This window comes from Elephas maximus, chromosome 15 (genome assembly GCF_024166365.1).
Source record: "Elephas maximus indicus isolate mEleMax1 chromosome 15, mEleMax1 primary haplotype, whole genome shotgun sequence".
NCBI classification, from domain to species: Eukaryota; Metazoa; Chordata; class Mammalia; order Proboscidea; family Elephantidae; genus Elephas; species Elephas maximus.
In genome coordinates this window covers 26,694,623-26,838,801 of record NC_064833.1, presented here as the reverse complement: position 1 = coordinate 26,838,801, position 144,179 = coordinate 26,694,623, and positions in this window count along the sequence as shown.

Genomic DNA, 144,179 nt, shown 5'->3' with positions numbered 1-144,179 from the left:
GATCTTTAAGAAACCAAAAGAAAATATACTTGTAATCCCTTTGAAATACCTCTATATAACAAAATACACTGTCACTTAGCATTTTCTTTGTATTTTGCCCTCTTTTTCTTTCATATAATTTTCCTTGCTGGTTAACTAATTCAGTGTTATTGGGGAAGGAAAATGAATGCTCACTAAAATACAAATGTATTACTTTATGTTTTATCTCATTCAGAATTTTTTTGAGCCATGGTGTGTTTGCTAGAAGTAATTTGCTCTATGATCTTATGTCATTTTATAAGTCTTTAGATGTTAAGATTTTTTCCGTATATAGCTGTTTGATTCTTGTAATTCATAGAACTATATCCACTGTAACCTTTCTAATTTTTGAGATACCATGAAATATAATACTATTTTCAAATAGGATATATGATTTATAATATTTAATTTGGATAGAGAATTCAAGATAATATCTAAAATGAAGGATACGAGTGTGGTACACCATGTTTTTTTCTACAGGCAGTTCTTACAGATCTAGGGGTAGGGGTAGGTGGATTATAATTTATTCTTTGGTCTATCTGAACCCTTGTTATAATGAGATGAGTATACATAAGGTTTTCTTTACTACATTAATTTTTTATTCAACTCCATATATTAACTTTTGCTTATACTGTAATCCTCCTATGAGCATGCCATTATGAAGATTAAATTACTTCTCCACATCCTAATAAGCATTGAAATTTATATAATGAATATGTAAAGTTACGTTAGCTAAATCTCTTATATTTTGCATATGTTCAAAACTATTCCTTGATGTTATCAGTCCATAGTCAAGTTTATTAAATACTTATGGTGTAGTGAACAAGATGTGTAACATACAATGGAATGGGTTTCTCTTTAATTTTAAAAGAAAGTCTTCGTATCATTTTAACTGGGAAATTAATTTTTTTCCGCATCATAGAATTAATCATTCCTTAAGAAATATGCACTGAAGTACTAGTATTTTTCAAGGAAGTGTTCTTTTTCAGAGAATATTTCTTTCTTCCTTTTTTTTCTTTTTTTTTTGCACTTGGTTGGTTGGTTTAAATATACATTCCAAAGGGTTCGTCTTAACAGATGTATAAATTTCCTCAATTTGGAGTTCAGAATTTTACAGGTATGCCACCTGTGAAACCATATCTTACTACATAGGCTGAATTTGAGTAGCTCTTGGAAACTGAGAGTAAATTTGATTATATATTTCAAATTATCAAATTATTTCCCTTCTGTCAGGGAGTCGTGCATGTAGTAGGTCTTCTTTCATTGGGAGATTATACTTTCTCAGCCATAAATTTAGTACAGAAGGCTCTGGGAATCATCAACCAATTGTTTGCTTCTAAGCATGGCAATTCACATTCAACTAAATCAGTAAAGGGAAAACGATGCTTGTCTAAGTATATAATTTAAACATTTTTTAAAAACAACAGCAACAAATCAAATAAAATAGCAAAATATATATTCATCATAAAGATTACATAAATGTTGTGCTTATGCCAAATAAAAAAGCTAAAATAAAGCTTTTTCTGGAACATATTGTATGATGACATCTAAATGCATTTCTTTATGGCACTGAAAACTACTACATTCATTCGAATTCAAATTTTTCTTAGTATCTAGATACTGTTCAAGACCTTACTTTTGTTCTTTTTTTCTCTCTCTGTTTTTTCTTTCTTTCAAAGAATGCTAAGTGGTAGTTGGAAATACTTAGATTCAAATAATCATAGAAGTGAAAGGAATCTAAAAACTTGACCAGCAGCCCAAGCAATGTATTTGTTCTATTCAGTCCTTGTTTGAATACTCCCAGTGGCAGGAAAACGATTGCTTCATAAGATAGGCAAATTCATTTTTTGGTATTTCTAATTGTTAGAAACCTCTTCCTTGGTTTCCTACAACATCCACCAATTGTTTCTTGCTGTGGACTCTGGACCTGCTCAAAATAATCTATTCCCCACAACCTTAAAGATGAATCTTTCAATCTCCTTTTTTAAAAAAATACCTCACTGTTTTGCTACTCTGATTGAAGTGTCCTTCATCAGCCTGGTCACTGTTCTTTGGACGGGTTTGAGTTTTAAAATAGCCTTCAAACGTTAGTGCCTAAACATCAGAAACAAGAAGTGTCCAGGTTAACTCTGATCAATTATAGGTGTAAGCATAATGCTGTTTTCCTTCATCTGAAAGCAACAGACCTCCCAATTTTGTCATAATTTTAGGATTATTTGGCACACAACCGACTAATATGGAGCATGTTAGCAATTAAAAGCTACAGGACTTTTTTTTTCACACAGCCTTGAAAAATAAACGCTCACCCATTATGAACTAGCAAGTAAATTTATCACCTGAACTACCATACTGCTTTGTGTTCATGTTATGGTCTTTGCCAATCATTTTAGTTAATAGTAATTTGTGATGCCTGTTCAATCAGAAATGAAATTAGCTTTGTCATATTTGTATTTAGGTTATGCGTGAAGATGTCTAGTAATTGCCAGATTTTTTCCTACTTATTTGTAAGCCGTCTATTTGATAGCATGATCTCAAATTTGACTGGGGGTTGACAGCAAGTTTGCTAGCATGTAGTTGACGCAATTTACTTTTTCCCCTTTTAGAGAATTGGGACATTTTCACTTCTCCAGTCTTTTGGCACCTCTCCTGTTGTCCATGATTTCTTAAAGATTACTGACAGTGGTTTCATCATCACATCTGCAAGTCCTTTCAGCACCATGGGATGTTATTCAAAAGGAGACTTGAACTCATTTGAAGACCTAGGTACTTTTTACTACCTCCTCATCTGTTCTGGAATTTAATTCCTTCCTAAGGATGTTTGTTATAACCTTTCCAGTTTGAGGATCATGCTCCTTGATAGAAAAGTTGGAAAAGGAAAAAAAAAAAAAGAAGTTGAGTAGTTCTGCTTATTTTCTGTTGTCTGTTAACGTTTCGACATCATCCCTAAGCAGTGTATATAACCCTTCCTTGTTCATGCTGTAAAACCAAATAATACTACTAATGACAATAATAAAACTATTTTTATCCTTTGCATTTTGACAATTAACAATGAAAAGTCTTAATGTTGTTAATTAGTGGATATAGACTTCCTTAGGCTCTGGTAATTGAGAGCTTCTGAAAGTTAGAAATCATAGAAAGGGCTTGCATATGCAGCATATATGACCAACCCATAAGGAAATCTAAATTCCACATTGTTTCTTCTAAGGGAAGTGATGTAAGAATCTCTAATGCTTATTTTCTTATATTTTAATTCAAATGTTGGATAAATTGATCTAAAACCGAAAGAAAGGTATGTGTTACAAATCAAGGACTACAACTTGATTCAAAATCAAGTTTTCAAACTTTATTAACAAATATGCCCCAAAAGGGCTTTTAAATACACAAAGATAGTTTAAATCACAAGAGTCTGTTTTTCAAAAGTATCCTACAATGTAGCAAAACTGTGTTCCTCTTAAAGATTTTATAATGGATTACTAGAAGCTCTATGAGGACAATATGGGTATGTGGTATTATAAAAAACGAGAATAGGACCCTCAAGTTTAGTATCCTGGAGTAAGGAAGAACCAGTGTTTCAAAGTCCTTAAAATATCTTGTAAACAAACAGGTTACTGGACACTTTAGATTTTTCTTTTCGGTATTTAGGAGATGATATGTATTGATTGCTTAACATATGGCTAAAAGCATTTATTTATTCAGGTTTGCCTATACTGAATACATGTCAATATGTACACATTTATGTATTACTCTCAGCCTAAGAGAAACATTAATTAGCAGCTATGCATACAAATAGGCACTCCACAATATCGCTTTTTAAACCATACATATAAAAAACATTTTGGGTTGTTTGATAACAGCACTAATGTTTCTGAGAAATGTGACTTTATTTTTATATATAAACATCTGCCAAAACAGTGAATTTTTAGACAAAATAGTTTAAAAACTTGGACAAACTAAAAATATAGTCAACATGATAGTATATAAAAAACAAGACTACTATTATCAATACTAGTTTCCATGATAAAGTACTTCTTTTAAGAGTTTCAAGAGAAAATTTAGCTATATAAGTTAAATGATATTTACCCAATAACAATTACTCTAAAAGTGGAAAATATATAGAAATAACATACTAGAATTTCATTTCTAAATTAAAATTTTAAAGATACTTCTAAGAATTTTCACAGTGTGACAAAATTAAATAAAACAAATACTAACATAGCCAGTAGGAATAGTTATGAGATGATATTTCTAAACATACAATGAAATATCTTCCAGCAAATAAAGGGAGGCTGATAAATTACGGAAAGTCTTATATACACAGTGATGGATATCTTCCTGGAATGTATGTAAAGGGTTATCACTAGACAACGGGAAATACAACTAAACATTCACCAACAGCCCATGGGATTTAAACCCGTTTCTTGCAAAGACATTTTTCTGGATCAGACACAGTCCAAGTTGGCTGTCAACGTGACTTATGTCACCCTTGCTCTTTCACCGCCTTGTGGTACTACCTCTGTGTGGTTTTATTTACTTCTCTTTTTACTTTTCTGCCTTTCTGCATAGTTTCTCCCTACTTGGTTAGGCTGCTGGTACTACAATGGTAGACTTTAATCTATTTGGTTTATCTCTGACAACTGGAGTTGTCAGGAAGAAATTATTCTAGTGTTAATTTACCTCTTGCAAACCACTGTCTTTTGGTGACAACTCGGTGGAATGGGACTAAACCTAGTATGGATTAGTTCGATTCATTCTGTATCATGGTTACAATCTGCAGGCTAACTCCTTGCCAGCCACCTCCCATTTAATGCCATTGGGCATAAGGGAAATAGAAGATGACTTATATGTCCAATGAGGGCAAAACCTGTGCCTTCCTTTATTCATCATTATTCCCTCATTGCTTAGCAAATACTAGGTGCACGAAAATATATGTTGAATGTTCAGTGGGTCAATTGTCAGTAAAAATCTATCATTATACGAACTGTTAATGGCAGCCCGGTTGCACCAACCTAGTAAGAAAGTATATTTACTATATGGATAATCTGATTCCTTCTATTGTTTGATTTTGGTTTATTCTTATTTATACACCCAATTTTTTGTCTTTTGGGATCTGTTCATAACTACAAAATTCATGGAGTTTTGGAGCTGAAAAGGACCCTACTTGCCATTTTATAGATGAAGAAAATGAGGACTACGGTAAGGCAGATCTACAACTAGAATTCAAAACCCTTAATGATCCAGGTAAATACAAATATTTGAGTGTACTTACTACATGCTAAATTACAGTAATGATTTAAATCCCATTCCTAGTGGAATTTAATTCTGTCCCTCTGACCAAAGAACCTGGTCTGTAAAGAGTGTGCTACATGTGTACTAGATAAATGGCTATTGCTCACCTAATTAATTATGTAACTCAAGTTTCCATCCAGGTTTCTAAACTCCTAGTATTTGTAATTTTTCTTAAGTACTATGTTGCCTCCCTGATAATAACCCAAACTATAATTTTATAAATGATTTCAAGGTGAGATAAGTGACTTTTAAAATCATACTTAACTTTCTATAATTGTCACAAGATAAATTTAATTCACAGTGTTGGGGAACGGTGGATTATTGAGTCAGCCACATAGTAGGCGCTGTGTGTGTGTGTGTGTATAATCTCACTTGAACCATTCAAGAACTCCATAGGCATTATTTGTTCCATTTTACAGATGAGCAAAATGAGACTGAGAAAAAAAACAGCAGAAATAGGAGCTGACATTGATGGGTTTTGACCTGAGAGTAGCCTGACTCCAAAACCCATACTTGTCACACTGCATACAGCTAAGCCTGCATTGCCAGCTAATCTGCCAGGAAACTAACCTTTAAAGTATGACTTACTGCGTGAGGAACTCTAGAGCTACAGTGCTCTGTTGCTTCTAGATTCTTCAGGTGTAGATCTTAGGGAATTGTGCTGAAGCCTGATACAATTTTCAATGCCAGAAAGAAAATTAAAGACTAGATGAAACAACCAATGTGGATTGCATTTTTGACTTGGACTCGGTAATTATTTCTATTTCACTTATAAAAGTAATATGAGCTAGGTAGCAGAAGTCTGCATTTGAGTCTCTTTGCAAAATTAGTATTCCAGCTTTCAAACTAAAGTGATTGCCAAATCCATTGGACATAAATCTTCCTGGAACCCTGCTGCACTGGAATTTGTTGAACACACTCTCCTGTAACCCTCCCTTCCCTTAGCTCCCACACCTCCTGGATGTCCTCTGGTGTCTTTGCTCTTTCTTGGTTTCTTCCCCTCAATCACTGTTGTCCTTGGGAATTCTACCTGCATCCCACTGATCCTCTCATTCAACATATTCTCCCCATGTGATCACTACCCCATTATGATTTTAACAGCCAAAAATAGAACTGACACCTCCCACTTCCTTATTTCTACCCTGACCTTTCCTTAGATCTACAGATGTGCAAATCCAAACACCTGATGGGCATTTCCCCTTGAATTTCCCAGAATGATCTCCCATTTTGCTTGTCCAAAAACCAAAATCATCGTCTCCCTCATCTTCCTCCTTGTCACCTATACCTTACTCTGCATTTGCCTTGTCATGTGTTTGAACTTAGGTTTCCCCAGCCTGTGAATACAGATTAGGCTATATGGATCAATGCCTATGGTTCATTAGTATGTTAGCCTCTACGGACAACCTGCAAGGGCCTGGCGCTGCCTCCCACCCCTTCAGGCCTCCAGCACCTGGGAATTCTCACATGTGATCAAGAATAACTTCTTTCCTATTCTTCAGTGTTAGCCTCTGCAGGGGAATTTGCTGGATATGAGCCATATGAAGATGCCATTTTGGCTCTGGCATTGAAGGCAGTGCCCTTCTTGAGAACTTTGCTTCCTTGCAGCTCCACAGGGCTTGTGTCTGATCCTGCCAGATGCTGCCATTGAGTTGCAGGGGTGAAATGATCCTTTCTCTTGTTCTGTGGAATTTCGTCACCAAGACCCCAAAGAAGCATGAAAATGGTGCCTTCCGTTTCTGCCTGCACCCCCTCTCTGCAGAGTTGAGGGAGAGGCGTGCTTGCACAAATCATACCGCACTGTCCCTCACTTCCCTGCCTCTCTGTCATCTCAAGTATCTGGGCAGCAACTTGTCTCCTCTCTCAGTTTAAAGTGAAGCCTTTCATGCATAATAATCCATGCCAGTGACTTCCCCAGTCTGTATCACTGGTTCCATATGTTGATATTCTACTTGGCTTATTTACCAGCAGAACAGTAAAAGGCTCCAGCACTCCCTGGAGCCAGAAATCTGGGAGTCATCCTAGGTTCCTCCTTAAATATTCTCATAATCTGACCTAGCCCCACCGAGTCTAGATCATTGCTTTTTGAACTTTAAAGGACACGTGAATAACCGGGGGATCTTGATAAACAGATTATAATTCAATAGAGTGAGCTCTGAGATTCTGCTCCCAGGTTATGCCCAAGCTGCTGTCTGCAGAGCACACTTTGGAATTATCTCCTCACTCATCTTTTGCCTCCAGGTATTCTCTCCTAAGGCAGGCTTCCATTTATACTGACTCTAGAATGAGATGGAAGTCTGACTATGTCATTTGCTTGAAGTCTTCGTCAAGCACTGGAGGAAATTCATGCTTCTTCATATGGATAACTAGATCCTCTAAAGACCTAGCCTCTGTCAACTTTTCCAGACTCATCCCACAGCATCTCGCATATTTGAATGCATCCTAATACAAGATTCATCTTAGATGCCCTTTCCTCCAGGAAGCCTTCCATGATCTGCAGCATCTTTACTCTTTGTTATAGTCTTCCCCACATGTTCCTGTGTTTACTTCTCATTTTCATTTCATAAGCTCCTTAAGGCAAAGGGCCATGTCTCAGTCACCTTTGTGATCCACTGTGCTTAGGACTGTGCTTGCATATAGCAGATGCTCAATAAAATTTTTGTGAGTTAAACTGAATATATCCAAAAATTTCCACTCTCCATTTTTAAAAGTGTGTCAGCCTTTTGAAGGCAAATTATGGATATGCTATCATATTTTTAGTGGAAAACTACAGGATCTGTTTGAAGAATTTGGACCACTTTCAGAAACAGTGGCAGAGAATGATGCAAGAAATTAATTGGAAACTGGTTGCTTTTAAGCCTTGTCCTCCTTTTGTGGCACATTTTGCTCATGCACCTTGGATAAACATCTCAATATTTTATTATCTGAAAAACATGGAAAAGTATATAATGTTACCTGCCAGTGATTCTGTTTAGATAAGCTAATTTATAATTACAAATGCCAAACATTATGAAGAGAAGAAGAAGACATAGGGAGACATGTAAAGTACACTGGTTAAAGCCACAGAGTTCCTTCAATAGGACTGAGATAGAAAATAAAGAAGATGGATCAAAAAGACAACTTAGAGCCATCTCCAGAATATATAATATTATTGCTGCTTTCAAAAGAGGTATTGATTTAAAACCACGTCGTCTCGTTTTTAATTAATATGCAGGCGTCTCATTTGAAAGACATAATACTTTCAGTTGAAACACCCTAATGTCAGCTACAATCACAGATGAGGTAAAAAAACAAAGTTTGGGTTTCCTTCTGTCTGTGTTTAAATGACTTATTAACATGTGCAGGTACGGAAACCCTCCTATTAGAAGATCCACAGAGGCACATTTCACTCCCTGCTTAGGCAGCGTACCAGGGAAAATTCATGATTGATGACCTGTGGAAAGATTAGAAGAAAAAAAAAAAATATGCTGCACTTGCTTCTTTACAAGCAGACGAGTTTCCAGCTTTTTTTTTTTTTGGTAACTATTTTGTTCTCAAAGCTGTTTGCATGTAGGCAAATTCAGCTGGCTTTAAAGTTTTCTCTCCATGAGAAAACCTAAAGATGCATAACTTGGTTTAGGGATAAATGATTCCTATGAAAGAATTGTAGTATTCAGATTTCCCTCTAAGTTGATGCATTTCTGTTTAATAAAATAAGTGACCCTCTTAGCAGAATTATAAAATGCGTCATAAATGCAGACTGGTTTCTATTGAATGGTAGTTTACATTATTGTCTGACTTGCATACTTTTTTTGCTAGAGCAAAGAAAATGCATTACATAATTTGCTCTTACAATTTAAGGATTTAGTTCCTCTAATTTTCCAGGTGAAACAGTCTTTAATTTTCCATACCTACATTCTTTTGAATGGGTGAGGACTGCCCCCAAATATCTTCTCTATCTTAAAGAAACAGCTGTTATTTTCCTTCTCCTTTTCTTCTGTAGATGGCTTTTTTTTTTCCCAAGATCCTACTGCTTTGCAGAATTCAAATAAGCGTGATTGACCCACTTAAAGTTTTTACAAAGAGGAAATCTCTTCCTAATGACAATCCCTTTAAAATCAGTTGTTCAGGTGGAATTTAGGTTCTGAAACATGACAAGATTATAATATTGTTGAAGGACTTGAAGGATGCTAACAGAGTTTTAATATTTACTCTGAGATTTTTGAAACTTGAAAATAATGCTGCTGTCTATCCGAACGACATTAAAATAAGCATTATGTATTCATAAGCCACTAGTAAAGCTGGACTTATTGAAAAGTACTCTTAGTGGAATGCGGAAATGGCAGGTAGATAAGAGTATTTGCAGGTACTCTTATCACAGCAACTTCTAGAACAATCCCATTCCATGACCTGTGAAGGAATTAATGTTCACCCACCTCTCTTGGGCAGAGTAGGATTTAATTAAATTTAATTCACATTTTCATCTACATGGCATCTTTTATCCAAAAATATTTATGAAGTATCCTTATGAAACTAAACGGTCAATAAAAATGAAACAAGAAGGGGAAAAACAAAGAGAGTTCATAGAAAATTATTTATGATAAGATTTATATCACAAAATTTTAGTAACAGAAAAACTATCCTCAGTAATAAAATTTCGTCTATAAGTTTGCCATTTTTAAATTACCTGTCTAAGACTATTAAATCAACATTAAAAATAGTTGAGCTGAGGATTAAAAAGCTTTATTATTTGCAGAATGGTTAAATTGAAGACTAATTCACTCCAAAATTATTTCATCTGCTGAAGAACATAAAAAATAAAAATGAATTCCAAGGACTACGGAATAATATCAAATGACATGAAAGATAAAATGAAGTCTGAATGGTTTTCAGGTGCTGGCTTTCTCCTAAAGCTAGCCAACAGAATCAAAACGGAAATGCACGGAGTTAAAAAAAATATAAATATATGTATATATATTGCTGACGTTGGAGTATTTCCTTTCCAAAGAAATGACTTTTACTTGGGAGGAAAACTTCTATGGCAGCTCTTGAGCAGGCCTCAAAGTACCCAGTTTTTTATACATTTAAAGTATCAGGATTAGTACAGTTGTTGAATATGTATTTAAAACAACATTCACAAAAACAAAAACTTTCATTCTTCTCCATGTAAAGAGAAAGTTACAATGTAGAAATAAATCTCATCTTTGGAAATAATCATATTTCCTCCATTTTAAAGAAATGCTATTTTTCTATTTTCTCCAAATGCAGTTATCCCCCCTGCCCCCCTCCCCCCGTAGTATTTCTTTTACTGCTAAGCATTGGAAAGAAGAAGGAAGCAAAATGATTAAATCATGTTCTCCACTGATGCAACATTCAACCTGTTGACCAACCTCTTAGGTGAAGTTTTGGTGGTGGTGTTTTTGTCTCCACCCTCTCGCCTGCCCTCCACCCCCCTAGAAGTCACCCTCACATTATGGCTTTGTTGGTCAGCTGCTTGTCTTCTGACGTTTGCCTGGAAGTCAGAGCTAGACAGAAAAATGAAATAATTTGCATAAAGCACTTAGCACAGAGCATCACGCCTAACAAGTTAGTTGGAAAATTTTAGTTATGATGATGACGGTGGTGGTGGTGATGTTGATATGATGATACCCCTCAAAGACAAACATATATTCGTGGTGCGGGTAGTAAGTGCTATAAAAAAAAAAAAAGATTTTTTTTTTTTGAGTGTCCTAATTGCCAGCAATGTTTACTTATATTGCAATGCAGAGAAAATATTACAAATTTTTTCTTCTACATCTTGTGTTGCAGGCATATAAAAACATGTCACAGGTACATATGAGCAAAGAATATTTTCTGTATAACTAGGTAAATGAACATATATTTCTAACTTAAATTTACAGAAACGCGTTCTATTTTCCAAGTCAATGGCAAAGTATTTAGCTTTGAATTTCGAGGCAAGGAAACCAATATAACAGCTTGAATCCACTAGTAACCCCCCTCCCAAAAGAAAAAAAATCCACTAGCAGGGACTCAGAAATGCCTTGACAATGCATAGGAGAAAAGACTTCACAATTTTGCAGTGACTTTTTTTTTTTTAGGGAAAAGTAATATTTACGTGTTAGTGGCAGGAAGATTTAACATTTTGTTTACTAGAGAGTAAGTCTCTGAAATGTGGGTCTGACAAATTAAGTTGTTATATGAAATACATTTTAGAACCCTGGAAAATAACTGGCAGATCAAAACACTTCCAGCGTCCTCAGGAAATCACAAAACGTTGAAAGTGTTAGTGTGCTGGAGGAATTACTGTTTTTAGTGACATTTTCTGTAGAAGTTCTCTTTGAATAAAGTTTCAGATTCCGTCCTCAGAGTCTTGTTCAAGAGAAAAACAAATTAAAAAATAGTCAAACTGCAAAAAGAACGCTTGGAGATTGCTCAGATATAAAACCTAGCAGACCACACTTTTCTCAATAATTTTTTAAAACTTGTGATTCACGAGGCCCTGAAGTGAGCAGTTCCTGCTTCCTCCGATGATTTTTAAACACAGAAATGAGACATCCCCGACCCTGTGATTTGCTGAATGGTTATTAATGTTCCCATTCTCCTGATTTAAAATTTCATAAGAAAACAATATTCTTTACTAGGTGTAGGAGGAGTAAATCTGACTCAGAAAATTTTGTGTATATCTGCCTATATTTTTATTATGGTAAACTTTTTATCAGGTCAAAATAAGTCCTCAGTCAGTAATTTTCAGTTTTATTTATTCTTGAAATTACCTTTTAAAATTTAAAAGAACAGTATGAGTAAGCAAAGAGAAATGGACCCTACTGTCATTCTTTTGGGGAGTGAAAGATAGTTTAGCAGTCCTAAGTATTAGCCAAATTTAAATTTCAGATAAAATAATACGACAACACAGTCTTAAAAAAAAAAGAAAAGCAATCATTTTCTTAGTTTCTAGGGGAAAAAAATCCTTTCTGCTTCAAGGTTATCAGCTGCTTGTTTTCTTTGCCAATACTTGACAAGCTTCCATAAGTAAATAATCTTTTTTCATCTCTAATAAAATCCACATAAAAATAAAATCCACATACCTGGTCTCAAATTACTAAATGAAACAGGTCAGAATGTTTGGGATAAAGTTGCTAAGCCACCCCAGAGAACTGCTGCTTGAGAAACATCAGGGTGACATGGTCTTTTAGTAGAAAACGACTCAAGGTTTTCTAACAAAACAGTTTTCTAGAAAAATGTAGTAGTCACCTCAACCTTTGATTTACTTTTAAATCCAGTCAGGCTACTTGCCTAAATGACGCTTCACAAGATGACTCCCTTTACCCTCCCAAAAGTACCCATTGCTTTCAAACTTTTGCCACTTCGACGTGACTGCTTTTTAAATGTTGTCAGCTTAGCTACTTAGAATGATGGGGCACTCTTTGTCAGTTCATTAATTTATTTAAGATGTGTGTATGGTCAGATTCATGAAGGTAATAAATCTCTTTTGTAGAGACAGATAATTACTTTAACATGGCAAGACACAATAACATAGAACTTAATACAAAGTGAGCTTAGCATAGGCATGATAGGAAACAATAGAATTCAAGTATTAATAGAAAATAAAAAACAGTTCCCAATTACATAGTCATCGAAGAGAACACATTTAGAAGTTGAAACATTTGATATTTTCTCCTTCTAACAAGCTTGCCTTATTGCTAGATACTTTCCCACATTAAAATTCCACTAATGCCACCGTATTCAGATCTCTAGGGAGCCCTTTCCCCTCTTGAAAATATTTTGGGGTTTCACAAAAATCGTTTGCCTGTCTCACTGGATTGAACCTCAAAGACTTCTTTGACGCAAGTGTTATTCTGACCACGTGAACATGGTTTCCATTTTTTAACTAGATTAAAACATGCATGAACAAACTGCTCATTGAACTTTAATGTTGCTTTGTTGCTTTGATGGCTTACAGATTTCTGTTTCATAGATGGTTTTTCCCCCATACATTCTAAAAGTGAAATGATACATTGTAATTTGAATGATAATTTTGTTTTGATGATTTAATTGATAGCAGACAGAGGGATACAAGCCCTGCTTTTCCATTTATGTTTTCCCCCCTGCTGAACAGATGAGACAACGAGGAGTTTCATCAACATCTGTAGCTAATTAAGGGATGTTACACTAAACTGTATTTCCTTTACCTTCACCCAGGCTTTTCTTGAGGAACTACATGGTAATCTGGGTTCAGAAAAAGAGCACCTTCTTTTTGTCACTCAGAAATCCTTGCCCTTGCCTTTTGTTCGTTTAGGTGATGATTAAAGGCAATCTGCCCACCTTAATTTTCATGATGCCAAGGAAAGTCTTCACACACCCTTTATTGTTATCATTCCAACAGTCTCGCATCCGCTCACTTCACCTTTAGCAGAGCATTCTGTTGCTGTCCTTCCTTTCTCAACTAGGATTTCCAAAACTGTACATCTGTTTTCTACAGACCCATTTTCAAAAAACATCATGCCAAACCCTGGGGGGAAAATCGGAACATGGTTTCTAATCTGCTTGCTTGATTCTGTAGCAATACCATATTTTAGAAGAGCTGTTCATCTTTGTATGGACATGTTAAAAAAAAAAAAGCAGATTGCCAGCTGTTCAAACCTGCTCCACCTCTGTTGCATCCAAGAAGCTATTCATTTCCGTTTATCAGCTATTAAAAAGATTAGATTACATCCCAAATGGACTCTGACTTTCAGTGTGCAGCATCCTCCATGGATGGAAAAAAAAAAATTAATTCTGCTACCAAAATGTCTCTGTTGGCCTCAGTCCTAATAGGACCTAACAGTACAGTAAAAAGAAAAAAAATTCTAATCAGCAGACTGAGGAACAAATCAAAACACTTTTATTGAGTGTTGTTTGGTTATCCTAACACATATAAGGTCAAAGTTTGAGAAGCTACTATATATTTACTTTGACCTACTGCCTTGAGTTTTTCAGTGTTGTTTTCTATTTATGGAAAGTCGTAGCCTCTGGAAGTCTTATGGCATTCCCTAGATAAACTGTTTTTCTCTAAATCCACCTTCTAAATTCCTTCCTCCACCCCTATCCCTCCACATTAAGTTTGTGTTATTGGTAGTTGGCTAGACTTTTCCACTGAAAACTTCAGGAAAACTGAAGGGATTTTTCTAAAAACATCACTAAGAGGTTTATAGGAGGCAGAAACAGAGCTGGGGTGGAACCTTAATTCAATAAGTTTTAAAGCTACTTTTGAGAAGTCTACTTTTGAATTTTTACACTTTTTTTGAAATGTAATTTGTATTTGGAGTAGTGCATGTAAGTGTGTCCAAATGAAAGAAGTTTTACAAACTGCATACATCATGTAACCAAGACCCAAATCAAGAAACATAACAATACCAGCATCCCAGAAGTACCTATCGTGTTCCCTTTAGTCCCTTCTCGCTGCCAATGGTGACAACTATCCTGAATTTCACTTATTATTTTTTAAAGAACCTAGCAGGTCAATGGTTAAGAGCTAGAGCTGCTAACCAGAAGGTCTGTAGTTTGAATCCACCAGCCACTCCTTGAAAACCCTATGGGGTGGTTCTACTCTGTCCTATAGGGTCACTATGAGTCAAAAGTGACTCAACAGTATCAGGTTTTTTTTTTGGTTTTGTGAACTGTTGAAGAAGCAAATGGTTATGCACTCAGCTGCTAACCAAAAGATTGGTAGTTCGAATCCACACAGCGGCTCCACAGAAGAAAAGACCTGGTTATCTGTTCCATAAAGATTATAGCTTAGAAAACCCAGTGGGGCAATTTTACTCTGTCACATGGGGTTGCTGTGAGTCGGAATCTCCTCGACGGCACCCAACAACAGTGAACTGTTATGAAGTGAACACTCACTGTCTCCATCCATCACCCAGGTTACGAAATTGAACTTTGCCAGCCTTGCAGAAGTCCCTCTGTGTGCCCATCCCTGTCATAGCCACTCCCTCCCTTCAAATGTAACCACCATCCTGACCTTTATAGTAATCATTTCCTTGTTTTTTTTGTTTGGTCTTTATTTTTTTATGGTTTTTTTCACCTGAGTATAAATCCCTGGACACTACAATTTAGGCTATAGCTTAATCTGGATATCTTTGATAGCCCTCTGAGTATTTTGAAACAATTGTATTGTATGCTGATTTCTGTTTACTTGCTATTGCCAAACTTTAACATTTATACTGCATGCTGAAAACCATGGTATTATGAAACTTGCAAGAGAAACAAGTTAAAATGTGTTAGTCAGTAGTCTGGCGGAAGAAAGAAATTGGTAATTCCCCTTCTGAAGAGGCCCAGGAATGAAGCAGCAGGGAGGGAAGATTAACTACCTTCACTTAACTGGATTCTCCCCCTAGGCCAGGTTTTTGATGACTGACAGACAGGTTTGCATTTTGCCTGTTTATACCCTACCTGGTGTATGAATTAACAGAGAACTCTAGTCTCTACCCCTGACAGTCCCTTTTTCCTTGTAAAGCTCATTTATTCATCACCTCATTAAATTGAAGAAAATGAACAAAATATAAACAAGTTAGATGGCAAGGCAGTAGGGGTGGTCTTCTATTAACTCTAAGCTAAGAAACAAGACTGCCCTCAGAATAGATAGGGGATAAGTCTTCAAGACCATTGTATAAGTCTTTCTTTCCTTTATCGTTAGTATTTCATTCAAAAATGGGTCCAAGGCAAGACATGGGGGCAAAGTGTATAAGTGGAAATTTAGGGGAAACAAACAAAAAAAAATCACACACATACAGGCAGAGAAAAAACAACCCTTCCCACCAAGAGTGCATGTTGCACACAGTATTTCTTTTGGCAAAGTTTAGACATGTCTTCTAGTTAACAAATGTATTCTGCTGTCAGCTCCTTTTAAAAATTATACTCCATGCTTCATGCCAAATAACCTCTTTAAATATTAATAAATAACTCAAGGTATCTTAGAGAGTCTGTGCTTGAGGAATTATGCTAATACTTTCAATAGGAATGACAGGGGGAATCCCCCCTTAGATATCTGCTCCCAGGAGCAGGCTTCCCCAGATGCTGCCTCCAAACTGGTGCACTCCCACAAAAATAAATTCAATTTATTTTATTCCTGTGAGCACAGACCCATTGCAGGCCCTTTCTAAACAGTGCAGTTGCATTGTCGAGAGTCTCCATTGTAACTCCAAAGGGGGTTATTCTGATCCTAGCCATACAACTGACATTTGCTTCCTAGATAAAAAAGAATAAATGTTCCTAAGTAGATGGGTGGAGCCCTAGTGGTTCAGTGGTTAAGAGCTAGGCTGCTAACCAAAAGGTCAGCAGTTTAAATCCATCAGCTGCTCCTTGGAAGCCCTATCGGGGCAGGTCTGTAGGACTGCTATGAGTCAGAATTGACTGGATGGCAAAGGGTTTGGTTTTTGGTTTGGTAAGTAGGTAGGTAGAAGAAGTCACTGAACCTATTTCTACTGCCTATGCCAAAGTAGTAAAATTGGAAGAAATCCTTTGATGAGTCCTGCTACCTAGGAGTGTGTCTTGTTTTTGATGTGCGGCCATTGTAAACTGTGTGTATGTGTGTGCTTCTCAGCTGATTTTATTTTCCAATCTTCCAGCCTACCTCTCAGAGACATCAGTAAGCATGCAAAAAAAAAAGAAAACCACAACCTAACCTGTTGCCATCAAGTTGACTCAGATTCATGGCAACTCCATGTGTTACAGAGTAGAACTACTCCATAGGGGTGTTTTTGGAAGGCTGTAATCTTTACAGAAGCAGATTGCCAAGCTGTTCTTCTGTGGCACCACTCGGTGGGTTTGAGGTGCCAGCCTTTAGGTTAGTAGTTGAGTACAAATTGTAATGTGCATGCAAACCAAAAAACCAAACCCAGTGCTGTAGAGTCGATTCCGACTCATAGCGACCCCATAGGACAGAGTAGAACTGCCCCATAGAGTTTCCAAGGAGTGCCTGGCGGATTTGAACTGCTGACCCTTTGGCTAGCAGTAATAGCACTTAACCACTATGCCACCAGGGTTTCCAATATGCATGCGGTGAGGCAAAAATGACTTATTTTCTTGATTTTCTTTAGAATATTCCAAGTTACCCCTTCAATAAATCATCCTTCTCATATAGACTTTTGTCTAAGAGATATAAACAACATTGCTGATATTCATCAACTGAAGCTTCATGACATCAACAAAGGACGAGATAATTTATAGCAGGGTGTGATGATAAAGGAGAATGACATTATAAATTGATCCCATGTCTCAGCTTTCTTCACAGGGAGAGATTTAGAGAATATTGACTCCAGCCCTTCATCTACATTCATGCACAATACCAAATAAGAGCCTTCTGGCTATACTCACCCATTCATCTCAAGCAGAATTAAAATTTAAATGAACTGTTACTTAGTCACATTATTTTTCATTATGAAATTATGTCTTTAAAACAAAGAAGATCCCATATTTTTATCCATCTATCCATCCATCCATCCCATTGAAGTACCGTAATTAGCTCAGCTGTCCCTCTACTGTTGAGCGTTTAGCTTGTTTATAAATTTGATATTTTAAATAAAGTTTAAATGAATAACTCTGTGCATAAGTCTATGTTCGCATTTCAAATGATATCCTCAAAGGAGTTTCCAAAAATTATCATATCTGAATCAAAGGGTGTGAAAATGTTAAACCATTTATAACATTGTGTTTAAGACTTGGCTGAATTTGCACTCTCACTGGTAATGTGTTGGTTCCAAAGTTTATGATCTTAGACTCTGTCCTATAGTGAAGTCCAGGGAGAATAGAAAGAAACAAACAGAAGGTATCTTCTTCTTGACTCTCACTATTGACCCTGTAGTGCTATTCCATCCTGCTTAGTCATTTTTCACAATAGGATTTGGTAAGAAACTACACAATCCATTAATCTATTATTCATTCATTCATTCCTTCAACAAATCCATATTATGCCAAACACTGTGCTACATATTTAGATAATGAGATGAATAAGACAGAATCCTTGTCTTCAAAGAGCTTAAAATTTAGATGTCGAAGAGACAGGCACCAAATTAAATACTATGGCGGGATTAGGAGAAGCTGTATGGAAACATGTGGGAGAAGCCCCGATACAGTCTTGGGGATGGACACAGAATTCTACTGAGGGCTTGGCTTCTAACAGAAATTGGGAAATATGAGTCAATTATGTAGCTTTAGATCATTCATTTTACTTCTCAGGTTTCTCATCTGTAAAACTGGGGTAATAACACCTACCTCTATGTACTATTGTGAGGATTAAAGGAGATAACATACACAAAGTGTTTTACATTCATAGGAAGTCCTCAATATCCACCTGGGCATTTAAAATCACCTCAATTCATTCTAAACTCTGATGTCAGATACAGCTTTCAAAATCTGTTCCTGGATATTATATTATTACATTCAAAATTGGTTTTTAATCTTCAGATGGTCATTCTGTGCCCTTTTCATCATGCCCCAATTTCTACCGGGATCTCCTGTACATTTAAGCACATGCTCTCTCCCATAGATCTCACGCACAATTAATTTTGAATGAATGAATGAGAGAATATTCCTTTTATTTCTCCTTATAGAAATCATTTGAGGCCCAGTTGAGTTTCTGTTAATGGCAATGGAAAAATGTGGAAATGAATAGTGGTAATGGTTGCACAACATGCTAAATGTGGTCAATGTCACTGAATTGTCCATGTTAAAAAATTGTTGAATTCGAAAATGTTTTGTTATATGTAGCTTTACCACCATCACACACACACACTCACACACACACACACACACACACACACTCAAGCCTTGAGGCTCATGTCAAGTACTGGCATAATAACCCTGCCTGGCAGTCAAATCAAACTACTCAGAGCTCCAAAAGAATCTCCGAGTATCTGCCTCCCTATGAAAGTTTCCCAAATTTGACTCCTCCTTTGAATTCCCTGGCATTTTATTTGTACCCCCCTTATGCACTTACCTTTTGTGCTTTGCATATTTGTATACCCATGTTACCTACTTTCCAAACTGTAAGTTTTTCTAGTGTTAATATCTTATTTATTCTAGTGGCTAGTAAAATGTCTTGCACAGAGTCACTCATCAATCTGTATTTGTTGGCTGAATCTATTGAAATGGTGATAAGATTATGTCCTTCTTTAACATCATGGGGTAGTATCCACATAATATCCTGTACTTAGATGTTATTAACTCAATTTTACAAATTAAGACACAGATAAAGCAAGAAATTAAGTTATGCAATTGAGCTTTCGAACTAAACTGCGGGAAACAACTCTGTAATTGCCACAGCCAAGGGGGAATATGCATGGATCTAGTTAGTGTGCAAATCAATTTCTTATACCTATATATATAAAAAAAAAACCTATACACACATATATTTACATTTTTCATGTTCCTGTCCAACTTTCTATTTCTTTATTGTCCAGAAAATTGTGATCCCCCCACCTATGTTTTAGAACTTTAATTCTCAAGACTCTTATTGCCTTATCTTCTATGGTCTAAGATAAAGGAAGCTAAAGAAAGATCACATGACCTCAGTTTTCTCACCATAATAAAAATATTAATAATTACAGTAATACCTTTTCCTTGTACACGCTTTATAGGGTACATATATCCCATAATTTGATCCTCACAACCACACAATGAGACATTTAAGGCAGGTGGTATTATCCCTGCTTTTCAGGTGAGGAAGCAGAGGCACTTACAGGAAAGGTTAATTGATACTCAAGGTTATTCAGTTGGTGAGTGGCAGAGGCATGACTCAAATTCAAGTCGTCTAACCTGAATTTCTTTCCATTCCATCCAAGTGCCTACCTAGGAATACTCAACAGCAACAGTGAGAAAAGAAAGGTAACAAGGAATGGGAGCAAAAACAGGAGTAGGATACAAAATGATGGAGCCCTGGTGGCACAGAGGTTAAGCGCTTGGCTGATAACTAAAAGGTTAGCTGTTCAAATCCACCAGCTGCTCCTTGGAAACCCTACAAGGCAGTTCTTTGTCCTGTAGGGTTGCTATGAGTTTGAATCTACTTGACAGCAATAGGTTTCTTATTTTTTTGTTGTTGTTATACAAAATGATGGGAATTTATTAGATTAATTTAGGAATACTATAAGTTACGTCCTAAGAGGTCTGTGAGTGGATGGGAAATTGCAGTTTTGGAGTCTGTTTTCTGCACACATCAATTAATGATGTAGAAGCTTCATTCAAATTTGTAGAGAAAAGTATGTATTCTCAAATCATTACAATGGGCCCACGAGTAAACTGAAATCTACAAAATCAATATATAGGATCAATTTGAGTCTCATTTAAATATTTATATGTGCAATAGAACTCAGGTCTACATCAGTCACATTTAAAAGTTAAAACTACCACAACCACCACAGCCTCCACTGGCCTGAGTCTAGCACAACTGGATGGTGCCTGGCTACTACTACTGACTGCTCTGACAGGGATCACAACAGAGGGTCCCAGACAGAGTTGGAGAAAAATGTAGAACAAAATTCTAACTCACAAAAAAGACCAGACTTACTGGTCTGACAGAGACTGGAGAAACTCTGAGAGTATGGTCCACAGACACCCTTTTAACTCAATACTGAAGTCACTCCTCAGGTTCACACTTCAGCCAAGGATTAGACAGGCCCATAAAACAAAAGGAGACTAAATGCACACACCAGCTTGGGGGCAAGGATGAGAAGGCAGGAGGGGTCAGGAAGGCTGGTAACAGGGAACCCAAAGGCCAAGAAGGGGGAGAGTGTTGACATGTTGTGGGGTTGGAAACCAATGTCTCAAACATTACGTGTATTAATTGTTTAATGAGAAACTAATTTGCTATGTAAACTTTCATCTAAAGTACAATTTAAAAAAAAAGTTAAAATATAAGAATGAAATAGACGTTGCTTCTTGCTCAAAATGAACTTTTATAGATAAATCTTCAAGTTTGGTATAGAATGGATTTTTTTTTCCCTAAAAGACAAAGCAAAAAAAAAAAAAAAAAAAAAACCCAAGTACATCATTTTCCCCCAAATGAAAACAGGTTTTTAATGATTTATATTTGTAAAAATAATTTAAAAGCTTCAGAAAATTGAAAAAAAAAAATCACCTCCAGCCTCACCCCACACAGTTAAACACATAGAAAATATTTTTCTTTTTTTTAAACAAAAATTCGATCACCCCATGCATGCTCTTTTGTGTTGCCACGCCCCTCACCCCCAGTTCCCTCTAGCATCTTTAGGCGAATGAAGCTTAATTTTGACACCTGTATTATGTCAGCTCTTTATATGTCGAGTCAAAAACATCAGAGCCCAAAAGAAACACATGTGTTGAGTCTCTGATATGTGAATTAATCCCAAAGCAGGTTGTTATGAATATGGCTATTTTCTGGTGACAAAATTGCTAGGGATTAAATTTAAAAGCCCTTAGCAAGCTCACAAGTATAAACTCTCATGACAGATACTCTGAGATGTCAATGAAAAATTTCCCAGAGAAACTAAAAGGATATTGTCTTAGAATATATTAGGGAGGAAATAAATTTTAATTCCTGGTGTGTTCATACAAGGAGCTCTGGTGGCGCAGTGATTAAGCATTCAGAAGCAAACTATAAAGGTTGGCAGTTGGAACCCAGCCCTGCTGATATGTGGTAGAAAGATGTGGCAGCCCACTTCCGTAAAGATTAAAAAACCCATTGCTGTCAAGTCGATTATGGCTCATTGCAACACTACAGGACAGAGTAGAACTGCCCTGTAGAGTTTCCCAGGAGTGCCTGGTGGATTCGAACTACCCACCTTTTGGGTAGCAGCCGTAGCTCTTAACCACTATGCCATCAGGGTTTCTCTGTAAATATTATAGCCTTGGAAACCCTGTGGGGCGGTTCTATTCTGTCCTACAGGATCCTTACGAGTGAGACTCGACTTGATGGTGATGGGTTTTGTACTTCGATTGGGTGAGTTCGTGTCAAAAGACCCTTGAGTGCCAGCTAACACGTGAAGTTTCACTAAAGTGTAGAGAAGTACAACTTGATTCAATACATACGTCTATAAATATAAAGGCTTTTCCAATTTGTTTGAAATTTGTATGGATTATGTGAAGGAATTCACTTTGCCCGAGGAAACAAATAGTATGTTTGTATGTTTCTTTCAAAACTTCAGATCTTTTCAGAGTATAACAATAGCTCTTCAGTGATATGCTTAAAAGCTTAAGAGGCAGTATATGAACTAGAAGTGCATTTTAATACCAGCAGGGGTATCAAGAGGTTTTTCGCCTACTTTCCTTTACATTAGGAAAAAAACAAAAGTATGCCTATGATGAAGTCTCTTCAGGCATTTAAATTAATTTGGGAATTTAAATTAGTCTGTAAAGTTTCATCAATTTATCATAAAAATAAAGAAGAATTCTCGTTAATTGGTGAATATTCTAAAGTAAATAGTTTTAAAGAACTGTAATCATTGCTTCTCATCATGAAGCATTTTCTATCCTAAAATATGGAAAAGTACTAACAGGCAAATTGTAAGACATACCTCACTCACACAGCAGAGGTATTCCTAAAACGCCAATGACGATAAAACAAAGAAACAGAACATGCTTCACGTCAGAAATCTTGGTAATGAAAATGCACTTAAATTTATGAGGAATTCATCATTTAAAGGAAATTGGCAGTACAACACCTTACTAAAAAGAATAATCTGATTCATTTCTTCTGAAAGTTTCAAATTTGAACTGCAAGATTTTACTGAAATAGGGACTACACATACATAATGTGTAAATATTTGGGAACAATTTTAAATAATTATAATTGAACTAATGCTGAATTATAGTTTGTCCAAATTATCTCCAATTTTGAATTAGTAAGTGTCCATGATATTTGTCCCAGCTATTGCTGAGCATTTCAACAGATGGGCCGTTTTGTCACCCTGATGAGGAAAGAACAATATCTTCCTTTGCCTTAAGGTCCAATCTACTTTCAGGCCAAATTCCTGGATCTCTGTGAAGTGGCCGGGATGGGACAAAGCCAACTCCAGTCAAAACGGATGCTGAAACTCTTCCCTGAATAAGCCGGTATGTAGCTGAGTTATTGGACCAGGGTCAAACTCTTTCAGATTCCTGAATAGGAAATAATTCCTTTCTTCTTTGTCATATATAAAGGCTTGGTGCCAGCCAAACGACACATGCATAAAGGAGACTAGGATATTTCTTAATGTGATTGTTAAACTGGATACCTTTCAAATGCATCCAAAAAAGAATTTTGTCTAAAATTCCTAAAACCAATTTTGCAAAATCATTTAGCCAATAACATCAATTCCTCCTTATTCTCATAGTGCCTGTGTCTACTCTATGTTATTCTACCTTGGAGTTAATTAAGTGCCCATGTCCCCTACTGGCTAATTCGCTCTTTTAAAGTAAGATCCGTGCCCTGGTCATTCCTACAGGCCTCAGAGTGCTCAGTGCAATGACTTATACACAGTACATACCTTCATTGACCTCTCAGCAGAGTCATTACTTTTAATTACTTCTTTCTCTTCCAAACTCTGTTTTAGGTTCCTCTCTTTATTTTCTTTCCACCATTCGGACTACCCTTTCTCAATATCTTGTTCTGACTCCGCCGTCTTTCTTTGACCCTTAGATACTAGAGTTTCTTAGAGCTGTACCCCATGACTTCTTTCCTACACACATTCTTCTTAGGCAATCTCATGTACTCACATGGCTTCAATTACCACCCATAAAAGCAAATCTGAAATTTATATCTCTAGTTCAGACCTCTTTTCTGAGCCCCAGACCATGTTTTCAAATACCTACTTGTCATCAACAATTGAGTGTCTCACAAGCACCTTAACAGCAACATGCTCCAAGTGAGCTCATTTGACTTTCCTGAAATCTATCTTCTTCTAGCTTCCTCAAGAAACCACCATTCACCCAGCTGCCCGAACCAGAAATCTAGGTGTCTGTATCTATTCTCATATCTAAGCCAATGGCCAGGCCCTACTGATTCTATGTCCTAATTAATGAGAATCTATTCATGTTTCTCAATATCCACAGCCATATCCTTACTCCAAGCCATGGCTTTGTTGTTGTTGTTGTCAGGTGCCACTGACTCGACTTCAACTCGTAGCGACCCTACGTGACAGAGTAGAACTGCCTCTTAAGGTTTTCTTGGCTGTAATCTTTATGAAAGTAGATCATCAGGTGTTTTTCCTGTGAAGCCCCTGGGTAGGTTCTAACCTCTAATCTTTCCTTTAGCAGCCTAGAGCTTAACTGTTAGTGCCCCACCAGGGCTCCTAGCCATGGCTTAGACTATTGCAGTAACTTCCTAGGAGTCTCTCTGCTTCTACTCTTGCCTCCATTAAAATTGGAGGCAAGTGATCTTCTTAGAAAGTCCTATTTAATACCCTTCTCTGGCTTCCTATTGCACTTGGAATAAAATGTAAAATTTGCATCATGGCCTATAAGTGCTTGTACTATCAGGCTCCTAGCTAGCCCTTGAAGACCTCATCTTATGCTCTTCCTGTCCTCCGCTTTGCTTTTCCTACTCCTCGAACACTATAAAACCCATCAAGATTCAGAACCTTCAACCCATTATTATTTTCTTGCCCGAAATGTTCTCTCTCTTCACTCTTTACCCCCTTCTAGTCTAATGCTGGAAACCCTGGTAGCATAGTGGTTAAGAGTTCGGCTGCTAACCAAAAGGTTGGCAGTTCAAACCCGCCAGGCGCTGCTTGGAAACCCTATGGGGCAGTTCTACTCTGTCCTGTAGGATCACTATGAGTCGTAATCAACTGAAGGTTCCTCCCAGCCCCATTAGTCTAATACTGACTTTTACTCATTCCTCACTTCATAGCTTGCATATCACTAGGGGTTTTTTGTCTCTGCCCTCTAGATGAGGTAGTCCTGTTACAAGCTCTCAAGGCAACTTCCTCTTATCTTTAAAAACATTCATCACACTTACAATTGTCTAACTCATGATACTGTTCCTATGCTAGATAGTAAGTTCCATGCAGGCAGGTGCCAGGTAGATATTGTTCACTGGTGCCTTCTTCGTGCCCAACACAATGACTGACACTCAACAAGCGTTGTGGGACAAATGAAGGAACAAATACATGAACAGAAGCTGCTCAATTACTGTTTAGTGGAGGAACAGCTGTGCTTCCCACTCCCTAGTATGCAATGCAATTCTTAAGGGCACATCAATATAGTTTTGGGAGAACCAAGGATGTAATCAGTTACATTTTATTTTTATTCTTGTTTTCAGAAAGAATTTAAAGCAGCTACTTTTTTTTTTACTTCAGTAATATTAATTCCAGATACAATAACTTAATTTATATACTTAAGAGAAAGAGAAATTTTTAAACAAGTGCTAAGACAGTATATTTTCTTCATTACTGATGAACAAATACTTGTAATGAAGAGATATGTTATTGCAAAAATGACTTCATTATCTTCAACTGTTCAGATAAAAGAAATCATCTTTTCAGATCAAGGGGCACATTGGAAATATGCATTTAATTCTCTTTTAGATATGTGAAGAGAAATTGCTTTCATAGGAAAAAATCTGGTTACTTCCTCCTTATTGCTGAAATATTATAATTTTACAGTTTCAGAAAATAATATATTTTCAATAGTTTTACCTTCGTATATGCATAAAAATATAAATTATTCCATTCATCAACCAAAATTCAGCTTGGCTTAGAAAAATTATACTATATAAAGTGATTAGTCTATGTATTTTTTTCCTTTTTTTTAAATAGTTAAATTTAAGTTTTTTCTCATAATAATCAGTGTACTTATATCCAACAAATAATGAAATACTCAGAAGGGAGGCCAAGCTGTCTCATTTACTCCTCCAATGAGAAGAAATAATGTGATCAGTCTGTTTTCAGTGTATGACATTTCTCAGTTGTCACACAGAGCTTTCACACTTCCTGAAATCATGGGAAAGTTTTACTTAAAAATTATTGAACCTGATTCATGTAAGGTCTAAATATATGTAAGACGAATAGAAATCAAGTCACATTTATACTCCTTGGCAGCTAAAGATCTATATTGGGAGGCACGTGCTAAAGATTAGAATAGGAAGGTTAGCGTTTAGAGAATTTTATTGAAAAATCTCCCATTCTATTTTTATATGATTTCATTTACATTTTCTGCAGAGAAGTTGGCAGCACTAAATATTTACTGTTGGGCATGGTCCTTGTTTGTATTTGGAGACTTTTTTTTTCCAAGACAAAGAGTAGGGTACACCTTGAGGAGAGATAAGAAAGGAACTGGAGTTAAAAATCATATCCACACACACACTTGAAACCAAATAGCAGTAAGAACATCACACACAAACGTTCTACAACCAATTCTGCTTGTGAAAATTAGGGAGCAGCATATTTTGAAGAAAATTAAGAACAAAAGATCAATTTGAAAACCTTTGACATGGGAGACTGAAGCTTGCTGCTGTGGGCCATGAAGATGATTTCTAGTCATAGTCTTGTATGTCAGGGTAGAACTGCCCCATAGGGCTTCCCAGGCTGTAATCTTTACAGGAGCAGATTGCCAGGTCTTTTCTCCTGTGGAACCATTGGTGGATTTGAACCTCTGACCTTTCCGTTAGCAGTTGAGCCTTAGCCATTGGACAATCATGGCTCCTTAATGCTTGCTTGCACTATAGAATGCTAGTAAGTGCAGGTGGCAGAATTCAGGCTAAAAGTCAGGCAAATTTCTAAAGGGACTTACTATTTCAAATAATTAGTTAGAAGGAAATATTAATATTGTTATACACTGGATGGATTTCAGTTATCATTTTATATAACATATTCAAAGAGATACTATTATATCTTGAACTCAATTTCTCTTCCTCCCAACCCTAGGTAGAAAATCAGAGAAGCATTACTTACTGAAAACTATTTCAACTTCTACTCATCAATGGATTAGAACAGGTTAAACAGGTATTTTATAGAAGAATTAAAAAGATAAACCAAAATATCAATCTGTTTAATTGCCAAAACCATATTGTAGCTTCACATAAGGATTGGAGAAAAATGCGTTAGTCATGTCAGGAGACCAGGCAGCCTCATGGGCATGACTCAGAAGGTACTACATGGCTACATCACCATGAACATACCAGTTGTATTTTAGCAGCAAATCTTTCCTTTGATGATCATATATTTATGTAGCACATTTCCTTTCATAGGCTTTCAAGGAGGTTTGTGAAATAGGGATCCCATAATTTGCCTGTGGGGGAAATACGTACTACCTCCATGTCAGGAGCCACAGACTACCTTCCCTACCCCGTCACTGTTGTACTAACAGATCTCAGCTGGGTCATAAAGCAGAAAACATCATAGATGTAATATACCTTAGGGGTAATCTTGTCCAAATCTCTCATTTCACAGATGAATATGTGGGGACCAGAAAGGCTAAGTGATTGGATTCAAGCCATTTAGTTTGTTTGTTGGCAGGACTTGAATGCAGGGCTTCTGACTCCCAAAATAGGTCTCTATCACCTCAAAAGCTGTCTCCAGACTTGTTTTCATGACCGGTAACAGTTTTAAAGTTTAGAATCAACCTGCATTTGCTAACCTTTTATTTTGCCAAGAGGGGATGTTAAAAACACATCCATCAACTATTTACTATTATAATATTTAACTGAAGTAATGGCATTTTCCATCACCCATCTGTCAGTTTGTTGTACTGTAGTGGCTTATGTGTTGCTATAATGCTGGAAGTTTTGCTACTGGTATTAATACCAAATACCAGCAGGGACACCCATGGTGAACATGTTTCAGCAGAATTTTCAGACTAAGGCTAGAAAGGAAGGCCTGGCGATCTACTTTTGAAAATTAGCCAGAAAAAAACTTTTGATCACAATAGAATATTGTCCAATACAGTGCTGGCAGATGAGTGCCCTGGGTTGGAAGGCACTCAAAATACACAGTGGCTGCAGCAATGGACTTGAGCATACCAGTGATCATGAAGGTGGTGCTGGACTGGGTAATGTTCTGTTCTGTTGTACATAGGGTTCTCATGGGTAAGATCCAACATGATGGCAGCAAACAATAACAACAATGACGTTGTAACACACAAAAAGGGGAAGAACAAACAATAATGTAAAAGGAGGTGTTCCAAATTAAATAAAATTAACTTTATGGAAGTCTCACTGTATTGTCTTTGTTTTGCTCATTTCGTTGTAAGCTTGTAAGCATTTCGTCATAGATCAGTATTCACCCTTACTTTTATGTCCTCATTTACAAGTTCTCTGTCTTCTTTTCAAACAAGAAGAGAATAAAAAAAAATCCATCACCATGAAGTTGATTCTGACTCATAGCGATGCTGTAGGACAGAACAGAACTGCCCCATAGGGTTTCCAAGGCTGTAATCTTTACAAAAGTAGACTACCGCATCTTTCTTCCACGGAGCGACAGGGCAATCAACAACTTAACCACTCCTTGAAAATAAACATCAAGTTGAAATGATTGTAAACTGGAGTTTTCTTTACCCCTTTCTCTTTTCACTTCTTCAACTCTGATATGGATATCTCAATGATATTATATTTCTGAAAAAGAACACCTTGCCTTGTGTAAGCAGTTTTATGAAAAGTTAAGGTACCCATCCTAGGGTAGCCACTAGCTACATGTTGTTCTTATGCACTTTCCATGTGGCTCGTGCAGATTGAGATGTGCTGTAGGTATAAAACAATAGCCCAATTTTATACTAAATAGAATGCAAGATACACACAAATAATTTTTATGTTAATTACATGCTAAAATGGTGATATTTTGTACATATTAAATTAAATTAATTATTAAAATTAATTTTGCCTGATTCATTTTACTTTTTTAATGTGAATACAAGAAGATTTAAAATTACATATGAGACTCACGCTTGTGGCTTATGTTATGCTTCTGCTAGGCAAGTACTGTGGTTGAAGGACTCAAGTTTTCTGCTTTCCCTCCTAACTATCCCCTTTGCTATCCTCAAAGGTCATAGGTAGCTGAGGCTTCTTTCTCACCAAAAGACCACAGCGCTAACAGCAGAGCACACAGTTGCATATCTGGTGAGATGATGGTTCAGCGGCATCACCTCCAGAACTATTCTAAATTGTCAGTATCACTCCTACAGCTATTCTTGCTCCTCAGTGGATTTTCTTTTAGTCAAGTGTAAATTCTGCCACTCCTATAATATCTGAGTGGGAGAAGCAGAAACAATCACTAGGTTCTCTAAGATGCCAGGAGCATCTAACTAAATTCAGGTGCTTACCCATATAGGCTTCTAAAGTAGATTCTGTCTACCCTGTAGAATACAAATAGGAAGCAGTACCTCCATCCTGGAAGCCATTATTACACTGTTCACATTAGTAAACAGAGCTCACAGGCAGAAACATTCTGAAAAAGCAAACAGAAAAAGAATGTGAATCCAAAGAACGTTTGGAGTGCTTAACAATATTAAAAATTTTTTGCCTTCCATTTTCCTAAATTAAAGACATTGTCTATGACAGCAAATTGAGGGATTTTCCTTGTAATTTGAGAGTAACCACAGAAACTGTTGTTTTCTCTAAATCTTGATAAACGCCACCTTTTTTCAATTAGTGGATCCTACTGATGTTATTGTGTAACAGTGAATTACTTTTTTTCTCAACATATAATTCTATTTGTTGGTTGGGTCATAGACTGTAGTTTTATAGGTTGAATGGCTGGTCTATGGCATCACAGAATTATTCAGCACAGTTTTTGATGAAAACCTTACCCTACCTTCCAGGTATACTGCAACTGAATAAAAAGTGAGGCTGTCTGGTTGCATTGTTTAAAATGACTCCAATGACTCATTTGGTCTATGGCCTCCGTCCAGTTAAACTGGTAATCTCCGAACTGGAATGGCCATGTTTTTGTATTATTTTTTAAAGCCTTCATAGAAACAGTTGTTGCCAAGGGTTTTACATGAAAGCAAAAAAAAAAAAAAAAAAGTCCACACTGCCATCATCCCATACCTGGGCTACTGTAACAGCCTGCTTGATGGCTCCTTACTTCCTTGTCTTCACAAACTTAATCTATCCTGTATGTGGCTGCCAGATGAGTCTTCTTAAATTTATCTTTTTCATCATATCAAAACCTGCAGCATATTCTAACTTATGAGGACTAGCACATCTGGTCTAATATCTATCTGACATCAGAGTCTTTCATATATAAACCCTTTGCTCCTCCTATTCAATCTTAGTTCCTAAACTAGAACCTCCCTCTGTTTTAGTCACTTGCTATAACCCTGAACATTTTACCTCCAAGTGTCTGCTCTTGCCATTCCTTCTCCTGGACCTGCTATCATTTCTGTTCATTGACTATGACTACCTATGTTCTAGCCACCTTTCAAGATCCTTCTTCCACGACTCTTCAGTCTCCCAAAGATCTCTTTATTATCTGAATGAGTTTATACACATCCTTGAATTCTCACATTTTGGTCACCCATTCATTAGTTATTCCTTCCCAGCTGGATTAAGAATTCCTTGATATTGTACATCAAACCCAGTACAGTTCTAGAACTACAATATTAGGTTGTGTTTAAAAGTAGGGCTTGTGTTCCCATAGACCTGTGTCTGAAATCCTAACTCTAAATCTTACTTAACCTCTGTAAAATTCAGTTTCCTCATCTATAAAATGGTGATTGTCGTTAGCTGCTGTTGAGTTGATTTAGACACATAGAGACCCCATGCGACAGAGTAGAACTGCCCCATTGTGTTTTCTAGGCTGTAATCTTTACAGAAACAGATCATCAGGTCTTTTCTCCCAAGGAGCCACTGGGTGGATTTGAACCACCAACATTTCAGTTAGCAGCTGACCACTTAGCTGTTGCACCATCAGGGCTCCTTAAAATGTTGATGACAGGACCAAAATAATTGCTTGCTATGGGATTAACCCGGGTGGTGTAGTGGTTAAGTGCTACGGCTGCTAACCAAGAGGTCAGCAGTTCGAATCTGCCAGGTACTTCTTGGAAACTCTCTGGGGCAGTTCTACTCTGTCCAATAGGATCGCTATGAGTCGGAATCCACTGGAGGGCAGCGGGTTTGGCTATTTTTTTGGTATGGGATTAACTGGAAACCCTGGTGGCGTAGTGGTTGAGTGCTACGGCTGCTAACCAAAAGCTCAGAAGTTTGAATTCACCAGGCGCTCCTTGGAAACTCTATGGAGTGGTTCTACTCTGTCCTATATAGTTGCTATGGGTTGGAATCGACTCAACTGTGGTGTTTTTTTTTTTTATTATTGGGATTAATTAAGATGTTCATGACAGGTTTCCTATCCTTGTCCAAGAGAAGTTTTTGATAGAGGAGGATGAAGGTGAGTGTATGAGGATGCTGGGAAATAGCATGGAATCAGATGAGTACACCATAAACGAGTAAGGGGCACAGACACAAAAGTGATTGGTGTGGATAACCAATGTGGATAGCAAATTCATTTTGCATAGGGCTAACTTTCATTATACCAAATATGTTACTCTTTTTTTTTTTTTTTTTTTTTTAGGGTAGGTCACTGGCATTGAGCTATTTTATGTGACTAAAAAATCTAATCTTGTCATTCCTTTGTTCAAAAGCTTTGTAAGGTTTTGCCTACCTAATACAGTCTAAACGCATTATCTGTACACTATCTCATCACAACAAACCTCTTTATTTTTATGTCCCATTTCACATCTACATTGTATTCTGCTTCAGCTGAATAAAACAATTTATCTTTTGCAGCAAATACTCTATTTTTGAGCCTTTACTTCTTCTTCCTGGAATACTCGTACCTCCATCTCCCTTTTCTTCATTCTGTCCTTGGGAACATCTAGTTCATCTTTCAAGCCCTAACATGGTCTAACCTCCTCCATGGGTAAAATTTCCTAAGTTTCTCAGGATTATTGTTTATGTCTGCATGTAGAATGAGTTTTCCTCTCAAAATCATCTTAGAAAACAGGAGGGCACCTTAATTCATATTAAAAAGTATCCTATACTACAGGGAATTCTCTCAATTTCTATTTTGAATAAAAATATATTTTTCAAGGAAGTCATATGAACCAGAAATGACTGCTATCCATGCCTGTAGATGTCCCCGATGAAACTGGCTGAAACAAAAAGCTGACAAAAACTTACACAGATTTAATAATTATCTCTTCAAGGTGTGATATTATATCCTCAATAATATGCTATTGAGGATAAGCATTTTAATGATCACTTAAAAATTCAATATAGGAATTGGTTACTATGTGGAGATCACAAATGTATATGTAACGGATACATTAGAAAAAAATTCCAATGCTTTTTTACATATGCACTTAGGGCTTTGGGTAAAATATCCAATGACAATTTCATACATAGATGAAATAAGTGATGCACTTCCAAATATTTAGATGAAATGAAAATGGCATGATCTGAAAAACACTTTGGTGAGTGTCTTAGGCTGGGTGGCTGAGCGTAGATGATGCCATAAAAAGATACCAAACCCATCGCCTTCGAGTCAATTCTGACTCATAGCTACACTATAGGACAGAGCAGAACTGCCCCATACAGTTTCCAAGGAGTGGCTGGTGGATTTGAAATGCTGACCTTTTAGTTAGCAGACTACACTAAATCAAGTTGAAGTACCAGACCTGTGTTGGTATACTGTAGAAGAAGGTATCCAAAGGCTTAAGGAAACTGCATGTTAGAATAGATTTATCAGGTTAGACCCACAGACCACACATGGAGTGCTCAGGGGACACACCTTTTACCACAACAGTGAGGAACAAATTTGTGAAGGGAGTCCCAGCATCCTTAAAGACTGCTATGATTGCTATTTCATATAAGTCAGATTAGACAGTGGGAACTGCCCTAACTGAATTAAGACACCTAACTACAATGGGGCTGATTAGACCCTGTGATGACAGGGGCCAAGTGGTGGCACTTAACTGACAAGGTGGGTGTTATTACCATAACAGATAGCAGAGTCAAAGTAGTAACCAGAACAGTCTGACTTTTATGGACTTATGGGTTGGCTATTTAGTCATAGTGTCTCTGTGAGTGAGAAAGATGGAAAATTTGCTAAATACTTACTTGATCTGTACAAGCAGAAGAATTCTAGGCCAAGTGGACAGCAATCTAATTTGAATCACCAGAATAGACAGTCACGGGCCCTCAATCAATTCCTAGACTTGAGCGAGTTTAAAGACGCACAACACCTTGAATGACGGGGAGGCCAGGGCCCTTGAAGAAGGACCCCTCTACACTGCCCAAATTTTATACTCTCGATCTTACTTCCAGCCTTCCCCAAAGGTACCTACTGCCTTTCATGAGAATGACTGTTCACTGGGGAAAAGGAAATAATCATACTTTTAGGGGATTACTGGATACTGGCTCTGAACTGACATCAATTCCAGGAGACCCAAAAATTCACTGTGGCCTACTAGTCAGAGTGGGGGGATATGGAGATCAGGTTATTAATGGAGTCTTAGATCTTGTCCGTCTCACAGCAGGACCACTTCCATCATGCAAAGGGCAGTGGTTTGTTTTTATTGGAATAGACATTTACTCTGAATATGGATTTGCCTTCCCTATATGCAATGTTTCTCCCAAAACTAACATCCGTGGACTTACAGAAGGCCTTATTCATCATCATGATATCCCACACAGCATTGTCTTGTATCAGGAAACTCAGTTCACAGCAAATGAAGTGCAGCAATGGGCCCATGCTCATGGAATTCATTGGTCCTACCATGATTCCCATCATCCTGAAGCAGCTGGCTTGGTAAAATGATGGAATGGCCTCCTAAAGACAATTATGACACCAGCTAGGTGGCAAAACTTTGCAGGGTTGGGGCAATGTTCTCTATGAGGTGATACATACTCTAAACCAGTGTCCACTATATAGTGCTGATTCTCCCATAGCCAAGATTCATGGATCCAGGAATCAAGGGGTAGAAATGGGAGCGGACCTACCGATTCTTGCTTTGTCAGCCTTTGCAACCACATGAGTCAGGAGAAGCCTCCATCTGACACCTAACTCATGACTTTGGGACTTGCCAGCCTCCACAACCATGTCAGCCATTTCTTTAAGATAAATATATATATATTTATATCAAAATATTTAATAGGGGCTGACAAACCTAGAGTTGGCAGGTTAGGCATCAGGCTGCTGGCTCAAGGGCTGCCAAAGCCAGTGAATCCCAAAGCTGGCAGGTCAAATGAGAGCCTGCTGTCTCAAGTCCCAAGAACTGGAGGTCAGATGATGGCGAGCTGGAAACAGGATCCAGAGTAAGTAAGTGAGCTTTGCCAGAATGTCCACATACATATTACGTGCAGGTCACACCTCCAAAGAAACTCCCTTTAGAACTGATTGGCTGATCACATCAGATGAAATTATGGAGGTGATTATATTACCTATGGGAGATCACAAAATAGAGGATAATTACATCAGATCACAAAATGGAGGATAACTACATAATTCTGAGAATTATGGCCTAGCCAAGTTGACGCACAACATTAATGGTCACAGTGGGCTAAAAAACAGCTCACATGATGATGAAAACACTGATGTCAAAGTGCTTGTAAAGATTTTGAAGAAAATTGTTTCATGGAATTTGTGATTGGTGTAAAAGCAGTATTGTTAACAGCTTTTTTAAACAGATCATCAAATTACATACTGGAAATAGTTGTTGAGTAGTTCAATCACTGGAAAAAGACATCACGTTTTGGTACAGTTGAGGACCAGCGAAAGCAAAAGAAACCCTCAAAGGGATGGTTTGACCCAACAGCCACAACAATGGACTCAACCATACCAATAATCGTGAAGATGGCACGGGACCTGGGAATATTTCATTTTATTATACATAAGGTCACCACGAGTCAGAGCTGATTTGATGGCAACTAACAGTTTTTTTTTTTTTTTTTTTTTAACAGTAACAACAAGTTCATCACCATCTCTAAAGTTTTGTTAGAAGTTGGTCAAAAACATTGTTAGTTATTTGTTTACTGTTTATCTTCTTAAGCTGAAGACGAAGAATCACCTTACACTTTTGGTCACCTTATATTGGGCCATACATGGCGATTTCTCCCTCCTATGTGTGTTCCCAGCAGCAACTCCCTTCTGTCATATTGTAATTATCTATTTTCTTGTCTATCTTCTTCTTAGACTGTGAGTGTCTTCAACACAAAGTTTATTCTTTTATCATCTTTCTATCCTGAACATGTAAACCAAAGCCTGGATCAGACATTTTTCTATAGAAAGAAAAAATAAGTGAAATCTTCAGAAATAAAGGAATGGCTTATTAAAATTTAGTGTCAAAATAAAACTTTTAGCCTTTATTTCAATATTTTATTAAACGTTATACATAATTGTACTACCTAAAAAATATAAGGCCTAACTGTTGTCAGGACCATTGCAATAAGTGTTCAAGAAAAATTTAATGAATAAATGAATGATATTATCATTTTAAAATAATATTTTACATCTCTGATTATAAAACATAATTTCCCCCATATTTTAACACCTCAGAAAGCAGGGTATACCTTGCAGCCTATGTAATTAAATAGTATTGTCTCATCATTTAAGTGGTAACCCCTTTTTTTAAAATCTTATTTTATAAAAGATGTTTTTTAGAACAAAAGTATTTTCCCACATAGAGCAAAAGCTATGATTTGTTAATCACTTTCATTTTTTCAGGCACAGAAATATGTTGTTAGTTTGATGATATTATAATTATTTCGTAGATGAGCACACTAAGGCTTAGAGAAGATAAATAAATTGACAAAAGGTCACAGCTGGCACGTGTCCTGTCATTTGAGGGAAAGATTGATTTTTGAAAGAGGGGTGGAGAAATTATGAGAGATTCTACAAGTTTATAGTATAGCTTTTAATATATAATTTATAGCCCTTGCTAATCACAATAACTGAGTTTATTCATAGCAATTCAACTACTATAACTACTATTAATACACTATTATTGCATAATTGCTCTTACTATTAGTGTTGCAAATGGTTAAGGGCTTGACTGCTAGCTAAAAGACTGGCAGTTCAAACCCACCCAGAAGTGCCTCAGAAGTAAGGCCTGGCAATCTGCTTCCAAAAGGTTACAGCCTTGAAAGGCCTATGGAGCAGTTCTACTCCGCATGTGTCAGATCACCGTAAGTCGGAATCAATTTGATGACAACTGTCATCTGGTGCTACTGTAACAGAAATACCACAAGTGGACGGCTTTAACAAAGAGAAATTTATTCTCTCACAGTCTAGTAGGCTGTAAGTCCAAATTCAGGTGCCAGCTCCAGGGGAAAGCTTTCTGTCTGTGTCTACTCTGGAGGAAGGTCCTGGTGATCAGTCGTCCCTTGGTCTGGGAGCATCTCAGCACAGGAACCTCAGGTCCAAAGGATGCTCTCTGCTGCCGGCACGGCTTTCTTGGTGGTAGGAGGTGCCCAACTCTCTGCTTGCTTCCCTGTCCTTTTATCTCCTGTAAAATAAAAGGTGCTGCAGGCCACATCCCAGGGAAGCTCCCTTCACATTGGATCAGGGATGTGACCTGGTAAGGGTGTTAAAATCCCACCCTAATCCTTTTTAACATACAATTACAATCACAAAATGGAGGACAACCACAGAATACCGGGAGTCACAGCCTAACCAAGTTAATACTCACACTTTTGGGGGGACATAATTCAATCTATGACAACAACTAAACAACAGCAATTATATAACTGCTACAAGTAACTACTTGTGTCACTTGCTAAAAGCAAGAACTTTTAATTTTATATAAAAAATTATGTTTTTAGAATAATTTATTTTAGTAATTAGAACTATATTTTACTTCCATTGGGGAGAGAAAAAAAAGAGTCAAATCCCAGCCAGCTACTGGACAGAAATACTACGATAGACACTGCTTACTTCCATTACTTAGCCCAGTTTTCAAAAAGACTCAAAAACCTTTGTTGCTATAAATTCAAATGTTAAAGTCAGTAAACACCCTGACCTCTGCTATTATCTACAAAAGCCTCAGTCAGAAATCCTTTTTCCCCACAGAGAAGGAACGATAACAGTACACATTAGTGCATTTAGTTGTGTGTGTTTTTCTACAAAAAGTTTGTGACTACTAGCTCTAATAATTCATAAAAAGATCAAGACTATTGCTGCTAATCGTGGCCCCAGCCAAAATAGAAAAAACAACAAACAAAAACCTGATTTCAAAATTATGAACATGTGAGGAATAGAAAGAAGTGAAATATGATATGGCCCATGGCATTAAGCATTGGCCAAGAAGACTTTTTAAAATCAGAGTCAATTTTTTTTTCTTCTTGTCATGACTCCTGGAAAGTTTATTGTTTTATTTGAGGCCCTGTCAGTAGAGTTAGCTACGGATATCATTCATTACTGAGAAGATTGGAAATTTGGATTATACAGCATGTATTGTTGTATAGTTCAAAAGTAAGGTTTAAAGTATATTAAAGGCTGACTCTACCATTGATTATCCCATGACTTTGGACAAGTTACTTAAATATTGTGGCTCTCTTTTCTCATACTTAGAAGAGAATTAGTAATTGATAATGATAATAATAGTACTTGCCGGAATACACACTTTTGTTTGGAAGAACATGCAATATAACATAAAGCAGTAAAACCTGTGAAAGCCAGAACCGTGTAAGGCAGAAACCTGTCAGAGAAGGAAAACTCACTGGGTGTTTATGACATAAAAGGGAGCGATAGAAAAGAAGTAAGCACCTTGCCAAAGGTGGAAAACGTACAAGACTCAGAAAAACAAGGGGGTCTCGTCGAGTTCCAGGTCTCACAGGTTTCCCTGTATATGAGAAAGAAATTTATTAACTGGAAATTATCTTATGATCATTATTTTATTTTGGGTCAAAATGTTGGCCTGACACAAAGGCACTGTACATCAGAGGTAAAAAATTAAGTAAAACCATATGATAGACGTTATCAGGTATTTGCTTTTTCTTAGACAGCTAGCGCAACATCAGTCTGAGCTGAGCAACATCACCCACCCAAGCATTTCAAAAAAGGATTATGGAATTAAGAAACTAAAATTTTAAATACTACCTGGGATGTTGTTGTCAGGTGCCACAGAGCTGGTTTTGAGCAAATGCATTAAATGCTAATTACCAAACGGTAAAGTTTAAGTGCGTATTTTTAGGCATCTCATTTTGTTTGAAGGTGACACTAAAATATTCAATGATAATAGACGTGTTACAAAATATTAAAGTATCTTTAGAATGCGTTATGTATCTCTGCAGAACGCTTTAAAGGCTCTTTAGAATCCATGTATATATGAGTACACACACATGCGCGCGCACACACACATCTTTCTTTACAATAAATATTCGTTGATCGCTGCCTCTACAAGTCAGGCACTGTGTAAACCTTCACATTCAATATGGAACAAAATGGGCAAAGTACCCATCCAGAAAGCCCTTTGTCTAGTGGGGAAAAAAGACAAATAAATACAAAAAGTATAATTATAAATTGTGGTATAAAAAAGAGAAAGATGCTACACATGAGATATGAGAAACCTGCCCTATTACAAGAAGTTGGAAATAGGTTTGCCCTTTGAATAGCTATTTAAATCCTTATATGCAATGACTGTGATTGTGCATCAGTAGAAGCAAACCAAAGTAAACCAAGTGGGGGGGAAGATCTCTAAGATTGTAATTACATTGTGTCACCACGGCTCTGAGGAAAAGGTAGGTGACATTTAAAGCTTCAGTCAAGGTGATTATGCAGTAATCTTGGAGAGGGAGTATGTAATTTCAATTTAATAAGCAGAAATATAATCAATGAAATGGGTTGGGAGGTGGACCATGTGATCAGAAAAAGCAATGAAGCATCACCAAGTATTGTCCAGGGAAGAAAAATAACTTGTTTAAGGGGACTTGAGAATTATGGTTATCTTGACAAAGCCTGGTGGCATGGTAGTTAAGAGCTATGGCTGCTAATTAAAAGGCTGGAAGTTGAAATCCACCAGGTGTTCCTTGGAAACTCTGTGGGGCAGTTCTACTCTATCCCATAGGGTCACTATGAATTGGAATCAATGTAACGGGTTTGGTTTTGACAAAGCCATCCCCATAGATTGTGACTAAACTTAAAACTGCCTTACCTGAGAGAAACTTTTTTAAGTTCACATAACTCTCTTTGTTTAATGCTCACAAGCAGCCTTAGGAACACTGACTTACCCTAAGGCAGTGGTTCTCAGCGGGGGTCTGTTTTTCTCCGAGGGACGTTTGGCAGTAGCTGGAGTCAGTTTTGGTTGTCACAGCTGAGGCAGGTGGATTGGCAAGCAGTTAGAAATACTGCTAAACATCCCACAATGCTCAGGACAGTCCCTCACAGTACAGAATTATCTGGATCTTAGGAGGTCATAGCTGGTTGACAAACCTTGCTCTACTGTAAGAGGTATTCTCAACCAAAGAGAGTAAAACAGAAAGAGGGAGCATGTTTCAGGGTCCAACCCCTGTTGGCAGGAGGCCTTTAGGAGCAGAGAGTTAGTCTCTGGCTAACAACCTCAAGGAACTAAACTCAGCCAACAACTAGAATGAGCTTGGAAGCAGATTTTTCCCCAGGTCTACAGCTAAGACCTCAGCCCAACCGATACTTTGATTTCAGTCTTGTAATGCCCTGAGCAGGGAATCCAGCTACACTGTGTCACAATTTTGACCTACAGAAATGTGAGCTAATAAATGAGCATTGTTTTAAGTCACTAAATTTGTGACAATTTGTTATGCAGCCATAGAAAGCTAATACACAACTCTAAGGAACCCATACCGTAGTCTGGCAGATTCCAACATACCCAGTTAGATTGCAACTTCCCGGCAGGAGAACCCATGTGTTCACCATTATATTTCTCAGCACCCACATAGTCAGGAACACAGTAGCCTTCAATAAATATTTGTTGACTCACTGAATTTCCTTGGCTTCATTTTTCTTCTTTATTTTCAAGGAACACATCGAAATTTTGTGTACACACACATAAACTATATTTACACAATCTGTGAACTTGTTTAATGTGAACCTGACTCAAAGAGTTGGGTACATGCTTATTGTGCCTATAAATATAGGTTTCTGGTTAGATAAGGTAGGGTCAAAGCCCTGGACAGAGTGAATTAACCATGGCAAAAGTCAGTTTGTGGCAGAAGTGACCAGCTGGGATTCAAGGCTTAACTGGGTTCATTAGATGACGTAACTATTAAGAGCTTCTGAGGGCTCCATTATTTAAAACCTTAAGATAGCTACTTGATAACAAATAGAATCCTCTCCCCAATCCAAACTTCTGTTTCCTTCACATAAAATGCTAGTGCATGCTAATTTATTCCTGTAAATCTTCTTAGCAAATGTGAAATGTGCAGTTCCACTATATGTGAATTTCAAATAACTACTAGTTCAGGCTCATTGGAAAAAGTAGGATTTGACAAGTTGACTAGAAAAGGGAAGGGATGAAGAAAGCAGAAAGTAAATATAATTTTATTTTTTATTTTATTGTGGAGAGATTTACATGAAGATGAAATGGAGTAAACTTGACTATTAGAAGTATCATCTAGCATTGGCAGAGGTTGGGAATAGAGATTGGGTAAGAATGGTAGTGTGAGCTTTGGCATGTTGTCACCACGGATAGGGTGAGGCTACGTAACACTCTGTTTTGGAGAAAGAAATAGGAAAATTGCAATTCAGTAATATTTAATAGGGTAAATATTAGTAACTGATGTTGTTTTTATCATTGTATCCTGGGAAGAAGATTCAAGAACATGTTCTAGTAAACAGAACCCAATAATTCCAACTCATTAAATCTAAAAAAGTTTTGAAGATTTGGATAGAATATTAAAGAGAACAATCATAATAATAGCATCTACTATTTACTGAGAATTTACCATGTGCATTATTCTGTATACTTTAGACAAAATTACACATTAATTCCTCATGACTATCCTATGAAGACAGAGTCCCTGGGTGGCGAAAACATTTAAAGCACTTGACTATTAGCTGGAAGATTGGCGGTCCAAACCTATCCAAAGGCACCTCAGAAGAGAGGCCTGGTGATCTTCTCCCAAAAGGTAATAGCCTTGAGAACCCTATGGAGCAGTTCTACTCTGCACACATGTGGTCTCCATAACTTGGAATCAACTCAACAGCAATTAACAGTAACAACAACATCCTATAAACTAGATAATATTTTTATACCCTTTTCTCAGAATAGGCAATTTAGGCACATAGAAGGTAAGTAATTTACCAAAAGCCACCAGCTGGCAAGTGTGAGGATTACAGCCAGGGTTTGAATCTTTCTTATTTGGGTTATGCAATAGGCTTTAAAGTGATATTTTGGCCTATCTATCGTGGTGCAGTGGTTAAGAGCTATGGCTGCTTACCAAAAGATTGGCAGTTCGAAGCCATTAGGCATTCCTTGGAAACCCTATGGGGCTATTCTACTCTGTTCTATAGGTCGCTATCAGTTGGAATTGAAGGCAAAGGGTTTTGTTTGGTATCAGTTAAGATGCCTTCAGCTATTGTAGCAAAAGTTCTGACTCAAACTGGTTTAAATAACAAGGATATATATCGTTTTACATAAACAGAATTCTACAGAAACAATGAGCTTCATCAGGGTATCAGCAGCAGCTTGATGCTATTATCGTGGATTCTGGTTTTTTTTTTTTTCATGCCTTAACTCTGACAACTTTAGTGTTTCCACTTTGCTGTCAAGCCTGTTTCCTTCACTTTTGCAAGATGACTACCACAGGTTTATATGTCATATCCAGACTCAAAAATGCCCAGAAGAAGAAAGTAAACAACCTCTTTGTCTCCTTCTTAGGAGTGAGGAAACTACTGAGAAAACCCCAGTTAGCCTCTCCTTAAGTCTCATTGGCTACTATTGAGTCTCACATCTTTTTCCTGGTGCCTGAGATACCAAACACCCGTTCCCATCGAGTTGATTCTGACTCATAGCAACCCTACAGGACAGAGTAGAACTGCCCTGTAGGGCAGCTGGTAGATTTCAACTGCTGACTTCTTGGTTAGCAGCCAAATGCTTAACCATGATAGGGAAGAATTTTGCTCCTTCAGTGAAGTATATGAAGATGAGTATGGCTGGAGAAAAATGAAAGAGGAAAAATGAAATAAAGCTGTAAAGGGGTGGGTGAATGTCACATAATGTCATACAGACTTTACTTTTCATTCTAAATTCAATGGAAGGGGTTGTGTTAGGGAATGGATTAGAGGGAGCCAGGCATAGAATTGGGTAGACCAGTTGGAAAATTCTAATCTAGGAAAAAAATGATGATGGTTGGAAATAGGAGGCAGGCAGTGGAGATGGATTTTAAGTGGATGGATTATAAATGTATCTCACGCACAGAAACTAAAGGAATAGATGGTTGTTTACAGGGAAGAAGAAGAGGGAGGCTTCAGAGAAGACTTTGAGGTCTCTAGAATGAGCATCTTGGGAGATGGAGGTGTAATTTACTGAGATGGTTAACAATAGAGGAATGATCTTTGGGGGACAGCAATGTTGAAGATCAAGGGGTTCATTTTAAACGTATTATGCTTGAATATGCAAGTAGATATTTCAAGTAAGCTGTTGTTTATATAGGTCGAAAGTTCCAAAGACAAGTACACTTTAGAAATATGTAATATGGGAGTTGTTTACATATAGATGATATCCAAAGTCACAGGAGACGATGAAAGCATGCAGGGAGTGCAAGGGAGAGTACGAATGAAGAGAAACCAGGGCAGTGGCCTGCTGAACACCAGTTAGCAAAGAAGGTGTTGATAAAAAAAAAAAGTGACGAGTAGACAGAGAAATAAAGAAAACATCAAGAGTGTATCATGGGAGGTGGAGCCAAGATGGCGGAATAGACAGACGCTTCTAGTGAGCCCTCTTTACAACAAAGACCTGAAAAAACAAGTGAAAAGAGTATATTTGTGACAAGCTGGGACCCCTGAGCTTCAAAGGCAAGCTTAGAAAAGGAGCTGAGGGGCAGGGGGAGGAAGAGACTGTTCAGAAGCGGAGAGGAGTCACCAGATCTGAATCATGGGGAGCCCTCAGGCACCATTCCCGGAGCGGTGGCTGCAGGCTGGTACTAGAGTTCGGCCGCAGTTTCCTCAGGGAGAAGCAACCAGCTACACAGTCTACTCACACCTCCAGAACCAGAGAAGAACGGTGCTCTCAGCAAAAGCTAAGCACTTGCGTATATTGTACCATGCCCGCCCCCCCCCCCCCAAGCAGGCTTCATTGGCTGAATTCCCTGAGCCTCAGACAGGCAATGCTGAGCACATAGAGCCATCCTCCCAGCCTTGGAGAAGGAAAAAATTTGCTTTTGGGGGAAAAGATAATTTGCCAGCTCCACTAAACAGGGGAGCTCAGGACAGAAGTGGCTCCTGTCCAGGCATAAATGGACCATGGACTTTGAGCACCTTTCCCTTCTGCATGGACCTGTGTGGGCCTATTTTGGGAGATTAGGCCCTTGTTGGCAGACTCTAACCGTTTTAGCTGTGTGGTGGAGAGGTGGATGTTTGATGTTTGACATTGCATATTAAACAAGGTCCTCACCTACCCATATCAGGGACCTAAGGACTCCACTCAGGTCACCCAGCCACCCGCAACAGGGGTCCAAAGATAACTGGTACCTTCCAGTCCTTAAAACCAAAAACTTTGGGTGCCCATGGTCCTTCCACAGAGCCCACTCACCTGCACGCTCTAGGGAACAGGGACACTCTTTCCTCAGAGACACTCAGGGTTCAGTTCTTAGCCCCCTGCCTTGTTCAGAGCATGACCCCCTGCTGCAATCAGATACCGGTGCATACACCAATCACCCCTGCCCCTCTAAGACTGTAGGACAGAGGCTTTACCACACGCTTGATGATCAGCTACCTGGACACGTGAGCTGAATTCATACAAGAAAAGCGAAGGGACTTCTAGACTGATATACCTGATAACAGCTCTAGCCAGCTGGGGACAGGACGTCAAAGCTCCAAAGGCAAAAATAATCAAGCTAGCTCACTCAAGCAACCCATTTAGGTATATCGAAACAAAACAAAGCAAGAAGCTATGACACAGTAAGCAAGCATAAACTAATACAATAACTTATAGATGGCTCAGAGACAACAGTCAATATCAAGTCACATTAAGAAACAGACTATGATCACCTCAACAAGTTCTCAAAACAAAGAATCCAGGGATCTTCTAGATGAAAGTGCAGTCCTGGAATTACCAGAGCCAGAATACAAAAAATTAATATACAGAACCCTTCCAGACATCAGGAAGGAAATGAGGCAATATGCAGAACAAACCAAGGAACACACAGATAAAAAAATTGAAGAAATTAGAAACATTATTCAGGAACATAATGAAAAATTTAATAAGCTGGAAAAATCCATAGACAGACAGCAATCAGAAATTCAGAAGATTAACAATAAAATTACAGAAATAGACAACTCAATAGAAAGTCAGAGGAGCAGAATTGAGCAAGTAGAAGCCAGAATTTCTGAACTCAAAGATAAATCACTTGGCACTAACATATTTGAAGAAAAATCAGATAAAATAATTTTTAAAAATGAAGAAAACTTAAGAATCAACTGGGACTCTATCAATAGAAATAACCTACAAGTGATTGGAGCACCAGAACAGGGAGGGATAACAGAAAATACAGAGAGAATTTTTGAAGATTTGTTGGCAGAAAACTTCCCTGATATCATGACAGATGAGAAAATATCTATCCAAGATGATCATCAAACTCCACGTAAGGTAGATGTTAAGAAAAAGTCACCAAGACGTATTATAATCAAGTTTGCCAAAACCAAAGATAAAAACAGAATTTTAAGAGCAACTAGGGATAAACAAAAAGTCACCTACGAAGGAGAGTCAATAAGAATAAGCTTGCACTACTTGGCAGAAACCATGCAGGCAATAAGGCAAAGGGATGACATATTTAAAAAATTGAAGGAAAAAAATTGCCAACCAAGAATCACATATCCAGCAAAACTGTCTCTTAAGTATGAAGGTGAAATTAGGACATTTCCAGACAAACAGATAAAGGAATTCGTAAAAACCAAACCAAAACTACAAGAAATACTAAAGGGAGTTCTTTGGTTAGAAAATCAATAATAGCAGGTATGATCCCAAGACTAGAACCCTGGGCAGAGCAATCAGAAGTCAACCCAGACAGGGAAATCAAAAAAACAAAGCAAGATTAAAAAAAAAAGCTCAAAACAGGGTAACAGTGATGTTATTACATAAAAGAAGACAACATTAAAACAATAAACAGGGACTAAGAAATGTAATCATACACTTTCCTTATGGAGAGGAAGATACAGCAATACAAAGAAATACAAGCTAGGTTTAAACTTAGAAAAATAGGGGTAAATAATAAGGTAACTGCAAAGGAGACAAACTATCCTACTCATCAAAATAAGACACAAGAAATAAATAGAGAATCAGCAGGAACAAAATCAACAACAACGAATATGAGGAAAGGGCAATATATAAACTACTCAGCACATAAAATTAAGTGGGATAAAGAAACTGTCAACAGCACACAAAAAAAGACATCAAAATGATAACATTAAATTCATACCTACCCATAATTATGCTGAATGTAAATGGGCTAAATTCACCAATAAAGAGACAGAGAGTGGCAGAATGGATTAAAAAACAAGATCCGTCTATATGCTGCCTACAAAAGACACACCTTACACTTAGAGACACAAACAAACTAAAACTCAAAGGATGCAAAAAAGCATAACAAGCAAACAGCAATCAAAAAAGAGCAGGAGTAGCAATATTAATTTCTGACAAAATAGACTTTAAAGTTAAATCCATCAGAAAGGATAAGGAAGGACACTATATAATGATTAAAGGGACAATACACCAAGAAGATATAACCATATGAAATATTTATGGACCCAATGATGGGCTGCAAGATACATAAAACAAACTCTATCAGCATTGAAAAGTGCGATAGACAGCTCTACAATAATAGTAGGAGACTTCAACACACCACTTTTGGTGAAGGACAGGACATCCAGAAAGAAGCTTGATAAAGGCACAGAAGGTCTAAATGACACAATCAACCAACTTGACCTCATAGACATATAAAGAACACTCCACCAAACAGCAACCAAGAATACTTTCTTTTCTACTGCACATGGAACATTCTCTAGAATAGACCACATATTAGATCATAAAGCAAGCCTTAGCAGAATCCAAAATACTGAAATATTACAAAGCATCTTCTCTGAGCATAAGGCCGTAAAAGAGGAAATCAATAACAGAAAAAGCAGGGAAAAGAAATCAAACACTTGGAACCTGAACAATACCCTGCTCAAAAAAGACTGGATTATAGAAGACATTGAGGATGGAATAAAGAAATTCAGAGAATCCAATGGAAATGAAAACACTTCCTATCAAAAGCTTTGGGACACAGGGAAAGCAGTGCTGAGAGGCCAATTTATATCAATAAATACACACATACAAAAAGAAGAAATGGCCAAAGTCAAAGAATTATCCCTACAACTTGAACAAATAGAAAGAGAGGAACAAAAGAAACCCTTAGGCACCAGAAGAAAACAAATAATAAATATTAGAGCAGAACTAAATGAAATAGAAAACAGAATAACAATTGAAAGAATTAACTAGACCAAAAGCTGGTTGTTCGAAAAAATCAACAAAACTGATAAACCATTGGCCAAACTGACAAAAGAAAAACAGGAGAGAAAGCAAATAACCAGAATAAGAAATAAGATGGGCAATATTACAACAGACCCAACTGAAATTAAAAGAATCATATCAGATCATTAGGAAAAATTATACTCTAACAAATTTGAAAACCTAGAAGAAATGGATGAATTCCTAGAAACACACTACCTACCTAAGCTAACACAAACACAGGTAGAACAACTAAATAGACCCGTAACAAAAGAAGAGATTGAAAAGGTAATCAAAAAATTCCCAACAAAAAAAGCCCTGGCCCGGATGGCTTCACTGCAGAGTTCTACCAAGCTTTCAGAGAAGAGTTAACACCACTACTACTAAAGGTATTTCAGAGCATAGAAAAGGAAGGAATACCCCAAAACTCATTCTATGAAGCCAGCATATCCCTGATACCAAAACCAGGTAAAGACACCACAAAAAAAGAAAATTACAGACCTATATCCCTCATGAACTTAGATGCAAAAATCCTCAACAAAATTCTAGCCAATAGTATTCAACAACATATCAAAAAAATAATCCACCATGACCAAGTGGGATTCATACCAGCTATGCAGGGATGGTTTTTATGCAGGGGTGGTTCAACATTAGAAAAACAATTAACATAATCCATCACAAAAATAAAAGACAAGAATCACATGATTTTATCAATTGATGCAGAAAAGGCATTTGACAAAGTTCAACATCAATTCATGATAAAAACTCTCCGCAAAATAGGAATAGAAGGGAAATTCCTCAACATAATAAAGGGCATTTTTACAAAGCCAACAGCCAGTATCATCCTAAATGGACAGCCTGAAAGCATTTCCCTTGAGAAAGGGAGCCAGACAAGAATGCCCTTTATCATGTGCTTTTATTCAAAACTGTGCTGGAGGTCCTAGCCAGAGCAATTAGGCTAGATAAAGAAATAATGGGCATCCAGACTGGCAAAGAAGAAGTAAAAGCATCTCTATTTGCAGATGACATGATCTTATACAGAGAAAACTCTAAAGAAACCTCAAGAAAACTACTGAAACTAATAGGAGAGTTCAGCAGGGTATCAGGAAACAAGATAAACATACAAAAATCAGTTTGATTCCTCTATGCTAACATAAAGAATGTTGAAGAGGAAATCACCAAATCAATGCCAGGAAGATAAAATACTTAGGAATAAATCTTACCAGAGATGTAAAAGACTTATAAAAAGAAAACTACAGTACACTTCTGCAAGAAACCAAAAGAGACCTACATAAGTGGAAAAACATACCTTGCTCATGGATAGAAAGACTTAACATTATAAAAATGGCTATTCTACCAATAGCAGTCTATACATTTAATGCAATTCTGATCCAAATCCCAATGACATTCTTTAATGAGACGGAGAAACAAATTACCAACTGATATGGAAGGGAAAAAGGCCCTGGACAAGTAAAGCATTACTGAAAAAGAAGAACAAAATGGTAGGCCCTACTCTACCTGATTTTAGAACCTATTATACTGCCACAGTAGTCAAAATAGCCTGGTACTGGTACAACAGCAGATACATAGACCCATGGAACAGAATTGAGAATCCAGCCATAAATCCATCCACATATGAGCACTTGATATTTGACAAAGGCTCCAAAACAGTTAAATGGGGAAAAGACAGTCTTTTTAACAAATGATGCTGGCATAACTGGATATCCATCTGCAAAAAAATGAAACAAGACCCATACCTCACTCCATGCACAAAAACGAGCTCAAAATGGATCAAAGACCTAAATATAAAATCTAAAACGATAAAGATTATGGAAGAAAAAATGGTATAAACAGTATACAAAACATTATTAAGAATGCAGAAGAAAAACTAGTTAACTGAGAAAAAAAAAACTGAGAGCTCCTAAAAATCAAAGACTTCACCAAAAAAAAAAAAACTCCTAAAAATCAAACAAAGACTTCACCAAAAGAGTAAAAAGACTACTGACAGACTAGAAAAAATTTTTGCTATGACATTTACGATCAGCGCCTGACCTCTAAAATCTATGTATTATTGCAAAAACTCACCTACGAAAAGACAAATAACCCAATTAAAAAATGGGCAAAAGATATGAACAGACACTTCACTAAAGAAGACATTCAGGCAGCTAACAGATACATGAGGAAATGCTCACGATCATTAAAAAAAAAAAAGATCATTAGGCATTGAGAAATGCAAATCAAAACTACAATGAGATTTCATCTCACTCCAACAAGGCTGGCATTAATCCAAAAAACACAGAATAATAAAATTTGGAGAGGCTGTGGAGAGATTGGAACACTTGTGCACTGCTGGTGGGAATGTAAAATGGTACAACCACTTTGGAAATCGATTTGGCACTTCTTTAAAAAGCTAGAAATAAAACTACCATACGATCCAGCAATTCCACTCCTTGGAATATATCCTAGAGAAATAAGAGCCTTTACACAAACAGATACATGCATGCCCATGTTTATTGCAGCGCTGTCTACAATAGCAAAAGGATGGAAGCAACCAAGGTGCCTATCAACAGATGAATGGATAGATAAATTATGGTATATTCATATAATGGAATACTATGCATCTATAAAGAACAGTGAGGAATCTGTGAAAGATTTCATAACATGGAGGAACGTAGAAACTTTATGTTGAGTGAAATTAGTCAGTTGCAAAAGGACAAATATTGTATAAGACCACTATTATAAGAACTTGAGAAATAGTTTAAACTGAGAAGAAAACATTTCTTTTGTGGTTACAATAGGAGGGAGGGAGGAGGGTGGGAGAGGGGTATTCACTAATTAGATAGTAGATAAGAACTACTTTAGGTGAAGGGAAAGACAACACACAATACAGGCGAGGTCAGCACAATTGGACTAAACCAAAAGCAAAGAAGTTTCCTGAATAAACTGAATGCTTCAAAGGCCAGCATAGCAGGGGCAGGGGTTTGGGGACCATGGTTTCACAGGACATCTAAGTCAATTGGCAGAATAAAATCTATTAAGAAAACATTCTGCATCCCACTTTCAAGAGTGGCATCTGAGGTCTTAAACACTAGCAAGCAGCCATCTAAGATGCATCAATGAGTCTCAACCCACCTGGATCAAAGGAGAATGAAGAACACCAAGGAAACAAGGTAATTACAAACCCAAGAGAGAGTAAGGGCCACATGAATCAGAGACTACCTCATCCTGAGACCAGAAGAACTAGATGGTGCCTGGCTACAACCGATGACTGTCCTGACAGGGAACACAACAGAGAGCCCCTGAGGGAGCAGGAGAGCAGTGGGATGCAGACCCCAAATTCTCATAAAAAGACCAGACTTAATGTTCTGGCTGAGACTAGAAGGACCCTGATGGTCATGGCCCCCAGACCTTCTGTTGTCCCAGGACAGGAACCATTCCCGATGCCAACTCTTCAGATATGGATTGGACTGGACAATGGGTTGGAGAGGGATGCTGGTGAGGAGTGAGCTTCTTGGATTAGGTGGACACTTGAGACTATGTTGGCATCTCCTGCCTGGAGGGGAGATGAGAGGGTGGAGGGGGTTAGAAGCTAGCGAAGGGACACGAAAAGAGAGAGTGGAGGGAGAGAGCAGGCTGTCTCATTAGGGGGAGAGTAATTCGGAGCGTGTAGCAAGGTGTATGTAAGTTTTTGTGTGAGAGACTGTCTTGATTTGTAAACTTTCACTTAAAGCACAATAAAAGTTATTAAAAAAAAGAGCATATCATGTTGCAGAAGGCAAAAAAAGGGTGTTTCATGGAGGAATAGGTCGACAACATAAAAAGAAACAGAGAGTGGGCAAGAGAGGAAGGGAGGAAGTAAGAAGAGAAAGAAAGGGGAGAGAGAGAGAAAACAATATTGACTTGTAGGTAATACAGAATCCATGGATATTATACATTTGAGGCCAATTAAAATTAGCTTACATTAGGGAGATGTGCACATCTAGAAGCACAAAGATGTCTAAGACAATGCCTTAGGACTGTCTTTTTTTCTGCCCAGCTTGGCATTACCTGAAGCTGTAAAATATTAGGAATCTGATAATTAAACATGTTTTGAAAGCTCTTTTGTGTTGATCTGTCTGCTTGCTTTTTATCTGAACTCTGTGCCCAATTCTTCTGTGTTGGAACATGCACTAGTGAAAATGTCCATTATTACCACAAATAATGAATTGGATGACTCATGAAGCCTGTGTCTTCAAAGTCAAACTTCCAGACGAAAAATTAAAATTTCCATCATCTGAATGTCTAGCATTGTGTGGACAATGCTCAACCCCAAGGAATGAGCAGCTAATGATGGGATTTTAGGTACCAGACACGAAGTAGGGGAGGATATTTTAAATAAGGTATGAGATCATCTCACATAGATAAAATTAAACTGGTATAATTTATTTTTTTTCCCAAAAGTATATTTCAACCTTGTTGCCGTCAAGTCAATTCTGGTTCATAGCAACCGTATAGGACAGAGTAGAACTGTTCCATAGGGTTTCTAAGGAGAAGCTGGTGGATTCAAACTGCCGACCTTTTGGTTAGCAGCTGTAGCTCTTAATACTTGTGCCACCAGGGCTCCAAAAGTGGATTAGGCTCTTAGAATTTCAAAGGATATGTCAATGATGTAAAAGAAGATGAAATGGATAATTTCATATAGAAAAATTTTGATAACCTTAATTTATCACCCTGAATGCTGTTGGTCCTCCTCGTCTACACTTCCCCACAGGGACTGGTCAAATTTCAGGCATTTTACTTACTCCCCACCCAGGAAGAGGAATGGCTGCACAGATTGGTCCACGATGCCAAAGGGGAAGAGCTTTTTCTGTACCTAAGGTTGGAGTGCTGTAGATGTGGCTTCCCTTTGGGAACTAGGAATAAAGAGCATCTTAGATGTTTAAATCATGGGCTATGGTGTCAGGGCAAACCCGAGTTCATATCACAGCTCTACTAGCTACTAGCTGAGCTGACTTGGATGATTATTTCACTCCAAGCCTCATTTACATTCCTACTTTTTTGATGGTAAAAGTGAGGATACAAAAGATTAACAGATTTTCCAAGAAAATACATACAATAAATGATGAAGCTGGCGCTTAAACTCACACGGAAGGAATTGCATGGCGATTTTATGACCTTGTATCAGAAATCACTTATGGCCACTTCCACCACAAGCTATTGGTCGAGGCCATCATAAAGTTCTAAGTTCAAGAAAGAGGTTTCTAAATATCAGAACATAAATAGAACATATTGAATGGAATCTTTTGTATTGACCATCTTTGGAAAATGTCATACACTTGTTGTTCACTCTGCCTAAATATGTTTTTCTTTTGTTTTTGTATTGCAGGCTCTTCAACATCATTTCAGTCTGCTGAAATGTTACCACCTCTGACAACTGTATCTAAAATAGTAATCTTTTATCTCCCAGCTTTCTTTATCCCTGCTTAATTAATGTATCATGTATCCTACCTGGTTTATCTGTCTATCTGTCTGTCTAGGATCGATCGATCGATCTATCTATCTATCTATCTATCTATCTATCTATCTATCTATCTATCTATCTATCTATCTATCTATCATCTATCTATCTATCTATCTATCTATCTATCTATCTATCTATCTATCTATCTATCTATCTATCATCTATCTATCTATCATCTATCTATCTATCTATCTATCTATCTATCTATCTATCTATCTATCTATCTACCATCTATCTAATCTCTCTCTCTACCTCTATCTATCTATCTATCTATCTATCTATCTATCTATCTATCTATCTATCTATCTATCTATCATCTATCTATCTATCTATCATCTACCTATCCATCTATCTATCCATCCATCTATCCATCCATCTATCCATCCATCTATCCATCTATCTATCCATCCATCCATCCATCCATCCATCCATCCATCCATCCATCCATCCATCCATCCATCCATCCATCCATCCATCCATCCATCCATCCATCCATCCATCCATCCATCTATCTATCTATCTATCTATCTCCTATCTATCTACCTACCTATTTACCTATCATCTATCTATCTATTGCTCTGGTTATCATCTTCTATCTATCTCTACTTATCTACCTGTCTTATTGTTTTTCTACTCCAGTAGAAGTAAACTCTACTATAGCTGGGACTTTGTCTTGTTCACCACCATGTTCCTGGACAAAGAACAATACTTGGCACAGAGCAGATGCTCGATAAATATTTGTTGCATAAATAAATGCATCAATAAATCACCTGACATCAATGAGGTTATCAGAGGATTTTGTTCTGGAGCTAGAGGCATTTAGACAGCAATAATACCACTGGGTAGTCAGAAGAGGAAAGTGCTAAAAGGGAAGGCTGCAAGGGCTGGTGGAGCCAGGTGTGAAAACCAAACCCCTCTGACTTCACAGTTTTCCTTGGGCCAGGTCTGATTCTCAAGATTGCCAAATCAATGTGTTCTGAGGAGGTTTACCAGCCTTTTCAAAATATGCAGAATTTAAAAAACAAGTCATGATACATCATTCCATTGCTTAAACTTGTTAACTCAGTGTTCATGTAACTAAGCTTTCATTTAATCTATAAATTTTATTGCACCAATTACACATTCTCAGAAATGCTTTTCCCATCCTTTGATTTGTTCTCCTTCATGACTCTAGATGGTGAAACCAGAGTTTGAGAATGTCACCTCACATTTTGCTTGACAAGGCATCAAGAGTTGTAGTTATTTATATAACGATCTTCAAACTGCCCTTGATAAGTTGCTAATATTTGTATTACCACATTATAGCTAAGCATTACTTGAAAAGACCTGTTATTCTCTCAAATAACAAAATTATCTTTCATCTTTAATAACTAGGTGCAGATTTCCGTCTAAGTCATTGCCATAAATTTAAATCTAACCGATAACTCCTAAATTATCTACTTCCAACTCAGACTTCTCAAAGGCAAGATTTATATATCTAATTAGTTACTGGACACTTTCACTTTGATGACTGACCAGCACCTCCAATTCAACATATCCAAAATTTATTTTATCACTGACCCTGGAAATCTTCTTCTCACTCTATATTCTCTCTCTTAGTGAATAGATAAGCCATGAGAGGCAGATTTTCCATGAAGCTTATCAAACTAAAACCTCTGGACCCTTCACTTGCATGGGCCCTTTCCAATGTTCTCATCTTATATTTTTCTATTATTTTTCATTATCAGGATGCATGCTTATTTGCTAAAGCCAATAAAAGGTGAGCATTCTATTTTAAATATATGATATGGTTTTAGTATCATGAACTAGTTGTCCTTAACAGAAAACTGGCACTGCTGAATGACATTTGCCTAAAAGAGAGGCAATAGTTCACTACTCTAAAATAAAAGCCATCACTTTTACTAATGTTTTACAATTTTTAACTATTTTACTACTAATAATTCCATTGAGCAAGTCACTTCATTCAGTTACTCAGTGACATTATTCAAATCTAAATGTTCCTTGGCTGTTTTGGTATTCCATCTTAATGTCCTAAGAGAGTGATTAGAGATACCATCTTTAATTTTTTTTTTCAGACTAAAGTTCTGGTCATGTTATATGATATAGAACTTTGTTTTGGAACAAATGCATATGTATCTTTTCGGGGATGTCTTGGTTCTACCTGAATTTATTCCTTCTGCTCATTTCTGGATAGATGGAGTTTTCTTATATCCAAACACTGTCCTAGATAATTAAGCTTTTCAATTTTCTCAAAAGACTATCAACCTCACCTACAATTTGGCTCAAGGCTTTAATATGAACTAGATAAACCAAATGGCTGCTCTTCAGATACTTGCCAGAAAGTATAATTCTAAATTTACTACTTTTCAATATTTGGCAAAGCCTTGGCTGGGAGAAACAATATTCATGGAGAAATCCGTCAAGTTTATGCAGCCCATCCAAAACCGAAACCCGTTGCCGTAGATTCTGACTCATAGTAACCCTATAGGACAGAGTAGCACTATCCCATGGGATTTTCAGGGCTGTGATCTTTAGGGAAGGAGACTACCACATCTTTCTTCTGTGGAGCCACTGGGGGGTTGAAATCACCAAGCTTGTGGTTAGCCGCTGAGCACTAACCACTGCACCACCAGGACTCCTTCTATTCTCTTAAGTTTCCTAAAAACAATACTTAGATTGGAGCCCCTGGGTAATATAAATGGTTAAGCACTGACTATAAGTTAAAAGGATGGGGTTTGAACTGGTGCCTCTGAAGACAGGCCTGGTGGTCTGCTTCCCAAATGTTACCACCTTGAAAACCCTATGGAATGGTTCTGCTCTCACATACAGGGTTGTCATAAGTTGGAATTGACTCAACAGCAACTAATAACAACAAGAACATACTTAGATTATGCCAGACTATCAGAGAACTGAGTATGTAGCGTATAACTCATTTTTATTAAGTTGTTTTTGGAATGATATTTTTGTCCTAAATACAGAGATATTATTAGAAACACCTCTATAAAAGTTTTTATTTGGTTCACTCAAAGGCTGCTCATGATGACACTGCTCATTATGTTAGACTAGGAGTTGTCTAGATTTCCTCCCTTCCTTCTCAAGGAAATATGTTTTTATAGGGTTCAGAATAATAAGAGCGTTTGTTTTTAATATTTTCTGAGAATGATCATGGCTGAATCATCGATCTCTCTTAGATTAAATGGTTGGGGTGTTCTGTAGATCTATTCTATGCTGGTCTAGTTTGGCACAGCCTTTATCTCACTCTTGGAGGGAGAATACTCTGGGCCATAACTGCTTACCTGTTCTGATTCATTCCTTAAATCATTTATTCAGGAAATATTTATTTAGCCCTTCCTGTATGTTTGCGGTGGCATAGTGGTTAATTGCTATGGCTGTTAACCAAAAGGTCGGCAGCTTGAATCCACCAGGATCTCTTTGGAAACTCTATGGGCCAGTTCTACTCTGTCCTACAGGGTCGCTATGAGTTGGAATCAGCTTGACAGCAGTGGGTTTGGTTTTTGGTTTTCTATATGCTTGGCATTCTTCAAGTCATTGAGGACATGTCAGTGTAAAACAAGTCTCTACCTTCATAAATCTCTAGTCCTAATAAAGTGTAAGATTGCTCTTGGCTTCCTTTATATGAGACTCTTCGGGAAGCTGTGATGGCTAAGTCTGTGTGTCGACTTGGCTGGGCCATGATCCTTAGTGGTTGGGCAGTTAGGATGTAGTATGGCAGCTATGTGATGACGTAATCACCTCCATAACAAGATCTGATTTAATATAATCACCTTCATGATGAGATCTCCTATGAGCAGCCAATCAGCTGAAAGAAAGGGAGTTTCCTTGTGAGTGTGGCTTGCCTTCAGTACGTGTGGTCTTTCCGGCAAAGCTCGCTGACTTTGCTCCATCTGGATCCTGAAGCTGGCTCCTGTTCATCTGACCTCTGTCTCTCAGAACCTGAGATAGCAGCTTATCTGCTGATCTTGGGATTCATCAGCCTCTGAAGACTGTGAGCCAGAGGCCGGCTACCTGACCTGCCTATCCTGGGTTCACCAGCTCCTGAAGCTCTGTATGTCAGGAGAAGCCTTCAGACTGACCCACGGACTTGGGACTTTCTAGCCTCTATACAACCACGTGTGAGCCATTTCCTAGATATAAATCTCATTCTCTCTCTCTCTATATATATATGCAGGCTTCACTGGTTTTGCTTCTCTAGAGAACCCAGCCTAAGACAGAGGCATACTTTCAAATTTTAGTACCAGGACTGGTTATCCCCAGATCAACTTGTTTACTGTATGCATATAATAAATTATTGGCTCCTAGTAGTTTTTTTTTTTAGTAGGAGGCTTTAGCTGGTAATTATGAGTGCATGAGATCCTTTTTGTCTTCTATCTCATTTCAGGTTCCATTTTGTGTCCCTGCCCTTATTTTCCCTTTGCCTTATTTTAATAGTACTTATAATTTCTTATGGCACTATACCGTACATGTCTTTGTCAGAGTCTAAAATCTTTTTTAAGAGCAAATTTGAGTACAAAACATAAAAGCATGCAAATAAGTAAAAATGCTCACTTCCTCGCCCCTTAGTTTTCTCTCTCTAATCCATCTACCAGAAGCAACTTTCTAAAATGCCACTTCCATCATACTATAAACTTTCTAATGCAGTTTGGTGGATCCCCAAATAGGCACTTCATGATCTTCCCTTGCTGAGCTGCTTCATTTTGGCTATATATTTCCCACAACATAAGTTCCTACTTTGTCGAATGATTTGTAGATTCCCATGAGTGCGTTGTTCTCTCTCACCTCTGAAGATTCCTTGGTTAAAAGGGCCCATCCCCTCCACACCCTCTCACCTGGCTTGCTCCTATTCGCCCAGTGTCTTCTTCACTGGGAAGCCTTACCTGCTGCCCCAGGCTGAGTCAGGTGCCCCTCCTTTGGTTGTCATAGCACTCTTTGCTTATGTCTGCCCTGCACTTATCTCATTGTATTATAAGTGTTAATTTGCCTGTTCTTGTCTGTCCCTGATGGCATAGTAGTTAAGAATTATGGCTGCTAACCAAAAGGTCGGCAGTTTGAATCTACCAGCTGCTCCTTTGAAACTCTATGGGGCAGTTCTAATCTGTCCTACAGGGTGCTATGAATTGGAATCAACTACACAGCAACCAGCTTTTTTTTTTTTGGTCTGTCCCTAAACTGTGACCTTCTTTCATCTGTATGCCCGCAGATCCAAGTACAGTGCCCCACAGAAAGTGTTCAGTAACAGTTGGCTGAATGACTCAGGGAAGGAGGGATGGATTTGCAAAGATGCCTAGAAACTGGCTTACTTCCATAAGTGATCCTTATTTCTCTGCAAGTCGAAAATGCCCTCAGATTTGCTCAGAACTTTTCAGGCCAAAACTGTGGATAACATGAATCTTTTTTATAGTTCTACCTCTTGGAAGTTGGTTCAAAAAGACAAGAGGACCCTCGAGAGAAGTCTGTTGCTTTCTTGTAAATTTTGCATTTTCTTTTCTTAGATTATGGTCATGTTGACTAGCACTAAGCCTAGCACACAGCTAATGCTCAATAAAAGTTGGTTAAATAAAACCAAACACACTAAATTCATTGCCATTGAGTCAATTCTAACTCATGGTGACCCCACGTGTTACAGAGTAGAACTGAGTTTCGTAGGGTTTTCTTGCCTGTAATCTTTACAGGAGCAGACTGATAGGTCTTTCTTCCATATTACTGCTGAGTGGGTTTGAACCGACAACCTTTTGGTTAGTAGCCAAGTGCAAGCCATTTGTACCACCCAGGGACCTTATTGGTTAAATAATTAATGGTTGAATGAATGACTGACTGAACAAAGGGGTGTAGAATTTTTGCCTACATGGTATTTTTGTTGTTATTGTTAGCTGCCATTGAGTCTATTTCAACTCATAGCGACCCTTTGTGTGCAGAGCAGAACGGCTCCATAGGGCTTCCAAGGCTGTCGCCTTTCGGAAGCAAATCAGCGGGCCTGTCTTCCAAGGCACCTCTGGGTGGGTTTGATAGCTGGTCTTACAGTAAGCAGAACTGATTGTTGTCTGGTGCTTGATGCTCTCTTCTCTACCCCAACGCCATCAGTAATGACTGACGTTTTTGGGTTAAGGATTAAGAGTAAGACTGCAGCAATGGTATAATACTGAGTGGCCTTATGTAAAAAAATGATTTGTTTACTTTCTTTGTGAGTACAGTGCAGGTCCCATTCATTGCAGTACCAAGAGAGGTGGGGGTGGGGTTGAAACATGGGGAGGAGGAGTCTGAAATAGGACAAACATCCGGACAGTGGAAGCCAACCACTAAACCAAGCTTCCTCACCTTTGCCTAGAACCCAAAAAAAAAAAAAACCCAAAACCAAACCCGTTGCCATCCAGTCGATTCTGACTCATAGAGACCCTTTTGGATAGCAGGCAAGCTCTTAACCACTGAGCCACCTTGTCACAGTGGATAAGTGTTTGGCTGATAACCAAAAGGTTAGCAGTTAGAATCTACCAGCTACTCCTTGGAAACCCTATAGAGTAGTTCTATTCTGTCCTATAGGGTCGCTGTGAGCCAGAATTGACTCGATGGTAATGAGTTTTTTTTTTTTTTTTTTTTTGCCTAGAACAGGTCCTGCTAAATCAAAACCTCATTATTTCCTTCTCAGCACCTCTCTGTTTTTTCTTCCAAATATTTTCTCAGGACCTATCGTCTGCCAGGTATTGTAGAGATACAAGAGATGGAATAGAGAGCAAAATAACTATTTTTTTCATAGAGTTACAGTCTAGTGACAAAGGCTGATAATAGAGTAAGTAATAACACACGTTGTGGTGAATGCTATTAAGGGATGTTTTTAGGAGTATGGGAGAATATTAAAAATATCTAATTTGGCTTCCAAAACTCCTGTGGTTCTGAGGTTGGCTCTCCAAGTTTTCGTTAGTGATTTGAATAAGGGCACCCTCGAAAAAGTTTTTGTGTCTTCATAGAAGGTTGAAAATACATAAACAGTTCTAATGACTGAAATGTGCTGGCTCCCCTACAGTTTTCTCAAGTTCTGTCTAGACTCAACCATTGTTCATTGATTGAGAGTGTCAAAAATTCTCATGTAAGTCAAGTGCCTGACTTGAACACATCAAAACATTTGCTGTCAGGAAATTCCCCAAATACTACATTTCACTTTTTAGAGGTAAGAATAAGGGCAGGTTTATGTGCAAATATGAAATCATTTTTTAAATTATCTATTCTGTTAAGTTCCCTGAAAGCAGCACGACCAAGACCTGAATAGTGCTCTGAGCATTTACCAAACCAACCCAGAATATGAAAACTGCATGGTCACTTCTGAGAATTGAAAATCCCAACATGATTTAAAGGATTCTTGGAAGCTCAAAGCTTGATAAAACTGGTATTGGTTTAAAGCTTTTCATGAATCAGCTCTGGGTGTGTAAAACAGGTTTATCAAGATTCTAAAACTTGATTTTTTGGTCTTTGTTGAAAGCAAACTCAGCCTGAGACAAAGTGATATGCTATCTCAATAGAGGAAGCGTAATTTTTGCTTTGGTTACCATTTTTTTATCTTATCAACAGCTATTACATGTCTTCCTATAAACTATGAAGTTAAAAGTAGTATAAACTAAATGAGCCACATGGACATTTGATCTTCTTCTTAGGACAATATGTCATTGCCAAAGAAATTGACCAACTTGGAAAATTAAGGCCATTGCTGACATTCAAAAATAAATAAGAGCTAAACAAATACATATAAAATTACTTATGTAGCATTGCTTTACAAGAAATTTTAAAAAATGAACTAAAATTTTACTATTCAACAGATGGTGTTCTGGAGTGGAGATATAATCCTGGTGTGTGGGCTCAGCACAAGCCTCCATGAAAAGGAGAATTCATTCCTTACCTACTGCCTGTGAACTATTTTATATGAGGATTTACTAATTAAGGGTACTTGAGTTTGACTGCTCTTCAGGATTTAAAAATAAGTGAGGGGAGAGGACATTTCGAGCAGAAGAGTAGTGTTAAAAAATGTTCAATATGTTTGAGAGATTGAGGGTCATCAGTTAATCTGGAGCAGAGTTTCTTTTTTTAGAGTTGTGGCAAAAATGCCAGAAGGAAATTTAAGTTGATTCCAAAGTATAGAGATAAATATTTCTTCCCAAATAATAAAAGACGGTGGTTTACTTAGAAGCCAGCCACGGGGTAAAGTATCGATCTAGCAACCTCAAATCCTTTTTGGAAACGTGTGAGTTATCAACAACTAATATACACTTATTTATACAAGAAAACATATTGAATAGTCCTGATTCTTCAAAAAGCATTTTAATCTTATAAAAAATTAATGTTGTTGACATTTATCAAAATAATGCTATTTCCTGGACTCTGTACTGTATGCTTTACATTATTGCAATTAATCATCTCAGCAATTCTATGAAGGCACATTTTCTCCCTTAATTCTTAAAACAAGCCTGTGAGATACGAGCTGTCATCACCCTCATTTAACAGATGAAGACACTGAGCATCAGAGAGGTTCTGCAACTGCTCAAAATCATGGATGAAGGGCTTGGGACTGGGTCGAGCTTGACTCCAAAGCCCATGCTGGAACCACCACGCTTGTCTCAAATATGTTGCTGTTGTTGTTAGGTGCCGTTGAGTCGGTTCTGACTCACAGCGAACTTACAGGACAGAGTAGAACTGCCCTATAGGGTTTCCAAAGAGCGGCTGGTGGATTTGAACTGCTGACATTTTGGTTAACAGCTGAGCTCTTAACCACTATGACACCAGGGCTCCAGTCTCAAATATAGATAAATCCAATGAACTGTATAGGATATACATTGTCCAAAATCTAGACCAATGTGAGACACTATGCAGATACTTCAAAATTATCTGTCTGCTTGTATCAGCTATCTCAAGGTAACATATTTTCACTGAATAAAATAAAATTTCAGAGATCAAAATAAGTAACGATACCCAAAGACACCAAATGGAAGTGCTGGTGTTTCAATGTCAGTGGGTTGGTATTCTACAATTTGAGAGGTCTCAAAATTGTCATAGGAAATGTGAAATGATCCCCTTACTCCTTCCCAAACTCCCCTTAGGCTTCAGTATCACCTGACATTACAAAACCAACACTTCCATTTGTCAGTGGGTTGGTATTTAATAATTTGAAAGGTCACAAAATTGTTATAGGAAATGTAAAACGATTTCCTTACTCCTTTCTAAACTCCCCTTACCAAACCAAACCAAATCAAACCAAACCTATTGCCTATTGCTGTCCAGTCAATTCCAACTCATAGGGACCCTATAGGACAGAGTAGAACTGCCCCATAGGGTTTTCAAGGAGCAACTGGTGAGTTTGAACTGCTGACCTTTCAGTCAGCAGCCTAATGCTTAACCACTGTACCACCGGGGCTCCGAACTCCGCTTAGGCTTTGGCATCTATTGGTACTAGTTCAGCGGTTAACAGTACAAGCCTGGGAGTCAGATGGAAATAGTTCCCACAGCTTTGCTACTGTCTCTGGGTCACCACAGAAGAACTCTTTTCAGTTCTCTGAGTCTCAATTCTTCTTTTGTGGTATGAGGGTAATAAACTTTCCTTCAGAGTGTTGGTGTGGAATGAAATGTAAAGGTGTATAGAAAGTACCTTGTGCCATACCTGGCACAGAATTAATGTTCAATAAATGGTAGTGATTATTAGTCATTCTAGGCAAACCAGCATTCTTCCTAAGGGTAAAGAACTGTGAAAAGAGAACAATGAAATCAGAGTGGATTTCCTGTTCTCTGCCTTTTAAGTTTTTCATCAAAGGCAACACAATGCAGCAGAGTCTCTGAGAACAAGCCCGAGATTGAAGCCTCCTCTGATTAATGCAGTGCTTTTTTTTTGAGCACAAGCAAATAATCTGAAGGCTAAATTCATGCATGGCTTCACTTGAACCGAAGTGGTCAAGGATCTGCGCAGGCTCTGTGGAGCTGAAGAATTCAGGGATGTGGTTAACCTCAGGATATAACCTAAAACAAATTTAGAGACAAAGCGTCACAAGAAATAGGTTAAGTTTTGGCATTGTGAAGGCACCAGTGGCATATAAGCTTGTCTGACAATTGAGTTTACTTATGTAGGGATTATACTTGCATCCATTTAACAATTTCCCTTTCCACCGCTTGGAAAGCATCAGCTTAGCAACAGAATAATAAATTACCTTTTCCCCTTCGTAGACGTATAAATACAGGGGACCAGGAGTAAGGGCAGCGAGGGGAGTCGTTCTGCTGTGTACAGACCAGCAACACTATCGTATATTCCTGTGTCGCCTTAGAGATTGTCAGGCACATTCATGTACACTATCTCACTTTATTCTCGCATAGCAAAGAAGGAAACTGAGGCCCAGAGAGGTTAAATACCAGATCAAGGGCGCACACAATATTAAGTGGCAAACCCCCAGGTAGAAGTCTGATCTTGAACTCAGAATCAGCTTATTTTGCACCATACCACTGTGCCTGAGTAGAGGTACTCGTTAACTTTTATGCTGTGCTTTACAGTTTATAAGCCCTTCTACATACATAATCCTACTTGATTTTCACAGTATTTTGGAACCAGAAAAAGTCTTGTCCCCATTTTAAGGACCAGGAAATAACCTCAGATGATAAGGGGTAGATCTGGGAGTTGAACTTTGTGGCTTTAAAATGTCTTTCACTCATTGATTCATTCATTAATTTGACACATACATACTCAGTATCTCTTACATACCAGGGACTTCTCTAGACAATGAGAGCACAGTGGAGAATATGACAAATTCCTTGCCCTTATGGAGTTCAAATTCTAGTGGAAGAGATGAACAATAAACAAATGAACCAATGCGCATAAAATTCAATGTCAGATAAAGATATGAGGTATGAAGAAAAATAAAGAAGAGAAAGTGATGGTGATAAGAAGGAGGGTATTTTAGATAAAGTGGGCAGTCTTTCAAAGGTAAGATGTTTGAACAGAGACCTGAATGAAGTGTACATCCAGCCAGGAGAATGAGTTAAGGCTTTCCAGGAATGGGACTGTCAAGGCCAAAGGCTCTCCAGCTTGGTATGTTTGAGAAACCACAAGAGAACCAGGCAGGAGAAGGCTGAGCGAGCTGTATTGAGGGGAAGGAGATGAGTCTGGAGTGATAGACAAAGCACTGAATGAAGAAGAGCCTTGTCATTACTCTTTCCTTTATACCCTGGGTGTGTCATGACTTTTTTCTAAAGATCTCACTGCGTTGGAAAAAATAACTCAAGCATGATGGTCATAGGCCCTAGCAAGTTTCCTTTCACTACCAACTCATTTTTATTCTTATCCTTGATACAATTCTTTCAAGTCACTTCCTTTCTTACCAGCTCCTTTCACATCACCCAGAGCCAGTACAGCAGTAGTTACAGTAACATGAGTACTTTCATGTCGTGTGTAGCAATCTCATAAGCAACAGGGCACGCCTGTTGTGTTTTGTCTCTGTGGCTACTAGTCACGAGCAAACAGCTTTGAAGAGCAGAATGCTATATGGGGGAACTGAATTGGGTAACCCTGAGACTTATCTAATCTAAGGGAATAACTTAAAACAAAGTTGAATCTATGAAAATAAAGTCATTTATTAATGCCAGAGGAAAAGTATTGCAGGTGCACCATACATTTGTATTGATTTATTGGAAATCCAGATTTTCATGAGAAATTGCTAGTGACATCAACTTGATTATTTTGCCAACGGGTAGAAAGCAGACAGGAATCAGAGAATTACAGAGTTATACAACAGGCACTCAAATTACCTAGTAAACTTGGAATTAAACTCTTACCTATTTCTTTTGTTTAGGTCTTTTATTCTGTCCTGCTTGTGTTTAACGAATGTTGCAGGAGCGAAGGCCTTCTCTATCAACTAGCTCCGATGGCAGCACACCTACTAACAAGTGGATTGGGCAATATCAAATAAACCCCTCAGTGTCTTTGTGATGTAATCAGTTAGCTTCCAACTTTGACTTTTTAAGAAAACCAGATATCAGAAACTAAGAAGTAAGTAGCCAATAGACAATTTCCCTTGATATGGGGGTAGTTTAAAAAAAATAAAAACAAAACACTGTTGTTATGGAAAAGGAAATTATGTCTCCAAACCAATTAAACATGTCATGAATAACATGAAGATTTGCATTTCAACAGGTGACATGATTTCTTATTCTAGATTACTTTCAGAATTTGCTCTGAGTACAGGAAGCGATGGTCCATTTGAAACTTCAGGATGACCACATATAGTCGTTTACATCATTTGTAAATGACTACATAAAAATGACTATGTAAAAAGATTTCCTCAGAGAAATCTCAAATCCTTACATCCAAAGTTTCCTCTATAATCTATAATTTCCCCCCTTTTAAGCCCCCCTCCCCCAAAAAAGCAGGAAGAAATAACTGATATTCTAAGTGATGCTTTCTGGGTTTGTGACAGTAGTTCTGAAAGGCGATTACCAGCCATTGGACGTCTTAGCTGGGGCTTCTCTCCCCTTCCTTCAGCCCCTCTGACTGGCTAACTCAGAGCTGCACTTTCCTAAATGGTCTGGTCTGCCATCTAACCACAGCCTACAGTGCTTACTCTTTACCATTCATGCAACGTAATCAATATTTATGAGTGCACGTGAAATATAGGAGGGACACACTGGGTTAATCCCCATTCTCCCTCTTCTCCACAGCTACAACACCTCTTCAAAAAATCTTACACACCAGCCTTGCAGAACCTAAATACACTTTTTAAAAACAGCTAATCTGTTTTATTAAGGTAAAATTTGGATACAAATTTGTGTTTTAATAAAATTCTGAAGGTGCTTATCTTAAGGACCTCTGGGGTCAGTTACAAATAAATTCTTTAAAGTCAAAGAGCCACTTAGTTTTTGGTTTTCATACCACTTTCATGTGCCAAACTTCATTTGATTTCACGGGAACCCTGCCAGGCAGGTGTGAAAAGTATGCTCTTCCATTTTAAATGCAAGGTAACTGAGTTTCAGAAATTTTAAATAACGTTTACTGTTTCTTTTACCCCTAATCAGAAAGGCATGTACTCTCTTGATTTAAAATCTGCTTCCCTCCTCCGGCATTCATTTGAATTAAGCTAAGAGGTTAAGTGCTTGACTGGTGCCAAAAGATTGGCCTTTCGAACTTGCCCAGGAGTGCCTTGGAAGACAGGCCTCTTGGCTATCTGCTCCGAAAACGTCATGGCCTTGAAAACCCTATGGAACAGTTCTACTGAGCACATATGGGGTTGCCATGAGTCGGAATCAATTCAGGGGCAACTAACAACAGCAACAACAACAAAATTGGTGGCCATCTATAAAAAAGGTGAGTAATAGTATAGGAAAAGGAAGTCCCTGATTATAAAATAGTAATTATAGCCACGGTTTATTGAGCACTTACTACATACTGTGCAGTTTACGTACACTTCACTTGGATCTTATATTTGGTTTGTGATCATCAAGGCCCTTAAATAGCATAAGATGACATGACAGCCACTTGACAAATCCATTAAAGATAAGAAATTTTATGTGACCAAATTGACTTTGAATATATTCGAAAGGATAAAAAAATAAAATTTAACAGAATATTTGATAGGCCCTAGATTTTTTTTCTCTGAGTATAAAAGGAAGTTGTTTCAATAGCACCACTTGTTGCTGTTAGCGAAAGACCCATTCATCAACTATCAAGATTTTTGTTTATTATTATTGGAAACACATAAAGGTTTGACTTACATGAATTTTATGGCTATAAATCATACAATTTGACCCAGATTGTAGGTTATTTAAATCCCATTTATTGATGGCAAACGAAAGATTCAGTTAAGGCAGAGAACTGACTCCAAGTTGGTTTCCTATTACTAGCTGTTTTGAAGTTCTCTCAGTTTTTAGCAGTGTAATTTAAATGAGATATGAGTAGCTAGGATATGACAGAAAGGAGAAAAATAAAATCATGCAAAAGTAATTAAAAATTGAGAGGGAAAGATATCTATGCTATAAAAGAGAGTTTAAAGAGAGAATAACACAGCGGGTGAAGACTGGTAGCTGGAGCACCAAAATACACTTCATCCTTCTTCCTGGGAACAGAGTTGGGCCACATTTCCCAGCTTCACTTACAGTTAGATGTGGTTATATGGCCATTGTTGTTTTTGTTTTTTGTGTGCCGTCGAGTTTATTCCAACTCATAGTGACCCTACAGGACAGAGTAGAAGTGCCCCATATGGTTTGCAAGGAATGGTTGGTGGATTTGAACTGCCGACCTTTTGGTTAGCAGCCTGAGCTTTTAACCACTTCGCCATCAGGGCTCCAGTTAAATGGCTAAGATTATTCAACAGGAATTTTAGGAGAAGTGATAGAGGCCATTGTGCACCTTCTCCCTCCTGAAGACTGTAATGGAGAAGACCATGGCAATTTTAGAATTTTGGAAGCCAGGTGTTGAAAGTGGCAGAGTGTGCCTTAGCTTGGTTCCTTGAATGACTGCATGGAGCACAGACACAGCTAACTTAAAACCTCTGCCCAGGTCTGTTTCATAAGAAAAAAAAAAAAAAAAAAAACTTACACTATGTTAACTTATTGATTTATGATGTTAACTTAGCCTACTCTAACTAAGATACATTATGTTATTGGTTCATGGAAATTCAGTGTAAAAGGATAAAGACAGGGTGTTAAAAAGAAAACACTTTATAATAAAGTCAAGAAAAATATTAGATGCTTTTAAAACATTTAGTCATATTTGAAGAAAAAAACTAATGATAAAAAATCTGAATTAACATATACTGTGCAATGATGATACTTAGTTCCAGATTTACTCTTTAGAATAATATATCTCATTTAAATAAGTCAAATGTACTAACATCTTTAAAACTTCCAATAACTGCAAAAAGAGCAATAATAAAAATTTAGGAGGGAAATGTAGTGTTATGGATTGAATCGTGTCCCTCAAAAATATGTATTATAATTCCTAAGCAGTGGTGGTACAGTGGTTAAAGTGTTGGTCTGCTAACCAAAAGGGTGTTGGTTCAAATTCACCAGTCACTCCTTGGAAACCTTATGGGGCAGTTCTACTCTGTCCTGTAGGGTGACTATGCGTGGGAATCAACCCAATGGCAACGGGTTTTACCAGTGTCATGATCCTTCTTGGGAATGGGCTTTCTTTGTTATGCTAATGAGGCAAGATAACTTAGGGTAGGTCTTAAATCAATCTCTTTTGAGATATAAAAGAACAGATTAAGCAAGCCAGTAAGCGAGCAAAGATGGGGGAAGAGAAATGCCAAGCCACATGAAGATTACCTATGATCTGACACACAGAAGAGATAAGGACCTTCCTCCCAAGCTGACAGAGACAGGAAGCCTTCCCCTAGAGCTGGTACCCTGAATTTGGATTTCTACCCTCCTGAACTGCGAGAAAATAAATTTCTGTTTGTTAATGGCACCCACATGCGGTAGGTCTGCTATAGTAGCCCTAGATATCTAAGTTAGTTGCTGTGGAGCCAGCTCTGACTCATGGCAAACTCAAGTGTAACAGAATGCAACATTGCCTAATCCGTGACTTCCTCACAACCTTTGGTATGTCTGAGTTAATTTTTGCAGCCACTGCGTCAATCCATCTCCTGAAGGGTTTCCCTTGTTTTCATGGACCCCTTTTCTTTGCCAGACATGATGTCTGTCTTAGCTACCTAGTGCTACCATAACAGAAATACCACAAGTGGGTGTGGCTTTAGCAAACAAAGTTATTTTCTCACAGCTTAGGAGACTAGAAGTCTGAACTCAGGGTGCGAGCTCTAGGGGATAGCTTACTCTCTCTGTTGGCTCTAGAGAAAGGCCCTTATCTCTTTTCAGCTTCTGTTCCTTGGCTCCTTGGTGATCTTCATGTGGCATGGCATCTATCTTCGCCCATCTCTGCTTGCTTGCTTACTTACTTTCTTAATATGTTCTTCTATATCTTAAAAGAGATTGATTTAAGAGCTACCCTACACTAATCCTGCCTCATTAACATAACAAAGAAAACCCAGTCCCAATGGGATTATAACCACAGGTATAGGGGTTAGGATCTAACTCACAATTTTTTTGTGACACAATTCAATCCATGACAAGGTCCTTTTCTACAGATTGGTCTTTTCTGATGACGTGTCCAAAGTAAGCAAGATGAAGTCTCGGTATCATTGATTCTAAGGTGCATTCTGGCTTTACAAAATGAGTTAATCTTCAATTTAATGAACATCTCTAACTCTTGTCTACTGAGGAGAACTCTACCTTGCTCTACTGGCTACCTCTTGTGTAATAACAGACTGTCTTCTCTACCGAGCTAAGGATTCTAAATTGTCTACTGGCCTTCATATGCCTCAAATTTTTTATAACTAAAAGAATTCTTATTTAGAGCTTGATATTGACTGATAATTTTTACATGTGGATGTAAAAGAATAATTTTGGAGACATCTACTCTTGGAACTACTCCTCTCTATATTTGATTTTTACTAATTCTGTAGTTTTACAGACTTGACTTCTCTGCTTAATCCACATAAACTACTTCTGCTGAATTGAGCTCTAGAAAAATCAATCCTAGTCATGCATATAAACATATAGCTCATGACTGATGTAATTGGTCTCACTGAATTGTACAAGTGAAAAATGTTGAAATGGCAAATGTTGTTATCTACAGCTTTACAACAACAAAAAATATATGTCATCCTTAAGTAGAGGGTAACTCTAATATTAGCCAGATTTCTGGGGTATTTTCATATCATTTTACTCAGTCTGACATTTTTACGTGTGTTTAAAAGTTAAAGAAGACACAACGTCAACCAAAAAATGTATGTGTGGTTACACAAATATGGCTAGTCAAAAATTAAAGCAAAGACGAGAAGGTAAGGGGGCAGGAAAACTACAGCAGTGGAAGTGATATAACCAGAACGAAATGAGTGAGAATGATGACCCAATGTGAAAAATGCAACCAATATCACTGAATAATTTGCATAGAAATTGTTACGTGGGAACCTAAATTGCTATGTGAATGGTTACCTTAAACACGACAAAATATTATTTAAAAAAAAAAAAGCTAATGAAGATAAATATGATTTCCTCCACGATGGATCAAGAGAAGGTCTTAAAATAAAAAAACTCCAAAATACGGGCTTTCTTTTGGGAGTTATTATAATGTCAGAGAAAACATGTTTGCAATATTTCTAAATATAGAATAAAAAACATCCCCCCAATTCACTGGAGGGAAGAGAAATCCCAGCATAGTGATACAGGTACCAAAACACAAGATTTGACTACTTGGTGACTGAAGCCATGGAAGCAGTTGATAGGAAATATACAAGTTGACACTGTCCTGCCAGTCAGACAAAGTAAATCATCTGCCTTTAATAGCAGAACAGATTCCCACTGGATGCATCCTCCTTTGTTAAAAAAATGATGAAAGCTAATCATGTCTGTCCTCTGTGGACACACATGAGACCAAGCACTAGAAAAACACACATGCATAGAGAAAAATAATCAAATTTCTTAAAACACATACACACATCTGCATAAATTTCAGGAAGAGCTACCAGCTCTGCGGTAGTTAACTGAAGTGTTTCAATCGCCAGTCTTTGGCCAGGACCAGATAAGTTACTGGAGAAGAATGGAGGGGTTGACTTTTCTGCACAGGATATCAGTGAAGCTGCTGAATCAAAATCAGATTGTAAAAGTCAGTGTGAAGACAGGAAGCTGTAGTAAAGAATTTAAAAATAATGATTCCAGTATAAACAAAAAATCCAAAGGAAAATGTCAACGTGGTATGTTATTAAATATAGTAGTAATCATGAGTCATGTGAAATGCTCAACAGAACTGACCTTTGCTCCTTTTTCAGTTGCCAGTATAGGATGCATCATAAGCATTATCAAAATCCAAAAACAGGATATAGGAGAAATTGTATTCCCATATCCGTTTGAGGTCGATGTGTATTGAACCAGTGAAACATTGACATTGGAGCTTACAGAGATCTTAACAGCAGTCCAATCTGTTCATGATTACGGGTAAATAAATAATATGAGGCCCAAATAAGCCAACCGACTTGTCCAAGGTCACCACATCAAGTTCTGGCAGAACTGACTGAAAATTCACTTCTAGTCCAGGGATCTGTCCTCCTCATCTCATCTGAATCTCCTGAGCCCATCTTCAATAGTAGGTCAAGAGATTTAAGGATATTTGTATCTTCCTTTCTGTTCATGATATTAACATTACTAATAAAAATAAGATAAAAAGAGTAATGACTACTACAAGCTTTTGTGTACTTATCATAGAAAATCTAACAGTCATGTAACAACCCCAACTAGATAAGTTATTTCATGATAACCCCATTTTGCAGATGGGAAATCTATAGCTCAGAATATTAAATAACTTATACAAAGTCACCTGGCAAGTGTGGGAGCTTCAGATACAAGTTTATCGGAATCCAAAGTCCATATTCTTTCTACTTTGTATCACTGCCTCTTAATCTTTTCATGACCTTTGAGGCACATCAAGAAATCCAAAACGGAGCTAATAATTGAAAGCTTGGTTAATTCCTCCAGAATCTGTTGTCTAGCCATTCAGGCACTGCCAGAAAATGGTTTCTTCTGATCAAGGTTGTTAGAGGTCCTGCTTTGGGAATGGCCATTCCAACAAGAACCATTAGCAGTTTCATATACAAAGAAGCCACCAATTAATTTATTTTGAAAATGATAATATGACAATAGTCATTGAGTGAAAAGATTCCAAGGAAATTTTATGATCTGGTAAAAATCTCTGGAGGCTAGTGATTGTCCTGTCTTAGCTGACATGAATTATTACTGCCCTGTGGATGGTGTTAAAAAAAAAAAATATATATGTCTATAGGAGATCAAAACACTAAGATTGAGTTTAAGTCAGATGCTTGGTACTGTGTAGACACAACCTATGTCATATCTTCCATTTTCGGTTGGGAGGCAGCAGAGGAAGGGTGTGATTACACACAGTTGTTAAAATAATAATATTTTCCAGGCAAGCCTACATTGCTGCTCTAGGTGTTTTTTTTTTTTTTTCCCCCCTCCTCTGTTTAAATTCCTAAAATGCACCAGGCCTCATGAGTGTCAGGCAGACATACTCTGTTAGGAGCTGGTGGAAGATTTGCACATTTCCTCTCTGACATGTGGACAAGCAGACGCTCAATCGCAGGGCTCTGACTTCTCACTGGCTTTCTTTGTCTTCATTCACACATGAGCTCTTGCCAATTTCCCACTGAAAATGCCACTGCAGAGCCTGAAAAGTTTTTGGAAAGACACTCATGGTTTTCAATCTCCTTGGCAGAACGAGAAATAGTCTTAAACAGACTTACATAAAAAATAAATAAATAAATAAATCAAAGGCAGGGTTCGTTTTCCGTAAAAAGTATCATGAAAGCACTTAGAGATAATGGGTTAAGTGTAACTGAATCAGAAACATACTGATTTGGCAGTAGTTTCATTCACAAAATGTTGGAGTGGTTGTAGGTGATGCCAAGTTAAACAGGATGATGGACTCCACACAATACATGTTTGCAACACTAATGGGTCTTTGGTTCAAGGCCACCCACTTCCAGGTGGCGGGAAGCGGGGGCAGCTGCCCCATCTCTGGAGAGTCAGAGGGGCTTCCTGCTCACATGGCCAGATATTCTAGGCCATGAAAAAGGGAAAGAGGATTTGCTTGTCCTTGGTGTTTCATGATCCACAAGGGAAGCAACATTTACCCTTTCACTGGAGAGCTAAGATATCCCTCTCATGGCCTCTAATTCATTTGTGACTCTTGGGGTAAGCTAAGGAGTAGGCGGAGACAGTGGCAGTGTATAACATGTCCCTTGATGTTGTTGTTGTTGTTAGGTGCCGTTGTGTCATTTTCGACTCATAGCGACCCTATGCAAAACAGAAGAATGCACTGCCCGGTCCTGAGCCATCCTTACAATCGTTGTTATGCTTGAGCTCATTGTTGCAGCCACTGTGTCAATCCACCTCATTGAGGGTCTCCCTCTTTTCTGCTGACCCTGTACTCTGCCAAGCATGATGTCCTTCTCCAGGGACTGATCCCTCCTGACAACACGTCCAAAGCATGTAAGATGCAGCCTCGCCATCCTTGCTTCTAAGGGGCATTCTGGTTGTACTTCTCCTAAGACAGATTTGTTCTTTCTTTTGGCAGTCCATGGTATATTCAATATTCTTCGCTAACACCACAATTCAGAGGCGTCAATTCGTCTTTGGTCTTCCTTATTCATTGTCCAGCTTTCATATGCATATGATGCGATTGAAAATACCACGGCTTGGGCCAGGTGCACCTTTGTCTTCAAGCTGACAATCTTTGTTCTTCAACACTTGAAAGAGGTCCTTTGCAGCAGGTCTACCCAATGCAATGTGTCTTTTGATTTCTTGACTGCTCCTTCCATGGCTGTTGATTGTCGATCCAAGTAAAATGAAATCCTTGACAATTTCAGTCTTTTCTCCATTTATCATGATGTTGATCATTGGTCCAGTTGTGAGGATTTTTGTTTCCTTTATGTTGAGGTGCAATCCATACCGAAGGCTGTGGTCTTTGATCTTCAATAGTAAGTGCTTCAAGTCCTCTTCACTTTCAGCAAGCAAGGTTGTGTCATCTGCGTAACGCAGGTTGTTAATGAGTCTTTCTCCAATCCTGTTGCCCTGTTCTTTTTCGTATAGTCCAGCTTCTTGGATTATTTGCTCAGCATACAGATTGAATAGGTATGGTGAAAGAATACAACCCTGACGCACACCTTTCCTGACTTTAAACCAATCAGTATCCCCTTGTTCTGTCCAAACAACTGCTTCTTGATCTATGTAAATGTCCCTCATGAGCACAATTAAGTGTTCTGGAATTCCCATTCTTCACAATGTTATCGGTAGTTTGTTATGATCCGCACAGCCGAGTGCCTTTACATATTTGATAAAACACAGGTAAACATCCTTCTGGTATTCTCTGCTTTCAGCCAGGATCCATCTGACATCAGCAATGATATCCTTGGTTCCATGTCCTCTTCTGAAACCTGCCTAAGTTTCTGGCAGTTCCCTGTCGATATACTGCTGTAGCTGTTTTTGAATGATCTTGAGCAAAATTTTGCTTGCGTGTGATATTAATGATATTGTTCTATAATTTCCACATTGGGTTGGATCATGTTTCTTTGGAATAGGCATAAATATTTATTTCTTCCAGTCAGTTGGCCAGGAAGCTGTCTTCCATATTTCTCAGCATAAATGAGTGAGCACCTCCAGCGCTGCATCAGTTTGTTGGAACATCTCAATTGATATTCCATCCATTCCTGGAGCCTTGTTTTTCACCAATGCCTTCAGAGGAGCTTGGACTCCTTCCTTCAGTACCATCGGTTCCTGATCATATGCCACCTCTTGAAATGGTTGAACATCGACTAATTCTTTTTGGTATAATGACTCTGTGTATTCCTTCCATCTTCTTTTGATGCTTCCTGCATCATTTAGTATTTTCCCTATAGAATTCTTCACTATTGCAACACTAGCTTGGAATTTCTTCTTCAGTTCCTTCAGCTTGAGAAACACTGAGCGTGTTCTTTCCTTTTGGTTTTCCATCTCTAGCTCTTTGCACATGTCATTATAATACTTTCCTTTGTCTTCTTGAATCGCCCTTTGAAATCTTCTGTTCAGTTCTTTTACTTCATCAGTTCTTCCTTTTCCTTTAGCTGCTTGACGTTCGAGAGGTAGTTTCAGAGTCTCCTCTGACATCCATCTAGGTCTTTTCTTTCTTTCCTGTCTTTTCAAGGACCTCTTGCTTTCTTCATGTATGATGTCCTTGAGGTCATTCCACATCACTAGTGTTCAATGCATCAAATCTATTCTTCAGTTGGTCTCTAAATTCAGGTGGGATGTACTCAAGGTCATAGTTTGGCTTTTGTGGACTTGCTCTCATTTTCTTCAGTTTCAGCTTGAACTTGCATATGAGCAATTGATAGTCTGTTCTACAGTCGGCCCCTGGCCTTGTTCTCACTGATGATATCGAGCTTTTCCATCATCTTTTTCCACAGATGTAGTCAATTTGATTTCTGAGTGTTCCATTTGGCGAGGTCCATGTATATAGTAGCCATTTATGTTGGTGAAAGAAGGTATTTGCAATGAAGAAGTCCTTTGTCTTGAGAAATTCTACCATTCAATCTTTGGCATTGTTTCTATCACCAAGGCCATATTTTCCAACTACTGATCCTTCTTCTTTGTTTCCAACTTTTGCATTCCAATCGCCAGTAATTATCAATGCATCTTGATTGCATGTTCTATCAATTTCGACTGCAGCAGCTGTGAGGGAAATAATGGCTTGACCTTAAGTGGCAGAATGCTGGGAGGAATATTAAGAAAACAGCCAGACATTTCAAATCCATTGACATGCATGGTGCCTTCATCTAGAACTCAGATATGTTCTTTTTCCTCTTTCCAAGGCTCATTCTGTCCACTACTTTATATAGTGTGCCGCTTTGGGGAAAAACCAGACACCATCCATGTGATGTGAGGACTCTGAATTCATGGTGTTCTGCCTGCCTCCATGTTGACAGTGCCCAAGTTTTGCAATGCAAGTGCAGACACAGCAGTGCAAGTAGTAAATAATGGTCTCATGAAGAGTACGTTATTCAAATGTCTTCTAGTATTTAAATTAAAAAGGATCACCATTTATAGAAAGTGACGTTTAAAAACATGGCTTCAGTTTTGCACTGAAGCGATACTAAGAATAAAAAGAAAATAAATATGGTAACAAAACAAAACCAAATCCATTGCCATTGAGTCGATTCCTACTCATTTCGACCCTATGTATTACAGAGTAGAACTACTCCATAGGGTTTTCTTGACTATAATCTTTATGTAAGCAGTTATTGAGACCTTTCTTCCATGGTGCAGCTGAGTGGGTTTGAATAGATAACCTTTAGGTTAGTAGTTGAGTACAAACCATTCGCGCCACCCAGAGACCTAATATAATAATACCTGTTGGCATTGAGTAAATTTTGACTCATAGTGACCCCGTAGGTCAGGGTAGAAGTGCCCCAGAGTGTTTCCTAATTAGTTAATTCTAACTGAGTACCTAACGCTGCAGTAAAACTTGCAAAAGCAGGAACCTGTGTAAGGCAGAAACCTGTCAGAGAAGAAAACCTCAAATATTTTCCACTGAAATGAATGACAGAAAAGTGGTAAGATTGTACCCTGTCGAAGATGAAAAATTGCGAGACCTGGAAAAACAAGGCAATTCCATCAAGTTCTGCCTCTCACGCGTTTCACTGTAAGAGTTAATACTATGTGCCAGGAACTCTTCTAAGCACTTATCATATGTTAATTTGTTTTATCGCCACAGAGCCCATACCATTTTAGAGGTGAGGACATTGAGACACAGAGTGGTTATGCAACCTGCTCAAGATCAAACAGCTAGAAAGCAGCAAAGGCAAATGTTGAGTCCAGGCAATCTACTTGCAGAGTATGTAGCATTTTCTGGTTATAACCTACTATTCAGCACTGAACTAGATACAGGCACAGAACTAGGTCGTATGTGTATGAAGCAATAAGACCAATTTTTTATTTTTAAACAAATTGACCAGGAATTTTATTTCAAGTTAGAACCATCATCTCCTTCAAAGTAGTCACCACTGGAAAAAAAATACACTTAGAATAAAGAAGCACCACTCTTTAAAACATGTGTTACAACCCCTGGCGTTGCCATCACAGCTGGTTTATAAATCACACTAGAAAGTCCTGCCCATATTTTCGAGTTTTACTTTATTCCTCACTAGAAACTATTTCATAACCTTCTTAATCACTGAAAAATTCATAAGTCTGTGCTCCAAATGACACCTGGCCATTCCAAAACCCAATTCTATTTTCAAAAAGGAAAGGTTTGTCATCCTTGGGGTTATTCCAAAGAACCTGCTGGGCCATAGGCTCCTAGGACAAGCTTACAGGTATTTTGAGTGGTGACAGCTTCCTTGAAATGTAACATGGTTGTTGGAAGGTGAGGGCTGTCACTTGATTGTCTAAGTTCAGGTTTCCTTATGAAACAAATCATTTCTATGGCTTTATAGTCAAATATCACATATAGTTATCCCTAAAGGACATTTTTTTTTTTTTTAAAGGACATTACAATCTCACTGGGAAGGAAAACTTAGATGCAAATAAGCCATCAGGAAACAACACTTGGCAGATAAAAGTAAAGGCTAACATAGGTGGCGTGAACAAAAAAGTGCTATTGGGAATCATGATGGTGAAAGAGAATACAGAAATAACCAATGTCAGGATGGGCTTTATGGAAGAGAGACCCTTGACCTGGAACTTAATTGAAGAACAGGATTGAGATGTCATTTTAATCATTGTGCTGAGAACTATTAACATGGTAGATGGATAATAAATATTTAATATTGTTTTTTAGTTGCTGTCGAATCAATTCTGACTCATGGTGACCCCACATATACAAAGTAGAGCTGATCAATATGGTTTTCAAGGCTGTGAGCTTTCAGAAGCAAATCACCAGGCCTACCTCCCGAGGCGCCTCTGGGTGGGTTTAAACTGCCAACCTTTTGGCTAGTAGCCAAGCACTTAACCTCTTGCACCACCAAGGGGCTCTTAATATTTGATGACTAACTCCTAATTCCTGGCCCTCCCTGCTTACTGAAACATTGAGAGATAGAGGTGTTTTTTAACACCTACTCCTAGCCAGCCTGAAAACTAGGCTACATTTCTTTGCACTGAAATAGGAAAAGAAGAATAAAAAGCCAAATAAGCCCAAGGAGGGAGAATCACCAAATTCTTAAAAAGTGATTTTGTACCTGTTATTTAGAATTTGAACTACACAACTATTCTTTACAACTCCATGTTGTGCTTGCAAATATTTGTTAAAATTGCTGCCCTAAAAGGTGCTGTGAGGGGCCAAAGGGGGACCTTTAAATTCCAATACAGTTAAATACATGAGGATGAGAAGGACTGCTTCCCTCCAGAGATAGAACTTAAATATTCAGATCCTACAAGATTCAAGTTAATTCATAGCAATAACAGCAAAACTCTTAACTGAATTGCCAAATTGATATCAATATCAAAATTCAGAGAAATCTTTTACAATGATATAGTCATGCACCAGTAGATTGAATACCAATATCCGAATTGTTCACACTAATGCATAAACTTCCTTGAGATCATGTTAGTCAAAAATCTGAAGAATTAATTGACTAAGTTGGAGGAACTTTAAGTTTCTCTTCATTGCTTTAGGTATGCCTTTCTCTGTACAATCAGATTCACTTATAAAACATAATCGGACTACTGTGTTTAATTACGAAGTCTTTTTCTCTTTCTTACATCTTTCCCTTCTTCCCATCCTTTCCTTTCCTTTTTTCTATCCCTCCCTCCCTCTCTCCCTTCCTTTGTTTCTATCAGGTTACTCCCAACCCATAATAAAAGATCATCAATTAGGATACGGAATGTAACTTATACACTGGCATTAAAACATGTTTCATCTTAATAGAATTCTGTTAGTTGGGACGTGTTGAAAGAAGTTGCAGGATTTGTATGTAGATAAACCACTCAATATGATGAGTTGTCAGGAAGTGACCACAAATAGGGTGGATGAAAGAACTGTTTAAAGAAATACTGTGTCAGTGTGGCATCCTTGTATTACTGGCACTCAGGAGCATATGCACCAACTAAAACAGTCAGGTGTAAAACATGAAAAGAGAGAGAATGTTAAGGAATTTGACTATGGCTGCAATGGTAACTCAAAAACTATTCATTAAGTTTCTACTCTGTATAGGGTTAGTGTTGAGGGGGTATGAAGACTGAAAAGATACATTAGATATGTCCTTTAATTTGTTTGTAATACCGCTGGATGAATAATGGATGAGGTCATCCTTAACATGAGCCTAGTTAATATACAACCATTAAAATTCTAACTAGACTGACACAGGACTAGGGTGTGTTTGGGGACATTTGTAATGGGAGACATGATCCAACCATAGATGAAAAAGATTTTTGTTAGCTATTTGCCAGGAATATATTATTTTTTCCTCTCTGATTCCATAGGAGGTGCCAACAGCCTCACTCCAAGTGCCACAGAAGTCAATCCAGAGTGTATGGGTTTTCTGAGGCAGACATATAGGGGACCCACATCATATGTGGGCCCTGAACTGTAGCCTCCAAACTACAGCCCCTGAACTACAGCCACTGATTGTGTAGAAAGGTGTAGGTGATGTCAGTTAAAGACAGTCCTCCCAGAATTGAGAGACTTTAGCAAGGATCACTTATCAAATGTCATCCTTCAGTGAGCAAAATACACACTTAGGGAGAAAGAGGCAATTGAGGTCACCAGTGTTTACTGAGCACCAGTTTTCCTTTAGGGTGCCAAGCTGATAACATTGTCAATGACAGTGAACCTTTGTTAGCCTTCAAAAAAAAAAAGGAAAGAAAAATCAAACCTGTTGCCATTGAGTTGATTCTGACTCATAGCAACCCTGCAGGACAAAGTAGAACTGCCCCACAGGGTTTCCAAGGAGTGGCTGGTGAGTTCAAACTGCTGACCTTTTGGTTAACAAGCATAGCTCTTAACCACTGTGCCACTAAGATCATTGTTAGCCTTACAGAGAATTAAAAGCTTCCTCAAAGTTTGAGGATAAATGCTTAGATATGCTAGGTGTCTTCTTTTGTCCCATCCTTTTCCTCCTCCTCTCCTCAGCTCCTCGATGGCACTGGGTTTTCCTGCTCCTCTCCTCAGCTCAGGCACTTTAAAGGTTACCAAAAGTTGGTAATTTTCTCCTCTCTAGTTATTCCTGGGCAGCTTTATTATCTGCTAGTAAATAGAATAGAATACAAATCAAGACTGTGGAAATGATTGAGCAGCTTGGCCCTGCTTCACACTGCTGTCCTTTAGAGGGGTTGTCTCATAATTTCCCCTGGCAAGCCTTGTCTGCAATCATTTCAAACTACTGTTACTTCCCTGTCAATCCTTGCTGTACTCTGAAGCCTGGGTTAAGGACTAGCACAGTATCCCAGGGTATCTTATGGAAGACCAAACCCAACCCATAGCTGTCGAGTTGATTCTGATACATAGTGACCCTACAGGGATTCTAAAACAAGATCAGGGTTTATTTGCTTTCTGGATGGCTAACTTAGCTCCACTTTCATAGAGATGGAATCCCCAGGCCAGCATTGGAAACCTGTGTGCCTGGAAGCAGGGTTACCTCAAGATATTAATCTAGCATGGGAACAGTTGCTGACAGCAGAACTGGGATTTCCAGAAAGGAGAAAATTCTGAGAGACCTGCATGCAACACCTGTCATCTCTCTACCTCTTATTCCTATTGCAATCACTTAAGGAAATCAGAATACTTACCACAATGGAAACATTCCAAGTTTAAAATTTGAGAAAGAGATTGAGAATATTAGAGTTGGCAATATTGCCACTGTAAAAAATAAATATCCTGGTGAGTGAAGATCCCTACGGGTTGTAATAGTAGACATTTGAAGTTGGAATAAAAAAAATCAAGGTGATTGACGGACTGATGCATGAAGTAAAAAGAACTGTAACCCAGTGACATCTGGCTAAGGACTTCATCAGAACCCACCATAAACCAGAATCACACAAACTCTCCATGTTCTTAATAACTCACCAAATATTTTGTATATGTCTATATGCGTGTTAAGGAGCCCTGATAGTGCAAAGGTCAAGTTCTTGGCTACTAACTGAAAGGTTGATGGTTCGAACCCTCCCAGTGGCTCCATAGGAAAAAGACCTGGTGATCTGCTCCTGTAAAGATTACTGCCTAGAAAACCCTATGGCGGCAGTTCTGCTCTGTCACATGGGGTCACTATGAATTGAAAACCGACTTGATGGTACCTAACAACAACAACAACAAAAGCATCGGCATTTAACAGATAGTAAAACATAAATCATGTCGGTAATAGCCTTGTACAGAGTCTCACTATGTGGCTTGCAGTCTTCTTAGTTGTTCTTTTATTCATGTAAGACTGTAAGTTTAAAAACATCCTTTTAGAGTGTACCCAACCAACATTTGCTGTTTCTCTACTAGAGAGAGCCCTGATTGAGTTCACCAGACAAGTATATCCCTGACACTATGGCTTTGCTTCGTTATTGTGAATATTCAATAAATATTAGTTTAGTGAAGTAAATTAGCCAGAAATACGTATGCTGTGGGAGGTCAGAGGAGGTGGAAGTGCTATAGATGTTGAGAGGAGACCAGTTACTTTAAATTAGATGGCCCAGAAATCTTGAATATAGCAAATGCACTTGACCTCAGCTGTGCAGGATAGGTAGCATTTGGACATGCAAAGATGGAAAAAGAATATCCCAGGTGGCGCTACTGCAGAGCTTGGGTGCAGAGTTGGAGTTGTGAGGACACAAGGTCAAGGATTTGCTCAGTGGATGAAAGAAGTGATGGAGAATGAAGTTGAAAAACTATATGCCTAAAAGAAAGCTAAGGTATCTGGATTTTAATGTGTAGGTAATGAGGAGTCTATGAAGATTTTTAGGTAGACAAGGAACAAGATCAATTTCATCATTAAGGAAAACTTACATGGAAGCAAAATTTGATGGTGAATTTGAGAAGGAAAATAAAGCATAGCTTCTCCTTGTAGCTGGAAATCAAAGTACATTTTTCATACGTACATAGTGTTTAAACGTCGCTTTGTCTTGGCCATATAATAGTGAAAACTGAATATAAATGATCAATATATGTATGTGTGTGTGTGTATATACATATATATATAAATGCTCCCCCCAAAATGTTATTTTTCATCTAAATGCTGCTGTCACTCACTCACACACCCACACATACCCCTATTGGCAAAAATTAAATTCAAACAAACATTTATTTAACATAAGAATGTCTACTATGTACCAGGTGCTATTCTAAAAGCTGGAGAGAAAAAATGAATAAGGCCTCTGCCCTTGAAATTCATAATTTATCAGGAAAAAGATAAAAAAAAAAAAATCAATAATATATAAAAACAAAGCAATAGTAGTGGTATAAACAAAGTATAGGAAAAACACCCAGGGGGTGAACCCTGAATACTTCTTTGGGGGCAGCAAAACAGAGACTTTTTAGTAATTAGATGCTCTAGATCTTAATTCTTAATCTGGAATCAACTGAAGAATATAGTCCTAAAGATTCATGTTAGTGAATATATCCTATTGGGAGGAAATTAGCTGGAGGAAATTAACAAGAGAGAAAATAGGCATTTTCCCTTAATTTTACTCATTTTTGACTGGTATCATAGAAACGTGTTTATATTATACTCATTTTTTTGCTGCAGGCCTATGCTTTGGTGTTTTCTTGACAATGAAGAATGAGTGAAATGACTTGAAGCAGGATTACTGACTAAAAGGGTGAGAGGAGGTTCTATGACCCAAACAAAGATTTTACAGGAGGAGTCACTGAAATGAATATGTGTGATTCTAAAGATATTGATAGGAAAGAGGTATATGTAGCTAAAATAGTAAAACTTCTCTTCTATAAGTCATATTTTCTACTTTAGAAAGCAAGGGACAAAGTAACCCCTAATTCTCATTTCCTGCTTTCATTCAAATTCGATCCTTTCATGGAACAAGAAGTTTATATAAAGGTGTTTGAAGTCAGAAAAGAGCTAAGATTTGTAGAAATCAAGGATAAGCGTGGTGGAATACCTCCTAGAATCTAGGTACCTTGGGATGAAAGAAAATTTGCCCTCCCAAGAAAGCTCTCCCAAGGGTTTTTTATTGTGAGAACATATGCCTAGAGTCACCAAAACAACAAAGACAGGTGTAATCTGCTTGAGAGGAAAATGGACTAGCCTAATGCAGGGCTACTTTGAAATTAGTTAATTAAGGAATCCAGCAAACTCATTCTGTTACTAGTCACTACATTAGTAAAAAGACTCTTCAACTCCCTGTCATGCATGTCAGCCTCAGTAGCAGGAAAAAAAAAAAAAAGAAAGAAACTATTGAGATGACATTTACTCACATAATTTTGGATTAGCACCAATGCCATATTTACTTTTTCAGCTTTCTTTTATATCTGCTGGCTCATGGGGTTTTTCTCAGCAAAACAGTTTTGTTATGCTTGCTTTTATTACAGAGCTATCCAGGCCATGTCTCCAGCAGATGAAGAAGACTTGGGAATCAGTTATATTGTAGCACTATTTATATCGCCAAAGCACAAAAATCTGCAAATCACGGAAGACAGTCTCCACTGAATTAGTGCCACAGAATAAAGTATGAATATGGTGACGCAGGAACCGTGCTGTCAGTATATGCTTAGACTGGTCCAACATTTTTTAAAAACACACGGGAAATTATCTTAATATAATACTGTCCAAAATGCCATCGTCATTTCTGGGATTTTATTTATAAATTTGATTCCTTTCCACAAAGAGAGTTTGGCTCTTTCCAAACATCTTCTCTTGGGATGTGGCTGCTTTATAGCAATAGGTAATACAGAAATGATCTGTGTTGCAATAAGAATTCATTATTAGAGGTTAAATCATTAGCTTTTTAATCTCACGACTTGCATTACTAATATAAATACTAGGTGCATTTAGCCAATGAGAATAAACCTTTAAACTTAGCTTTCTTTTACTCTATACCACCTATTTTTGAAGATATAATCCATGCTATATTTTAAAGTTAAAGTGCTCAGATATACTATTAATCTGAATACTGCTGTCATCTTGAACAAGCCTTTAGTCTGGGGCTTGACGAGCACCATTCTAAACAGGAATCCTCATGTTAGTGACACTAGTGCAAGCAGTAAAGGATTTTTTCCTTTTTTTTTTTTTTTTAGCATTAACTCTCATTACAGTCGGGTCAATGCGATGATCACCAACAACCATGGATAATCGTAGCCATGGGAATGAAATCATTCCATCTGAGGTGTATAACTCACTTGAAAAGAAAGAAAAAAATGAATTAAAAAGAAAAGAGAAAGAGAAGGAAGGGACAGGAAGGGAAAAGAAGAAGGAAGGAAAAGAAAGAAAGGAAAGAGGAAACAAAAGAGAAGAAAGGAGAAAGAAAGAGAAGAGAAGGGAAGAAAAAGAAATCTGGAGATATAAGAAAGGATACTGGTTCTGGTCCCTGGAGTAACTCAGAGTGAAGCAAAGCACTTCTGAGACAGACGCTTCCTTTTATCCCCCTTAGAGTGGTGCAGGGTCAGTGATCTGAGAACGTATGGCTTGTTTAGTGAATACCATGTTTCCATTGTTCTTAAGAAATTTTAAGTCTCCAGCAGCTGAGTAGATTAAGAATGTTGGTTCTCACATATACAGAGAAATCCATCTATGACTCCCACTTGACAAGTTTGGCTTAGCTAATTCTATGAAATAGGAGAACACCAAGTCATAGGATTACAGGAGATAAAGCCAGGACAGATTACTTCATAGTCTTGATTTCAAGTAGATAATCAGCAGCTCACTTTAGAAGATCAGTGTTACCCAGTCAGAATCTTCAGGAATGACCAGGGCCAGATTAAGTGAGGGCCCGCTAATAATCTTTGGAGCCCCAATCTGTTTACTCATGCATTCAGACAGAATATGTGAGTTTTATTTTTTTTATATATAGATAGCTAAGACACACCCACATATATATGTATATGTGTGAATGTGTGTGTCTGTGTGTGTGTGTCTTAGCTACCCACGATGTAATTTCTTCGTAAAGGAAGTTAATTTTGGAATTATCTCTAGGGATTCACAAATCCTTTCCTTTTTATCTTCTGCAAGTTTTCCTTTTTGCGCTCCAATTAGTTGTTGTGGAGCCCTGGTGGTGCAATGGCAAAGAGCTTGGGTGCAAATCAAAAGGTCAGCAGTTTGAATCTACCAGCTGTTCCCTGGAAACCTTATGGGGGCAGTTCTACTCTGTCCTATAGGTCGCTATGAGTAGGAATGGACTTGAGGGCAATGGGTTTGTTTTTGTTTTGGTCTTTGGTTTTGGTCATTGCAGTTTCATTTTGCCTGGACATAAAATTAAGTCATTTTTTAAATTTGGTTCTACCATAGAAAGTAAATTTGAATAATTGAAAATAAATAAAATTTATTAAACAAATAAAATGTATAAAATAAAATTTAGTTTAGAATTTGGACATTAACACAAAAATGTATATTTGACTATTAGTAAGTAAAAAAAAATTATTTGGAACATGTAATTTTGTTCTTCATGTCTGACATAGTCAAAAGAAATAGTACATACAAGACAGTGGAAAATAACTTCACTTGTTTGTCGTAGGACGTTTGTTGGCGGGCCCTTCAATGCTCTTTACTAGTGTTTTCCATCTTGAAATAATACTTAAAAACTTGCACGCTCACATGCCGTCCTTTGATGTTGCATCTTCACAGTTCATTGGACTACTGTTGATACCCTACAGAGGCAAGAGGGATTGTAAAGAGCATGATACAAATGCAAAGGTATGCTCAATCTGAAGGTGCATTTTGGTTTACTTTGTGCAGGACAAGACGAGAAATGTCAGGAGTCACGTGATTATATAGTGCGCTTGATGCATGGTTGATGAGAGAGAATTAAGTGTGACGTTATGCCTGATCAGTCTGAAATGATAAGGAAAGTATAATTGTTATCAGATATAAAATTCATAAAATGTGCATTTTATTTCTTTGTGGGATCGTTCAACTGCCATATTCGGAGGTATGTACATAATTGATGTAACAAATAGCACCACTTCTCAAGGAGCAAGTTTGTTTTGAGTCATAACAATATGAAGTCATTTCTTAAAATAATGTCAGTCTGAAGGGAAGTAGAAAATAAAGTACATTTATATACTTTTTATTATCTAAATACTCATTTAATTTTTTTCTTCAAGGAATTGTTCAATTTCCTCACACAAAGATATGTTTAAGTATTCTGATAAAATATAAATGCAATGTTCTGATCAACATCCATTGTTTTCTTGCAAGATGAATTTAAAAACACACTCATTGCTGCAAAACAGAGACATTTTGCATGATAAATCCAGAATTTTTCATCCTCTTAATGTGCCTAATACCTTGTTTATTAGCATATATATAGTAATATCAAACACTGTGTCTCATGCAACAGACAATAAAAAATGAAGCTCACTTGATGCATAAATTAAAACTTTTTGTGTTAGATAAATATTAATGTTTCCAGTATTTTTTAGACATTTGCTATGTTAGCATTATATAAAATTATTACCCAGGTTAATATTAGGTTAAATGTGTGTTAGATTGTATCTGTGTATATGTCAGACATATCTTAAAGTTAAAGTTATAAATATTATTGTTTTCAAAATGTAGGACATAACTGCATGTAAATGCTATATGGTTAAAAAGTAACTTGATTGAATTCACTGCAATCGTTGACTTCTCCGAGTACCCTCACTTTTTTGCATCATCTGAGACTGGAGTTCCCACTTGTTGTTTACCAGGGCACGTTTAAGAGCATACCCTTGTGTTTGTATCATGGCAAAGAGCACCGCTGGCCCTTCTGGCTGGAGTAGCTGGATCAGCAGACATGGATGTACAAGATGATTCTCTCAAAATGGATCAGGGACCTGTTATCTATGAATACAATCCATCCTTGCCCAGTAGCCACTCAAATCAGAGACAGTTGCATACTGGCTGAATGTAGCGAGAGTTAGATTTGACAGCCTACGCGCACCTCTTTTTTATTAGGAAGAAATAGTGTACTCCCAAGAGATCCGCTGAGATAAGGAGTTTCAATTACACAGTACAGGACTTTAGGAGGCAAATGTCAAAGAAGGTGTTGAAGTCGTAGGGACCTCATAGCTTAAACAAACTTTTGAATGGGCACCCTCGTGACTCTGCATCAACACATGTGGCTGGCACATTTTCATGCACTGGAGCTGGTATCAATATCATTTAGTGCCTTGCAAGTTCTCTTTCACTGTGGTGCTCGCTTTTCCTTGTGTCCTGTCTGCTTGGTATTTATGGGCGTTTACTTTGGAAAACTGGTGTCCCTGATTTGTTGATACCCTAAGCATGTGCTTACCTTGCTTATTGAGTAATCTATCCTTGGGAATGACATTTGAGGAGAAGCACCTTACTTCAAGTTTACTGCTGAGCTTCCCTAATTCATACCTGGAGAATTGATCTTCCTAAAATCATGAGGTATGTGTCCCAACCAGGAAGATCCTGGTCAACTTTTTGAGTTTAGGACTGTCCTAATGGTCTGCCATGATCCTATGTGGGCAGATGACTACAAAGGCTTGGCTTGAGCTCTTTCCATAGCAGAATTCTTCCAGGAAGTGCTCCATGCAAAATGAGTTCTATGGAAAGTTAATGGATGTCTTATAAATAGGGTTTATGTGTTCAAATTAGTTTCAAAGTACTTGAGTTAATTAAAGGCAAGCAAGGTTCTCTACTATGGGATTCCTCAGAGCCTTTCATGCGCCTTATTTTCTCAGATGGGGATAGAGGATGAAGTATTTTTTTTTATTTCAGGTAGTTCCACGTTGATGTTTTTCCTTCTATATCTACTCATAAAGATCTCTGGGAAATTCAAGTCTTGCAACTATTCTAGAACAGTGCTGTCCAATAAACTTTCTGCTATGATGGAAATGTTCTGGATTGTCCAATATGGTAGCCATCGATGGCACTAGTGTTTTTTTTTTTTTTTTTTTTACCCACATGTACTACTGAACGCTTTAAAATCTGGTTAGTGAGAAACTGAATTTAAAATCTTATTTACTTTTAACTAATTTAAATTTAAGTAGCTATGTGTGGCTAGTGGCTAGTGCATTGGACAGCACAGGTCTAGAGCATGATGCATACCAGCCAGAAGGGAAATCCCAGCATCCTTGAGTGTGGCAGCAATCTGTAGGATATATACATATATACAGTAAAACTTCTGAAAGCCATAACCTGTGTAAGGTGGAAACCTGTCAGAAAAGGAAAACTCGAATATTTTCCACTAACATGAGTGATAGAAAAGCAATGGAACTGCACCCTGTCAAAGGCCTTAAACTTGCGAGACCCAGAAAAATAAGGCGGCCCCATCCAGTTTCGACCCTCTCATGTGCATCTGTGTGGCAGGTCCCTGCGTGGCCATTAGCTCCTGCCTGCTTCTTTTTCTTTTTTCCAGATATTCTGACTCATAAAGTGGAATTACAGGGACATTAAAAGCTTTTGATGCAAATCCTGAGCCAGGGACTGACACCATCTACCTTGTTTTCTACTACAAAGGACTCTACCCAAGACAGAAGTGCCTGTGTGCCTGGGCTCAGCTACATTCTCTACATACCTTGCCCATCCATCAAATGTGGCCTTTTCAACATTTATTGCGCCACTCTCCTGTCCCTGAGGCTTAGTACCACTTGGCGCACCCCCTTTTCCTGTTAGAGCCACAGATCACACTGCTTCTGCCGGTTGGCACCAGATGAAGCTGTTACATGCAATCAAATGAAAGGAAAACTTGAACATTTTGGGGAACTTTTCCCAGTAAAGAGGATAACACTTCTGTTCCATTTATAAGGGAAAAAAGGGAGTAGAGGCGGCATTACACTTTGTGTTCCAAGATCTGTGAATGCGGAAGGTGAGAAGAAGAAGACTTTCCCTCTTCGGCTCAGGCTGTGGTCAACAGTTTAGAAGCTTCACAAGTGTTCTTTCTCTCCTTGGCTGATCCGGTTCCAGGACATTGCAAAAGATTTCTTTACAATCACCAAAAGAGCCAGAATAGCCTCACCTTCATCTAGGAAATAATAGCTGTTTTGTGCTATTTCATTCAGCAACAGTGATTCATTATGTACCACTAGGCCTTCCCAGATACTTGTAACTGTCAGGGGGATTTCCTACAGCTTGTTCTCACGCAATATACCTATTTTGTCAAGTTAAACCTAGAGATGTATAATTATCTGCGTCTGTAGATATGAGTGTACTGACGTAGACTTATATGAGGATACAAATGTATCTATTAACACATGCTTCTACAATGATGTCATTCCAAAATGATTCTTGAAGGCTTTTGTAGGAGTGCGTACCTGAGGACCCATCTCCTTTGTCACTACACATGACTGACAGATCTCAAAGGACTGATACCCTCTACTTGGAAAGGTATAAAAGTATTACTCTTGAGGGCACAGAGGTGAGTTTCTTTGCTCTATTGGCAGGGGAGAGAGAGACACTGGGGACTCCCAAACCTCTGCGATCTCCAGGTCAAACCAAAGGAATTGTTTTGTGTGTCTTCTGTGTGCCCCCTTTCCACCTGCTGGACTTCTATGAAGTGCATCTTGGGAAATGCAGATCTCCTGCACATGTTCAGAGCTCTCTAGATTTCTCTTGACTAATGACAGGGCTAAGTGTTAGACTTGATATTTTAGTTGTTTTACTTTAGAATATAAATTATTTAACCTATAAACAGTAAAGTAGATCATACCTTGATTCCTCAACTTATTTTTGAACTAAAGTAGGAAAAGTCAATATGATATAAAATAACAGTGCAAGGTACCAATTTCCCAACCACCATTTATCAAGGAATTTGCTTCTGAGTTCAAGATGAGAAACTGAGTTTTTGAAAGTAAAAAAGCAAAAGCCTATCAAAAAATTCTAACTCACTTTTAAGGCATTTGCCCGATACCAATTTGACCCAAAGTTCATATGGTCCTCAAGGCTGGCAACCAAACTTTTAGTGACTTATGGATTTCGGGGGTGCTTATAAACTCTTAACTCCATTCAGCAAATGGGGCATTTAGCTTGTAAAGACATTTTGTGGCCTGAATAACATTATAGTTGAAGATAGTGATTTTTTCTAAAATAATTATCTGGATGAGGCCAGATATAAATAAAAAGTCAGAGCCATTACACATGTAGCAAGTAAGTGTGAACACGACAATTTATTTAATGAATTTGAAACTCAATACTAGCCTACACTTTTGTTTTCAAAAATTCAGCTTTAGCTGGAAAAAAAATGGTCTTCCTCTATGTTATTCCTGCTTGAATGTTGTCTACTAACTAAGCTGCTATTGGTAAGAAAGGTGTGTATCTTTGTAATATACATAAACTTTTTCAAAGCCTTTGCATTTTTTAATGTAGTCTATTCATTTTTTCAAGCTAATAGACTGGGGGAAATGTAGTTACTCAAAAACATATATTCAAAACAAACAAAACTAAACAAAACAAAAAGACATAAAGATTCAAGTCGATTGTAAACTCAATGAGTCAACAGTGCAATGTGCAGGCAGAATTAATGCAATCATAGGTTGCATCAATGATGGTGTCCCAGATGAAAGCATGTAATGTCCTGCTTTCCCCTGGATGGATCAGGTCAGTCCTGGAGAACTGTTCCTGTTTCTGAGGGCCAAGTTTTCAGAAGGATCTTCACCAACTAAGTATACTCAGAAGAGAGTGACCAGAATGGTGAGAGAAATGAAAACCATGGCAGGCAGAACTTTGGGTTTCATACTACAGGAGAGAAAAGATTCAGGGATGGGGATATGTGTTCGTTTGAATGTCTTCAAATCATTGACAGATGAGTGTATGTGCAGATGTTGCTCTTACTGAGGGTGGAACTAGTATCAAGGATGACACACTTCAGGGAGTCAAATTTCACATGGTCTTAAAACCTTTCTAACCTCACATGGGACAAGGTGGAATGAATTATCATTCTTCTGGAAGAATTCTGGAGAGAAACTGTACACGAATCTTCTTTGAATTGCCATTATAGCATGGTGTAAAAGAAATTGAGTCCTCAGATGGGAGAAACAAGAGGTTTGGCTGCCTTGACAGTCTCTTGTCTTAAATTCATTGAGATATCTGCTGAGCATCAGACTGTACACTCCCTTCTTTTTAGAAGGCATTTTAGCAAACTCGTTTGGGAAGGGTGAGAAAATATATTTGCAAATTGTTTCTCTGACTGATATTGTGAACCCATGGTAGACTAAGACCTCTGAAAACTCAGGGACAAAAATCAAAGACTCGTAAGCACTGCTTAAGCAAACAGAGAAATTCTGCAAAAGCAAAGCATTTATTTATTACAACATTCGTTGTGCAGAGAAAGAAATAAAGGAGAGGGAGGTGGAAGGGCACTGAGAGGTTCTGCATCAGTCATTTTCATTTCAGACCAGCGGCAGGGGATTTTCAATGTTTTGGGGATTTACAGGTAGTTTGAAAAATGTGTGTCAATTTGCAAGGAACATGTTAGTATCTTCTGACTGTAGTTCTACAATAGCTTTGAGTGCTCTGGTTTGGAAGCAGCCCAGTGAAAGAAGTTGCTAGATTTCAGTTGACTTGGAGGCCCCGGGCCCTCTGTTGTTCCCTCCTTTCATCGTCATTCGTGCCTGCTGCAGCAGGAACATCATAAACCGCTTCCTTTCTGAGTCAGGTCTTAGGTAAGTTCCAGATTGTCCTGTCTCAGAAGCAGTGAGTCTGAGCCTGTGTTCTTATCTACACACTTTTCTTTTTCATTCATGGTGGTGTTATCCTTTACCTCTGCATAGGTGCCTGGTTTTACATTTTCTGCTCTCCTTCAGTTTCAGAGTTTGTCTTTTCCCTGATTTATGGCAGCTTAAGTTTTAACTTTGATTTCCTCAACTTTTTTCTACCCATTGTGAGTCTTAGTCTTAGGTCTAGCTATTCTTTGTTGCACCCCAGTTTCCTCAATCCATTCTGGGCCTGGTCAGAGCTCTCCCTGAAAACCATCAGATGTATGCTTTAATTTGCAGGTTTTAAGTAAACAGTCTCTCAGACAAAATGCACTGTCATCTCCTAGTAACCTGCAACCATTAAGGCTCATCTCTAAGGATAATTTACCATAAAAGTGTGCATTAGGAATTCAGGAAAATACCCACTTATTTATTCAGCAAGCATTCCGTGAACGCGCAATGTGCTAAGCCCTATGTTAATTACTAAGAATAGTGAGGTGAATAGGAAATCTCCCTGATCTTAAGAACATCTCACATTCAGCTCCTTACAGTATTTTAGTGCTTTCTTTCTCTCCGTCCAATTTACTAGAATTCTTGTGATATTGTATTGCTTTACCTCTGCTTTCCCTATACAGTCATGTGTCACTGAACGTTCTTGGTCAGTTCTGTGAAATAGGCTGTCATGTGATCTGACATTGTGTGAACATCATATTACATAAGGCAGTTCCTGAATTATTTTCTGTTCCTAAGTCTGTCTTTAAGTAGAATTTATAAGTAACTTGGAGTAGTTAAGTATGGTTTGTATCTAATATCAGTTAGTCAAATGTTTGTCTTAGTTTATAGTGTATAGTGTACCTGTCTATGCATAAAAAGCATAAAGGAAACACTTTCAAGTACACAAAAACATCTTTAACATAATAGTACAGTAATGATACTGTTGCGCTGTACTTCATAAAGTAGGGCCCATTTGTTATCATGAACCATTGTATGTACCTCAGATTTTTACGGGGGTTGGGACCGTAACAGTTGGATGTTGCCAGAATGGACCTTATGCAATGCATGTCTGTATTACCCTCATTTTTCTTTTTGCTTTCCTACAGAGCTGAAAAACTCTGCCACTCTTACTTATGCGTTGAAGAATGCCTCCCCTCTGACCTTTATGGTTACTCCTGAAAATGCATTTGAGGTCAAGGAAAGCATCTTAAACAGGAATTTAAATATGGGGGTGTGGGGATGGAAAATTACATTAAAAACAGCATTTGACAAAGCAATTTATCACTTAATTTTTAAAGACGTATATATTTCAAGTGAATTTAATTTGCATATTTTCTGACTCATTTCCATTCCATTATCATAAGCTCTTTTTAAAGAGTTGCTACATTTTAAAATTTTTAAAGCAGGCATTTGTGTCATCTATGACTTCCTAACCTTTACTTTCTGGAATTTGACTATCAGAAAATTCTTTCTTTGTCTAACCTCAACGCCTCTCAGCTGAGAAAGAATGCTCAGCCACCTTCTGGAACCATAAAGGAAGAGGAGAAAGTCAAATCCAGTTCTCTATGAAAGTCAGGCTATAGCCTTTGATCTTTGGTCCTAGAGTTTTCATTAAAACTCTTTTAGCATTTTAGCACCAGCTATGAGTATTTCACATTTATCAAGATGTAAAATATAAGCTGGCCTAGATGCTTGGTTGATTAAAAAAAAAAAACCCAAACCCGTTGCTATCAAGTTGATTCCGACTCATAGTGACCCTATGGGACAGAGTAGAACTATCTCATAAGGTTTCCAAGAAGTGGCTGATGAATTCAAACTGCTGGTCTCTTAGTTAGTAGCCTGAGCTCTTAACCACTGTGCCACTAAGGCTCCACTTGGTTGATAACCAAAAGAAAAAAAAAAAAAACCTGTTGCCATTGAGTCTATGGTAAATGGCTTCTTTAATGGCAAAGTTGAGGTACCCCTCATGTACCATTTTATAGTGATTAATTCCTGTGTCATGCTCTGACTAATGAATGCACTGTTGTTGACTTGGGCTTTGCACATGGTCTGTGAACACTTGAGTCCCGTTGAATTTTACGTGAACAATGGCCATCTTGAAATTTTTAAGTGTCACAACCTATATTTAATTCCAAGATGGCACTTGAAAGCAGCACTAGACTGAGTTTTTTGAGGAAGGACACCACATTGTATTGATGTTTGCATCTTGAGTTATCACAGTGCCTGGCACTGAGAAAGTATTCATTTTTTTTTACCTGAATAAAAAGATAAATGATAAGTGTTCACTTCACTGAATGCTTACTGTGTGTTACGTACTGTGCAAAGCCCTGTACCTGGGTTATCTCTTTTAATGACCTCCAAAGCTTCACGGTGCAGTTATTCTCAGTTTACTCGTGGGGAAACCGAGGTGCAGGGAATGTTGCTCAAGGATACACAGCTCTGAAGCAGTGGAGCCAGGATTCAGTCCTAGGTAGTTTAACACTAAAGACTGAGCTCTTTTGTACCTCATAGAAAGTTACTATCATTGTCTCAGAATCAGTTATATATTCTAAAATGATGCATGTTTAAAAAGAAGACAGCCTTAGGTTCTGGGAAAAGCACTGGCTAGAAGTCAGGAGCTCTTGAATTCCATTTTCCATGTTTTTTTAACAACAGAATGTCCTTAAGTCAATCACGTTACTACTGCTGCCTTGGTCTTCATCAGTAAACTGGGTATGGGGACAGAAAGCAAGATTCCTTTGGCCCGTAACCTTGTGTGATTCTCTGGTTCCGTGGAAGACTACACAGCTGAAGGTGTCTGAAGCCAGCTAGGCCTTTGGGCTGGGGGCTGAGCCATGACTTAGGGCAGAGCACAGAGCTGGTGTCTGTTCTCCCTGTTGGTCTGAATGCTGGGTATGGCTTGTCAGCTGCTGCTTGTTTTTCCTGCTCAATCTTTTCTTATCAGAGGCAGAAGGCATAAAGGATGCCATCTGGGATTGCTTGTTTAGATACAGCATGGTATTAACAAGTTTTCCTCTCTTCTTACACTTTCTCTCTTACTGCTGGTTGCAAGGAGCAGGGATACACATGTCCAAATGCAGCCATCATCCAAGGTTTGTTCTTCCTCATGAACCTTGGGGGCAAAGGAAAGTAAGCTAGAGGGAAAGGAAGACATTTGGGGGCCAGGAGTGGGTACTGTGTGTTACAGCACCTAGAGAAGCTTTGAGATCAAGTTATTTGAAATTGTGAAAGAAAATGCATGAGATTTTATTGACACCTTCTCTAGGAGTAACAATAAGAGACTGTATACTATTTGGAATCTGGAGATTGCTAAAAGGATAGCACTTCTTAACCTGTTAGAGGTTTTGCCTTTATAGTATCAGACAGTGTTAAAAACATGGGTTTTAGGGTCACACAGATTTGAAGCCAAGCTCTGCCACTTGTTAACTAGTACTGGATGCTGTGGCTGTCCCACCAAGATTCCATTTACCTGGCCTTTGCACCCATCCCCAGCTGATGTGGGTGTTGGCTGTTGACTGTGATCCCAACTGGCCCATGCTTCAGAGAACTGCCTTCAGCCAAAAGGGAGAAACTTCTCTTAGAGGCCAAAGACTGACTGTCAGCCTGGTATAAAAACCTGCCCCCTTGCCCCAAGGTGGAACCAATTCTGTGCTTAATCTTCTGCTTCAGTACTACCTATGGGATTGGGGGAAGTTAGACTTCAGCCAAGGTCACCATCTTGCCCTCAATAAGTGACTACTTCTGGCTCTGCTTCTACGGAAACTGACCTGAGACACTAGGTAAGTTTGAGAAGTAACTTAGTCTCTCTCTACTTCCAGTTTCTCTTCTGTTAAAATGTTATTGGTAATATTACTTCCTTTACATTTTTGTCATAGATGTTAGGTAATCACAAAGTGCGTAGCACAGTGTCTGGCATATTGTTGTTGCTAGCTGTCATGGAGTTGGTCACCAATTTCATAGCGAACACATGCACAATGCAACAAAATGCTGCCTAGTCCTGCACCATCTCCATGATCAGTTGCAGACAAAACTATTGTGATCTAACTAATGGACCACATCTACCATGGCCTCCACCAGACTGAGTCCAGTACAATGAGATGGTGCCTGCCTACCATCACTGACTGCTCTGACAGGGGTCACAATAGAGGGTCCCAGACAGAGCTGGAAAAAAATGTAGAACAAAATTCTAATTCAAAAAGAAAGACCAGGCTTGCTAGCCTGGCAAAGACTGGAGAAACTTTGAGAATATGGCTCCCGGACACCCTTTCAGCTGAATAATGAGGCCACTCCTGAGGTTCACCCTTCAGCCATAGAATGAACAGTCCCATGGAACAAAACAAGACTAAAGGGGCGCAGCAGCCCTGGGGCAGGGACTGGAGGGTAGGAGGGAACAACAGGACACCTGGTAATACGGAACCCAGGGTTGAGAAGGGAGAGTGTTGACATGTCATGGGTTTGTTAACGAATGTCATACAACAATGTGTCTACCATTTGATGAGAAACAAGTTTATTCTGTAAACCTTCATCTAAAGTTCAATAAATGAATAATAAAGTCTATTAATTTTTAAAAAAAAAGACAAGAAAGGCATACATCAAAATGGTAACCCTGGTATTTCTGGGTGGTGAGATAATAATTTATCTTTTCATTTAGCTTCATTTTCTAAAAATTCTTCATTAACTGTGTATCACTTATGAACTAATAAAATGTTATATACATGTTTTAAAATCAGGTCTTGAAAGGACTTGCCAACTTGAATATATTCAGTTGAAAAGTGGATTGTACATCTGTGTAACGAACCAATGCTTGAGGAAAGAAGAAAATGAAAAGTCATTCATTCTCACCAACAGAGACTGGAAAAACCCTGAGAGTATGGCCCCCAGACATCCTTTCAGCTCAGTAATGAAGTCACTCCTGAGGTTCACCCTTCAGCCAAAGATTGGACAGGCCCATAAAACAAAACAAGACTAAAGGGGCACACCAGCCGAGGAGCAAGGACTAGAAGGTAGGAGGGAGCAGGAAAACTGGTAACAGGGAACCCAAGGTTGGGAAGGGAAAGTGTTGACACGTTGTGGGGTTGTTAACCAATGTCATAAAAAAATATGTGTGCTAACTGTTTAATGAGAAACTAGTTTGTTCTGTAAAACTTCATCTAAAGAACAATTAAAAAAAAAAAAAAGAAAACTGGTATGATGTATAGGGCTTTTATTGACCGATTTTCAAAAGTTAGACCACCAGGCCTTTCTCTCTAGTCCTTCTTAGTCTGGAAGCTTCACCGAAATCTGGTCAGCATCACAGAAACATACATGCCTCCACTGGCAGCCTAGTATGTAGTGTAACTATATTATTGCCTATATTATTGGCTCTATGAATTGGGGATTGCTGATGAAAGGTTGCTTTCTCAGTTGTTTGGGAACACCACATAGAAGGCTGGTCACCTCCCCTATCCCTGAATGAGAGTAATTATTATTGCTTCAACATACTGGCTCTTAGTCAGATTTAAAAAAAGGAACAATCTCAACTGAGTCACAGGAAAGATCTTGGGCTCCCAGTGCTCAGCCTCACGCTACGAAGTGATGCATCTGTGGGCTGTGTGTTGCTCTGTGTGCTACTAGCTGCTGGCAGTCATCTCTACTTGTGCAATGGAAAATATTGCTCTCCTCAGACAGAAAAAATATATATATAATAAGTCTCCATACTGCGAGTGTCTAAATTAAGAAATGTAAAAGCCAATTCATGTAAGCCAGCAGGCAAAACCAACAGCAGTGCTGGCTGTGAAAAGAGCAGGCTTCCCAGACGCAGAGCCTTTGGTAGTGCCTCCCCCACAGTGCTCGTGGGCACTTTCCAAATTGAACATTGGAAACTGCATGGCACCTTGGAGCAGATGTTCATTCAGCACTCAGTTAATTGGGTGAGGGTCAAAGAAGTAAAGGGAAGCGTACAGTGTTGATCAAGCAGTTGAAGAGCCACACATTTGAAAACAGTGCTGAGTGTGCTAATTGAGAGATCCATAAAGAGGGGTTCTCATGCTCTCTGAAGAACTTTCTCTGCAGTTGGTGCCGTCAATGAAGCCCACCTGCTATTTACCAACGGCTACTTATATCTTGATGGGCAGCGGTCGATCAGTGGTAGAATTCTTGCCTTCCATGTGGGGAACCTGGTTCGATTCCTGTCCAAAGCACCTTATATGTACCCACCACTTGTCTGTCAGTGGAAGCTGGAAGCTTGTGTGTTGCTATGAAGCTGTTGAATAGGTTTCAGTGGAACTTCCAGACTATGATGGACTAGGAAGAAAGGCCAGGCAATCTGATTCCAAAAATCAGCCAGTAAAAACCCTATGGATCAAAATGGCCCAGTCCTCAACTGATCAGGGAATGCTTCATTCTGTTGTGCATGGGGTCACCATGAGTCAGGGCTAGTTCAATGGCAGCTGACAACAACAACACTGATATCTTATCTGAGGGCTCTTACCTTCTGGGCAAGAGAAGGTACATCCATTTATTTATTATCCAATTAATACAACCCCTCTCACCCCCAGAATACTCCAGCCACTGTGCTAGGTACTTAGGAGAGAGTCACAAGAAAAAAGACACCATCACTTGGATATCATCACTTGGCTCACCAGTGTTGCAAAACGAAACTGGTAATATGAACTTTACTGCTATACCCCAAAGATGAGCTTCTTTTTCTACAGGTCAGCAAAAAGAATTTCCTGACCAGTAGAAACATTTTGTGACTCACTAGACTATAAACTTCCTAAGGGCAGGAGAGCTGGACCTAGAATGGTGCTTGTGATTCTTAGAGGAGTTCACATAGACATGTGCTACAGTTCAGTTAAAATAAAACCTTTTGGCACTTTTGCTCCATCTCATCTTTAGCACAGCCAGTGTTGCATGCTAAATTTGAAGAGGGTCCTAAAAGTTCCAAGAGAGTTATTGGGAGTAGTTGTTGCCTAGTAAACCACAGACAGAATATGTAGAATCAGCCAAGGGCTACCACCCAACTGTGGGCATAAATGAAACTTGAAATCAATGAGTCACATAAACCATGTGACTAAGTATTGAAATCCAGCCACAGATCGATCGTCTCCTTCTAACCTAGGGCTACAACCAATCCAGTGTTTTAGCCAGATCATCCAATCTTTCACCTTCGTTTGTGTTCCTTCCCTTGGCTCTTATTTGAGTGGCGAGAATGGTAGGCATTTGGGAACAAGTCACCTGATGCTTTCTCTTACTCTTTGAAGCGAACGAATTCATAATTCAGTTGTGTAGGCTCGTCCTTCACACCCTTCTCTGATATTCTGACCCATGCCTTTTCTTTTGACATCTTTTTCTCCTTAAAGTTATTCATAACCTTTTAGGATTAAGCAGAAGATGGCTTCCTTAACTCTAATCCCTCCTGTCTCGATCTCAGTTTGTTTTAAGCACTCACCCAAATGCTTACCAATGAGATACTAGAAAAAACCCGGTTGTCATCAAGTCCACCCCGACTCATGGCAACCCCGTGTGTGTCAGAGTAGAACTATGCTTCATAGGGTTTTTAATGGCTGATATTTTGGAAGTAGATTGCAAGGCCTTTCTTTTGAGGCACCTCTGGGTAGACTTGAACCTCCAACCTTTTGATTAGCAGTGGAGCTCATTAACTGTTTGCATTACCCAGGGACTCCTAGTTCCTTCTTATATGGAAACAGAATTTCAAAATAGAGTCCCCATAAGAAAAAAAAACAACACCGACTTCTTTTCTTTATGTATGCCCCTTATCAAGAATATACCTACCGCCATCAAGTTGATTCCAACCAGGAATATAAACTCCACAATAAAAAAACTGTTGCCGAGAAAGCCTATTCAATTTATTTCGCAGATCTGGTTTGTGTAAGCTCATGTGCGAATTAGATCTGAGACTCTCAGATCTGAAAATGGCTTGTCTTTAATGAAACCTGTCTGCTGATTTATCTAGCAGCCATTGGCAGGCAAAACAAAAAATAAAATAGCAGATCCAAGCCGTAAACCTGGTACAAATGGCTGAGGTCGAGCCTCTCCTTTGCAGATCAGTTTGACATGTTTCCTAACAGCTGAACCAGAAGAAATCTTTGGGAAAGTTCTGGAGACTGAGTTCCCCCCCGCCCCCCAGAAGATAGCTGCCACCACTTGCTCAGGATTTTATCACCTTAGAAACACTGCCAGCATAGTACACACCCAGGCCCGAGCTGATGGGCTACACTCACCCTTTTGCTTGTCATGAGTGAACTTGATCGTAAGCCTCTTTCTCACTCACTACTTTCACTCTGGTGGATAAAAGACTTGAACTTGATTTTCTTCTCTGTCTCGCCAGACTGATCATTGCATCATCTCAGAGATGCCTGCTTCACGTGGGATATTAAGGAGCAGAGCACCTATGAAATAGCTTGGTCTTTGCTTTAAAATGCTGATTTAATCAGTCCTTCCTGTCACTCTCCTTCTGTGATGTCTCCTCTCCAGCATTCTTTTCCCAAGCCCACCTTTGTTTTTGCAGCCAAGGAACATTTTGCATTTCATATTCCATCTGCCTGTAACTTTCTACCTTTGAACTGAACAAAGTACCCTAGGAAATGTTTCACAAAAAAAAAAAAAAAAAAAGACTGAGATTTCTTTTTTAAGGTCGACTTGTAGCTGAGCATTGACATTCTCCTTAAAAAGCTGTCCAGAGCCAGGTACAGCAAAGTAGTAGAGTGCTGCATAATAAATTTCCTCCGTATTGTGCTATTTTATTCACAGTTTGGATTAGGGATTGCTTCTGCAATATCAGTTCCACAATTGTCAGTCCCACGTGTATTCAGCCCACCGTCTCTCCTGTTATAAAGGCACCAAGGGTAAAAGTAAAAAGCAAAACAAAACAAAAGCCCATACACTAAATGATGCTGTTTCTTTACATGGAAGTGTCTGATTACGAATGGAACCTGGAAGGTCAATCAGTACAAATTTCCTGAGGGCACCTGGAAGTAAGTAAGAAGAGAGAGAATTTATTTTCTTGGTTTTCCCTAATCCCTCTGCCACTTGTTTTCATTAGATACTAAGGCCATTAAACTTTAGGTATCCCAATCAGATTACAGACTCACAGAGACAGACTCCTTTGGCCCATCCAGAAAGCCCTTTCAGGAGTGAGTTTTGAGCTCTTTGACAAACTTTGGCCATCATAAACTCCTGCTGCTTTTCCTCTCTTCCCTCCCCCTCAGTAATCATTCCCCTTTACGCCCTCTCTCTTACAGCGAGTTCCCTGTTTTTAGCTGAGTCACAGCAGCTGGCTGGCACCTCTAGGGTCATACTGTACGTAACACAGAATCCTCTCTGTTGGCTACCATGGTGCTTCAAAAGAGGGGCTGTGGCAGCTACTGCAAAGCATCCTGGGTACACCAGCCAAGCCCTTCTTTGAAGCCCTGAAGCGGCTGGCAGAAGGAGCCTGGGACAGCTCAGGGATCCAAAGTTCCTGGCTAACATGGCTTCACTGAATCCCAGGGCTCCTGCTGCTGCTGAGATGCTGCTCAGAAGCAGGCCCTTAAGCAATTCAGAACAAAATCCAGACGGACAGAAGCAGAGTCATATGGCCTTTCAAAGCCAATAGCTGCCAGGAAATAGTCTTAAAACTGCCAGAGCCTTGGCAAAAGGCCTTGAGCTTTGCCAGCGGGTGAATAGTAGGATCAGAGCGGTGGTCACATTCTCTTTTCTCAGTCAACTGATTGTGCCTGGGCACCGACAAACACTTATGGGAGCGTGAAGCAATAATATATTGCCTTTGCTCCTGAAAATAAGTACTGGCTTTTTTAAGTACAAATACATCCCAACCAGGTGGAACAATACAGATTTTCATGGTTAAAAACACAATCTTCTGGCTTTCAGATGCTTAAAACTTGACTGCTCTCCACTTCCAAAAAACCATCTGGAAGCTGAATATTTTACAAACTATAGGTCCTGCAGCCCTGTTGATTATTTGTTGATGTATTTGTTCTTCCCTCTCCTCCCCACGTTGTTGATCCCTATCTGATTCTTGTTCTATTAAACAATTTTCTTTTACAAATAATTTATAAACCAAATATTATAATGATGATGATGATGCTATCTAAGCCATACAATATTCTTTCTGCAGTTTGGCAGGAGAAAATGTGTAGATGATTATAAACATATCTTAAATGAATTTTTTTTTAACCCTCTCTCCTTCTTGGCCACAAAGCAAACCCAACTAAAGAAGTAGTTGATCCTAAATGGGAAATCTGAAATCACTAAGAAGCCCTGTATAACATTCAGGGTATGTCTTGTAAAGGAAGTCAAAATGACTTGGTCTTTGCAGCTCTTCCCTCCACACAAATATTAAGTCATAGAAGAACTTAAAAAGATGAAATGATAAGAGGGCAGCAGCTGCTTTTTGTAGCTTTATGGAGGCATTAATGTAAACATATAAAACCAGATTATTTACTATCATATCCATGGTATATGCATCACACAAATGAAAGTGAATACTAAAAACATGGAAAGGAAGTATATCACCTCAAAATATTTACTTTTTTTTTTTTCAATTAAAAAGTCTCTAGGAAATACAAGACATAGGATATTTCACCCCAAAAGCCATACTTTTTAAATTAGGATGGTTTCCTTTGACTGTGATTGCCAAAGAAAGCCAAACTCAGGCAAAAGTATTCCTTAGAAGACAGTGAATAGCAAAGGAAAAAGTGACATTTGAAAGGAACCCCTGAGGAGTTATTAGCAATTGCATTTCTGAGACGTTAACACCTACGATAAGTGACAAAACAGGTTCATCTTGGATTCAGAGTGTTAAAATGTTTTTATTCCTGGTTAAGCCATTTTTAATAAACAATATAAATTATAATTGATTTGCTAGAAGCCAGACGATTCATCAGTGCAACAGGCATAAATATTTTAGAGAATGTGGTCAGCCTGCCCTTATTTTGAAATTCTGAACTGTTTTTCATTCCTCATAAGAAAATCTATATTTTCCTTTCAAACAAAGAGCCTAGTGGTTTAGATGCAGGATTGACATGGAGAAAACAGCATACTTCTCATGTGAAGAGAAGTACCTATTGAGAAAGAAAAGGGAAAACTGCAATAAATACATGTATGTTAGATCAACAGCCATAACAAAATCCAGAATTAAAATGACTTTGCAAAACAATAGCTGTTGATGAACAGAGACAAAGAAAGACAATGCAATGAACTGTTTAACCTATGATTATAGTGTAGGTGACAAGTCTAAATTATTAGCCTAGAAATATTCAGAAGATTATACCTCCCCACAAACTCCTAGTGGAGAGTTAGGTACATAGTGGTTACTCAATTAAAGCTTTCTTATTTAAAGACAGGGTTGTTTCTGACATTTGCAGGGCCTGGAATGAGAGTACATATAGTGGCCCACTTCCCCAAGTACTTTAACCACTGTGCCACCAAGACTTCTTCTCATGGGTCGACATACTTAAAGATTCTAAATCAAGTTAGGAATGGTTAAAATAGAATATATTCTATCCTCATCCCTTGACAAATGTACTTCTCAGTGTATGAAAGTTCAGGTGAAAACACAGAATTCTCAGAAGCTTTGTAGACACGTGGTCCAGCATGGGAAAACTGGTCCCTGGACCTGGGTCTTGATTCATCCCATTTCTTCCCAACTCTGATTTCCTCTCACATCACAAGGGGCCATGAACCTGTGCATACAGACCTGCTAGCCCACAGGTCTAATATCTGAACAACTCCACAGCTAAGAGCAGCCCTTGGTTATTCGATGAGCTTTGGGGTATCCGTACCAGGGTGTAGCCTGCCCTTACGATGACAGGCTAAAGGAAGAGGCCCAGTGCATGACCATTTGGGGCAAGGAATTCAGAGGTCTTGGGTACTTAGGTTGTAGTTTAGAAGAGGGAGACATGGCTCCAGAAAGACATCCTCTTGGTTCCACATCAAGGGAAGAAGCATCCCTGGAAATGGGCCAAAGTCAGGCTCTAAAGTGTGGTCGAAGGTTAAGGCTTCTCTTACTCAGGTCTAAGGGCAGTATTTAATCTCATGTAATCCAGTTCAGACCTAGAGTAAATATATAAACATTTAATCCAATTCGGGCCTATAGTAAATATACAAAACATAGTGCAAGTAAACATGGCTTCAAGAGGGATGAATTCTAGTGTTAGTTCCTGTAACTCAATTGCTGTTGTAGCAACTGTTTTGTTGTAAGAACAAGAGAGAAGGCACTGGGATGGCGGAGCCAAGATGGCAGAGTAATAACACACTTCCTATGGACCCTCTTACAACAAAGACCCCCCTCCAAAAAAAAAAAAAAACAAGTGAATCAATTATCTATGACAATCTAGGAGCCCTAAACATCAAAGGTAAAGATTCTGAATGTCTTTCACCTCCACAGAGATGTGTGTGGGCCCATTTCAACAGCAGTGGCAATTTCATGACATTTGACACCGCTGTATTAAGCGAGGTCCTCAGGTACCCACATCAAGGACCTGAGGACTGGTAGGTCCCCTGACACCACTTACCCACCCATGATAGGGGTCCCAGAATAAGCGGTGCCTCCCAGTCCAAACAGCCAACAGAACTGGGTGCCTATACTCTGGCTGCAAAACCCACCCACCTACGTGCTGTAGGGAACAGGGATACATTTTCCTCCCAGACATTCAGGGGCAGCTGTCAGCCCCCTGCCTTGCTCAGTGAGTGACCCGCACTGCAGCCAAACACCTGTGTCTAAACCAATCAGCCCTACTCGTCTAGGGCTGTTGGTAAGAGCCTGCACCGTATACTTGGTGACTGCCTACTTGGACACCTGAACTGAATCTATGCAAGAAAAGTAAACAGATTCCTTGGCTCACATACCTAGTAACAGCTTTAACCACCTGGGGACAGGATGTTAGAGCTTCAAAGCACCAATAATCAAACTAGCTCGCATGAGTAGCCTATTTAGGCATGAGAATTGTTGAAGATTTTTTTTGCAGAAAACTTCCCTGATATAGTGAAAGATGAAAAGGTATCTATCCAAGATGCTCATTGAACCCCACACAAGTTAAATCCCAAAAGAAAGTCACCAAGACATATTATAATCAAACATGCCAAAACCAAAGATGAAGATAGAATTTTAAGAGTGGCTAGGGATAAACGAAAAGTTCTCTACAAAGGAGTATCAATAAGAATAAGCTCAGACTACTCAGCAGAAACCATGCAGGCAAGAAGGCAATGAAATGACATATATAAAGACTTGAAGGAGAAAAATTGCCAGCCAAGAATTATATATCCAGCAAAACTGTCTTTCAAATATGATGGCAAAATTAGGCCATTTCCAGATAAACAGAAGTTTAGGGAACTTGCAAAAACAAAACCAAAATGGTAAGAAATACTAAAGGGAGCCCTCCAGTTAGAAAACCAATAACTTCAGATAACAACTCAAGACTAGAACACAGGACAGAACAACCAGATATCAACCCAGATAGGGAAATCACAAAAATAAATCAAAGCTAAAACACTCAAAATAGGGAAATAGAGATGTCATTATGTGAAAGTTGACAACATTAAAACAAAAAAGAGGGACTAAAAAATGTAGTCATAGAGCTTTCATATGGAAAGGAAGTCAAGACAATTTAAAGAAATAAAAGATTGGTTTAAACTTAGAAAAATAGGGGTAAATATTAAGATAATCACAAAGGAAACTAACAAGCCTACACATCAAAAGAAAAACAAGAAAAACATAAAGACTCAGCAAATACAAAATCAACAACAATGACAAAGATGAAAAGAAAATACATAAAGAAAAATGACTTAGCACAGAAAATTAAGCAGAAAAAGAAACTGTCTACAACACACACGCACAAAAGGCATCCAAACGACAGCACTAAACTCATACCTATCAATAATTATGCTGAATGTAAATGGACAAAATGTACCAATAAAGAGACAGAGAGTGGCAAAATGGATTAAAAAAAAAAGATCCAACTATATGTGGCCTACAAGAGACACAGCTCAGACTTAAAGACACAAACTAAAACTCAAAGGATAGAAAAAAATATATCAAGCAAACAACAATCAAAAAAGAGCAGGAGTGGCAATCTTAACTTCTGACAAAATAAACTTTAAAGTAAAATCTATCACAAAGGATAAGGAATGACAGTGTATAACGATTAAAGGGTCAATATACCATGAGGACATAGCTATAATAAATATTTATGCCCCCAATGACAGGGCTCCAAAATACATAAAACAAACTCTAACAGCATTGAAAAGGGAGGTAGATGACCCCATGATAATAGTAGGAGACTTCAACACACCACTTTTGGTGAAGGATGCAACATCCAGAAAGAAGTTCAGTAAACACACGGAAGATCTAAGTGCCATAATCAACCAACTTGACCATGTAAACATATACAGAACACTCCACCCAAGAGCAGCCAAGTATACTTTCTTTTCTAGTGCACATGGAACATCCTCCAGAATAGACCATATATTAGTCCATAAAGCAAGCCTTAACAGAATCCAAAACATTGAAATATTACCAGGCATCTTTTCTGACCATAAAGCCATAAAAGTAGAAATCAATAACAGAAAAAGCAAAGAAAAAAAAATCAAACACATGGAAACTGTACATCTTGCTCAAAAACTACTTGGTTAAAGAAGAAATTAAGGGCAGAATAAAGAAATTCATAGAATCAAATGAGAATGAAAATACATCAGAACCTTTGGAACATGGCAAAAGCAGTGCTCAGAGGTCAATTTATAGCAATAAATGCACACATCCAAATAAGAAGAAAGGGCCAAAATCAAAGCATTAACCCTACAACTTGAGCAAATAGAAAGAGAGTAGCAAAAGAAGCCCTCAAGCACCAGAAGGAAGCAAATAATAAAAATTAGAGCAGAATTAAATGAGATATAGAACAGAAAAACAATTGAGTTAACAAGCCCAAAAGCTGGTTCCTTGAAAAGATCAACAAAATCAATAAACCACTGGCCATACTGACAGAAAAAAACAGAATCGGAAGCAAATAACCCGAATAAGAAATGAGACAGACAATATCACAACAGAACCAACTGAAATTAAAAGAATCATAACAGAATACTATGATAAATTATACTCTAACAAATTTGAAAACCTAGAGGAAATGGACAAATTTCTACAAACACACTACTTACCTAAACTAATGCAAACAGAGGTAGAACAACTAAATAAACCTATAACAAAAGAAGAGATTGAAAAGTTAATTAAAAAACTCCCAACAACAAAAAAAAGCCCTGGACCTGATGGTTTCACTGGAGAATTCTATCAAACTTTCAGAGAAGAAATAACACCACTATTACTAAAGGTATTTCAGAGTATAGAAAAGGATGGAATACTCCCACACTCTTTCTATGAAGCCAGCATAACCCGATACCAAAACCAGGTAAAGACACACACGCACACACACACACACACACACACACAAAGAAAATTTCAGATAAATATCCTTCACGAACTCAGATGAAAAATCCTCAACAAAATTCTAGCCAATAGAATTCAACAAGATATCAAAAAAATAATTCACCATAACCAAGTGGGATTCATACCAGGTATGCAAGGATGCTTCAACACTAGAAAAACCATCAATGTAATCCATCATACAAATAAAAGACAAGAACTACATGATCTTATCAATTGATGCAGAAAAGGAACTTGACAGAGTCCAACACCCATTCATGATAAAACTCAGGAAAATAGGAATAGAAGGGAAATTCCTCACCATAATAAATGGCAGTTATACAAAGCTAACAGCTAACATCATCCGAAATGGAGGGAGACTGGAAACATTCACCTTGAGAACGGGAACCAGACAAGGATGCCCTTTATCACCACTTTTCGTCATCATTGTGCTGGAGGTCCTAGGCAGAGATATTAGGCTAGAAAAAGAAAAAAGGGCTTCAAAATTGGTAAGGAAGAAGTAAAAGTATCTCTATTTGCAGTTGAGATGACCTTCCTCACAGGAAACCCTAAAGAATCCACAAAGAAAACTACTGGAACTAATAGAAGATTTCACCAAACTATCAGGATACAAGATAAACATACAAAAATCAGTTGGATTCCTCTACACCAACAAAGAGAATGTTGAAAATGAACTCACCAAATCAATACCATTTAAAATAGCCCCGAAAAAGATGAAATACTTAGGAATAAATCTAACCAAAGACATAAAAGGCCTATACAAAGAAAACTATAAGATGCTACTGCAAGAAACCAAAAGAAACCTACATAAGTAGAAAAACATGCCTTGCTCATGGATAAGAAGACTCAACACTGTGAAAATGTCTGTTCTACCAAAAGTGATCTATAGATACAATGCAATCCCAATCCGAAATCCAATGGCATTTTTTAATGAGGTGAATAAAAAAAATCACCAACTTCATATGGAAAGGGAAGAGGCCCCGGATAAGTAAAGCATTACTGACGATGAAGAACAAAGTGGGAGGCCTAACACTACCTGATTTTAGAACCTATTATACTGCCACAATAGTCAAAACAGCCTGGTACTGGTACAACAACAGATATATAGACCAATGGAACAGAATTGAGAATCCAGATACAAAGTCATCCATCTATGAGCAGCTGATGTTTGACAAAGTCCCGAAGTCTGGGGAAAAGACAGTCTCTTTAACAAATGGTGCTGTCATAGCTGGGAATCCATCTGCAAGAAAATGAAACAAGACCCATACCTCACACCATGCAAAAAATCTAACTCAAAATGGATCAAAGACCTAAATATAAAATCTAAAACAATAAAGATCATGGGAGAAAAAATAGGGACAAAGCTAGGAGCCCTAATACATGGCATAAACAGAATACAAAATATTACTAACAAAGCGCAAATACCAGAAGAAAAACTAGATAACTGGGAGCTCCTAAAAATCAAGAACTTGGCTCATCAAAAAGCTTCACCGAAAGAGTAAAAAGACAACCTACAGACTGGGAAAAAAAATTTGGTTATGACAAATCCAGTCAGAGTCTAATCTCTAAAATCTACAAGATATTGCAAAACCTCAACAACAAAAAGACAAATACCCCAATTAAAAAATGGACAAAAAATATGAATATGCACCTCACCAAAGAAGACATTCAGGCAGCTAACAGGCACATGAAGAAATGGTCTCGATCATTAGCCATTAGAGAAATGCAAATTAAAACTATAATGAGATGCCATCTCACTCCAACAAAGCTAGCGTTAATCCAAAAAAAAAAAAAAAAAACACAAAATAATAAATGTTGGAGAGGTAATGGAGAGACTGGAACACTTACATACTACTGGTGGGAATGTAAAACGGTACAACCACTTTGGAAATTGATTTGTCGCTTCCTTAAAAAGCTAGAAATAGAACTACCATGTGATCCAGCAATCCTGCTCTTTGGACTATATCCTAGAGAAAAGCCCTCACATGAATAGATGCATGCACACCGATGTTCATTGTAGCACTGTTTACAATAGCAAAAAGATGAAAACAACCTAGATGCCCATCAATGGATGAATGGATAAACAAATTATGGTATATTCACACAATGTAATATTATGCAAGGATAAAGAACAATGATGCATCCGAGAAACATCTCATAACATTGATGAATCCAGAAGGCATTATGCTGAGTAGAATTAGTCTGTCACAAAAGGACAAATATTGTAAGAGATTACTATTATAAGAACTCCAGAAAACATTTAAACACAGAACAAAACATTTTTTGATGGTTAGGAGGGTAAACAGTGGTATTCACTAACTTCATAGCAGACAAGGATTATTGTAGGTGGGGGACAGACACGACACAGGGGAAGTCAGCGTAACTAGACTAAACCAAAAGCTAAGAAGTTCCCCAAATACAACCAAACACTTCAAGGGACAGTGTAACAGAGGCTGGGGTCTGGGGACCATTGTTTCAGGGGACATCCAGGTCAATGGGCATAACAAAGTTTATTAAGAAAATATTCTGCATTCCACTTTGGTGAGTAGCATCTGGGGCCTTAAAAGCTAGCAAGTGGCCATCTCAGATGCATCTGGTGGTCCCAACCCACCTGGTGCCAAGGAGAATGAAGAACACCAAAGACATACGGAAAATATGAGCCCGAGACAGAAAAGACCACATAAACTGGAGACTCCATCAGCCTAAGACCAGAAGAACTATATTGTGTCTGGCTACCACCAATGACTACCCCTACAGGGAATACAACAGAGAGTCCCTGATGCAGTGGGAGCAAAGTGGGGTGCACAACTCAAGTTCTAGTAAAAAGGCCAGACTTGATGGTCTGACTGAGACCATAGGGATCCCAGAAGACATGGCCCACCGACTCCCTGTTTGCCCAGAACTAAAATCATTTCCAAAGCCATCTGTTCAGACAAAGATTAAAAAACCCTTTGCTGTCGAGTCGAGAGACAGATTAGACTAAATACAACACATAAAATGATACTGCTCAACATTAAGGAGGGAATAAGGAAATTCATAGAATGCAACGAGAATGAAAATACTTCCTATCAAAACCTCTGGGACACAGCAAAAGCAGTGCTCAGAGGCCAATTTATATCAATAAATGCACACATACAAAAAGAAGAAAGAGCCAAAATCAGAGAACTGTCCCTACAATTGAACAAATAGAAAGTGAGCAACAAAAGAATCCATCAGGCACCAGAAGAAAACAAATAATGAAAATTAGAGCTGAACTGAATGAATTAGAGAACAGAAAAACAATTAAAAGAATTAACAAAACCAAAAGGTGGTTCTTCGAAAAAATTAACAAAATTGATAAACCATCGGCCAGACTGACTAAAGAATTACAGGAAAGGAAACAAATAACCCGAATAAGTAACGAGAAGGGCCACATCACAACAGACCCAACTGAAATTAAAAGAATCACATCAGATTATTATGAAAAATTGTACTCTAACAAATTTGCAAACCTAGAAGAAATGGATGAATTCCTGGAAAAACACTACCTACCTAAACTAACACATTCAGAAGTAGAACAACTAAATAGACCCATAACAAAAAAAGAGATTGAATCGGTAATCAAAAAACTCCCAACAAAAAAAAGCCCTGGCCTGGATGGCTTTACTGCAGAGTTCTACAAACTTTCAGAGAAGAGTTAACACCACTACTATTAAAGGTATTTCAAAGCATAGAAAATGACGGGATACTACCTAACTCATTCTATGAAGCCATCATCTCCCTGATACCAAAACCAGGTAAAGACATCACGTAAAAAGAAAATTACAGACCTATATCCCTCATGAACATAGATGCAAAAATCCTCAACAAAATTCTAGCCAATAGAATTCAACAACATATCAAAAAAATAATTCACCACGACCAAGTGGGATTTATACCAGGTATGCAAGGCTGGTTTAATATTAGAAAAACCATTAATCTAATCCACCATATAAATAAAACAAAAGACAAAAACCACATGATCTTATCAATTGATGCAGAAAAGGCATTTGACAAAGTCCAACACCCATTTATGATAAAAACTCTCACCAAAATAGGAATTGAAGGAAAATTCCTCAACATAATAAAGGGCATCTATACAAAGCCAACAGCCAACATCACTCTAAATGGAGAAAGCCTGAAAACATTTCCCTTGAGAACGGGAACCAGACAAGGATGCCCTTTATCACCGCTCTTATTCAACATTGTGCTAGAAGTCCTAGCCAGAGCAATTAGGCTAGACAAAGAAATAAAGGGCATCCAGATTGGCAAGGAGAAAGTAAAATTATCTCTATTTGCAGATGCCATGATCTTATACACAGAAAACCCTAAGGAATCCTCCAGAAAACTACTGAAACTAATAGAAGAGTTTGGCAGAGTCTCAGGTTATAAGATAAACATACAAAAATCACTTGGATTCCTCTACATCAACAAAAAGAACATCGAAGAAGAAATCACCAAATCAATACCATTCACAGTAGCCCCCAAGAAGATAAAATACTTAGGAATAAATCTTACCAAAGATGTAAAAGACCTATATAAAGAAAACTACAAAACACTACTACAAGAAATTAAAAAGGACATACTTAAGTGGAAAAACATACCTTGCTCATGGATAGGAAGACTTAACATAGTAAAAATGTCTATTCTACCAAAAGCCATCTATACGTACAATGTACTTCCGATCCAAATTCCAATGTCATTTTTTAAGGTGATAGAGAAACAAATCACTAACTTCACATGGAAGGGAAAGAAGCCTCGGATAAGTAAAGCATTACTGAAAAAGAAGAAAATGGGAGGCCTCACTCTACCTGATTTCAGAACCTATTATACAGCCACAGTAGTCAAAACAGCCTGGTACTGGTACAACAACAGACACATGGACCAATGGAACAGAATTGAGAATCCAGATATAAATCCATCCACATATGAGCAGCTGATATTTGACAAAGGCCCAGTGTCAGTTAATTGGGGAAAAGATAGTCTTTTTAACAAATGGTGCTGGCATAACTGGATATCCATTTGCAAAAAAATGAAACAGGACCCATACCTCACACCATGCACAAAAACTAACTCCAAGTGGATCAAAGACCTAAACATAAAGACTAAAACGATAAAGATCATGGAAGAAAAAATAGGATCAACCCTAGGAACCCTAATACAGGGCATAAACAGAATACAAAACATTACCAAAAATGACGAAGAGAAACCAGATAACTGGGAGCTCCTAAAAATCAAACACCTATGCTCATCTAAAGACTTCACCAAAAGAGTGAAAAGACCACCTACAGACTGGGAAAGAATTTTCAGCTATGACATCTCCGACCAGCGCCTGATCTCTAAAATCTATATGATTCTGTCAAAACTCAACCACAAAAAGACAAACAACCCAATCAAGAAGTGGGCAAAGGATATGAACACGCACTTCACTAAAGAAGACATTCAGGCAGCTAACAGATACATGAGAAAATGCTCTCGATCATTAGCCATTAGAGAAATGCAAATTAAAACTATGATGAGATTCCATCTCACTCCAACAAGGCTGGCATTAATCCAAAAAACACAAAATAATAAATGTTGGAGAGGCTGTGGAGAGATTGGAACTCTTATACACTGCTGGTGGGAATGTCAAATGGTACAACCAATTTGGAAATCTATCTGGCGTTATCTTATACAGTTAGAAATAGAACTACCATACAACCCAGAAATCCCACTCCTCGGATATACCCTAGAGAAATAAGAGTCTTCACACAAACAGATATATGCACACCCATGTTCATTGCAGCTCTGTTTACAATAGCAAAAAGCTGGAAGCAACCAAGGTGTCCATCAACGGATGAATGGTTAAATAAATTGTGGTATATTCACACAATGGAATACTATGCATCGATAAAGAACAGTGACGAATCTGTGAAACATTTCATAACATGGAGGAACCTGGAAGGCATTATGCTGAGCGAAATTAGTCAGAGGCAAAAGGACAAATATTGTATAAGACCACTATTATAAGATCTTAGAAATAGTATAAACTGAGAGGAACACATCCTTTTGTGGTTACGACTGGGGGAGGGAGGGAGGGTGGGAGAGGGTTTTTTACTGATTAGTTAGTAGATAAGAACTGCTTTAGGTGAAGGGAAGGACAATACTCAATACACGGAAGGTCAGCTGAACTGGACTGGACCAAAAGCAAAGAAGTTTCTGGGATAAACTGAATGCTTCGAAGGTCAGCGGAGCAAGGGTGGGGGTTTGGGGACCATGGTTTAAGGGGACTTCTAAGTCAACTGGCAAAATAATTCTATTATGAAAACATTCTGCATCCCACTTTGAAATGTGGCGTCTGGGGTCTTAAACACTAACAAGCGGCCATCTAAGATGCATCAATTTGTCTCAACCCACCTGGATCAAAGGAGAATGAAGAACACCAAGGTCACACGATAACTATGAGCCCAAGAGAAAGAAAGGGCCACATGAACCAGAGACCTACATCATCCTGAGACCAGAAGAACTAGTTGGTGCCCAGCCACAACCGATGACTGCCCTGACAGGGAGCACAACAGAGAACCCCTGAGGGAGCAGGAGATCAGTGGGATGCAGACCCCAAATTCTCATAAAAAGACCAGACTTAATGGTCTGACTGAGACTAGAGGAATCCCGGTGGTCATGGTCCCCAAACCTTCTGTTGGCCCAGGACAGGAACCATTCCCGAAGACAACTCATCAGACATGAAAGGGACTGGACAGTGGGTAGGAGAGAGATGGTGATGAAGAGTGAGCTATTTGTATCAGGTGGACACTTGAGACTGTGTTGGCATCTCCTGTCTGGAGGGGGGATGGGAGGATAGAGAGACTTGGAAGCTGGCAAAATTGTCAGGAGAGACTGGAAGGGCTGACTCATTAGGGGGAGAGCAAGTGGGAGTATGGAGTGAGGTGTATATAAACTTGTATGTGACAATTTGACTTGATTTGTAAATGTTCACTTGAAGCTCAATAAAAGTTAATAAAAAAAATAAAAATAAAAAAATGATACTGCTGAAGAGTGTGCTTCTTGGCTCAAGCAGACACGAGACTAAATGGGCAGCTCCTTTCTGGAGGTGAGATGAGAAGGCAGAGGTGGACCGGAGCTGGTTGAATGGACCTGGGAAATCTGAGGTGGAGAGGAGGCGTGTGCTGTCACATTGTAAGGAGAGCACCTAGGGTCACATAACAATGTGTATATAAGTTTTTGTATGAGAAACTGACTTATATTGTAAATGTTCACTTAAAATAATAATAATAATAAAAAGAAGGCACTGGCTGGACATGGAACTTTTGGGTGGAAAAGTAGCGTAACCAAGCAGATTTTTCTTCATTCAGTAAAGGTGTTTCCATTCTCTGATTCAACTTTCATTTGTCAAACACTTACTGAGTTTCTTGCTATGTGACAGGGATTGCTGGGAGCATAGTTCCAGATTCAATCTAGAAAAGTCATTCTGGTCACTCTGAAGAGGGTAGATTGGAAGGAGGCCACACATGCTCAAACAGCTTGGGCCACTTCTTGTGCATATTGTCTCTCCTTCTTTCTCTATTTTTGATTCATCGTTTAACCTCTTTGTTTCTTTTTTCAAAATGTTTGTGTTGTAAATCCTTTCTTCTCTTTTTCCCAACCTCAGCATATCAATCTGACTATCTCCTCTTGCTGACATTTCTACAGCAGAGATACAGGTGAGTTAGCTGCTTAGTGTTTTTTTGCGGGGGGTTCTCTTTTCTTCAACACATTACTACATTTCACTCTCAGGCAAATCATCAGTAATCATTGATTTTTTTTTTTTTTAATTTTGTTCCAGAGGTGTCAACATTGCTCAGACCCTTATGATAGCTTCTATTGACCCATATGCTCAGACACCTGATCTACTTAATTCTCCATGATCTGGTTAAAGCCAATCAGATAACCTTACCTTCCATTATTCAGTGGGAAAAAATTCTTGACCTCCTACCTTAAATACATAATAATGAACATATCTAATCAGTTTACACTCTTCTTTAAAATCTTTCAATGTTTTAAGACTTGATGGGATTCCCCTTGCCTCCTAAAAAAGTTCAAATACCTAGCAAAGCCAAGAAGGTATCTCTAGGCCTGGCCCCTGGCCATGTATTCAACATCATTGTTCACCATTTTTATACAAACTCTATTCTTTGGCCTTTCTGAACTGTGTGAAGGCCACCCAGAGAGACCTTGGTTTTTCATCACATCATGCTTTGAAACAAGCTCTTCTCTCTCTAATGTACTTCTCCACCTTGTCTGCCTGCTGAACAAGTACTTTAAGAAAAACGTAAATTCAGAACGACTCAAGACTTCCTCTTCTGAAAAGCCTTTCAAAACATACATAGGCTGAGGACTTTGTATGTATCTGTACTCCAGTACTAGCACATGGGATTCATATGTATCACTACTACAATATTTTTGCAGAGATTATAATAATTAGAATTTTTGTGTGTTTCCCATGATTTATAGTTATCTAATGTATGTAAAAAAAAATGTATGTCTTTTTTTTTTTAATGTATGTCTTATCCATTTTTGTATTCTCAAAATATAGCACCGTGCCAAGTACTTAGTAGATGTTCAATAAATGTTTGTTGCACAAATAAAATAATAATAGGTAAAGTTACTGGGCATTGTGCTAAGATCTTTACATACATTACCTGACTTAATCTCACTGATACTCCTGAGAGGTGGATACTATTATTATCCACATTTTATAGATGATGAAACTGAGGCAATTGAGAAGTTAAAGAAACTGCCCAAGAGTGTGTGTGTGTGTGTGTGTGTATATACATGTATATACACGCATATATACACACACACATATATATGTATATAAAATGTATAAACTATATATATGTATATATGTGTGTATGTGTGTGTATAAAATCCATTTCCATGGAGTCAATTCCGACTTGTAGCGACCCTACAGGACAGGGTAGAACTGTGCATCGGGTTTCCAAGGAGTGTCTGGTGAATTCAAACTGCCGACCTTCTGGTTAGTAGCCGTGGCACTTAACCACTATGCCACCACGGTTTCCAAAAATATATAGGAAGTGGTAACACGTACAGGAAGTTTGTCAGACTAGCCAGGCCTCATAAAGATGCTGCTGAAGGAGTGAATGAAGTCAGAGTCCTTTCCCTTTGACCTTGTGAATAACTCTCCTTTTATCTCTCTATTTTACGCATACGATTTCTCGTTCCTACGAAGTCCATTTATCTCATTCTAATCCGATAGTACCAAAGGCTGAGGCCTTAGCTCTTCAAACTGCCTTCATGAAACTTGTTTTGATTAGGTCTAACTGATGCCATTTTTCTCTAATCTGCTCTAAAATGAACTGCAGAAGGTGGCACTTAATTACCTGCTGTATTGTGTAGTCTGCTGATTGCCTTATATTGTCTTTTTCTGGTCTTCCCTACTAGATTATAATTCCCTTGAAGAATATAGGAATGTCTTTCTCTCTTTTATCCAAGCCTGAAATATCATATGCACTTATGATTACCACATGGGACCACTTTCAAAGGAATGTGACCATAGAATGACAGGACTTGAAACCATGTCATGTGAGAAACTGGTGAAGGAACTGTGGTAGGAAAAAAACTAGTGGTGGAGACAGTATTTAAAGAACTGCCATGAAGAAGGCTGTTCCCATTATTAATACTACATAACAAATTACTCCAAAATACAGTGCTAAAAACAATAATTTTATTATGCTCACAGATTATGTGAGGAGTTTGACCGGGGGGGTTGGTGGTTCAGTGATAAAATTGTTGCCTTCTGTACATGAGACTTGAGTTTGATTCCAGCCACAGCACATCATATGCAGCCACTACCAGTCAGCCATCATGATATGCGTGTTAGGATGATGCTGAACACGTTTCAGCAGAGTTTCCAGACTAAGACATACTAGGAAGAAAGCCCTGCCTATCTAATTCTGAAAATCAGCCAATGAAAATCTCATAGATCACAATGGTCTGAACCTCTTTCACTCATACAGTTGGCGTCTGGGCTGGGATGATTCAAGCAGGTCCACAGACCAGAGGTTCCTCCCATAATTGTGGGCTCAGGGTAGTCGGAGCACTTAGAACACGGGTTGGGGCTCCAGTGAGTGTGTTCCAGCAAATAAGGCAGAAACTAAGCTGTATAACATTTTACCAACTAACCTTGCAAGTCACAGGGCATCTCTTTTGCCATACTCTATTATTTGAATCAGTCACAAGCCAGCCCAGATTCAAGGAAAGGGGATATAGATGCTACTTCTAAGATAACTAGAAGAGTATCAAAGAATTTGCAGGCAGTTTTAAAACCACCAAAAGAAGGGATTAAGTTTTTGTTTTTTTCTAATGGTATTCCAGAGCATGGAACTAGCTCCCCAACCCCCCGCCCCACCAGCCAAAAAAAAAAGAGAGAGAGAGAGAAAAAGCAGAATTTCAGCTCAATAAAGCCTACCTGTTAATAAATATGTAATTACCAGTCACTCTAAATACAAATTTTATTCACATTATCTGATTTAATTCTAATTATTCTAATGTTTTACAAGAGAAACACAATTACAGAAGAGTAAATAACTGGCCTCTTAGTAAACGGTAGAGTTAGAGTTATGGCACATATTTCCCCGAATATAGAGCTTGGATTTTTATCTTCTATTCTATTGTGTTCTAACAAAGAATTAACAATATCAGAGCTCTTTACTGCGGTGCCTGCTTTGGAGGTAGTGAAAGCCTCATGAGTTGATTAGAATTAGCAAAGATATAAGGAGAATCATGTTCTTCCAAGATCCTACATTGCTCAGCTTAGCAAGACTAGCTCTCAGGAGCCATTGCCTACACAATCCTGAAGGAAGTTTTCAGTTTGGAATCTCTCATACAGCTTTCTCTCTAGCTTTATTGAGGTATAATTCATATATATCATACTGTACATATTTAAAGTATTCAATTTGTTAGGTTGTGATATACATATACACCTGTGAAACTATTGACACAATTGAGATAATGAACATACCCATCGCTCCAGTAGTTTCTTCAGGTCCCTTTGTAATCCGTCCTCCCCACTACCACATTCCTAGACAACCCCTGATCGTTCTGTCGCTATAGATAAGCTCGCATGTTCTACTCATTCATATGACTATTCTGTTTTACCTGACTTCTTTCACTTATTATAATTATTTGGAGATTCATCCATTTTTGGTGGATGTATCAGTAGTTCATTCTTTCTGTTGCTGAGTAGTATTCCACTGTATGGCTATTCTACAAATTATTTCAGCCATTCACTGCGGATGGACATTTACGTTGTTTTCGGTTTATCTAGATAAAACTGCTATGACCATTTGTGTATTGAGCATTCATTTATAAATTTTTGTATAGACTTGGGCTTAGATTTCTATGGGTTAAATACTTAGGAGTGACTGTATCACATGGTAAATATACGTTCAATTTTTTTAGAAATGTCGAAATCATTTTTCAAAGTAGTTGTACCTTTTTCCTTCCCACCAGAAGCCACTTCCGGTAGCTCCACATTTTTCCAACAATTTGTATGCTTTTTTGTTTTTTTTTTTCCTCCTACTACTATAGTGGTCATGTAGTGGTGTTGCATTGTTGTTTTAAGCTTGATTTCTCCAATGACTAAGGATTGAACATCTTTTCATGTGCTTATTTACCATTTTATCCAAAGTGCCTGTCACAGTGTCTCCTCATAGTAGTTGCTCAACAAATATTTGTGGGATAAATGTACAAATTAAGATTACTTCCATATTTGTCTTTCATACAAAGCTTTGTTAATTTACTACATTTTCAATTATATGCAATGCATCAAATGAATAATTTTAGTTTTTCCACTATAAAATTAAAATTTTCTACATCTCACCGAAGCAAGATTAGAAAAATGACAAATGTTCCATCCAATTGTAACATTTACTAGTTGGAGACAACTAATTCAAAGCTTATTGTTAAATATACTACTGATAGGAGAATTCTGCAACCAATTAGTGCTGTTAAATTGCCATTTGTTCATCACAGATGCAATCAAACACAACTCCGGGCAATCAGGCAAACAGAATCTGACTCATGAGGGATATCCTGTTTCCTTGCTCCCATTTTGTTTGCATCTTTCTTGTTTGTTTGAAAACTCATAAAAACCGTATGATGAGCTTAAAACAAAGAAAAAAAGTAGTAGGTACTTCCATGCTGATTTCGGCCACCTATAGTTTGAATTTTGATCTCAGGCCCTTGCTGGTATCACAGCCACCCCAAAAGAGTGTGTTTGCATTCCATCTCACATTATGCGATAGATAAGGAATCTGATGGCTTATTATTTTTTTAAATGTGGTTATTCCATCACTTGCATTTCAAGTCATCTTAAGTGCATCAGTTAATGCTAAAAAATGACTGACTTGATAAAAATAATTGTTACTTTTATTGAAATAGATGCCAAAATACTGGGTATTTTCTTACTTGTGGAAAGAACATACAAATTAGTTTAATTTTTCCCCACTCTTCTTATAACTCAGAGTACACCTCTAAAGTTAGTCACTATTATTTCTCAGCTTAAAATAGAGACTTGTTTTATTAATATCATATTCAAGTACAGGACACGCTTACAAAGTTAAAAATAAAATTTGAGATCTATTGAGAGATACATATAAAAGATATTTCCTTCCTTTGCTTTTGTTTCACTATCTTGAAAATCTGAGAAATAATTGCTACTTACCTTCCCAGCAGAAAAATTATGAGGATTATTAAAATAATGTATGTAAATTACTTAGCTGTCAGAAGCCCTGGATACCTGTGTGATATTTTACAATGCTAAAAATTCATATTCATAGTCTTTACATTTTATCGTAATGTTCAAGTAATTCCCATATCTAGCTTAATGTATTGGCCCTGATTTTTCTTTTTAAGTAGACAGGTGCTGCTTTAATTAATATGAATGGACACAGATTTAAAACCTCCCTTGAACAACAGCAGCTCAAAAGATTAGATAGGAACCTTAGGGGGAAGCAAATTTATATTAATGGAGGAGCAACAACTCAGAAAAGGAGCGTGAAAATGGTTACACAACATGAAGAATGTAATCAGTGACACCATATGGTACTGTAGAAACAGTTGAATTTGTGTGTTTTGCTGTGTATATTCTCAACAAGAAAATAAATAAAATTATATAAAAAATAAACAAAATTTTACACAACAACAACAACAAAAAAAATGAATACAAATAAGAGGTAGAGATCCTAAGTTAAGATGAGGATACAGAAGAGAAAAAAGAAGGCATCCAGAACATTGGTAAAATAACAGAAGCTAAGTTAAACAGATGTTGTTGTTGTTGTGTGCCATCAAATGGATTCTGACTCATGTTGTTGTAGGTGGCGTCAAGCTTGTTCCAGCTCATAGCAATCCTATGTACAACAGAACGAAACACTGCCTGGTCCTGTACCATCCTCACAATCGTTGCTATGTTTCAGCCCATTGTTGCAGTCTGTCTTGTTGAGGGTTGTCATGGACTGACTCAAAAGTATGTGTCAACTTGTTTAGGTCACGATTCCCAGTATTGTGTGGTTGTCCTCTATTTTGCGGTTGATGTAATTTTCCTATGTGTCATAATCCTAATATCTGCCTGTGGTTAATGAAGCAAGGTTAGATTATGTTAAAGAGGATTAGGGTGGATGTAACACCCTTACTCAGGCCACATTCCTGATCCAATGTACAGGAAGCTTCCCTGGGGTGTGGCCAGCATCACCTTTTATCTTACAAGAGATAAAAGGTAAGGGAAGCTAGCAGAGCTGGGGACCTCACACCACCAAGAAAACAGCACCAGGAGAAGAGGCTTCCTTTGGACCTGGGGTTCCTGCACAGAGAAGCCCCCAGTCCAGGGAAAGATTGATGACAAGGACTTTCCTCCAGAGCTGACAGAAAAACCTTCCCCTGGAGCTGTCACCTTGATTTGGACTTCTAGCCTCCTAGACTGTGAGGGAATAAACTTCTGTTTGTGGAAGCCATCCACTTGTGGTATTTCTGTTACAGCAGTACTAGATAACCAAGACAATGGTCTTCCTCTTTTTTGCTGACCTTGTACTTGACCAGGCATGATGTCCTTCTCCAAGGACTGATCCCTCCTGATAACATGTCCAAAGTACTTAAGATAAAGTCTCATCATCCTAGCTTCTGATGAGCACTCTGGCTGTACTTCTTCCAAGACAACCTTGTTGGTTCTGCTGGCAGTGCAGGCTATATGCAATATTCTTCACCAACATCACAATTCAAAGGCATCCATTCTTCTTTGGTCTTCCTTGTTCATTGACCAGCTTTCTCGTGTGTATGAGGTAATTAAAAATACCATGGCTTGGATCAGGCACACCTTAGTCCTCAAACTGATATCTCTGCTTTTTAACACTTTAAAGAGGTCTTTTGTGGCAGATTTGCCCAATGCAATACATCATTTGATTTCTTGACTTCTGCTTCCATGGGCATTGATTACAGATGCAAGTAAAATAAAATCCTTGACAACTTCAATATATTCTCCATTGATCATGATGTTGTTAATTGATCCAGCTGTGAGTGTTTTTGTTTTCTCTACGGTGAGGTGTAATCCATACTGAAGGCTGTAGTCTTTGATCTTCATTAGTAAGTCCTGCAACTCCAATTCTCTTTCAGCAAGCAAAGTTGTGTCATCTTCATATCGCAGGTTATTAATAAGTCTTCTTCCAGTCCTGACGCTGCATTTTTCTTCATATAATCCAGTTTCTCAGATTATTTGCTCAACGTACAGATTTAATAAATACGGTGAAAGGATACAACCCTAGCACACACCTCTTCTGATTTTAAACCATGCAGTATCCCCTCTTTCTGTTCAAATGACTGCCTCTTGGTCTATGTACAGGTTCCTCATAAGTACAATTAAGTGTTCTGGAATTCTTATTCTTCACAAATGTTGTCCACCATTGTTATGATCCACACAGTGGATTGCCTTTGAACAGTCAATAAAACATGGGTAAACATCTTCTGGTATTCTCTGCTTTCAGCCAAGATCCAACTGACATCAGCAATGATATCCCTTGTTTCAAGTCATCTTCTGAGTCTGACTTGAATTTCTAGCAGTTCACTGTTGATGTACTGTTGCTATAATTTTTGAATTATCTTTAGCACAATTTTACTTGTGTGTGATATTAATGATATTGTTCAATAATTTCTGCATTTTGTTGGCTCACCTTTCTTTGGAATGGGCACTAATATGGATCTCTGCTAGCTGGTTGGCCAAATAATTTCTGAGCACAGACAATTGAGTGCTTCCAGTGTTGCATCCATTTGTTGAAACATCTCAATTGGTATTCCATCAACTTTTTGGAACCTTATTTTTCACCAATGTCTTCAGTGCAGCTTGGAAATCTTGCTTTAGTACCATCAGTTCTTGATCAAATGCTACTTCCTGAAATGGTTGAATATTGACCAATACTTTTTGGTATAGTGACTTGTATTCCTTCCACCTGCTTTTTATGCTTTCTTCATCAGTCAATATTTTGCCCATGTTAGTTGTTGTTTTTAGGTGCCTTCGAGTCTGATCAGACTCACAGTAGCCCTTAGAGTCCTACAAAATTGCAACTCGAGGCTTGAGTCTTTTCTTCAGTTTTTTCAGCTTCATAAATGCCAAAAGTATTTTTTCTTTTTGGTCTTCTAACTCCATGTTTTTGCCCATTTCATTTTAATATTTTGCTTTATCTTCTTGAACTGTCCTTTTAAATCTTCTGTTCAGCAATATTACTTCATTCTTTCTTCCATTCACTACTCTGCATTCAAGAGCAAGTGTCAGAGTCTCTTATGACATCTATTTTGGTCTTTTCTTTCTTTCCTGTTTTTTTAATGACCTTTTGCTTTCCTCATCATCATCTTACAACTTGTTTGGTCTTCAGTCATTAGTGTTCAAATCATCAAATCTGTTCTTGAGATGGTCTCTCGATTCAGGTGGAACATGCTTAAGGCTGTATTTTGCCTCTCATGGACTTGTTCTAATTTTCTTCAGCTTCAACTTGAACTTGCACATGAGCAATTGATGGTCTGTTCCACAGGGCTTGTTCTGACTGATGATATTGAACTATTCCATCATCTTTTTCCACAGAGGTAGTAGATTTGATTCCTGTGTATTCCATCCACCAAGATCCACGTGTATAAGCATCATTTATGCTATTGAAAAAGGGTATTTGGAATGAATAAGTTGTTGGTCCTGCAAAATTCTATCATGAGATCTTCAATATCATTTCTATCTCCAAGGCCATGATTTCCAATTAATGATCCTTCTTTGTTTCCAACTTTTTCATTCCAATCACCAGTAATTATGAATGCAACTTGATTGTATGTTTGATCAATTTCAGACCGCAGAAGTTGGTAAGAATCTTCAGTTTCTTCATCTTTGGCTTTAATGGTTGGTATGTAAATTTGAATAATAGTCTTATTAACTGATATTCCTTGTAGGTGTATGGATACTATCTTATCACTGACAGCATTGTACTTAAGATAGATCTCGAAATATTCTTCTTGACTATGAATGTGACACCATTCCTCTTTAATTTGTCATTCCCCATGTCTTGATTATAAAGTGCTGCTATAACAGAAATACTAGAAGTGGATGGCTTTAACAAACAGAAGTTTATTCTCTCACAGTCTAGTAGGCTAGAAGTTTGGATTCAGGGTGTCAGCTTCAGGGGAAAGCTTTCTCTCTCTGTCAGCTGTGAAGGAAGGTCCTTAGCATCAATCCTCCCCCAGAATAGGAGCTTCTCAGCTCAGGGACCTCAGGTCCAAAGGATGTGCACTCATGGCTGTACTTTCTTAGTGGTATAAGGTCCCCATGTCTCTCTGCTCACTTCTCTTTTTTATATCTCAAAAGATATTGACTTTGTGAGCAGCCATCTAAGATATTCCACTGGTCTCACCCCTTCAGGAGCAAGGAAGAATGAAGAAAACTAAACATACAAGGGAAATGTTAGTCCAAAGGACTAATGGACCACATCTACCTTGGCCTCCACCAAACTGAGTCCAGCTAGATGGTGCCTGGCTACCACCACTCACTGCTCTGACAGGGATCACAATAGAGGATCTCAGACAGAGCTAAAGAAAAATGTAAAACAAAATTCTTACTTACAAAAACAAAAGACCAGACTTACTGGCCTGACAAAGACTGCAGAAACCCCGAGAGTATGGCTCAGTAATGAAGTCATTCCCAAGGTTCACCTTTCAGCCAAAGATTAGACAGGTCTGTAAAACAAAATGGGACTAAAGGGGAACAACAGCCTAGGGGCAAGGACTAGAAGGCAGGAGGGGATAGGAGAGATGGTAATAGGAAACCAATGGTTGAGAACGGGGTGTGTTCACATGTCGTGGGGTTGTTAACCAAGGTAATAAAACAAAACGTGTACTGTTTAATGAAAAACTAATTTGTTTTGTAAACCTTCATTTAAGTAAAATAAAAAAAGAGAGAGATTGGGTTAATACACAACTTAGTCTTGTAGACTGAGTTTTGACTCATTAACATAACTGACACTAATCCTATCTCATTAACATCATAGAGAGAGGATTTATAACACATAGGAAAATCACATCAGATTACAAAATACTGGCAATCACACAATACAGGAAATTGTAGCCTAGCCAAATAGATACAAATATTTTGGGGGGACACAATTCAATCCATGACACCCAGGCATAGTAGACCATATGATTGTTGGATTCAAAATGGCCAATACCAGTCCATTTCAGCTCACTAATGCCGAGGATATCTATCTTTATGCTATTTCAGTTTGACAACTTCCAATTTTCCTTTTGACTCATACTGATCCTATAACACAGGGTAGAACTGCCCTATAGAATTCCCTATCTTATTGAAGGGAGCAGATCGCGAGGTCTTTTCTCTCATGGAGTGCCTGGTGAGTTCTGAGTTTGAACCATGAACCACTGACCTTTTGGTTAGCAGCCAAGTGCTTAACCACTGTGCCACGAGGGCACCTAATGTAAACAGATAATGCATGCAAATTTCCCCGTGGCAGGAATGGACCAAAAATCTTTGAGAATCAGCTGTCTAATATTAATTTAAGATGTGTGCTGCCACTCTGTTACTTCCAATGTTCCTTCAAATATGAGACACACAACCTTGGGTTAGTGGTAATTAGAGAAGTAAAAGAATTGGAGTAATGTCCAGAAGGTTTGACAAAGTACAAGAGGGGGATATTTCACACGCAAGAGTTTAAATACAGAAGAAATCAAGAATTTAGCAAATACAGATACTTGCCATTATGTATGAGAATAAACAAACAAACAAATAAATAAATAAAATTGTCCCTGAAAGAAAGCCTTGCTGTTTTAACGTTAATATCAGTCAGAATCAACTGGACAGCAGTGGGTTTGATTTCTACCTGTTTTGAATGCAGTGCTCTTATTTAATCATTCTGATCTACTGATGAAAATGCAACATTCTTGGCAATGTAATAATATAAAGTGCCTGGGCTTTGGATTTATACATTTCTGAGTTCAAATTTCACTTTTGGTACACATAAACTGTGTGACCCAGAGCAAGTTATTATTTTTTTTTTCCTCAGTGAACCTATGATCCTTGTGTCAAATGGGTGGTAATCTCAAAGGGTTTTCTAAGGAGAAGTGACCCTTATAAAGCACTCACTACAAATTGGATGTTCAGTGATGACAGCTATGATTATTACTAAAAATTGCACTGTGCATGCAACAGTGTGATGCAGAGTTAATGTTGACTACAAGGAAAAGAAAAAAATCAAAACTTATGGACGATTGTCTGTGTTTTGACAAGGTAGAAGTATATCTACCTAAATCATACTGTTGATTTGTTTATTCCATAAATATCTGCATGCTTCTTTCATGGGAGGAAGATGTGGCAGTCTACTTTCCTAAAGATTTACAGCCTTGGAAACCCTATGGGGCAGTCCTACTCAGTCCTATAGGGTCGCTATGAGTCAGAACTGACTGGACACCAATGGATTTTATCTGTGTTTTATAAGAAGAATTAATGTATCCAAACTGTGGTGTTGGTGAAGAATATTTAATATACCATGGACTTCCAGAAGAAAAAACACATCATAGAAAAAACATAACCAAAATATTCTTTGAAAGAAAATAGTGAGGCTTTAGCTTGCTTACTTTGGAAATATCATCAGAAAAGATCAGTCACTGGAAAAGGGCATTACGGTTAGTGAAGTAGAGGGTCAGCGAAAATGAGGGAAAGCCTCGATGAGATGGACTGACACAACAGCCAAAACGATGGAGTCAAACATACCAAAATTTTGAAGGTGGTGTAGGAGCAGGCAGTGTTTCATTCTGTTACACATAAGGTCACCATGAGTTGGAGTCAACTCAATGACATCTAACAACAAATCTATTTTTAGTGACCATATGATTTAGATACGGATTCACGTAATTGTCACAAAACTGTCGTCTTGCTATTTTGTTCCCTTTTTTCCAGATAAGAAAACTGAGCCTAAATGAATTCAAGTAACATGCTCACCTGGAGCTGGATTTGAATGTAGACCTATCAAATTTCAAAGTCTGAGCATTCCCTAATTCTGAAATTAAACTGCTTCACCTTTTGTTTAAATTTCCTCTTCAATAAATGACACTAGGTGACTGTCTGTATTTAGATATCTCTTTTTTCTGTACCCAGGGTTATTTATTTCTTAGTACATAATTCTAACAGCCTTTGAAATAAGAAGCAGTCTCCTGGCTTTGGTTAAATTGGAAAATGTAGGATATCTTTCAAATCTGCTTATGTATAAATGTATTTTTTTCTATAATTTTGGACATTTAGTCAGTACCATGAGTTATTACCAAATTTATAGTGAGGGGCAGTGGAGCTGTTACCTGTATTACAAAAATATTTCCCTGCGGAATATGAGGAGATCTACAATTCCCGTAGGAAGAATCACAGAACTAGCTAAGGCTCCATTTTTCTTCTCAGCCTCTTCTCTAGTATTGAGACATGTGTATAGTTGGATCACTTCTAATATTTCTGATCTTCTGCAGATTATTTATTCTTCTAATATTAATTTATAATTGCTAAACACTTGACAGATATGAAAGTCATTGGAGTCTTACAATCTTGCTTCTGTTTTTATTATAAAGACAACTGATAGGGAGCACAGGGTATAGAAGAAGGCAAATATTACTTGGGATATTTTGTACAGAGCTTATAAGTTGTGCCTTGTACATCTGTTCAACACTCCTAAGTTTATGGATCGAATGCTGCTTTAAAGAGATAAGCATACAAGAGGCCTAAATAAGTTTCATATTATTTTAATTTTAATAAAAGTAATACGTGCACATGTTTAAAAAATCAATTGGTTCCTAAAAGCTTATTATGAAAAATAATATCCTGTCTCCATCTAGTCCTATCACAAAGACTCAATAAAACATTTAATCCTTTAAACATGTTTTTCTAGAATCTACATCCTCCGTATTTCTAAATAATGTTTAACATTTCTTAATTTATCAATTTTGATATTATTTTTTAACATCCTTTTTTCTTAGAGGAAACCCTGGTGGAGTAGTGGTTAAGTGTTACAGCTGCTAACCAAGAGGTCGGCAGTTCAAATCCACCAGGTGTTCCTTGGAAACTCTATGGGACTGTTTCTACTCTGTCCGATAGGGTCACTATGATTTGGAATTGACTTGATGGCCGTGGGTTTTTTCGACTTTTTTTTCTTAGACGAGGGTTTTAGCTCTTTTATACCAACTTCTACCTTTCTTCTCATTCTGCCTATTATACCTTCAGAAATATTTTAGTTAAATCAATAATCAGTACTTACATGTTCATGATCACATATGTGTCATTTGTTTCAGAGCCAAGTAGGTACATTGTTTCTATGCCTTTTTTTGCATACTTATTGACTTTACCAATAGCATGTAATTACTTTTATTATTTTCTACAACTGTATTCCATGATCACATATTTAACTATATTTCAAATACACCATTATACCAGGCATTTTTTCTCAAGTTCTCCCTTCCCCTACATACTTTTTTCCTGAAGCTCTCTCTTCCATACCTAAGAGGTGAGTATTTGATCTCTAAATAATCAGCCACTTGTCTGTAAGCTAAAGTGGATGGAGACAATGTCTGTTTTGGTTCACCACTATATTCCCAATAGTACAGTACTTGGAACATATAATCTTATACACTTAGTAGATATTTATGGAGCAAATGGATAAACAGTGTGGTTTAGGTAGATGTACTTCAACTGAAAGGGAGCTAAATACTACCTTAGTATTCATAAATCTTTAAAATAATCTCAGTATTAAACAAGCAGAAGATGCAAAAAAGTACTTTTTATGGTTTCCCTCTATTCTCTGTTATTGTCGAGGACATTAACAATTCTTTAGGGAATGCCTTTGTCCCACAGCATTGGTTAAATCCAACTCTCTCATTTCTACCCCGGCACCTGTGTAGTTAAATTGGTTGACTGGCTCACTTTCAATTCATAATCATGAAGCTATCAATGCTGCCAGGAAATCGTACTCTACTTTCCCAGTCCATCATTTTTCCTTCTCTATCCTTGAGTCTTAATAAAGACATGAATTGAAAAGGAAAACACTGTTGGTGCTAGGTTTTTCATCAGAAACCATGGAGGCCAAAAGAGCATGTTTAAAGAGCTGAATGGATGGAGGGGACCAAAAACAGTAAACCGAGATTTCTATACTAAGTCAAAATATTCTTCAGGAATAAAGGTGATATGTAGACGTTCTCAGTTTAAGGAAAACTAAAAATGTATCACGAGCAAATCTGCTCTAAAAAAAAGGTTACAGAAGTCTGTCAAGCTAAAAGAAATGACACAAGTGGAAAACTCAGAACTTGGACAATGAAGGAAAAGCCACAAGAATGGTAAATACCTGGGTAAATATAATAGATTATCTTCCTCCACTTAATTTTTTTAAGAAATGCATTATTGTTGAAAGAAAATTATAACATTGATGGTGTTTTAATTGTACGTAGATAAAATGTATATGACAACTTTAACATAAAGGGGCAAAGATAAAGGTTTTACACGGTTATAAGTCTTCTACTTTTAAAGTTAAGTCGTAAAATATTAAATCTAAGTGAACTGTAAAATTTTTAGGAATGTGTATTGTAATTATTTAACCAACTACTAGAAAAATAAAACAGAGATATGGTAAAATAGCAAATATATAAAATTAAATGAAACATTAAAAACTATTCATTAATTTAAGAAAGGTAGGAAAAGAGGAACAAGATATAAAAATTATAGGTGACAAACAGACAACAAATACTTAAAATAGTAGGCTTATATTCAACCATATGAATTATAACAAACACGAATGGCCTGAAAATGCCAATTAACAGGCTGTCAGATTTGATAAAATATTTTCTAACAAACATTAAAAGAAAAAAAACTAACAACACTCACTGTAGAATGTATCTTTCAGAAAATAGAAAAGAATACTTAACGAAGTTTTTGAAGTCAGCATTACCTTGACACCATAGCCAGACAAAGAAATTACAAGAAAACAATAGACTAATAGTCCTCATTAAGTCTGATGCAGAAATCCTCAACAATGCATTACCAAATCAAACCCAGCAATATATAAAAGGAAAATACATCATGACAAAATAGGATTTATCCCAGGTGTTCAGTGCTGGTTCAACATTTCAAAATCAATCAATAATGCACCTCGTTAAAGGATTAAAGAAGAAAAAACACACGATTATATCAATATATGCAGAAAAAAAATTTGAAAAATTCAACATCCATTCTTGCTAAAAACTTTCTGCACAGTAAAAATATAAAAGGAACTTCTTTTCCCCTAAGATCAGGAACAGGGAAGAATGCCCACTCCTATTCTACACATGGATCATAACAAATTATGATAACATTGTGAAGAATGGGAATTCCAGAACACTTAATTGTGCTCATGAGGAACCTGTACATAGATCAAGAAGCAGTTGTTCTGACAGAACAAGGGGATACTGTGTGGTTTAAAGTCAGTAAGGATGTGTGTCAGGTTTGTATCCTTTCACCATACCTACAGGGTAGCTATGAGTCGGGGTTGACTAGACGGCAACGGGTTTTTTTTTTTTTTTGGTGTATTCAGTCTGTATGCTGAGCAAATAATCTGAGACGCTGGACTATATGAAGAAGAACGGGCATCAGGATTGGAAGAAGACTCATTAACAACCTGTGTTATGCAGATGACACAGCCTTGCTTGCTGAAAGTGAAGAGGACTTGAAACACTTAAGGATGAAGATCGAAGACTGTGGCCTTCGGTATGGATTATACGTCAACATAAAGAAGACAAAAATCCTCACAACTGGACCAGTAAGCAACATCATGATAAATGAGAAAAGGTTGAGGTTGTCAAGGATTTCATTTTGTTTGGGTCATCAACACCCATGGAAGCAGCAGTCGAGAAATCAAAAGACATGTTGCGTTGGGCAAATCTGCTGCAAAGAACCTCTTTAAAGCATTGAAAAGCAAAGATGTCACATTGAAAACTAAGCTGTGTCTGATCCAAGCCATGGCATTTTCGATTGCATCATATGCATGTGAAAGCTGGACAATGAATAAGGAAGACTGAAGAAGAGTTGATGCCTTTGAATTGTGATGTTAGCAGAGGATGTTGAATATACCATGGACTGCCAAAAGAACTAACAAATCTGTGTCAGAAGAAGTACAATCAGAATGCTCCTTAGAAGCAAGGATGGCGAGACTGCATCTTACATACTTTGGACATGTTGTCAGGAGGGACGTCCTTCTCCCTGGAGAAGGACATCATGCTTGGTCAAGTATAGGGTCAGCAAAAAAGAGGAAGACCTCAATGAGATGGATTGACACAGTAGCTGCAACAATGGGTCCAGGCATAACAACGATTGTGAACATGGTGCAGGACCAGGCAGTGTTTCGTTCTGTTGTGCATAGGGTTGCTATGAGTCGGGATTGACTCGACTGGACCTAACAACAACAACATTCTACATCATACTGGAAGTTTTGTTGTTGTTAGGTGCCATAGAGTTGGTTCCAACTCCTAGCGATCCTATGTACAACAGAAGGAAACACTGCCTGCTCCTGTGCCATCCTCACAATTATGGTTGTGCCTAAGCCCATCATTGCAGTCACTGTATCAATCCATCTTATTGAGGATCTTCCTCTCTTTTTCTGAACCTTTACTTTACCAAGTACGATATCCGTGGTATATTTAATATTCTTCACCAACTCTGTAGTTAAAAGGCTTCAGTTCTCTGCTCTTCCTTATTTGTTGTCCAGCTTTTGCATGCATATGAGATGATTAAAAACACCATGGCTTGGGTCAGATGCACCTTAGTCCTCAAGGTGACATCTTTGCTTTTTAACACTTTAAAGAGGTCTTTTGCAGAAGTTTTGCTAGTGAAAAAAAGGCAAGAAGAAGAAAAACAACACATGAGGTTAAAGGGCAGAAATAGAACTTTATTTATTTGGAGATGAAATGCTCTTTTATATAGAAAATCTCAAAGAATATACAAAAGGCTTTGGAACTAATAAATAAGTTTAGTAAGATCTTAGTAAACAAGGCTGATATACAACATCAATTTTATTTCCAGATGTTAGCAATGAACAATTGGAAATAAAAAATTGAAAACAGTGCCTTTTAGAATAGCATCAAAAAAGTAAACTATTTAGATACCCACCTAAAAAAAATATGCAGGATCTGTATGATGCAGGGGTTAAGAGTTACAATTGCTAAAAGGTCAGCAGCTGGAATCCACCAGCTGTTCCTTGGAAACTGTATGAGGTAGTTCAACTCTGTCCTATAGGGTCGCTATGAGTCGGAATCGACTCAATAGCAACGGGTTTGGTTTTTTGGTGTAGTTGTAGAGTTAGGCTATTGATTTGAGATCTTCTTTTTGGAAGCTGAGAGTGGTGAAGGTTGCACAACATTGCCAATATAGTTAACTCCACTGTAGACTTTAAAATAGTTAAAATGACAAGTTTTGCTATATATGTTTTACCAGAGTAAAAAAAAAAAAGTTTTAAAATGTAAACATAAATGTAGAGATGTATCTCTTTCTTGAATTCGAAAACTCAATATTCTTAAAATGTCACTCTCCTCAAATTTATGTACATATTTAATGCAATCCCAACCAAAGTGTGAATGGACTTTTTTGTAGATCTTGACAAAGTATTTAAAAAACTGATATGTAAAAGCAAAGAACTATAACAGGTAAAATAATTTTCAAAAATCAGGAAAAAAGTTAGATGTCTCATACTATCTGATATCAAAATTTACTAAAAAGCTGCAATAGTCAAGACAGAATGGTATTGGCAAAGGACACACACATAGATCAATGGAACAGAATATAGCGTACAACGATAGGTCACAGAAATATGGTCAATTTTTTTTCTCACAATGGTACAATTAAAAAAAAAATAGTCTTTCAACAAATGGTACTGAACAATTGAAAATCCATATGCCAAAAAAAAAAAAAAAGAACAGTTAAAAAGTAAAATGTAACACTATAAGACTTTTAGCAGGAACTATTTTTTTATTCAACCTAGTTTAGGCAAATAAATTTTGGATATAACACCAAAAGCATGATCATAATAGAAAAAAATTGATTGTGTGAACTTTATATATATATGTATTTGCTTGGATAAAAACATTCTGAAGGGAATGAAAAGACAAGCCACAAACTGAGAAAAAATATTTGCAAATCATATATCTGATAGAGGACTTATACAAAGAATATGTAAATAACTCTTAAAATTTAATAGTAAAAAACAGCAGCCCAACTGAAAAAATTTAAAAGGGCATTTTATCGAAGAGCATATATGAATAGCACATAAGCCCATAGAAAGGTGCTCAACATCATTACCCATTAAGGAATTACAAAGTAGAACCACAATGAGATACCATTACACATAAAAACAAAAAACAAAACAACAATAATAAAACACTCTACAATTCCAAGTGCTTATGAAGAAGAGTGTGAAGAAGAGTAACTGTAACTTTCACACATTACTGATAAGAAAAAAAAAATTTTTTTTTTCATAAATGAAAAATTGCACAGCCAGTTTGGAGAACAGTTTGGGTTTTTACTTTTATATTGTTAGACTTATACTTGCTATGGTTTTTTTTTTTTTTTTTATGGTATCCAGCAATCATTCATTCTCCCAAGGATTATCTCCCTTATCCTTATGAATGAAAATGTATGCTCCCACAAAAATCTGTACACAAATACTTGTAACAGTTTTTTTCATAATCATCAAGAATTAGAGATAACTCTAATATCCTTCAACTGGTGAATGGATAAGCTAATTGTGCTACATACTTATGATAGAATACTATTCAGCAATACAAATGCTAAATAAAAGAAGACAGACTCAAAAGGCTACATACTGGCTTATTTCAATTATAAAGCCTTTTGGAAAAGGCAAAGCTGTAGGGGCAGAGAATAGATAGGAATGGAGGAAGACGTTGGCTATAAACAGTCAGTTCAAAAGAATTTCACGGAGTGATATTTGTTTGTGAATATGGTTAAATGACTGTGTCAACTGTACACAAAAAAGAGTAAATTTTACTGTCTACAATGTAAAAATAGATTACAAAAGACACATACTCCAATAAACACACACACAAAAATCAATATAACTATAAAAGCTTGACCTAAAACAATTAATAGAAATTTGATATACTCAAATTTCCTTTTGTTTTAATCTAGGTTGTAGCCATATACTAGCTTGTCACCTTGCACAAAGTTACGTAAAACTCGGAAAGCCTCAGCTTTGCCATCTGAAAAGTACAAATAATGATATATTATCCATAGAAATCTTGATAGGATCAAAGTGCCTCGTAGAAGACTGGACCTTTAGTAGTGCTTTATGAATGTTAACTTCTATTATTAATGTTCTAATTACCTCTTCAAAGTTGTGTGAAGTTGGCAAGCTAACTCTCTAAACCAATGCTGCCCAATAGTAATGTAATACAAAACACAAATGCAAAACCACATATGAAATTTTAATTTCCCAGTAACTGCATTAAAAAGGTAGAAAGTCTGAGATAAAATTAATTTTAGTAATATATTTTTACCTAACCTAATATATCAAAGGAGCCCTGGTGGCACAGTGGTTAAGAGCTCAGCTGCTAACCAAAAGGTCAGCAGTTCAAACCCACCAGCCACTCGTTTGAAACCCTATGGGGCAGTTCTACTATGTCCTATATGGTCAATATGAGTCAGAATCAGCTCGACCGCAACGGATTTGGGGCTTTGGAATACTTAAAAAAAAAAAAAAATCATTTAAACAGGCCACCAATGTAAAATCATCAGTGAGATAGCTCTCTCTTTTTTTTTTTTTTTGTATGATGTATTTGAATCCAGTGGGTATTTTATACTTAGAGCAAATACCAATTTGTACTAACCGCATTTCATACACGTAATAGCTACATGTGGCTAGTGGCTGCCATACTGGCAATGCTGCTCTAAAAATCTTTGTCCCTATTATTCAAAAAAAAAACCAGCTAATTTCTATTTGGCCACATGAACTCCACATTTGTTTCTTTTGAATTAGCTGAATGTTGGGCAAAGACGGAGAAACTTGTTTTCTTCTTTTAATCTAATTCAAATTCTTTACAGACTAATTCAAAAAATTCTCCGAGGAGCAGAGTCACTCTTGCATCTACCTTAAATACAGGCAGGCATCTCACTTTCAAGCTTAAAGACCATGGGCAGCGTACCATGGGTAGCAAAAAGTACAGGGCAGAGCAAATAGCCTCTCATTGACTTATAGCCCATTTGTCCTCTTCTGTTGTCAGTGAGAACTTGGGTTCTTCAAACTTCTGTTATTTCCAAAGCAAATTCTTTAAACTATCAGTTGCTATAACTCTCTTATGACATGGTAAACTTAACCAACTCATAAAGCATAAATACAGGTTTGGCTACATCCTATTGATAAAGTGCTTGAAGCGTTATACAGGATTAAGGTGCCCAGACTAGATTTATAGCTTGCCCTTGGTGCCAGGGTACAGGAGGAAAAAATTTGGCTAAACTAAAAATAAGTTTACGTGAGACATTGATACACAAGAGTTGACATGCCACTGCGGCTGCCTTGCTCACTTGTTACGAATTGGTTTCTAACACATCAGGTTAGACTCCTTTTCTTTATCTTCCTGTGATAGAACAAGGAATCAGGAAACATCTTTCCCTGCTTTTAGTGTATGAGGAGGCCATGGGAATTCTGGGGGATTGCTTTACTCTAGAAAAGGAAAACTTTTTTTTTTCTGTATCTTCAGTTTCAAGTTCTCCTACTAAGACACACTGTCATTAAACAGCTTGTGTACAGCTTCATAAAACATATGGGAAACCATCACTTGTTTTATTTAGGATAGGGTGCTGCTGTGGAAAGAAATCTGTCAAGTCTTTGTCTAAAGCTTTAGTTCTGAACAGAAATTCGTGGGCAAATACCTTGTGACAGAAAAGAAGGCTAGTCACAAAATCAAAAGGAGCACAAATTTGAGGACATTTAACATGTTAAATATTGTTTCTTGCAGATGAATTTCAAAACAAAGAAGCTCTCAGGGTAGGGGAAGGAAAGGCCCTTTTTTGTGAAAGTTCTGAGAAGGCAGGAAGTAAAACTCTTCTGGCGATGGAAATCCATGGTGAGCCTGGGAATTTAAAGATGCTTTCTTAGGTTTTTTCCTTAGGTAGCCCATCTTGCCCCCTTAATGTCCCTTTAGTCAATCTGCTTGTCTCTGTCATATATCCAGAGGGGCTTGGTCCAAACATAAATTGAATCTAAATCCAAATTAGAGCACAGAAGCGAACTCTAAGTTGCTGTCAGAAATAACCCTTCAAAACCCCAAATCTTTTTCTGAATAATAGTCTATATTTTAGTATCTAGACTTAGTAATGAATGCTTAGAGTGGGGGAAGATTTTTATTTTTTTTTTATGTGTGAAACCAAAGAAGCTATTGGGTCTCTGAGTTGCCATTATTGATGCTATCAAAGTTCCTGTTGCAAGGATTCTTATGAATAATTTCAATGAAAGGGTAGTTGTCCAAAGTCAAAATGGAAAACATTCACCTTTATCAATTAATAATATTTACGTGACCATTCATAAGATGATCTTTCCATAATTAATAAGTTTAAGGAAGCTTAGATCTAAAAATGTAGACAAATGTTCAACATTTAAGTTGATTTTTCCAAAAATGCTCACATTCCAGAGTTTCTATTCTAGGTAAGGGGACATGATAATATAAATTAAGAGTTTTGGGTTAACAGTGTAAAAGAATTTTAATGTTGTTAAGTTTTTTTTTCCCCCTGATAAAAAAGATTTTATTTTTACTCATCTTCTTGTCAATGATCGGGTTTTCTGGAGATGCTGGATAGTGCCATGGCCTTCATAGTTTATCCTATGTGAATTTCAACGGTGATCTCTTATCATTTAAGAAATTCTTCCTCAATGTCTTTGAACTAGCTCTTGCCTATGCCTGGGATCCTCTTTACAATGCTCACTGCCTCCCTTCAAATAGATCCCTTTCAAACGTTACCCTCTTTGAGAAGCTTCCCTAACCACTGTTTCATTCCATGTAACTTTCTTTCCCCTTATGGTATTTTAGTTGCCTTTTTTTTTTTTTTAACACTGATAATGCCTAATATAATGTCATTATATATTATAAGTTTATTGTTACTATTATGCTAATTCTCAACTTGGCTTGTTACTGTCTCCTACCAATATAATGTAAACTCTTTAATAACAGGGATTTTGTCTGATTCACTGCTGTGTCCCCAGAGTTTAGCAGTTAAAATAATTTTTTGACTGAATACATTCATTATTGAACCAACAAGATAAAACTAAGTGCTTCGAGAGTCATATAATTCTCAACTCTAGGCTTCAATATAATCTTTTCATTCCAACTCCTAAAATTTTTACCCACATGCCCTTATGATACAGCCTCATTGAACTACTTTGTCATTAACTATCCTGTTTCAGAATTCTGTACCTTTGCACATGAAATCCATTTGAAGAGTTACCACTCCATTTGTAAAAACTGATTGAAATAGCCTTTGCTGCTGTTGTTAGCTGCCACCCAGTCGGCCCCTGGCTCACGACGACCTCATGTGTTACAGGGTAGGGTTTCCCATAGGGTTTTCTTGGCTGAAATCTTTACAGAAGCAGTTCACTGGGACTTTCTTCCACGGAGGAGTTGGGTGGATTCAAACCACTAACCTTTAGGTTAGCAGCCAATTGCAAACCACTTGCGCCAAGCAGGCTCCTTCAAATCCAACTTACTTTGTAAAAATATTTTCAATTTTCCTTATGTCTCATAGAACATTATACAAATCTCTGTCACAGCATTTACCAAACACGCAAGGGATCACCATAGTCAGAATTGACTTGACAGCAATGGGTTAAAAAAAAAAAAGTGTGATTATTTGCTAGGCATCTGCCAAGTCTATGTCTCATAACTTTTTATACCTAGAAACTTGCAAAGTACCTGGTACATAGCACTCAGTACATGTTTGCTGACTAAATGAATCCTATAAACTCAGACACAGTCTATGATTTCTACCAATAAATATACTAAGTATTTTTTCTTTTTGAATTCAGTACTATATACTATTTCCACCACAATTCTGTCAGTATCATATGTATATAAAAAAAATATGTATGTATAATTCACTATTATATATGATGTATATATAAAATTCAGTACTATATATATTATTATTATATAAAAATATTTTATTCCTTTCTGCGTTTTCTAAGTAAATGCAAATAGCAAAATGAGCAAAAAAGGAGGTTGGCTACATAGCCTAGAGAAACTAGTAGTTGACAGTTAATAACATTCAGGTACCTGAACAGAACAAAGGTAAGCTACTTTATTGTTTCCATTCAAAACAGCTAATTGAGAACAGACTGGGATTTTTGTAAGGGCTTTCTTTAGGTACGCGTCTTAATAAACCTTGCTGATTAAAAAAAAAAAAAAAGGACCTATAAATTGTATTTCTAAGGAAGGACATGGAGTCTCATTTTCTGCCAATTGTTAAGGATATGTTAGACAGGCATCTTTTGTGGAAGCAGACATGAACTAAAAGATGTTTTGCCAGCCTTCACTTCCAAGCAATCTGTTTACCTAACACCAACAAACAAGTTCCACAAGAGAAATGACTGTAGTCCAGAACATACACACCTATAAGAAGCAGAAGACTCATTTCTATCTTTTTTTTTTTTGGAGGGGCGGGTATGTGTACTCTTTCGTGATGGATAAAGGTTCACCTATAACAAGTATGGCTTACATTTGGGGATATTTGAAAATAAAGCTTTTCCTCTGATGGAGGAAAACCAAAGTGAAAGTAACATTTCCATTATGGATTTAGAAGTCAGGAACTGCTTGTAGAATTAAGATAAGCTAGAAACCTCAAATATTTTTATTAATATTCCTTTAAGAGCATTTTTCATCTTTTATCAGGTGGCAGCAGCGTTACAGTGAACATTAGTGTGACTGGATTCCTTCTTTTAGAAGGGATTTACATACTCTTGTTCCTTGTATACCTGAATAAAGTGGTCACTTAAAAAAGTTGAAAGTTACTATATTGAACAGTGTTGTTACTTTATTATCTAATACTTTAAAAAACGAAAGATTATTGAATCTAGTTTGCCAATATGAGCGTGGGAAACCAACAGGTCTCTCTTAACTCCCACCTTCTCCCCATACGCCAGGTAGAAACGGTATGGTACAAGTAACTGGCTACTTCTAAATGCTCAGAGAATATTAGTTGCTATTATCAGTGATCATTATTGAGAGCGGCTGAGAAGAACAAGTGAAAGTCTGTCTTTGAAAATCCTTCAACTGAGTTGCCCGGCTTCCCTGTGACAGGACTGGAACGCTTCACCTTTGCTCATCTCCAGCGCGTAGAAGAGTTCTCTCAAACTGAGTGGAAATAGTATTTAGAGAGTTGTTAGGGATTTTTTTTTTTGCCTGTGGAACTTCAGAGAAGCTGGGAGGGGTTAGAGAGAAACTCTCCTCTGTGTCATGGCTCCCCTCTCTGACCCGCTCCCACTTCCAGCCATGGCTTTAGGTAGAAAAGACATGTCTTGGAGACAGATGTTCACGCTGGAATTTAAGATCAAGCAGAAACTCAAAGCCACTGAAAATTTTCTCACTCACATGGTATAGCTTTTCCCCAATTCAGAAACATGAATGGAACTTATTTCTATATCAGTGCAATTTTCTAGCTTTCTGAAAAAAATGAAACCAAAGAGTTTGTTTTCAGGGAGAAGAAAATGGACACATAGCATGGAAATGAGATGACCATTGCATCTATGTTTACTTTGGAGAACAATTTTATTTTTTCAACACATGTCAAAACCATAGATTATACTTTAGTCTATTTAGTGTTAAAATCTTTTTTAACTCTGCCTCTTGAGTTTTCATAGTTCTGTATATTTATTTACTTGTTTAGTTTAATAACTAACCTCTACATTGCTCTTTATATAGAAGTACTATATTTACTTCTTAATGTTCATTTTCACTTGCAAGTTTGATTGTAACTGGTCATGACCAGTGCACTGACATTTTTAAAGGAAAAATAAACCGAAAGTAGCAAGATGAAAAACAATCTTGGCAGGACTCCTCTCCTCCACTTTGAACCCTCACTTGAAACATATTTGCACAACCACTTCATGTTTTGGTACATTGTGCATCAGATACCTTGAAAAGTTTGTAAAGATATTGGAAATTATGTTTTTCTTCTTTAAATAAAAACCAGGGAAGAAAGGAGGAAGGGAGGAAGGAAGGGAGGGAGGAAGGGAGAGAGGAAAAGAAGGGAGGGAGAGAGGAAGGAAGGGAAGGTGGAATGGAGGAAGAGAGGGAGGAAGGAAGAAAGGAAGGCAGGAAGGGAATGCCTGAGGGAGAGAAAAAGGGTGGGAGAGAAGGAGAGAGGGTGGGAGGGAGGGAGGAGGGAAGGGAGGAAGAAAGTGAAGTAAGGAAAGAAAAAAATAAAGAATGAAGAGAGGAAGAAAAGGATATCATCCCAGAGTGTCCCTTCTTGAAAAATTTGCAGGCTCTTTTCTTAAACAAACACACACACACACACACAAAAAAGCTACCCATTGTCATCAAGTTGATTGTGACTCACAATGGCCCTATAGGAAGAGTAGAACTGCCCCATAGGGTTCCCGAGGTTACACATCTTTAAGGAACCAGACTGGCACATCTTTCTTTCAGGGAGCAGCTGGTAGATTCGAACTGCTGACCTTTTGGTTAGCAGCTGAGCTCTTAACCAGTGTGCCAACCCGGGCTCCTTTTTCTTAAACAACCTACTTATCAAAAAAATAAATAAAAGTGAAAAATCTGAAATTCAGAGGACATGTTCATAGTTACATTTCTAAGCATTCTTACAACACCTTTAAGTTGACTCAGAGAGACTCCCTAAGTATTTAGCCCCATCATTCTAAGTAAGTATTATTCATTTGCTCACAGAAGGAATGGGCTTTCATGCCATTAAATATTCTTAAAGGTTTTTTGTCTGCGTCATGGAAAAATAATAAGATTATGACAGTGTCTATACAACCAAAGCACTTAGATACAAACTGAAAATTTCAGGTAGTAAATTGTATGTCCTATTTCCCTGCAGAAAAATCTGCATATAGAAATTTGCCAGATAGAGACTGGCATCAGGCAACTCCTCCCCCACCAAACAGCACACACAGGGAAACCCAAACCAGCTACATCCTCCTTCTCAACACTTTCAATTATATTTTTTCAGACGGCTTGCTCTTTCCCCACTGTTCAATCCTATTTTTAGTTTTTTTTTTCTTTAACTTGTATAATTAGTAATGCAGGCCTCATCTTATTCAGATAGCATTATAATGTACCTTTGAAAAACCAGTGAGTTAGTAAGATAAAGTCTCTAACATGTTTGTGCTTATTTCAGAAATGCATGGCAACTCTTCATCAACAGAGATTTTGTCAGGTGATTTACGTTCTTTGGTTCACCCTTCTTCCTGGGCAAATATAGGGTGGTAATGATGATAATAATAATTATACATCTTCAGGCAGAACGCCTGTCGAGCCACTGTCTTTTATATCCATGAAATTAGTTCTTACAGAAAGTGGGAAGTCCCAACCTCCCACTCACTAGCAGTGGATTCACAGGAGAGATTCTACTCTTGCCTCCTCCTCGTTACCCTCACTTGTCTCTCTATGCACTAGATACCTGGGCGTGATTAGCATACACAGCCATGAAAACTGGACCAGCAGCTCTTTAGTTCATATTTTGAAATGGTATTAGAGACTGTATGTTGAATATGCACTGTTGGAAAAACTTGGAATTCTTTGGGAAGGATGTAGAAAGTATAGAAACTTGTGTTTCCCATTTCTTAAAATGGGAAACACAGTGAAATAATGATTCCCTTTTCCTCTACTAAAGAAAACAAAAGATTTCAAATTCTCTTGATGGGTCAAGGTACAATGCATCTATTTCTTTACGAAACCATGATGTCAAGTTTGCATATGGTGTGAGAAGGCACAGATAAAGTGGGGGTGAAAGTATAATTTGGAAAATTTAGGCTTTCAACTGTAAAACTGGAAGCACCACAAACTTACAGAAAGGGCATTTGGAAGATATTGTCATATATCATAGAGCCTATCCTCAAATATACTCAGAGAAAAAAAAGAATTTAAAAAGAAATACGATGCTTGAAATCACCTATCTTTATAACTGGAAACCCTGGTGGTTTAGTGGTTAAGTGCTACGGCTGCTAACCTAAAGGTCAGCAGTTCGACTCCACCAGGCGCTCCTTGGAAACTCCATGGGCAGTTCTACTCTGTCCTATAGGGTCACTATGAGTTGGAATCGACTCTACTGCAATGGGTTTGGTTTGGCTCGGTTTATACTCATAACCTACAAAGGTAGAAAAGTAAGTGAAATCATGACTTTTTACTATCCTTCATTGTCATTTGGGCAAGTGACAATTTATAATAATGATAATACTATTATTTACATATCCTCTCTGAAATAAACTCTATCAAAAGAACCCAGTATGCCTCCCTGATTCCATTAAAAGCTTTCTAAAATAGAAAACAATAAACATATTGTCAACACTAGAATACTATCTTTAAAATATATACAAGTGTTGGAATGAGTTCAGAGTAAATCAGGAAGAAGGGTTTGACTTAGTGTACGAAAAAGATGAAAAGAGTATGTATAGCTTGGCTAAGCAATGACTAAGTGGGAACATAACCGCCTGCAAATCTTTCAAGGGTGTGAACACAAAGAAGGGAGGCGTATCTGGTGGCCAGAAAGAGAAGACTCGATTTCATGAGTCTAGTTTGTCTCTATCTTCCTTTTAATCCCATTGATGTTGAGAATCTTGCCTAACGTTATAACATTTAGATGGGAGTTTCCTAACAAAGGAGATTACAGATTTTTTTTTGCCTTTGGAGGGGAACATACTTGGGGACATGTTAAAACTAGACATGAAAGAAGAGAAACTGTATAAATAATTGTCAGTTACACCTGTATCTAATTAGAGTGATAATTGTATCATATCATTGGCATAATTCATGTAACTTACACAAATAGTAAGAATCCGGAGAGGTAACCATCACTGGCCTTAGCACATTTTGGAAACTACATAACAGTTGTTATTTAAAGAATATTATCAGTATATTTAAAAACAAAATAATTGAAAAACAGGTGAATAAAAATGAAAGTTTAAAAAGCCGTCATTAAATCTTAGTTGGACTAAACTAAAACTTTGAGAAAGTCATGATATCCTTAGCAAGAAATTTAGTGCTGTCAGAGAAATAACCCCCAACCCATGAGTCAATTCTGACTCATGGCAACCTTATAGGACAGGGTAGAACTACCCCATAGAATTTCTAAGGCTGTAATCTTTCAGGAAGCAGACTGCCACATCTTTCTTCTGAGGAGCGGCTGGTGAATTCGAACTGCCGATCTTTCGATTAGCAGCTGAGGGCTTAACCATTGTACCACCAGGGCTTCTTGCCAAAGAAATACTAATTTAAAATGAATAGGTTCCTGTTTTTTACCATATACAGTAACATACATATAAAGTAACATATATATTACAGCACACTTATATAGTAATATCTGTATATATATATATAAAACCCAAAACCAAACTGTTTGCTGTTGAGTCGATGGCAACTCATAACGACCCTATAGGGCAGAGTAGAACTGCCCCATAGGGTCTCCAAGGAGCTGCTGGTGAATTCAAACTGCCGACCTTTTGGTTAGCAGCCATAGATCTGAACCACTCTGCCACTGGGGTTTCCCTATAGGTGTATATATACATATGTATCCATACGTATATTTATGCATATATATATATATTACTCTATTACCCAATTTCATGTATTTTAACTCATACATATTAGCATTCTGCTATTGAGAGATTGCTCTAATTTGGTGACCAGAGTAGAAGACATGTTTTGTTCAACTTTAGGAAACATTACCACTTAGCCCAACTAATTATTTTTTACACAAAAGACGTAGTTCAATACACAACTGCAATACGGTGTCAGGTTTTTTTTTTTTTCCTTAGGCTATAATGAACACAATAGAGAAAAATGGTAAAACAATAGAGGCAAAATGCAATGTTCAATAACTGCTTTGCTGCCCATCTATTTTCAGTATAAACAAGGTAAATTTTCTTACCTAGAAACGTCATTAAAACTCCAGCATACTTTTCTCTCACTGTTAGTCAATACTTTCTTACTTTCATTATGTGTTTAGAAGTTGAATACATCATTTCTCTTGTACTTCTGCTCCTGAAATAGTTTATATGTATGAAGACTCAAGTCCTTCTCTGAGAAGACAATTTTAACTGGCAAAGAATGGCTAACTTACATTGGGCATAATTACTTTTAGTCTTAAGACCTCGGCACGCCATCTACTAGGAAATCCATGCCAGGGAATGCCAACCACACCTAACCTATGAGTCGGCTTTAAGAATTTGTGCATTTATTTTTCTCCTGACATTTAATAAATATCACGATAAATGATGACCGTGGTGTCATTTTGATGTCGGTATAGAAGGTTATGGAGTATCCATTAAGTTATAAAAGAATATAACATTTCAGTCCCCTGAAAACATGTCATGCAAAAAAAGTTTCTTTTCATCAAAACAGTTTGGATTTAAATTCATACTAAATTAACTATGAAAGAAGCATAAAGTGTGTCTGTGTTCAATAATTGTTACTGATTGAGAACATGTACACTTGGAGACACAGACTATAAAGCTATACACAAAAATAAAATTTGAATGGCTGGAATACGACAAATAGATATTTTTCCAAAATCCAAAATTATGTCATATTTTACTGTTTAATAAAATAAGATTGAAATTTAATATGTATTATTTTTGCATTAATACATTTTTATATGGATTTTCTTGCAGTAAATACTCCTGAATTAAGAGAGGTAAACCGATCTACTTTTCTGAAGAAAAGATAACCCTTTTTCCTACAAATCCTATTTTATGGCTGCAGTATTACTCTTTGTCCCTGTCTACGTTTTAAAATTTCCTAAGCATTGTCCACATGCTGCAATCATTTTTGTCCTAAGTTTTAGAATGTGGAAACCATTTGATATAAAACCATGCCTATGTCTTGGAGCCCTGGTGGCTCAGCGGTTAAGAGCTTCGCTGCTAATCCTGTCAAATGCTGGAATTTCTTTTTTAATACAGGTCACCTTTTCATCAGTATTCTACTTATGCAAATCCCTATGTGGCCTCTAGGCCACCTCTGACTATTTTGCGTGGGCAAAGGATTATCAACTAATGACAATAATAGGAATCTAAATGATTTTGTGTGATTATTAAGTTCCGTGGTTTAATTTTCAAGGCTATACTCACTATCTTTTCTCAATAGAAAAACAGCAGCTCTTGGGAACAGAAGTGATTCAGACAGAATTGGGCTCAAGTGGAGGGGAACATTGTGGGCTCTTCAGGCCTGGCAGT